General features: G+C 50.6%; 6 protein-coding genes, 1 long non-coding RNA gene, 1 other non-coding gene and 2 pseudogenes across 20 annotated transcripts; 1 reads left to right on the forward strand and 9 right to left on the reverse strand.

The window, feature by feature from the left end:
- Positions 1-1432: 1432 nt before the first annotated feature.
- Positions 1433-2095, reverse strand: LOC116470250 (small ribosomal subunit protein eS8-like; annotated as a pseudogene).
- A 2878-nt stretch (positions 2096-4973) lies between these two features.
- Positions 4974-55600, forward strand: ITGAL (integrin subunit alpha L). Its single transcript, XM_032155683.2, has 31 exons — positions 4974-5207; positions 6513-6615; positions 7616-7710; positions 7823-7890; positions 11421-11538; positions 11661-11791; positions 13700-13845; positions 16084-16216; positions 16370-16520; positions 21452-21525; positions 21625-21757; positions 26546-26697; positions 27046-27183; positions 28420-28617; positions 28759-28889; positions 31328-31488; positions 31592-31743; positions 36684-36773; positions 38063-38116; positions 38205-38278; positions 39555-39696; positions 42846-42956; positions 43352-43431; positions 43521-43607; positions 46237-46312; positions 49426-49539; positions 50097-50153; positions 50245-50343; positions 51068-51163; positions 52306-52416; positions 53928-55600. Exons 1-31 carry the CDS (start codon positions 5147-5149, stop codon positions 54099-54101), a joined length of 3510 nt encoding a protein of 1169 aa, XP_032011574.1. The 5' UTR covers positions 4974-5146; the 3' UTR covers positions 54102-55600.
- LOC116472060 (U7 small nuclear RNA) lies at positions 15394-15454 on the reverse strand. The gene has a single exon (XR_004248971.1). It is a non-coding gene; the product is annotated as a U7 small nuclear RNA (small nuclear RNA).
- Positions 28752-31808, reverse strand: LOC131383827 (uncharacterized). The gene is made up of 3 exons (XR_009214180.1): positions 31618-31808; positions 31177-31405; positions 28752-28864 (listed from the first exon to the last, which is right to left on the reverse strand). It is a non-coding gene; the product is annotated as an uncharacterized LOC131383827 (long non-coding RNA).
- Positions 55601-56677: 1077 nt separating the features above from the next.
- On the reverse strand, positions 56678-65110 carry ZNF768 (zinc finger protein 768). Of its 4 annotated transcripts, XM_058440917.1 has the most exons (3): positions 64966-65018; positions 64097-64194; positions 56678-58536 (listed from the first exon to the last, which is right to left on the reverse strand). In XM_058440917.1, the coding sequence occupies exons 2-3, from the start codon at positions 64110-64112 to the stop codon at positions 56981-56983; spliced, it is 1572 nt and encodes a 523-aa protein (XP_058296900.1). In that variant the 5' UTR covers positions 64113-64194; positions 64966-65018; the 3' UTR covers positions 56678-56980. The 4 variants fall into 4 exon arrangements, with proteins under 4 accessions (XP_058296900.1, XP_058296901.1, XP_032011635.1 ...); XM_058440918.1 differs by lacking the exon at positions 64097-64194 and having other exon boundaries at positions 64966-65110; XM_032155744.2 differs by lacking the exon at positions 64966-65018 and having other exon boundaries at positions 64097-64435.
- Positions 65111-65176: 66 nt separating this feature from the next.
- ZNF747 (zinc finger protein 747) lies at positions 65177-67614 on the reverse strand. 4 transcript variants are annotated; one of them, XM_032155812.2, is made up of 3 exons: positions 67151-67614; positions 66897-67010; positions 65177-65837 (listed from the first exon to the last, which is right to left on the reverse strand). In XM_032155812.2, the coding sequence occupies exons 1-3, from the start codon at positions 67344-67346 to the stop codon at positions 65185-65187; spliced, it is 963 nt and encodes a 320-aa protein (XP_032011703.1). In that variant the 5' UTR covers positions 67347-67614; the 3' UTR covers positions 65177-65184. The 4 variants fall into 4 exon arrangements, with proteins under 4 accessions (XP_032011703.1, XP_032011701.1, XP_032011700.1 ...); XM_032155810.2 differs by having other exon boundaries at positions 65177-65834; positions 66885-67010; XM_032155809.2 differs by having other exon boundaries at positions 66885-67010.
- A 1967-nt stretch (positions 67615-69581) lies between these two features.
- Positions 69582-70988, reverse strand: LOC116470262 (ribosomal protein uL30-like; annotated as a pseudogene).
- Positions 70989-85792: 14804 nt separating this feature from the next.
- On the reverse strand, positions 85793-91105 carry ZNF764 (zinc finger protein 764). 2 transcript variants are annotated; one of them, XM_032155776.2, is made up of 3 exons: positions 90686-91105; positions 90432-90545; positions 85793-88809 (listed from the first exon to the last, which is right to left on the reverse strand). In XM_032155776.2, the coding sequence occupies exons 1-3, from the start codon at positions 90924-90926 to the stop codon at positions 87893-87895; spliced, it is 1272 nt and encodes a 423-aa protein (XP_032011667.1). In that variant the 5' UTR covers positions 90927-91105; the 3' UTR covers positions 85793-87892. The 2 variants fall into 2 exon arrangements, with proteins under 2 accessions (XP_032011667.1, XP_032011669.1); XM_032155778.2 differs by having other exon boundaries at positions 85793-88806; positions 90686-91104.
- Positions 91106-103194: 12089 nt separating this feature from the next.
- ZNF688 (zinc finger protein 688) lies at positions 103195-106604 on the reverse strand. Of its 4 annotated transcripts, none has more exons than XM_058440920.1 (3): positions 106451-106604; positions 105340-105453; positions 103195-103956 (listed from the first exon to the last, which is right to left on the reverse strand). In XM_058440920.1, exons 1-3 carry the CDS (start codon positions 106602-106604, stop codon positions 103436-103438), a joined length of 789 nt encoding a protein of 262 aa, XP_058296903.1. In that variant the 3' UTR covers positions 103195-103435. The 4 variants fall into 4 exon arrangements, with proteins under 4 accessions (XP_058296903.1, XP_032011717.1, XP_058296902.1 ...); XM_032155826.2 differs by lacking the exon at positions 106451-106604 and adding an exon at positions 105764-106317; XM_058440919.1 differs by lacking the exon at positions 105340-105453.
- Positions 106605-106617: 13 nt separating this feature from the next.
- Positions 106618-120123, reverse strand: ZNF785 (zinc finger protein 785). Of its 3 annotated transcripts, XR_009214177.1 has the most exons (6): positions 119727-120123; positions 119443-119571; positions 116832-117764; positions 114106-114158; positions 108459-108501; positions 106618-106824 (listed from the first exon to the last, which is right to left on the reverse strand). XR_009214177.1 is itself a non-coding variant. In XM_032155781.2 (4 exons), exons 1-3 carry the CDS (start codon positions 119929-119931, stop codon positions 116881-116883), a joined length of 1218 nt encoding a protein of 405 aa, XP_032011672.1. In that variant the 5' UTR covers positions 119932-120123; the 3' UTR covers positions 112010-114158; positions 116832-116880. The 3 variants fall into 3 exon arrangements, 2 of the variants coding, with proteins under 2 accessions (XP_032011672.1, XP_032011671.1); XM_032155781.2 differs by lacking the exons at positions 106618-106824; positions 108459-108501 and having other exon boundaries at positions 112010-114158; XM_032155780.2 differs by lacking the exons at positions 106618-106824; positions 108459-108501; positions 114106-114158 and having other exon boundaries at positions 114989-117764.
- Positions 120124-137516: the final 17393 nt, after the last annotated feature.

Here is a 137516-nt window from a genome sequence, read left to right on the forward strand (position 1 = left end):
GAGAATCTGAAGATCCTTCCCAATTTCTTGTAAACGAATACAGTTCCTTCACTCTGTTGTGTTTTAAATATTTTTATGTTTTGGTTTGTTTGTTTGTCTGTGTATAAAGATGGGGTATCGCTCTGTCACCCAGGCTGCAGGGCAGTGGCCTGATCACAGCTCACTGCAGCCTCTACCTCCTGGACTCAAGTGATCCTCCTACCTCAGTTTCCCGAGTAGCTAGGACTACGGGCGTGCACCAGCACACTTGGCTAATTTTTTATTTTTATTTTTAGTAGACACAAGGGTCTTGCTAAGTTGCCCAGGCTGGTCTCAAACTCCTGAGCTCAAGCAATCCTCCCACTTTGACCTCCCAAAGGGCTGGGATTATAGGTGTAAGCCACCACGCACAGCCAATATTTTTTGTTTTTTAATGGTAGTTTAATTTAATTTAATTTTATTTTATTTTATTATTATTATACTTTAAGTTTTAGGGTACATGTGCACAATGTGCAGGTTTGTTACATATGTATACATGTGCCATATTGGTGTGCTGCACCCATTAACTCGTATTTAGCATTAGGTATATCTCCTAATGCTATCCCTCCCCCCACCCCCCATAATTTTTTTTTTTTTGAGACAATTTCTCTCCTGTTGCCCAGACTGGAGTGCAATGGCGTGATCTCGGCTCCCTGCAACCTCCACCTTCTGGGTTCAAGCAATTCTCTTGCCTCAGCCTCCCAAGTAGCTGGGATTACAGGCATGTGCCACCACACCCGGCTAATTTTGTATTTTTAGTAGAGACAGGGTTTCTCCATGTTGGTCAGGCTGGTTTTGAACTCCCAACCTCAGGTGATCCACCCACCCCGGCCTCCCAAAGTGCTGGGATTACAGGCGTGAGCCGTGGTTCCCAACCATTTTTTTTTTTTTTTTGAGATGGAGTCTTGCTCTGTCGCCTAGGTTGGAGTGCAAAGGCGTGATCTTGTCTCACTGCAACCTCTGCCTCCTGGGTTTAAGCTATTCTCCTGCCTCAGCCTCCCAAGTAGCTGGGATTACAGGTGCGCACCACCATGCCCAGCTAATTTTTGTATTTTTAGTAGAGGCGGAGTTTCACCATGTTGGTCAGGCTGGTCTCGAACTCCTGACCTCAGGGGTTCTGCCCGCCTCGGCCTCCCAAAGTGCTGGGATTACAGGTGTGAACCACCACGCTTAATTTTTTTAAATGGTAAAGTTTTACATCCTCATTGTAAAAAAAAAATGCAGACCATATAGAAATGTATAAACCTTATTTTACAGCGCTAACCACTGTTTAAAGTATGGTTGTATATCCTTTCCAATTTAACAAATATATGCATACATATATAATTTCACGTTTATTTTTTATTGAGATACAATTCACATACCATAAAACTCACCATTCTTTTTTTTTTTTTTTGGGTGGGGGGAACAAAACAATAAACAGCTTTATTACATGGGTGAAGACAAAACAAGGATTTATTTGCCTTTCCGGGCCCTGATTTTCCTAAGATAGAACTCCAACTCTTTGCCCTCTAGCACATAGCCATCTGCTCGGACACACTGTCCCGGCCTTGAAGCGATGCACCCAAGAAGCTTGCCCTGCTGGAACTGCTCCTCCAGGAGACTGCTGATTTTGGCATTCTTTTTCGTCATATTTCTTCTGAATTTTTTTTGGTCGTTTTTTGTTTAAAATCTCTTCTTCCTCAGGAGCCAGCTTGACTCCCTTCTTGCGGCCCAGGGGCAGCGCATAGTGGGACTCGTACCACTGTCGGTACCGTGTGCTGTCGAGAAGCACGATGCAATTCTTCACCAGGGTCTTGGTACGAACCAGCTCGTTATTAGATACATTGTAGACAACATCGATGATCCTTATTTTACGAGTACAACACTCTGAGCCCCAGGAGAAATTCCCCACGTCCAACCTCAGGGCACAGTATTTCTTGTTACCTCCCCGCACACGGACTGTGTGGATGTGGCAGGGGCCAATCTTGGTGTTGGCAGCTGGGCGCCCCAACTCATACTTCCGCTTCTTGTGGTAGGGCTTTCTCTTGCCCCCGGTTTTGCGGCGCTTGTGCCAGTTTTCCCGAGAGATGCCCATTGCTCGGCGCTGGCTGGAAAGAGAAACCAAAACTCACCATTTTAAAGTATACAATTCACTGGGCACAGGGCTATAATCCCAGCACTTTGGGAGGCTAAGGAGAGAGGATCAGTTGAGCCCAGGAGTTTGAGACTTGCCTAGACAGCATAGTGAAACCCTTTCTCTACAAAAAATACAAAAATTAGCTGGGCGTGGTGGCACACACCTGTAGCTCCTGCTACTTGGGAGGCTGAGGTGGGAGGAATGCTTGAGCCAGGGAAGTCGAGGCTGCAGTGAGCCGTGTTTGCACCACTGCACTCCATCCTGGGTGACAGAACAAGATCCTGTCTCAAAAAGTAAAAAAAAAAAGTATAGAATTCAGTGATTTTTAAATAGATTCACGAAATTGTGCAATCATTACCACAGTCTATTTCCAGAACATTTCATCACCTAAAATGAAACCTTATGCCCATTAGTACTCGCTCCCTAGCCTCCATTTCCCCGGCAAGCACCAACCTGCTTTCTGTCTCTCTAGATTTGTGTTCTGGATATTTCAGACCACATGTGACTTTTTTTTTTTGCTGGCTTCTTTCACTAAGCATATTTTCAAGGCTTACTCATATTGTAGCATGTACAAGTACTCTATTTTTTTTTTTTTTTTTTTTTTTGAGATGGAGTCTCACTCCGTCACCCAGGCAGGAGTGCAGTGGCACAATCTCCACTCACTGCAACCTCTGTCTCCCGGGTTCAAGCGATTTTCCTGCCTCAGCCTCTCTAGTAGCTGGGACTACAGGACACACCACCACACCCAGATAATTTTTGTACTTTTAGTAGAGACGGGGTTTTGCCATGTTGCCTAGGCTGGTCTCGAACTCCTGACCTCAGGAGTTCTCACCTCAGCCTCCCAAAGTGCTGGGATTACAGGGATGAGCCACCACGCCTGGCCTATGTTTAACTGTTTTAAAGAACTGTTGGGCTAGGTGCAGAGGCTCACGTCTGCAATCCCAACAATTCGGGAGGCTGAGGCAGGCAAATCATTTGAGCTCAGAAATTGAAGACCAGCCTGGGCAAGGTAGAGAGACCCCCATGTCTACAAAAAATAAAAAAGTAGTCATGTGTGGTGGCCTGCACCTGTAGTTCCAGCTACTCAGGAGGCTGAGATGGGAGAATGACTCGAGCCCGTGAGGTTGAGGCTGCAGTGAGCCGAGATCACACCACTCCATCCTAGGCAAGAGTGAGACCCTCTCTCAAAAAAAAAAAAAAAAAAGAAAGAACCATCAAAGTGTTTTGCACAGCAGTCACACCATTTTACATTTCTGCCAGCAATGTGTACCAGGCTTCCAATTTCTTCACATCTTCACTAACTCTTATTTCCTTTGCTTCAAACTCTAACCATCCAAGTAGGTGTAAAGGGTATCTCATTGTGGTTTTGATTTGCATTTCTCTAATGACTAATAATGTTGAGTATCATTTTATGTGCATGTTGGCCATTTATATGTCATTGGAGAAATGTCTACTCAACCCGTTTGCTCATTTAGAAACTTAGGTAGGTTGGTCTGAGTGCAGTGGTGTTTAAAACTAATTTTTTTTTTTTTTTGAGACAGAGTCTCACTCTGTCGCCCAGGCTGGAATGCAATGGTGAGATCTTGGCTCACTACAACCTCCATCTCCTGGGTTCAAGCAATTCTCCTGCCTCAGCCTCTCAAGTAGCTGGGATTACAAGCATGCGCCACCACACCTGGCTAATTTTTGTATTTTTAGTAGAGACAGGGGTTTCACCATGTTGGCCAGGCTGGTCTCGAACTCCTGACCTAAGGTGATCCACCTGCCTTGGCCTCCCACAGGGCTGGGATTAGAGGCGTGAGCCACCGCACCAGGCTGTTTAAAACTAATTGAGCACAACCAGTTACCAATATCTTTGTTCCTTCTCCACTCCCTCTGCTTCACTTGACTAGCCTAAAATAAATAAATAAAAATAAACTGGGCACAGTGGCTCACACCTATAATCCCAGCACTTTGGGAGGCCGAGGCAGGAGTTCAAGATCAGCCTGGGCAACATAGTGAAAAACAATCTCAAAAAAGAAAAATTAGCCAGGCATGGTGGCATGCACCTGTGTTTCCAGCTACTTAGGAGCAGAGGTGGGAGGATCGCTTGACTCTGGGAGTTCAAGTTTGCATTGAGCTGTGATTGCGCCACTGCACTCTCGCTTGGGTGACAGAGCAAGACCTTGTCTCAAAAAATTTAAAACAAAAAAAAAAAACTGGTTGTCTTTTTATTGTTGAATTGTAAGAGTTTTAAAAAATATATTCTGGAAACAAATCCCTTATTAGAGATATGATTTGCAAATATTTTTTCCAATTTTTTTTTTTTTTTAAGACAAAGTTTCACTTTGTCGCCCAGGCTGGTCTTGATTCCTGGCTTCAAGAGATGCTCTTACCTCCACCTCCTGAAGCCCCAAAGAGCTGGAATTACAGCCAGTGAGCCACTGCACCAGCCTCCAATTTTTTAGATTTTACATTTTAGAACCAAAATGGGTTACTAAATACACTGTTCTGTAATCTGCTCTTTTCTTTAATAGTAGTTCATGTACATCTTTCAAGGTCAAGAGAAAGCTGTCACTTTCTCCCCCTATTTTATTTTTCCTTCCCTCATTCTTTTTCGCTGCTGCATAGCATTCCATTGTAATTTGCCACTGTTTATTGGACCAGTCCTCTGAGCTTTACAGAGCCCTTAGTTGGGATGTTAGTGAGAAACCACGACAGCAGTGGAGACAGTCATCTCCCTTCCATGCTGTCAGCTTTTGGATGATGTGAAAATGCAAGCAGGCACAGGAAATGTCTCTAACTTGCTTACACTTCCTCCCTGAACCCCTGCGGTTTCACAACTCCTGCAGGCACGCCTCCCTCCCCGCCTGCCAGTGTCACCAGCCTGGTGCCTCTGTGAGAAAGTACCACTATAAGAGGCCTAAGGGCATGATCATTTTCCTCTTTCACCCTGTCTAGGTTGCCAGCAAATCCCACAGGCCTCCTGACGCTGCCCCTGGGGCCACAGGTCCCTCGAGTGCTGGAAGGATGAAGGATTCCTGCATCACCGTGATGGCCATGGAGCTGCTGTCTGGGTTCTTTTTCTTCGGTAGGCAAGGGAGGAGGCAGGGGAAGGGACATGTGTCTGTGACCAGAGAAACTGCAGGGCTTGGTGGAGCTGGAGTAAACAAGGAGCTGCCCCCTAAAAGTGGGATTGGCCTTAGGGATATGGAAGGAGAAAGGAGGGAGTGGGGAAATAAAAGAAACAAATAAGCAAGGGGTGGAGGCAAAGACAGAGAAGGGAGCATAAGAAGGGGCAGTGGGTTCTTTAAAAAGGCAGATGGGGCCAGGCACGGTGGCTCACGCCCTTAATCCCAGCACTTTAGGAGGCTAAAGTGGGCAGATTACTTGAGGTCAGGAATTTAAGACAGACCGGCCAATATGGCAAAACCTCATCTCTACTAAAAATACAATAAAACTAGCTGGGCGTGGTGGCACAGGCCTGTAATCCCAGCTACTCAGGAGGCTGAGGCATGAGAATCATTTGATCCCAGGAGGCAGAGGTTGCAGTGAGCCAAGCTCGTGCCAGTGCACTCCACCCTGGGTGACAGAGCAAGACCCTGTCTCTTAAACAACAAACAAACAAAAGGCAGATGGTTAACGAGTAGCTAGAGCTGGGAGGAGGGTGCTGGGTTCTGGGGCCACTTCTGTGCGTTTTAGGCAAGTCCTTTCCCCTTTCCAGCCCCACACCCTTCATCTAAACAAATGAAGGCCCGGCTTCCATGACATTCTAGGATGCTCTGAACTAAACTCCATGCCGGGAGAGAAAGCAGGGCGGAAAGGACAGCTGGGTGTGCCAGGGCGCCTGGGCAGGCCGACTGAGGGGGAAGGGGGCTGGGATCTACAGATGCTCCGAAAGACTGGCCCCGTGGGGTGGGGAGGCAGCCCCCCAGGGATCAGGGGAGCTACAATCTGAGACTGTGGGAGGAGGCGCCTGGGCCCCATGACCGCAGGAGAAGTGGGTGGCAGAGGCGCACCCGGCTCGGGGGCATCCCCATCTTGGCCTCTGCCTGGGAACTTGGCCACCCTCTGCCTTGGGGCCTCTTGGGTCTGCTCCTCTCTCTGGAGCCTCTAACTTCTCATCCTTCCTTTTTTGCAGAGAGGCCAAATGGGAAGTTGTGTCCTCAGGCCCTGGGAAGAGCTTTCAGAGCTCTAGGGGGGCCGGGAGTTGCTCCTTCCATATTCCAGAAGTCAACGCCCTGGAGGGGAAGCGCAGGGCGCGGGTCCGCTCCGCCCACCAGGGTGCGGGCGGCCTGGGGAGCGAGAGCCGGGTGGGCCTGGGATCGGCCACCTGCCGGGCACGTGCAGAGGCGGGGGTCCCTAGGTCGCAGCTGACGACCCTTGCCTTCCTCAGCGCCGGCCTCGAGCTACAACCTGGACGTGCGGGGCGCGCAGAGCTTCTCCCCACCGCGCGCCGGGAGGCACTTTGGATACCGCGTCCTGCAGGTCGGAAACGGGTGAGCTGTGCCGCACAAGTCCTCCTCCTGATGCCCGCCCTGGGGCAGCCCCCCGAAGCGGTGGCCGCCTCCCCGACCCTCGCCTGGACCAGTGGGTGGCACAGGGCAGCTCTCCAGGGGTTCCCGTCTGGAGGAGCCTGTGGTGGGAATCCTCAGAGACAGGAGTGAGGGATCAAAAAGCGGGATAAAGGCGATCAGGGAGGCCATGGAAGTGCAGAACAGGGAAGGATCCCAGCCCCAAAACACTTCGCATTGCCCAGTAGGTTCCTAACACTCCCTTACTCCCCTGCGAGTGCCTGGAAGCCAGGAGTCTGTTCTCTCTTCCTAACCCTTCTTAGATACACCACCGCCCAGCACACAGTAGGTAAGCCATGAATGGCTTTTGAATCAAGGACTGAATGAATGTACTTGTCATGAGACATTCTGGCGGATCATTCTCTGGGCCTCAGAGACTGTAAATGCAAAGGAACCTTAATTTTCTAGGATTTTAGCATTTGGAATTATTTCTCTGCGATTCTGTAGGGAAGAGGTGAGGACGGAGGCACCTTCCTTTTTTTTTTTTTTTTTTTTAGACGGAGTTTTCGCTCTTATCGCCCAGGCTGTAGTGCAACGGTTAGATCTCAGCTCACTGCAATCTGTGCCTCCCGGGTTCAAGCCATTCTCCTGCCTCAGCCTCCCAAATAGATGGGATTACAGGCATGCACCACCACGCCCGCCTAATTTTTGTATTTTTAGTAGAGACGGGGTTTCACCATGTTGGCCAGGCTGGTCTCAAGTTCCTGACCTCAGGTGATCCACGGACATCGGCCTCCCAAAGTACTTTGGCCTCATGCGAAAGTTACAGGCATGAGCCACCCCACCAGGCCAGAGGCACCTTCTTGAAGGGGAATGGCTGCAGTGCTTGGAGAAATGAGGCAGGAGATCTGAACCTCCTTAGCAGGCAGGAGTAGGGGGGTACAGATCTGGGCCACTCCCTCTCACAAGTGAGATTTCTCACCAGGGTCATCGTGGGAGCTCCAGGGGAGGGGAACAGGACAGGAAGCCTCTATCAGTGCCAGTCAGGCACAGGACACTGCCTGCCAGTCAGCCTGAGAGGTGAGTAACTGGGGGGTGAGCTGGGAAGAATGGGATCTTGGGGAAACGGAGGCTGGCCCCAGCCCACCTAGATTGCCTGAGCTCCTCCAGACCAACCTTCTGGTGCCTACAGGTTCCAACTATACCTCCGAGTACTTGGGAATGACCTTGGCAACAGATCCCACAGATGGAAGCGTTTTGGTAAGAATTTTGTGTTATCAGAGCCTGTGAAGCTCAATTCAAGTAATGAGAGAAGAAAAGAGGAAGAATGTGGATAAAAGTTCCTACAGAGGGTCAAAGGCATCAGAGTCAATTAGTGCTTATTGAGAACCAATGATGAGCCAGCTTTTTTTTTTTTTTTTTTTGAGACGAGGTCTCATTCTATTATTCTATTTCCCAGGCTGGAGTGCAGTGGTGTGATCACAGCTCATTGTAGCTTCAACCTCCCTGCACTCAAGTAATCCTCCCACCTCAGCCTCCCAATTAGCTGGGACTATAGGGGCATGCTACCATGCCCAGCTAATTTTTATATTTTTTGTAGAGACAGTCACTATGTTACCCAGACTGGTCTTGAGCTCAAGAATCCTCCTGCCTCTAATCCCAGCACTTGGGAGGCCGAGGCGGGCGGATCACGAGGTCAGGAGATCGAGACCATCCTGGCTAACACGGTGAAACCCCGTCTCTACTAAAAACACAAAAAATCAGCCAGGCGTGGTCACGGGCTCCTGTAGTCCCAGCTACTCGGGAGGCTGAGGCAGAAGAAAGGTGTGAACCCGGGAGGTGGAGCTTGCAGTGAGCCAAGATCGTGCCACTGCACTCCAGCCTGGGCGACAGAGCGAAACTCCGTTTTAAAAAAAAAAAAGAATCTTCCTGCCTCAGCTTCCAAAGTGCTGGGATTACAGGTGTGAGCCACCACACCCAGCAGAGCCAGCTATTTTCAAGAACTTACCTGACTTTTCTTCCAAATATGAAATATCTGTGATCATTGATACGCAATATGATTTTTAATGGTATACAAGCTTTTAATGTTTTCATGGTTATAAATTTAATGGCTTATTAGAAAAAAATATAACAAGCACATCAAATTTATAATTTCCTACATCATATTGCTTAGGAAGAGGCTGAAGTTAAACAAAAATTTAAAGGAAAATATTAAGAAAATAATAGGATGCTCTTATGGCAGATATTGTGAAGTATTACACAAATGCCTAAAGTTTAGGAAACACTGCTTTTTTTTTTTTTTTTTTTGAGACAGAGTTTCGCTCTTGTCACCCAGGCTGGATTGCAGTGGCATGATCTCAGTTCACTGCAACCTCCGCCTCCCGAGTTCAAATGATTCTCCTGCCTCAGCCTCCGGAGTAGCTGGGATTACAGGCGTGTGCCACCATGCCTGGCTAATTTTTGTATTTTTAGTAGAGATGGGGTTTCGCCATGCTGGTCAGGCTGGTCTCGAACTCCTGACCTCAGTTGATCTGCCAGCCTCGGCCTCCCAAAATGCTGGGATTACAGGCATGAGCTACCACACCTGGTCACTTTATTTCTTTTAACCCCTCAAGACACTCAGGTGAGACAGGGATCAGTGTACACATTTCACACACGAGGAAACAGGACCAAAGGGTTAAGAGACTTGACCAAGGTCACATGGTTGCAAAGTGGTAGAGTCAGGATTTGAATAAAATTCTCATTTGATTCCAAGTTCATTGCTCTTTCCAACTTATCCCAGCCAGCATCCTTCTGTGTGAGAGATAGAATACTGAGTGAAATACTCATCCAGTATTTAAGTAGGGCTTGTTTATTTAGCTACTATTATATGCCAGGCATTGGGCAAGGTTCTGACAGGGGAAGGGGAGTGAGATACAAAGTTGATGAGGCCGGGCTGGTGGCTCACATCTGTAACCCCAGCACTTTGGGAAGCCAAAGCTGGAGGATTGCTTGAGGCCAGGAGTTCAAGACCAGCCTGGTCAACCCTGTCCCTACAAAAAAAAAATGTTTTTTTCATTAGCTGGGCATGGCGGCACATGCGTGTAGTCCCAGCTACTTGGGAGGATCAATTGAGGCCAGGAGTTCAAGGCTGCAGTGAGCTATGATCACACCACTACACTCTAGCCAGGGAGACAGAGTGAGACCTGTGTCTAAAAAGAACAAAAACAAAACAAAGCAAAAAGATGACCATGATACGAGCCCAGACTTTGAAGAAATTGCAGTCTGGCAGGAAAGGGTCATAAATGAAAGAAATGACTTTGGGAGGCCGAGACAGGCGGATTGCTTGAGCCTAGGAGTTTAAGACTGGCCTGAGCAACATGGCAAAACGCCATCTCTACAAAAAAAAAATTAGCCAGGCATGGTGGCGTGTGCCTGTAGTCCCAGCTATTTGGGAGGCTGAGGTAGGAGAATCACCTGAGCCCAGGAAGTTGAGGCTGCAGTGAGCCATGATTGTGCCACCGCACTCCAGCCTGGGTGATGGGAGTGAGACCCGAAAAGAAAGAAAGCAAGGAAAGAAAGCAAGAAAGCAAAGAAAGGAAAGAAAGAAAGGAGGGAGGGAGGGAGGGAAGGAAGGAAGGAAGGGGAGAGGAGGAGAGAGAGAGAGAGATAGGAAGGAAGGAAGAAAGAAGAAAAAGAAAGACGAAGGAAGGAAGGAAGGAGAAGGAAGGAAGGAAAGAAAGAAAGAAAAGGCCGGGTGCAGTGGCTCACTCCTGTAATCCCAGCACTTTGGGAGGCCGAGGTGGGCAGACACAAGGTCAGGAGTTTGAGACCATCCTGGCCAATATGGTGAAACCCTGTCTCTACTAAAAATACAAAAATTAACTGGGTGTGGTGGTGGGCACCTGCAGTCCCAGCTACTCAGGAGGCTGAGGCAGGAGAATCACTTGAACCCGGGAAGCAGAGGTTGCAGTGAGCCGAGATCACACCACTGCACTCCAGACTGGGTGACAAAGCGAGACTCCATCAAAAAAAAAAAAAAAAAGTAAGAAAGAAAAAGAAAGAAAGAAAGATGGGGGGAGGGGAGGGGAGGAGAGAGGAAGGGAAAAAGAAAGAAAGAGGCATGGCCTGGTGCGGTGGCTCACGCCTGTAATCCCAGCACTTTGGGAGGCCGAGGCAGGCGGATCATGAGGTCAGGAGATCGAGACCATCCTGGCTAACACGGTGAAACCCCGTCTCTGCTAAAAATACAAAAAATTAGCCGGGTGTGGTGGCGGGTGCCTGTAGTCCCAGCTACTCAAAAGGCTGAGGCAGGAGAATGGTGTGAACCCGGGAGGCGAAGCTTGCAGTGAGCCGAGATCGCGCCATGCCGTCCAGCCTAGGCGATAGAGCGAGACTCCGTCTCAAAAAGAAAAAAAAGAAAAGAAAAGAAAGAAAGAAAGAAAGAAAGAGGCATTGTGTATTCTGGGAATCTTGATAATTTGATTTGGCTGGAACACAGAAAGAGAGATTGGGACTAGGAGAAGATGGGCCTGGAAATGTGGGGTCGTGCCCAATGTAAGCCCAGATAAGGAGTCCAGACTCACCGCCAGTCCTACAGGCGGTGAGCATCCGTTGGCATAGCGCATTGGTAGGATGGGAGGGATGGACTGTAGAGACCGTGGAGGCGGACATTCCTTGCCTTGGTAACCAGTTGGATAGAGGAAGTGAGAAAGGGGACAAGGACTCTGAACGTTCTTATTTTTGGTTGATGGTGCCCAAAAGACACATAGCAAATAGGAGACCTAAATCTTTGGCCTTTCTTCCTTTAGGCCTGTGACCCTGGGCTGTCTCGAACGTGTGACCAGAACACCTATCTGAGTGGCCTGTGTTACCTCTTCCGCCAGAATCTGCAAGGTCCCATGCTGCAGGGGCATCCTGGTTTTCAGGGTAAGGAACTGGGGACTCAGTGGATAAAAATACCTCCAATTGGCTGCCCCTAGAGAGAACCAGCATGGGCAGGTCAAACACCAGAGATGCTTCACTGGATCCCTTGCATCTGGCTTCTGCAGAATGTATCAAGGGCAACGTAGACCTGGTATTTCTGTTTGATGGTTCGATGAGCTTGCAGCCAGATGAATTTCAGAAAATTCTGGACTTCATGAAGGATGTGATGAAGAAACTTAGCAACACTTCATACCAGGTAAAAACGTTAGGATTCTTGGTTGTAGGCAATAGATGCCTACATGAACTGGCTTAAACCATGAAAGGAAATTTTAGTATGTGGAATCCTCAGAGCCTATGGGCATGGCTATAACTGGGCCTCTGGAAGGGACAAGAACCGGGGAGTAGAAAGCTTCTAGGAGTCTCTCTAGTTCTCATTTCCCTTTTTTTTTTTTTTGAGATGAAGTTTTGCTCTTGTTACCCAGGCTGGAGTGCAATGGCACAATATCGACTCACTGCCTCCCAGGTTCAAGCGAGTCTCCTGCCTCAGCCTCCCAAGTAGCTGGTATTACAGGCACCTGCCACTACACCCAGCTGATTTTTGTATTTTTAGTAGAGATGGGGTTTCACCATGTTGGCCAGGCTGGTCTCAAACTCCTGACCTTGTGATCCGCCCACCTTGACCTCCCAAAGTGCTGGGATTACAGGTGTGAGCCACCGTGCATGGCCATTTTTTCTTTCTGAGGCAGGGTCTCACTGTGTCCCCAAGGCTGGAATGCAGTGGCACGATCATAGCTCACTGTAGCCTCAAACTCCTGGGCTCAAATGATCCTCCCAAGTAGCTGGGACTACCCGTGTGCACCACTGTGGGTGGCTAATTTTTAAATTTTCTGTAGAGATGGTTTATCATTGTGTTGCCCAGACTGGTCTCAAACTCCTGGATCTCTCAAGAGATTCTCCCACCTTGGCCTCCCAAAGTGCTGGGATTACAGGCATGAGCCACTGTGCCCAGCTAGTTCTCATTTCTGTTTCTTTTTGCGTCTTTGCTTCCTTCTTCTCTTTTCTCAGTCTCCGTAGACTGGCTCCCTTAGTGCCTTTAGACCACATAGACCTATGGAAAGCTCCTAAGTTCATGTGTTAAAGTTCCAAGAGGGCTTTTTACCTTCCCCTCAACCAACGCCTCCCTTTGCAAATTTCCAGTTCTGAGAAGAGGTTCTGGCTGGCATAGCTTCAGTCAGGTGTTGATCCCTGGCCCAGCCAACGGTATCTAGTTAAGCAGGGTCACTCAGCAGAAATGCTGCTGGAACCCATCCCTATCAGTGACATAGGTGGACCCAGGAGCTCAACACACAGTGTTACATGAGGGAGCAAGGTTTATTTCATTTTATTTCTGTGCTTATTTGTATATTGCTCATTTTTAAAAGAATTATCTGAGGCAAGGATGTGGAGTTGGGTTGCCCAGGTCCTGCATAAGAAGAGATTGAGCCAGGCACAGTGGCTCACACCTGTAATCCCAGCACATTGAGAGGCTTAGCCGGGAGGATCACTTGAAGACAGGAGTTTGAGACCAGCCTGGGCAACATAGCAAGACCCCATTTCTACAAAAAATAAAAGCTAGCCAAGTGTGGTGGCACGTGCCTGTAGTCCCAGCTACTTTGGAGGCTGACGAGGGAGGATGGCTCGAGCCTGGGAGGCTGAGGCTGCAGTGAGCTATGATTGTGCCCCTGCACTCCAGCCTGGGAGACAGAACAAGACCCTGTCTTGAAAAAGAAGAAGTACAATTTGGGGCTGGGCACGGTGGCTCATGCCTGTAATCCCAGCACTTTGGGAGGCCAAGGCAGGTGGATCACCTGAGGTCAGGAGTTCGAGACCAGCCTGGCCAGTATGGTGAAACACCATCTCTACTAAAAATACACACACACAGACACAAATATTCGGGTGTGGTGGCACGTGCCTGTAATCGCAGCTGTTTGGGAGGCTGAGGCACGAAAATCGCTGGAACCTGGGAGGCAGAGGTTGCAGTGAGCCAAGATCGTGCCACTGCACTCCAGCCTGGGTAACAAGAGTGAAACTCCATCTAAAAAAAAAAAAAAAAAAAAGTAGAGTTTGGAACAGACAAATGGAAAGGGATATATAATTGAATATCATTTCTTCCTTCTTTTTCCAGTTTGCTGCTGTTCAGTTTTCCACAAGCTACAAAACAGAATTTAATTTCTCAGATTATGTTAAACGGAAGGACCCTGATGCTCTGCTGAAGCATGTAAAGCACATGTTGCTGTTGACCAACACCTTTGGTGCCATCAATTATGTCGCGTGAGTTCCCTTTTGCAGGACAGCACGTGCCCAGTGATTTGTTCTGGGTGATCTACCCACTTCCAGCTGCAGGGAATGGGAACTCAGTAGGTAGGTACAGCAAGGGGCTGTTTATTGTCTGAATTAAAGTGGAACAATTTTACTGCAGATTCTTTTGGTTGTACGTAACAGAAATCTACTCTGTACTAATTAAATCCAAGAGAAAGTCTAAGCCAGGTGCACAATCTGTAATCCCAGTGCTTTGGGAAGCTGAGGCAGGAGGATCTCTTGAGCCTAGGCGTTCTTGTTTGGTTGGTTTTTGGTTTTTGTTTTTGTTTTTTGAGATGGAGTTTCGCTCTTGTTGCCTAGGCTGTAGTGCAATGGCATGATCTCGGCTCACCGCAACCTCCACCTCCCAGGTTCAAGCCATTCTCCTGCCTCCGCCTCCCAAGTAGCTGGGATTATAGACCTGTGCCACCACGCCCGGCTAACTTTTTTTGTATTTTTAGTAGAGATGGGCTTTCACCATGTTGGCCAGGCTGGTCTCAAACTCCTGACCTCAGGTGATCTACCTGCCTCGCCCTCCCAAAGTGCTGGGATTACAGGTGTGAGTCACCACGCCTGGCCTATGAGCCAGGAGTTTGAAGCTGCAGTGAGCTATGATCACACCACTGCACTTCAGCCTGGACAACAGAGTAAGATCTTATCTCTAAAAAATTAAAAATAAATTTAAAAAGAAGAGCGAGGACACCAATGTGGCTGGAGAGAAATAAGTGAGGGGGGAAAATAGTAGGTGATGAGGTCAGAGAGATCATGAGGGTCTGGATAGGTTAGTGACTTGGAGGCCATAGTGAGGACTTTGGCTTTCCTCTGAGTAAGATGAGAAGTCATTAGAGGTTTTGAGTAGAGGGGTGATGATCTGATTTATGTTTTTTAAAAGATCCCTCTGGCTGCAGGGTTGATATTATACTGTAGAGGGGGCAAGGGCGGGTGGAAGCGATAGGGCCGGTTAGAAGGCTACTGAAAAATCCAGATGAGAGACAATGGTTGTTTAAACCAGGGTGGAAATCCATGAACAGGACCCGCAATAGGCCCATGTCTGTGTGGATGGAGATCGGAGAAGCATTTTGCATCCAAGATAGAACCAGAGGTCTTGACAGCAGGTGTTCATGGGTAAGATGGTTCACACCTTGCTGCTGTTCCAGCAAGAGCTATGGCCAACCCAACTTGCTCAGAGGAAGGCTGTGGGCAAGGCAGGAATTTTCTTTTTCTCTTTTTTTAGAGTCAAGGTCTCACTCTGTTGCCCAGGCTGGAGTGCAGTGACATGATCCTAGCTCACTGCAGCCTCAAACTCCTGGGGTCAAGCGATCCTCCTGTCTCAGCCTCCTGAGTAGTTGGGACTACAATCACACACCACCATGCCTGGCTAATTGTTTTCATCTTTGTAGAGTTGGAGTCTCGCTATGTTGCCCAGGATGGTCTGGAACTCCCAGGACAGAAATTTTTAGCCTTGGCCCATCTGGTGTTCAGTTCTCCCTTCTTTATTATTTTTTAAATTTTTTTGAGGGTGGAGGATTTTAGCAAAAAACAGAAAGCCTGCCAGACAAATTCTAAAAGAGCTGTAACACTAGTTCTCCCTCCTTCGTCTCACATGCACAACTGCCTCCTCTGTGCTGGGAGCCAGAGATACAGCAACAAATCCAACAACGTCCTTTCCTTGAGGAACTCATGGTTTAGGGGGAAAATTGACAGAGAAACGAGTCATGGTAATTCACTAGGTTCACTGCTATAGTAGAGATCTGGAGGCAGCCTGGGGACTACGGGAAGGCAGAGGAGGTGCTGGAAGAGCTTGCTCTGGAAGAGTGGCTCCCCAATTTTCTTCAGCTGTAGGACCCTCTCTTCCACATTGAAATCTCACTTGGAGATTTCTGTAGCTGATTAAAGAGTAGTGGCCATGTGATTGCAATGGAGGGTAGGAAGCCCAGAGTCATTCCTCACAAAACCTCCTCCTCCTGTCCATGGGCTGTGGGACACCCTCTGGACTGCCCAGGATGCAGTGTGAGGACCACTGGTCCAGAAGGAAAGGGATGGCAGCGAGGAGGTTTAGAGGTGACCACCGCAGGCTTGGAATCCCGGCCTGGGAGATCCAGGAAGGGCTTTTGCGTAACCAGCATGGCGGTGACTTGATGAGCAGGTGGAGAAGGAGACCTCAGGCCCTAGTTTGGGGGAGTCTCTCACCTCCTCCTTTCTTGGACACAGGACAGAGGTGTTCCGGGAGGAGCTGGGGGCCCGGCCAGATGCCACCAAAGTGCTCATCATCATCACGGATGGGGAGGCCACTGACAGTGGCAACATCGATGCGGCCAAAGACATCATCCGCTACATCATCGGGGTAGGGCCCCGGCTGCTTCCTGCATCTCATCTTCCCTCTCCTCTTTCTGAACCCCAGGCCCCTTTCTCCCTGGGGCCAGACTCTTGTGAAAATAATAGCAAACTGGACTGAGGTTTGGGGGATTTCAGCTCCTCACTCTCCACTCCCTCACAGATTGGAAAGCATTTTCAGACCAAGGAGAGTCAGGAGACACTCCACAAATTTGCCTCAAAACCTGCGAGCGAGTTTGTGAAGATTCTGGACACATTTGAGAAGCTGAAAGATCTATTCACTGAGCTGCAGAAGAAGATCTATGTCATTGAGGGTGAGTGGCAGGCCCTGGGAGAGGGCTCGGGAGTCTGCATAAAGAAATTCCCCTGGGACATCAGGCTGGGCTCGGTGGCTCACGCCTGTAATCCCAGCACTTTGGGAGGCCGAGGCAGGTGGATCAGTTGAGCTCAGGAGTTTGAGACCAGCTTGGGCAACATGGCGAAACCCCATCTATACTAAAAATACAAAAAATAGCCAGGTGTGGTGGTAGGTGCCTGTAATCCCAGCTACTCAGGAGGCTGAGGCACAAGAATCGCTTGAACTCAGGAGGCAGAGGCCACAGTGAGCCAAGATCACACCACTGCACTCCAGCCTGGGTGGCAGAGGAAGACTCCATTTCAAAAAATAAAAAACAAAAAACAAAAATGGCCGGGCGCAGTGGCTCATGCCTGTAATCTCAGCACTTTGGGAGGCCGAGGTGGGCAGATCACCTGAGGTCAGGAGTTCAAGACCAGCCTGGCCCACGTGGCGAAACCCCGTCTCTACTAAAAATACAAAAATTAGTGGGCTTGGTGGCGCACGCCTGTAATCCCAGCTACTCAGAGGGCTGAGGCAGGAGAATCGCTTGAACCCAGGAGGCGGAGGTTGCAGTGACCTGAGATGTGCCATTGCACTCCAGCCTGGGCGACACAGCAAGACTCAGTCTCAAAAAAAAAAAAAACCTCCCCTGGGACATCATATTAGAAACACAAAGAATAATAAGCACTTACTGAATATCTGACCTTGTGCCAAGGGCTTGCCTAAATAAAACAGACCTTTAGAAGGAATTTAGGAGAGGGTCATTTGAGAGCAGCCTCTGTGATCTTTCTTTCTCTTCCTTCTTTCTCTCCTTCCTTCCTTCCTCCCTTCCTTCCCTTTCCCTCTCCTCCCCTCCCCTCTCCTCCCCTCTCCTTCCCCCTTCCTCTCCCCTCCTCTTCTCTTCTTTTCTCTTCTCTTTCTTTTCTTTTCTTTTCTTTTTTTTTTTGAGACAGAGTCTCTCTCTGTTGCCCAGGCTGGAGTGCAGTGGCGCAATCTCTGCTCACTGCAAGCTCCACTTCCTGGGCTCACACCATTCTCCTGCCTCAGCCTCCCGAGTAGCTGGGACTATAGGCGCCAGCCACCATGCCCAGCTAATTTTTTGTATTTGTATTTTTTTTTTTTACTTTTTTTTTTTTTGAGACGGAGTCTTTCTCTGTCCCCCAGGCTGGAGTGCAGTGGCGCGATCTCAGCTCACTGCAAGCTCTGCCTCCCGGGTTCACGCCATTCTCCTGCCTCAGCCTCCCGAGTAGCTGGGACTACAGGCACCCGCCAACACGCCCGGCTAATTTTTTGTATTTTTAGTAGAGACTGGGTTTCACCGTGTTACTGAGGGTGGTCTCGATCTCCTGACCTTGTGATCCGCCCGCCTCAGCCTCCCAAAGTGCTGGGATTACAGGCTTGAGCCACCGCGCCCGGCCAATTTTTTGTATTTTAGTAGAGACAGGGTTTCACCGTGTTAGCCAGGATGGTCTCGATCTGACCTCGTGATCTGCCCGCCTTGGCCTCCCAAAGTGCTGGGATTACAAGTGTGAACCACCGCGCCCAGCCTCTTCTCTTTTTTGCTTTTCTTTCACAGGGTTTCACTCTGTCACCCAGGCTGGGCATGATCACAGCTCACTGCAGCCTTGACCTTCCAGGCTCAGGTGATCCTCCCACATAGCTGGGACTACAGGTGTGTGATACCACACCCAGCTAATTTTTTTTTTTTGTATTTTTTATAAAGGCAGGGGTCTCACTATGTTGCCCAGGCTGGTCTTGAATTCCTGGCCCCAAGCAATCTGCCCACCTCGGCCTCCTAAAGTGCTAGGATTATAGGCATGAGCCACCACACCCGGCCCTCTCTGATATTTCTTTCTGAAATTCCATCTTCTCTTGGAGCTCAGGTTGATCCAGGACTGACCTATGTCTTGCTGGTGTGATCTGAGCCCTGCAGAGTGAATTTAATTCCTCCCCCTTCTTGCTCAACTGTCTTGCTGTTACTTATCCAAGGCTCCACATTACTTCAGACGGGCAGGCTGGCAGGGGCCAGTGTGAAGAACCCACAAGTCTTCTTCGCTGGCCTAGAATAAGAGAAGATTTATATTGTGGTTACTGGATGGAGGACTGGTTATGGAGGGCATTTCCCCAGGAAGCTTACTTGACTGAAAGATATGTGATTCCTACAGGAAAGTCTCCTTTGCTAGGACACAGCCTTGGTGTTCAGTTCAGTTAAAGAAGCAACGGCCTGAGCGTGGTGGCTCACGCCTGTCATCTCAACACTCTGGGAGGCTGAGGCAGGCAGATCACTTGAGGTTACCCAGCTACTTGGGAGGCTAAGGTAGGAGAATCACTTGAACCCAGGAGGCAGAGGTCGCAGTGAGCTGAGATTGTGACACTGCACTCCAGCCTGGGCGACAAGAGCAAAACTGTCCCAAAAAAAAAAAAAAAAAAAAAAAGCAGCAGCAATGGTCCAGCCTGGGCAGCATAGCAAGAACCCATGTCTAAATAATTAATAAAAATGAACGGTGAATTTTTTAAAAAATGTTTTTTAAAAAAACTCACTCTCAACTGGCTTTTAAACTGAGATATGAAAGACGAGATTCAAACAGCAATGTGAGAAAGGTGGAATGAGGGCAGAGAGAAGCACAGGTGCAAGGCCAGGGACGGGGAAAGGGCTCGGCATGCCAGGAAAATGGAAAAAGTTCAGTGTGACTGGAGCACAGTGAGAAAGGGAGAGAGAGGGTCGGCAGGGAGGTAAGGGTCTTCCAGGCCCTCAGAAAGAGTTTGGATTTCAGTGTGAAGATCGATGAGAAATCATGAAGGAGTTTTTTGTTGTTATTGTTTTGAGACAGGGACTCACTCTGTTGCCCAGACTGGAGTGCAGTGGCACGATCATGGCTCACTGCAGCCTCAAACTCCTGGGCTCAAGCAGTCCTCCCACCTCGACCTCCTGAGTAGCTGGGACTACAGATACACACCACCACACCTGGCTAATTTTTAAATTTTTTGTAGAGACAAGAGTTTCTACTATATTGCCTAAGCAGGTCTTGAACTCCTGGGCTCAAGCAATCCTCCTGCCTCAGCCTCATATAGTGCTGGGATTACAGGCATGAGCCACTACGCCCGGCCGAGACAGTTTCTACTATATTGCCCAGGCTGGTCTTTAACTCCTGGGCTCAAGCAAGTCTTCTGCCTCAGCCTCACGAGGTGTTGGGATTACAGGCATGAGCCCCTGCGCCCAGCCCGTGAAGAGGTTTTTTTTTTGTTGTTGTTGTTTTGAGACAGAGTCTTGATCTGTCGCCAGGCTGGAGTGCAGTGGTGTGATCTTGGCTCACTGGAACCTCAGCCTCCTCGATTCAAGCGATTCTCCTGCCTCAGCCTCCTGAGTAGCTAGGAGTACAGGCGCCTGCCACACACCCAGATAAATTTTTTGTATTTTTAGTAGAGACGGGGTTTCGCCATATTGGTCAGGCTGGTCTTGAGCTCCTAACCTCAGGTAATCCGCCTGCCTCGGCCTTCCAAAGTGCTAGGATTACAGGTGCGAGCCACTGCGCCTGGCCTTTTTTTTTTTTTTTTTCAAGACAGAGTTTCGCTCTGTCGGCCAGGCTGGAGAGCAGTGGTACGATCTTGGCTCACTGCAACCTCCAGTTGTTTTTGAGCCTCCCGGGCTTGAGCAATTCTCCTGCCTCAGCCTCCCAAGTAGCTGGGATTACAGGCATGTCCCACCATGCCTGGCTAATTGTTGTATTTTTAGTAGAGATAGGGTTTAACCATGCTGGCCAGGCTGGTCTCGAACTCCTGACCTCAGGTAATCTGCCCGCCTCGGCCTCCCAAAGTGCTGGGATTACAGGCATGAGCCACCACGCACAGCCAGTGAAGAGTTCTTAAGGAGAAGCTATATAAGCCAGGCACGGTGGTGCATACCAGTAGTCCCAGCTACTTGGGATGCTGAGGCAGGAGGATCTCTTGAGCCTAGGAGTTTGAGACTGTAGTGAGCTATGATCACACCACTGCACTCCAGCCTGGGCAACACAGTGAGACCCTGTCTCAAAAAAAAAGAAAGAGGGTGTATTTCAAAGGCAGGAGTATCATGATTTGGTGATGTGTTGGAGATGAGATGGAGGAAAAAGAAGACTCCAGATGGATTTGGTTTCTTAGCATGGCTCATTAGGTGAGTGGGGGTGCCATTCATTGAAGTGAGAAGCCTGAGTCAGAGCAGAAACCAAGAGCTGAGTCTTGGACACACAGAGATGAGTAATTGGATATTCAAATCTGGAGGCTGGGCATGGTGGCTCACACCTGTCATTGTCCCAACACATTGGGAGGCCGAGGCGGGTGGATCACCTGAGTTCCAGACCAGCCTGGCCAACATGGTGAAACCACATCTCTACTAAGAATACAAAAATTAGCTGGGCATGGTGGTGCACCTATAATCCCAGCTACTTGGGAGGCTGAGGCAGGAGAATCGCTTGAACTCAGGAGGCAGAGGCTGTGGTGAGCTGAGATTGCACTACTGAACTCCAGCCTCGGCGACAGAGAGAGACTCCATCTCAAAAAAAAAAAAAAAAAAAAAAAAAATTAGCCAGGCGTGATGGTGTGTGCCTGTAGTCCCAGCTATCTAGGAGGCTAAGCCAGGATTGCTTGAGCTTGGGAGGTTGAGGCTGCAGTGAGCTGTGATTGCGCCACTGCACTCCAACCTGGGCAACAGAGCAAGACCTTGTCTCAAAAACAAAAAACAAACAAATCTGAGACTCCCAGGGTAAAAGCCAACTCTGCATTAAGCCACTTCCTGGGTCTGCCTTACCCTCACATGCATGCCTTCTACCTTACCCAGAAGTAAATACCTCACTTCTTCCCCGTCCTGCCATGAATTTTTTTCACTGCATTTACTGCTGTTGGGTCTCACCTGTTCTCTGCTTTGTTCCCCAGGCACAAGCAAGCAGGACCTGACTTCCTTCAACATGGAGCTGTCCTCTAGCGGCATCAGTGCTGACCTCAGCAGGGTGCGTGCTGGGCTGGAGCAATGGGCTGCAGGGAGTGCGGTTGGCTCCGGGGGGGTGGGTCGGTGGGTAGCTGACCCGCTCATCTCCTTCCCTGGGCAGGGCCATGCAGTCGTGGGGGCAGTAGGAGCCAAGGACTGGGCTGGGGGCTTTCTTGACCTGAAGGCAGACCTGCAGGATGACACATTTATTGGGAATGAACCATTGACACCAGAAGTGAGAGCGGGCTATCTGGGTGAGTACTTCTGTTTTCTGCTGGGTTCTTCTGGTTGTAGAGGTCAGATGGTCACCCAGCCTGGCTTCCAAAACAATAATGAAAGCAGTTAAGCAACCAGCATGAACAAAGTCAGAATTTAAATATGGATATAACATTCATAATTTATTGTCTGTATTTTCTGATGCTTTGACATCTTGGGGCCGTGCTAATCCTGACAAGACTACCCCTCCCAGGGTTGGCGAATTCCTAGAGATAGTAAACAACTTGCCTGTGAATATGCCTTGTAGCTGGTCCTGGTGGCTCATGCCTATAATCCCAGCACTTTGGGAGGCTGAGGCAGGCGGATCACCTGAGGTTAAGAGTTCAAGACCAGCATGGCCAACATCATGGTGAAACCCTGTCTCTACTAAAAACACAAAAGTTAGCCAGGCATGGTGGCGCATGCCTATAGTCCCAGTTCTTCTGGAGGCTGAGGCAGGAGAATCGTTTGAACCTGAGAGGAGGAGGTTGCAGTGAGCGGAGATCACGCCGCTGCACACCAGTCTGGGCAAAAGAGCAAGACTCTGTCTCCACAAACAGGGCTGAGCACAGTGGCTCACACCTGTAATCCCAGCACTTTGGGAGGCTGAGGCGGGTGAATCACCTGAGGTCAGGAGTTTGAGACCAGCCTGGCCAACATGGCAAAACCCCATCCCTACTAAAAATACAAAAATTAGTCAGGCATGATGGCGGGTGCCTTTAATTCCAGCTACTCAGGGGGCTGAGGCAGGAGAATTGCTTGAACACAAGAGGCAGAGGTTGCAGTGAGCTGAGGATCATGCCACTGCACTCCAGCCTAGATGACAGAGTGAGACTCCGTCTCAAAAAAAAAAAAAAAAAAAAGGCCTTTTATATGCAAACCAGCCAATTCTGAGCCCATATCCCCAGCCACCTCCTTTGTCTAATCCTTACACAACAAGCCAACAGTTCCTCTGCCCTAAGTCAGCTCAGGGCCAGGCATCAGTCAACCAGAGGCCACTGCTATAGCCCAGAGCCAGCCAAAATTATTCAAACTGCAATCCTAAACTTGCTTGAACTTGCCAACCTAGCTCGCCACCCTTCCTCGTGGAAACCACAAGAAGAGCTCTGGGCCATGCTCTTCCCTGGCTCCTCCTGCCTCTCCACTAATCTGGTGTTTCCCTGTCTGGCCCTGCGTGGCATCCAGTGCCTACTCCCTCTTGGAACTGTGGCTAGTAAACTTCTTTCAATGACAGTGACTCTCTATATCATCAGTCACACCTATATATTAAATCCCAGGCACATTTTAAAACAACCTGCCTTATTAGTAAGAGGACTGGCCACTCCTTTTTGAGGCTTCCTCCTCTTGAATTGTCCAAGATCACCTGAGGTCAAGAGTTCAAGACCAGCCTGGCCAACATGGTGAAACCCCGTGTCTACTAAAAATGTAAAAAAATTAGCTGGACGTGGTGACGCGCACCTGTAGTCCCAGCTACTTGAGAGGCTGAGGCAGGAGAATCACTTGAACCTGAGAGGCGGAAGTTACAGTGAGCCGAGATTGCACTACTGCACTCCAGCTTGGGTGACAGAGAGAGACTTTGCCTCAAAAAAAAAAAAAAAAAATTAGTTGGGCATGGTTGTGCATGCCTGTGGTCCCTGCTACTTGGGAGGCTGAGATATGAGGATCACTTGAGCCTGGGAGGTTAAGGCTGCAGTGAAGAAAAAAAAAAAAAGAAGAAATAACTCTAAAATTTAATCTCTAGCTGGGCGTGGTGATTCACACTGTAATCCCAGCACTTTGGGAGACTGAGGCTGGCAGATCATTTGAGGTCAGGAGTTCGAGACCAGCCTGGCCAACATGGTGAAAGTCCATCTCTAGTAAAAATGCAAAAAATTAGCCAGGCATGGTGGCGTGCACCTGTAATCCCAGCTACTCGGGAGGCTGAGGCAGGAGAATCTCTTGAACTCTGGAGGCAGAGGTTGCAGTGAGCTGAGATCGTGCCACTGCAGTCCAGCCTGGGTGACAGAGCAAAACTCTGTCTCAAAAAAAAAAAAAAGAAAAAAAGTTTAATCTCTAGTTAGACACCCACCCCACTATACACACACACAAATATATACATATATGTGGATAGATAAATAAACAGAATCCTGAGTGTTTACTATGCTACTATCCTTCAGATCTCAGTTTAGCTATCACTAGCATAGCACTAAGCATTTTATATACATGTCTTATTTAACTCTCAAAACACACCCCATGAGATTGGTACTGTTCCTTTTTTTTTCTTTAGACATAGGGTCTCACTTTGTCACCTAGGCTGGAGTGCAGTGGCACCATCTTGGCTCACTGCTGCCTTGACCTCCTGGCTTTGAGCAATCCTCCCTCCTCAGCCTCCCAAAGTGCTGAGGTTACAGCCGTGAGCCACAATGTCCAGCCTCTTCCCTTTTTGTAGATGAGAAAACTGAGGCGCAGAGGCATGAAGCAATTTACTTACAACTACACAGCTAGGAAACAGTAGCACTAGGATTTAAACCTTGTCTCATGGAGTTCAAGAATTTGAAGTTCTTAACCCTTGTGCTTGCAGACTCCATACGACAATAGGGAAGTGGTTCCGTCTCTTCACTCTTCCTTCCATGTGCTGTAGGGCCTTGGACAGCTCTGTTTTCTCCACTCACTTTCTTTTTTTTTTTTTTTTGAGACGGAGTCTTGCTCTGTTGCCCAGGCTGGAGTGCAGTGGTGTGATCTCGGCTCACTGCAAGCTCCGCCTCCCGGGTTCACGCCATTCTCCTGCCTCAGCCTCTCCGAGTAGCTGGGACTACAGGCGCCCGCCACCACGCCCGGCTAATTTTTTGTATTTTTTTTAGTAGAGATGGGGTTTCACAGTGTTAGCCAGGATGGTCTCTATCTCCTGACCCCGTGATCCACCCGCCTCAGCCTCCCAAAGTGCTGGGATTACAGGCGTGAGCCACCACGCCCAGCCTAATTTTTTGTATTTTTAGTAGTGATGGGGTTTCACCATGTTGACCAGGCTGGTCTCAAACTCCTGACGTCAGGTGATCCACCCGCCTTGGGCTCCCAAAGTGTTGGGATTACAGGCATGTGCCACCGCTCCCGGCCAACATGATATCTTTTTTTTTTTTTTTTTTGAGATGGCGTCTCGCTCTGTCACCCAGGCTAGAGTGCAGTGGCGCGATCTCAGCTCACTGCAAGCTCCACCTCCTGGGTTCACACCCTTCTCCTGCCTCAGCCTCCCGAGTAGCTGGGACTACAGGCGCCCACCACCATGCCTGGCTAATTTTTTGTATTTTTAGTAGAGATGGGGTTTCACCGTGGTCTCGATCTCCTGACCTCGTGATCCGCCTGCCTCAGCCTCCCAAAGTGCTGGGATTACAGGCGTGAGCCACTGCGCCCGGCAACATGATATCGTTAAGCATGAAAATTTTTCAAGTTTTCTGCTTTATTTTATTTTGTTAGAGACAGGATCTCACTCTGTCACCCAGACTAGAGTGTAATGGCACCATCGTAGTCACGGCAGCCTTGAACTCCTGGGCTCAAGCAATCCTTTTGCCTCTCAGCCTCTCTAGTACCTGGGACCATAGGTGTGCATCACCACACCTGGCTAGTTTTTGTAATTTTTTGTAGAGACGGGGTCTCACTATGTTGCCCAGGCTGGTCTCAAACTTCTGGCCTCAAGTGATCCTCCTACCTCGGCTTCCCTAAATGTTAGGATTACAGGCATGAGCCACTGCACCTGGCCCAGACACGCTTTATGTTTAATATCCATGCCAACTTTGCATTCTTCTGACTAATATATACCATTTTATTTTATTTTATTTATGTATTTTATTTATTTATTTATTTATTTATTTATTTATTTATTTATTTATTTATTTTGAGACGGAGTCTTGCTCTGTCGCCCGGGCTGGAGTGCAGTGGCGCAATCTCAGCTCACTTCAAGCTCCACCTCCCAGGTTCACGGCATTCTCCTGTCTCCGCCTCCCAAGTAGCTGGGACTACAGGCGCCTACCACCATGTCCAGCTAATTTTTTGTATTTTTAGTAGAGACAGGGTTTCACTGTGTTAGCCAGGATGGTCTCAATTTCCTGACCTTATGATCCACCCGCCTCGGCCTCCCAAAGTTCTGGGATTACAGGCATGAGCCACTGCACCGGGACTCCTATTTTATTTTATTATTTAAGAAAAAAGAGGCCGGGCACAGTGGCTTATGCCTGTAACCCCAGCACTTTGGGAGGCTGAGGTGGGTGGATCTCCTGAGGCCAGGAGTTCGAGACCACCCTGGCCAACATGGCAAAACCCTGTTTCTATTAAAAATACAAAAAATTATCTGGGTATGGTGGCTGGGCGCCTGTAATCCCAGCTACTTGGGAGGTTGAGGCAGGAGAATTGCTTGAACCCGGGAGGCAGAGGTTGCAGTGAGCTGAGATCACACCATTGCACTCCAGCCTGGGCAAGAGAGTGAGACTCTGTCTCTAAAAAAGAAAAAAGAATGGAGTCTTCCTTACTAATCCTCAGGTAAACTGAGGCTCAGAAGAGGCTCCATGCTACGCTTGTTGTGCATGGCTGCTTTTCCCTGGGTGTGCATGTCACCCACAGTTGAAGACATGCCATCCCCAAGATGGCAGGATTTGTTTGGCTGGGAGCACGTAGATGCTTTTCTCAGGAGAAGGTCTTCAGCTGTTTCCATGCATCTCTGCAGCTAACCCAAATCCCTGGGGCCCCTGCCCCTCTCCTGCTGAGTGTTCTTTCAGCATCCTCTGTTCCTAACTCCACGCCCCGCACACTTTCCTCAGGTTACACCGTGACCTGGCTGCCCTCCCAGGAAAAGACTTTGTTGCTGGCCTCGGGAGCCCCTCGATACCAGCACGTGGGCCGAGTGCTGCTGTTCCAAGAGCCACAGGGCGGAGGACGCTGGAGCCAGGTCCAGACAATCCGTGGGACCCAGGTGCGCACAGTCCGAGGGCACCTGCAGATCAGGGACTGGCGGGACACACGTCACACTCCTTTCTGTCCTTTGAATGCTCATCCACTTACCATGTGGCAGGCCCTGTGCTAAACATGATCACATTCGTCCCTCATAACACACGGAGTAAGCCCTGTCATCTCCCTCTCTAGTTTAAGAAACTGAACCTCAAAGAGCCCACCTTGTCTTAATGCATATAGACTAGGGGTGGATCCAGGATTGGAACCTGAATTTGAGGGAGTGGCATAAGATGAACGCGGTACAGGTATCTCCCTGCCAACCCCTGCTGTTCCCACAGGCGCTTCCCCAAACACCTGCCTCTCCCCACAGATTGGCTCTTATTTCGGTGGGGAGCTGTGCGGCGTCGACGTGGACCAAGATGGGGAGACAGAGCTGCTGCTGATTGGTGCCCCACTGTTCTACGGGGAGCAGAGAGGAGGCCGGGTGTTTATCTACCAGAGAAGACAGGTGGGGCCAGGATCTGGAGCTGAGGGGGAGGAGGCAGAGCAGCAGAGATTCGCAGCTCCCAGTTATTCTGAAGGCTTTCTCTGTCTGGTCACGTGGCGATCAAACTTAGAACGACAGAGAGGCAATAGTGAATCCTCACTGGGGAAAGACTGTACGCAGGGTCCAGTGCCAATATTGCTTTTTTCTTTTGAGACAGAGTCTCGCTCTTATGGCCCAGGCTGGAGTGCAGTGGCGCGATCTTGGCTCACCACAACCTCCACCTCCCGGGTTCAAGGGATTCTCCTGCCTCAGCCTCCCGAGTAGCTGGGATTACAGGCGTGTGCCACCATGACCAGCTAATTTTTGTATTTTTAGTTGAGACGGGGTTTCATCATGTTTGTCAGGCTGCTCTCGAACTCCTGACCTCAGGTGATCCACCCGCCTCGACCTCCCAAAGTGCTCAGATTACAGGTGCCTGCCACCACACCCAGCTAATTTTTGTAGAGACAGCGTTTCGACATGTTGGCCAGGCTGGTCTCTAATCCTGACCTCAGGTGATCCACCCGCCTCAGCCTCCCAAAGTGCTCGGATTACAGGCGTGAGCCGCTGCACCTGGCAGGCAGCGCCAAACTTTTTGTAGATACGACCTCACTTTCCTCATGACCACCTGCTGAGATACTACAAGCTTTATTTTATAAATGAGAATCCCTGGGGTGCAGAGGCCTGTAATCCCAGCACTTTGAGAGGCTGAGGCAAGATGATTGCTTGAAGCCAGGAGTTCAAGGCCAGCCTGGGCAACATGACAAGACCCTGTTTCTACAAAAATAAAAATAAATAAATTAAAACTTTAAAGTTAGCCAGATGTGGTGGTACATGCCTGTAGTCCCAGCTATTTGGGAGGCTGAGGTGTGAGGATCGCTTGAGCCCAGAAGTTCGAGGCTGTAGTGAGCTGCAATTGCGTCACTGCACTCCAGCCTGTGTGACAGAGCAAGACTCCATCTCAAAAAAAAATTATCAAAAAAATGTATATATATAAATGGAAACCCCAAGGCTCAGTAGGGGGATGTCTGAAACCACAAGGTCACAGTAAGAGGACAGTAAGAGGCTGGGCTGGTGCTTGAACCCTGGTTAGTCTAACAGCACCATTCCCATTCTGTGAGGGACCCCATCTTACGTTTCTTTAGCATTCTTCACTCAGTTGTTCTGTGACAGCTTGCTGAGTGACTCGGGTGTGACCTGTCTCTTGCCACTTCCTAGTTGGGGTTTGAAGAAGTCTCAGAGCTGCAGGGGGACCCTGGCTACCCACTCGGGCGGTTTGGAGAAGCCATCACTGCTCTGACAGACATCAACGGCGATGGGCTGCTGGACGTGGCTGTGGGGGCCCCTCTGGAGGAGGAGGGGGCTGTGTACATCTTCAATGGGAGGCACGGGGGGCTTAGCCCCCAGCCAAGTCAGGTGACGTATGCTGCATGCCAATCACACTCCATTCTCAGGTGCCCTAAGCCCCCAAGCCCAGGCCCCACTCCCCAGCCCGATCCTTCCCTCCCTCCAACCTACCTCTCCTCAGCTTAGTGGTAATTTCTTTCTTGCTCTCAGCGGATAGAAGGGACCCAGGTGCTCCCAGGAATTCGGTGGTTTGGACGCTCCATCCATGGGGTGAAGGACCTTGAAGGGGACGGCTTGGCAGACGTGGCTGTGGGGGCTGAGAGCCAGATGATCGTGCTGAGGTGAGATGGGGCTCCCGGGTCACACCTGATGACCCCAGCTCTTATCCTATGTTTTGTTTATATTTTATTTTATTTATTTATTTTGGTTTTTTTTAGAGACAGGGTCTCTCTTTGTTGCTCAGGCTGGAGTGCGGTGGCATGATCATAACTCACTGCAGCCTCGAACTGCTGGGCTTCAGTGATCCTCCCACCTCAGCCTCCCGGGTAGCTGGGACTACAGGTGCTCGCCACCACACCTGGCTAATTTTTTTTTTTTTGGTAGCAATGGGGACTTGCTATGTTGCCCCAGCTGGTCTCAAACTCCTGGTCTCAAACTATGCTTTCTCCTCAGCCTCCCAGAGTGCTGGAATTACAGGCAGGAGCCACTATGCATGGCCTAATTTTTATTTTTTTAATATATGGTCTTCCAGGCCAGGCACAGTGGCTCACACCTGTAATCCCAGAGAGAGCTTATATATTGGAAAACATATAATTAAAAATTAGCAGGGTGTGGCAGCCGGGCGCAATGGCTCACACCTCTAATCCCAGCACTTCGGAAGTCCGAGGCGGGCTGATCATGAGGTCAGGAGATGGAGACCATCCTGGCTAACACGGTGAAACCCTGTCTCTACTAAAAATACAAAAAATTAGCTGGGCGTGGTGGCGGGCGCCTGTAGTCACAGCTACTCGGGAGGCTGAGGCAGGAGAATGGTGTGAACCCGGGAGGCAGAGCTTGCAGTGAGCCGAGATCGTGCCACTGCACTCCAGCCTGGGTGACAGAGTGAGACTCTGCCTCAAAAAAAAAAAAAAAAAAAAGATTAACAGGGTGTGGTGGCTCATGTGGGTAATCCCAGCACTTTGAGAGGCTGTGGCAGGAGGATTACTTGAGCTCAAGAGTTTGAGACCAGCCTGGGCAACACAGTGGGATACGATCTGTACTTTTTTTTTTTCTTTTGAGAAAGAGTCTTGCACTGTTGCCCAGGCCAGAGTGCAGTGATGCAATCTTGGCTCACTGCAACCTCCACCTCCTGGGTTCAAGCGATTCTCCTGCCTCAGCCTCCCAAGTAGCTGGGATCACAGGCATGCACCACCATGCCCTGCTAATTTTTTTGTATTTTTAGTAGAGACGGGGTTTTGCCATGTTCGCCAGGCTGGTTTTGAACTCCTGACCTCAAGGGATCTGCCTGTTTTGGCCTCCCAAAGTGCTAGGATTACAGAATGAGCCACTGTGCCCAGCCCTTTTCTTTTTTTTTTTTAATTGGCCAGGTATGGTGGTGTGTGACTGTAGGCCCAGCTACTTGGGAGGCTGAGGCAGGAGGATGACTTGAGCCTGGGAGGTTGAGGTTGCAGTGAGCTGTGATCATGCCGCTGCACTCCAGCCTGAGCGACAGAGTGAGATCCTATCACAAAAAAATACTAAATAGGCCGGATGCAATGACTCATGCCTGTAATCCAGCACTTTGAGAGGCCGAGGCGGGTGGATCATTTGAGGTCAGGAGTTCAAGACCAGCCTGGCCAACCTGTTGAAACCCCATCTCTACTAAAAATACAAAAATTAGCTGGGCATGGTGGCATGCACCTGTAATCCCAGCTACTCGGGAGGCTGAGGCAGGAGAATTGCTTGAGCCCAAGAGGTGGATCTCAAAAAACAAAATAAATAAATAGGAGCCAGGCGCTGGGGCTCACTCCCGTAATCCCAGCTACACAGGAGTCTGAGACAAGAGGATCGCTGGAGGCCAGGAGTGTGAGGATGCAGTGAGCTATGACTGCACCACTGCACCCCAGCCTGAGCAACAAAGCAAGGCTCTAACAACAACAAAAGCTGCGACTTTATTATGAAGCATAATAAAACTCATGCAAGCATCACTGAAGGCTTAAACATAAGCATGAAAGTAACTCAGTATGATTTCTCTTCCTGAGAGCTTTCTCTTCTTCATGGAAAATGGGTCGGAGAGTGCTAGAATGAACTGGGAGCCCTAATTAGTTATCATCATTATTGGCCAGGCATGGTGGCTCACACCTATAATCCCAGCACTTTGGGAGCCCAAGCCAGGAGGATTGCTTGAGCTCAGGAGTTCAAGACCACCCTGAACAACAAAGGAAGATCCCTTCTCTACAAAAATTTATTTAAAGTTAGCCGGGTGTGGTGGCACATGCCTGTGGTCCCAGATCCTTGGGAGGCTGAGGTGGGAGGATCACTAGAGCCTGGGAGGCCGAGGCTGTGGTTAGCTGTGATCATGCCACTGCACTCCAGCCTGGGCAACAGGGTGAGACCCTATCTCAAAATAAATAAATAAATAAAAAGTACCATTATTATTTTCCTTAAGAGGAGACAGTGACATGTTGAGGTCTGCTTTAGGGAAGGAGAGTTCTCTGGCTTTGCTGGTGGGAGCCCCACATCTGAGGGGGGACGTGCAGTTGGGTTGGAGGGAGAGAGTTGGTTGCCTTCTGCCCTGCAGCTCCCGGCCCGTGGTGGATGTGGTCACCCTGATGTCCTTCTCTCCAGCTGAGATCCCAGTGCATGAAGTGGAGTGCTCCTTTTCAACCAGTAACAAGATGAAAGAAGGAGTTAATATCACAATCTGTTTCCAGATCAAGTCTCTCATCCCCCAGTTCCAAGGTCAGAGCTCTCCTCCTGCTCCCAGGGCAGCTGCCGCCCCAAATCCAGGCTTATGGCCTGGGATCCCCCATCATTCAACTCTTGCCTTTTCCGCCCTGCCCAGGCCGCCTGGTTGCCAATCTCACTTACACTCTGCAGCTGGATGGCCACCGGACCAGAAGACGAGGGTTGTTCCCAGGAGGGAGACATGAACTCAGAAGGAACATAGCTGTCACCACCAGCATGTCCTGCACTGACTTCTCATTTCATTTCCCGGTAAGGGAGCCAGCGCCAATGCTCTGGGATGAACTACCTGCAGGGGCAGGCTCAGCTCTGTCTCTATCCAGTGGGTGACACGTCACTTCCATCCCTCTGTGCTGTCACTTCCTCTCCTGTGCAATGGTAGTAATAACACCCTTAGCATATTTTCTTCTAGTGTTTTTAAAAAATTTTATATATATATAAATATACACACACATATTTTGACACAGAGTCTCGCTCTGTCGCCCAGGCTGTAGTGCAGTGGCATGGTCTCACTCACTACAGCACGATCTCGGCTCACAGCCACCTCCGCCTCCTGGGTTCAAGCAAGTCTCCTGCCTCAGTCTCCCAAGTACCTGGGATTACAGGCACCTGCCACTACGCCCAGCTAATCTTTGTATTTTTAGTAGAGACAGGGTTTCACCATGTTAGTCAGGCTGGTCTCGAACTCCTGACCTCAGGTGATCTGCCTGCATTGGCCTCCCAAAGTGCTGGGATTATAGGCATGAGCCATCGCTCCTGGCCTATTTTATATTATTTATTTATTTATTTATTTATTTGAGACAGAGTCTCGCTGTATCGCCCAGGCTGGAGTGCAGTGGCATGATCTCGGCTCACTACAGCCTCCACCTCCCGGGTTCAAGCGATTCTCCTGCCTCAGCCTCCCGAGTAGCTGGGATTACAGGTGCGTGCCACCATGCCCAGCTAATTTTTGTATTTTTAGTAGAGTTGGGGGTTTCATCATGTTGGCCAGGCTGGTCTCAAACTCCTGACTTCAGGTGATCCTCCTACCTCAGCCTCCCAAAGTGCTGGGATTACAGGCATGAGCCACTGCGCCCGGCCATATTTTATATTTTTAGAGATGGGGGTCTTACTGTGTTGCCCAGGCTGGACTCTAACTTCTGGCCTCAAGAGGTTCTCTTGCCTCAGCTTCCTGAGTAGCAGGGACTACAAGTGCACACCACTGCACCTGGCTGCTTCTAGTTTTTTAATTTTTTAAATTTTTTATTAAAAAAATTTTTTTAGAGACAGGGCCTTGCTCTATTGTCCAGGCTGGAGTGGAGTAATGCAATCGTGGCTCACTGTAGCCTCCAACTTCTGGGTGCAAATGATCCTCCCACCTCAGCCTCCCGAGTAGCTAGGACTACAGGCATGCACCACCACATCTAGATAATTTTTCAAAATGTTTTTATAGGCCAAGCATGGTGACTCAGCACTTTGGGAGGCCAAGGTGGGCAGATCACCTGAGGTCAGGAGTTCGAGACCAGCCTGGCCAACATGGTGAAACCCCATCTCTACTAAAAATACAAAATTAGCTGCGTGTGTTGGCACATGCCTGTAATCCCAGCTACTTGGGAGGCTGAGGCAGGAGAATTGCTTGAACCCAGGAGGCAGAGGTTGCAGTGAGCCAAGATCGCGCCATTGCACCCCAGCCTGGGCAACAAGAGTGAAACTCCATCTCAAAAAAAAAAAATAGTTTTTGTAGAGACAGGGTCTTGCTGTGTTGCCCAGGCTGGTCTAAAACCTCTGGTGTCAAGTAATCCTCTTATCTTGGCCTCCAAAAGTGCTGGAATTACAGGCGCGAGCCACCGTGCCCAGCACCTTCTACTTTTTAATATATTTATGGGCATTTTTAACATGATTACAATGGCAATGTAGTTACTATTTTTCCCTACTCTTTTCATACATTATATATTAATGCTGCTATACAGCTTTCATAATTTTAAATTATGAAATATTAAAATATTTGGCTGGGTGCAGTGGTTCATACCTGTAGTACCAGCACTTTGGGATGCCGAGGTGGGCAGATCACCTGAAATTGGCAGTTCAAGACCAGCCTGGCCAACATGGACAAACCCCATCTCTACTAAAAAAAAGTACAAAATTAGCTGGACGTGGTGGCCCATGCCTGTAATTCCAGCTACGTGGGAAGCTGAGGCAGGAAAATCACTTGAACCCACGAGGTGGAGGTTGCAGCGAGCCGAGATCGTGCCATTGCACTCCAGCCTGAGCAACAAGAGTGAAACTCCATCTCAAAAAAAAAAAGAAATATTAAAATATTTAATTTTTACAGAATATTCAATCATCATGGTATGTCGTTATTTGCCAGGTACATATAATGCATCCCAGAAAAACTTAGGGTATTTTTTAAAGTTTTTAAATTAAGTCTCATGTATGGCACGTGGGAAAAAAAGTTTTTAAAAAAGTTTAAACAGGCCAGGCACGGTGGCTCATGCCAGCACTTTGAGAGGCTGAAGTAGGTGGATCGCTTGAGCTTAGGAGTTCAACACCAGCCTGGGCAACATAGCGAGACCCCTTCTCTACAAAAAATACAAAAAAATTAGCCAGTCTTGGTGGAGTGCACCTGTAGTCCCAGCTACCTGGGAGGCTGAAGTAGGAGGATTGCTTGAACCCAGGAGATGGAGGTTGCAGTGAGCTGTGATTGTGCCACTGCACTCCAGCCTGGGCAACAGAATGAGACTCTGTCTCCAAAAAAATAAAGTTTAAACAACTGTTGAAATACCCAGATTCAGTTGCTTATAAGCAATCCTGTCAAAAAATGGGATTAATATGGCCGGGCGCAGTGGCTCACGCCTCTAATCCCAGCACTTTGGGAGGCCGAGGTGGGCGGATCACGAGGTGAGGAGATTGAGACCATCCTGGCTAACACCGTGAAACCCCGTCTCTACTAAAAATACAAAAAAGTTAGCTGGGCGTGGTGGTGGGTGCCTGTAGTCTCAGCTACTTGGGAGGCTGAGGCAGGAGAATGTCATGAACCCGGGAGGTGGAGCTTGCAGTGAGCCGAGATGGCGCCACTGCACTCCAGCCTGGGCAACAGAGTGAGACTCCATCTCAAAAAAAAAAAAAAGAAAGGGATTGATATCAAATTGTTATGTTCTTTTAAATATTTCATAAACGGCCAGGCGTGGTGACTCATGCCAGTAATCCCAGCACTTTGGGAGACTGAGGTGGGTGGATCACTTGAGGTCAGGAGTTTGAGACCAGCCTGGTCAACATGGTGAAAACCCATCTCTACTAAAAATGCAAAAAATTAGCCAGTTGCGGTGGCAGGAGCCTGTAACCCCAGCTACTCAGGAGGCTGAGGCAGGAGAATCACTTGAACCCAGGAGGCGGAGGTTGCAGTGAGCCGAGATCGTGCCATTGCATTCCAGCCTAGGCAATGATAGTGAAACTCCATCTCAAAAAAAAAAAAAAATTCATATAAGACAGTATAGGATTGGGACATAAGAATTTGAAGTTTGTTTTAAACTTTTTTTTTTTTTGAGATGGAGTCTCACTGTGTTGCCCAGGCTAGAATGCATGCATTATTATGATTTGGGCTCACTGCAGCCTCTGCCTCCTGGATTCAAGTAATTCTCCTACTGCATCCTACCAAGTAGCTGGGATTATAGGCGCGCACCACCATGCCTGGCTAATTTTTGTATTTTTAATAGAGACGGGGTTTCACCATGCTGGCCAGGCTGGTCTCAAACTCCTGACCTCAGGTGATCCACCCACCTCGGCCTCCCAAAGTGCTGGGATCACAGGTGTGAGCCACTGCGCCCAGCCTGTTTTAAACTTTTTATTATGGGAATGTGAATCATACAAAACTAGAAAAAAATAGTTTAATGAATCCCCAGGTCCTCATCACCCAGTTTCAATTATCGACTCACCCTCTATTTCATTCAAACTTCTACTCAGTGCCCCTCTGCCTACTCTCATTCCACCTCTTATAAGATTTAGACATTTTAGGGCCAGGCGCAGTGGCTCATACTTGTAATCCCAGCACTTTGGGAGGCCGAGGCGGGCGGATCACGAGGTCAGGAGATCGAGACCACGGTGAAACCCCGTCTCTACTAAAAAATACAAAAAATTAGCCGGGCATGGTGGCGGGCGCCTGTAGTCCCAGCTACTCGGAGAGGCTGAGGCAGGAGAATGGCGTGAACCTGGGAGGTGGAGCTTGCAGTGAGCCAAGATTGCGCCACTGCACTCCAGCCTGGGCGACAGAGCAAGACTCCGTCGCAAAAAAAAAAAAAGATTTAGACATTTTAAACATAAATATGCGGAAAAGAAAGCAGTGTGACATGGTGGAAAGATCCTGGACTTTGGATTTGGACAGATTTGGGTTCAAATCTTGACTGTCACTCCAAGTTCTTAGGACAATTGTGCCACCTTTTTAGTTTTCATTTTCTTTTTTTTCTTTTCTAGAGGGGCGCGGAGGAGGGAGGATGAAAGAGAAAGAGAAAAAAAGAAGGGAAGGAAGGAAGGACAAGGGAGGAAGGAAGGGAGGGAGGGAGGGAGGCAGGCCGGGGGGAGGGAGGAAGGGGGGGAGGGAGGAAGGGGGGAGGGAGGGAGGGAAAAGAAGAAAGAAGAAAAGAAAAGAAGAAAGCAAGAAAGAGGGAAGGAAGGAAAAGAGAAGAAAGAAAAGGAAGGAAGGGAGAGCTCATTTTCCTTATTTTAAATGTTGGGGTAATAATACCTACCTCTTAGGGTTAGTAGAACCTTCAGGTGAAAAACAATTTGAGCACCTACGAAATGCCAGTGTCAGGCATTGGTAATATCAAATGACTAAGTCCCAGCCCTATTCTCAAGGAACAAAATTCTAGAACTAGGATATTCTAGTTATTCTGAAATTTTCTTATGCAAACTTTGATAATGGCTGCTTAGGTCAAAATTCAGGGGCTTCAGTTAGGACACAGTGGGGGAAAAAGTGCTGGGATTGATTAGTGATGTCTGCTGGGGAACTGGGGCTCAGGGATGATAACTACTGAGAAGCCCCCTGGGTGTTCTATACACATCTGCTATGTAGTCAGTGGATTTTCAATACTGGTAGGGTCTTAGACAAAGAACTACCAGAATTTCATCACTTGTAAAATGCTGACAAGGTATACATCTAATCGGAAGTGTGGTAAAGGTTATATTCATGATATAGGCTGTATTCTTATCACCCTCAGGTATGTGTTCAAGACCTCATCTCCCCCATCAATGTTTCCCTGAATTTCTCTCTTTGGGAGGAGGAAGGGACACCGAGGGACCAAAGGGCGGTAAGAAGAGATGGCTAGGGATGGTGGGGAGTTTATCAGAGAAATCCATTTGGCAAGAAGAGCCGCCCATGGCCAGGCAGCTCACTCCTGTAATCCCAGCACTTTGGGAGGCTGAAGTGGGTGGATCACTTGAGGTCAGGGGTTTGAGACCAGCCTGGCCAACATGGTGAAACCCCATCTCTATTAAAAATACAAAGATTAGTCGGCTGTGATGGTGCACTTGAGGCCAGGAGTTTGAGACCAGCCTGGGCAACATAGTGGGACTCCCTTTCTACAAAACATAAAAAATTAGTCGGTGTGTAGCCGGGCGCGGTGGCTCAAGCCTGTAATCCCAGCACTTTGGGAGGCCGAGGCGGGTGGATCACCAGGTCAGGAGATCGAGACCATCCTGGCTAACACGGTGAAACCCCGTCTCTACTAAAAACACAAAAAATTAGCCGGGCGTGTTGGCGGGCACCTGTATTCCCAGCTACTCGGGAGGCTGAGGCAGAAGAATGGCGTGAACCCAGGAGGTGGAGGTTGCGGTGAGCCAAGATCGCGCCACTGCACTCCAGCCTGGGGGACAGAGAAAGACTCCCTCTCAAAAAAAAAAAAAAAATTAGTCGGTGTGATGGTGCGCCCCTGTAGTCCCAGCTACTTGGGAGCCTGAGCAGGGAGGATCACTTGAGCCCAGAGGGTTGAGGCTGCAGTGAGCTACTGAGCTATGATTGCGCCACTGCACTCCAGCCTAGGCAACAATGTGAGACCCTGTCTCTAAAGAAGAAGAAAAAAAAAAAGAGCCGGCCGGGTGTGGTGGCTCACACCTGTAATCCCAGCACTTTGGAAGGCTGAGGGGGGTGGATTGCTTGAGACCGGGAGACTGAGACCAGCGTGGCCAACATGGTGAAAACCCATCTCTACTAAAAACATTTTTAAAAAATTAGCCAGGCGTGGTGGTGGATGCCTGTAATCCCAGCTACTCAGGAGGCTGAGGCATAAGAATCGCTTGAACCCAGGAGGCAGAGGTTGCAGTGAGCAGAGATTGCACCACTGCACTCCAGCCTGGGCAACAGAGTAAGACGGTCTTAAAAAAAAAAAAAAAAAAAAAGACCTGCCAGCAGAGTAAGACTGCACAAATGGCAGTGGGCTGAGGCAGCAGAGTGCGGCAGCCCTGGAAAGGCAGCTGGCTCCCGGGCAGGGCCAACCACAGCCAGCCCAGTTGAGCTGCCCCTCCAGCTCTCCTTCATGAGGTCTGCTGCCTCAGCTAATCTCTCCTCTCTCCATCCTGCCCACTACCCCTCGCTCTGCAGGGCAAGGACATACCGCCCATCCTGAGACCCTCCCTGCACTCGGAAACCTGGGAGGTAAGAGGGGAGGAGGGGCAGGCAGAGAGGCCTGGGGCCAAGTCCCTCCTGATCTGAGCCTCTTACTCCTTTCTTCTTGGCGTTTCAGATCCCTTTTGAGAAGAACTGTGGGGAGGACAAGAAGTGTGAGGCAAACCTGAGAGTGTCCTTCTCTCCTGCAAGGTCAGTAAGGCCTCCCACCCTCCAGCCTCCCATCCACTCTGTTTTAAGACCCCCCACTGCACTCACCAGATATGTCATTTGGAGACACCACTTCCCTCTCTTGGGCCTTAGTTTCCTTTTCTGAGACATTCAAGGCTGAACTCAGGGGCTCATGCCTGTAATCCCAGCACTTCAGGAGGCCAACCAAAGGGGGAAGATTGGTTAAGGCTAAGAGTTCAAGACCAGCCTGGGAAACATAGCAAGACCCTGTCGCTAAAAAAAAATTTAAAAATTTGCTGGGCGTGGTGGCTCATGCCTGTATTTCCAGCTACTTGGGAGATTGAGGCAAGAGGATCGCTTGAGCCTAGGAGTTCGAGGCTGCAGTAAGCACCACTGCACTCCAGCCTGGGTGACAGAGCAAGACCTAGCTCTAAAAAATAAAAAGTAAATAAAATAAATAAATAAAATAAATAAATAAAATAAAAAGCAAATCCCTCATGGAACTCCTATCAGTCAGCAGTAAATGAGATTGCAAGAATTGTAAAACTGAAAGTCTGAGCACCGCCGGGTGCGGCGGCTCATGCCTATAATCCCAGCACTTTGGGAGGCCAAGGCAGGCAGATCACCTGAGGTCAGGAGTTGGAGACCAGCCTGGCCAACATGGTGAAGCCCCGTCTCTACTGAAAATACAAAACTTAGCCGGGCATGGTGATGCATGCCTGTAATCCCAGCTACTTGGGAGGCTGAGGCAGGAGAATTGCTTGAACTCTGGAGGTAGAGGTTGCAGTAAGCCGAGACTGTGCCATTGCACTCCAGCCTGGGCTACAGAGTGAGATTCTGTCTCAAAAAAGAGAAAAAAAAAAAAAAAGGCCGGGGGTGGTGGCTCACACCTGTAATCCCAGCACTTTGGGAGGCCGAGGCGGGTGGATCACGAGGTCAGGAGATTGAGACCATCCTGGCTAACACAGTGAAACCCCATCTCTACTAAAAATACAAAAAAAAATTAGCCTGGCATGGTGGTGGGCGCCTGTAGTCCCAGCTACTCGGGAGACTGAGGCAGGAGAACAGCGTGAACCCGGGAGGCAGAGCTTGCAGTGAGCCGAGATCACACCACTGCACTCCAGCCTGGGTGACAGAGCGAGACTCCGTCTCAAAAAAAAAAAAAACTGAGCATAAAAGATGATTGGTTTTGATTTATTTCTTTCTGGCCCACCAGATCCCTCAATTCTGATATTCCCCACCCTGATCCTCCCTCCTCCATCTTGGCCCCTAACTTTTCCCTGATCATCCCCCACAGATCCAGAGCCCTGCGTCTAACTGCCTTTGCCAGCCTCTCTGTGGAGCTGAGCCTGAGTAACTTGGAAGAAGATGCTTACTGGGTCCATCTGGACCTGCACTTCCCCCGGGGACTCTCCTTCCGCAAGGTGGAGATGCTGAAGGTGGGTGAGAGGACAGCGCCTGCCTGTGGGCATCCGTTCCGCAAACACTGCCCCCTTCTTTGAGCCCCAGGCAGCCAGGACAGCCTGAACACGTGGGCAGCCGCGGGTGGACAGGGTTCTTAGGGTCATATCTGGGTTCCCAGCCTCGAGCTGTATGATCTGAGGTACAAGGTTTACCCTCTTAGGCTAGGTGCGGTGTCTCACACCTGTAATCCCAACACTTTGGGAGGCCAAGGCGGGCGGATCACCTGAGGTCGGGAGTTTGAGACCAGCCTGGCCAACATGGTGAAACCCTGTCTCTACTAAAAAAAATACAAAAATTAGCCAGGTGTGGTGGTGTGTGCCTGTAATCCCAGCTACTAGGAAGGCTGAGGCAGGAGAATCGTTTGAATCTGCAAGGCAGAGGCTACTGTGAGCCAAGATTGTGCCATTGCACTCAGCCTGGGTGATAGGGCAAGATTCCATCTCAAAACAAAAAAACAAAAATTTAAATAGAGAGAGGGTCTCACTATGTTCCCCAGGCTAGTCTCAAACTCCTGAGCTCAAGCAATCTGCCCACCTCAGCCTCTCAAAGTGCTAGGATTACAGGTGTGAACCAGTGTAATTTCCTTCCTTTTTAAGGTTGAGTAATATTCCATTTTATGTATAGAACATATTTTACCTATTTATCTGTCGATGAACACTTGAATTATTCTTTTTATTTTATTATTACTATTTTTTAATTAATTTATTTATTTTTCTTTCTGAGACAGAGTCTCGCTCTGTCGCCCGGGCTGGAGTGCAGTGGCGCAATCTCGGCTCACTGCAAACTCCACCTCCCGGGTTCACGCCATTCTCCTGCCCCAGCCTCCCGAGTAGCTGGGACTACAGGCGCCCACCACCATGCCCGGCTAATTTTTGTATTTTTAGTAAAGGAGGGGTTTCACTGTGTTAGCCAGGATGGTCTCGAGCTCCTGACCTCATGATCCACCTGCCTCAGCCTCCCAAAGTGCTGGGATTACAGGCGTGAGCCACGGCGCCAAGCCTATTTTTTTTTTTGAGACGAAGTCTTGCTCTTGTCCCCAAGGCTAAACTGCAATGGCGCGATCTCGGCTCACTGCAACCTCTGCCTCCCGGGTTCAAGTGATTCTCCTTCCTCAGCCTCCCGAGTAGCTGGGATTACAGGCGCCTGCCACCATGCCCAGCTAATTTTTATATTTTTAGTAGAGATGAGGTTTCACCATGTTGGCCAGGCTGGTCTTGAACTCCTGACCTCAGGTGATCTGCCCGCCTCAGCCTCCCAAAGTGCTGGGATTACAGGCGTGAGCCACTGCACCCAACTGAATTATTCTTATACAGCAACATTAAACGCTTCTTTGCTGGATGTGGTGGCATGCACCTGCAATTCCAGCTACCTCAGGGGCTGAGGTGGAGAAGTGCTTAAGCCCAAGAGTTCGAGGCCGCAGTGATCTATGATCATGCCAATGCACTCTAGCCTGGGCAACAGAGCAAGACTCTGTCTCTACACAAAATTAAATAATTAGCCAGGTGTGGTGGGGTGTGCCTGTAGTCCTGCTACTCAGGAGGCTGAGGTGGGTGGATCGCTGGAGTCCAGGAGTTTGAGGCTGCAGTGAGCTATGATTACAACATTGCCCTCCAGCTTGGGCGACAGAGCGAGACCTTGTCTCAGGAAAAAAAAAAAAAAAAAAACTGGGCTGGGTATGGTGGCTCATGCCTGTAATCCCAGTACTTTGGGAGGCTGAGGTGGGCAGATCATCTGAGGTCATGAGTTCAAAACCAGACGGGGCAACGTGGTGAAACCCCATCTCTACTAAAAATACAAAAATTAGCTGGGTGTGGTAGCATGTGGCTGTAATCCCAGCTGCTTGGGAGGTTGAGGCAGGAGAATCACTTGAACCCAGGAGGTGGATGTTCAGTGAGCCAAGATCACTCTATTGCACTCTAGCCTGGGTGACAACAGCAAGACTCCATCTCAAAAAAGAGAGAGAGAGAAAATAACTGGAGTCAAACAGTTCTGTGTTCAAGTTCTTACAGATCCCTACTGTTACCCAGTTACGACACCTTGGGAAAGTCCCTTAGCCTCCCTGAACCTCTATTTCCTTATCTGTTTCCTTGCGAGTCTGAGACTGAAATCCGTCCTTTACAAAATTGGGATGAAGATTAATGGTTTAATAATGCTTAGTCCAGGATCAGGCTCATTTTTTAAATGGTTACTGAATGTATAGAGGTAGTGGCATTTTAAAAACTTCACAATAGTCTCTTCTTTGATTGTACCACACTTTACTGAGCCATTGTTATCTCTTTGACCTGTTTGAGCACTTCCAGTTTTTCAGTATTATAAATAGTGTTGCAATTACCCCCCTACACCCAACTTTTATTTTTGAGATAAGGTCTCACTCTGTTGCCCAGGCTAAAGTGTAGTGGCGTAAGCACAGCCCACTGCAGCCTCAAACTCCTGGGCTCAAGTGATTCTCCTGCCTAATAGCTGGGACAACAGGCATGCCCCACTATGCTCAGCTCATTTTTAAAAATTTTTTGTAGGCCAGGTGCAGAGGCTTACACTTGTAATCCCAGCACATTGTTAGGCCAAGGCAGGCAGATCTCTTGAGCCCAGGAGTTCAAGAGCAGCCTGAGTGACATACAGAGACTCCATCTCTACTAAAAATACAAAAATTAGCTGGACATGGTGGCACATCCCTGTAGTCCCAGCTACTCGGGAGGCTGAGGCAGGAGGATTGCTTGAGCCTGGGAGTCAGAGGTTGCAGTGAGCGGAGATCGCACCATTGCACTCAAGCCTGGGCAACAGAGTAAGATACTATATTTATAAAAAAAAAAAAAAATTTTTTTTTTTTTTTTTGTAGAGATGGGGTCTCACTGTTGCCTAGGCTGATCTCGAACTCCTGGCCTCAAGTAATCCTCCCACCTCAGCCTCCCAAAGTGCTGGGATTTCAAGTGTGAGCTACCTTACCTGGCCTTGCAGTGACTATTTTGTACTAAGCCTCTGTCTGCAGCCCTGATTCTTGGGCCCTTTCCCGCTGAGAAGGTTCCATGACAGGGACAGAGCCCCTGGGGGAGGTAGGCCAGGAGGGCTGGTGGCCTCTGGGGGAAACTTGGCCATTAACAAACTTGTTTCCTCCTTTCACTTCCAGCCCCATAGCCAGATACCTGTGAGCTGCGAGGAGCTTCCTGAAGAGTCCAAGCTTCTGTCCAGGGCATTATCTTGCAATGTGAGCTCTCCCATCTTCAAAGCAGGCCACTCAGTGAGTGCTTCAAGTCTCCAGGGACCAAGCAGCCTAGGGGCCCTGAGCTGGTGGAGGGCAGGGAGCTCTTGGCTGAGGAGGGGGGAGCAGGTGATTGTCAGGAAGGGTGTACCTTGCCCCTACCCAAGAGAAATGTATGCGAATCTGTTTTGTATCATGTTTGAGAGCCTGGCAAAGCTGGGATTGGGTTATTCATTTTGTGACCTTATAGACATGACTTAACCGTCTGGAGCCTTGGTTGCCTCATCTTTGCAATGGGTAGAATCCTAGCTCAGTGCTTGGGGTGCAGTGAGCACTTGATAAGGGGTCCCTGAGATGATGGTGATTGGATGTGGGGGCCGTGAGGCTGCTCCTCATGCCCCTTCCATTTCCATTGCCCTCTCCTTTCCTGCCAGGTTGCTCTGCAGATGATATTTAATACTGTGGTAAACAGCTCCTGGGGGGACTCAGTTGAGTTGCACGCCAATGTGACCTGGTGAGCAGGCCCCACCCACATCCCTGCCATAGTCTCAGACCTGGCCAAGCCCTTCTCCTAACACTGGCCTCTTCCTTGCCCCAATGCAGTAACAATGAGGACTCAGGCCTCCTGGAGGACAACTCGGCCACTACCGTCATTCCCATCCTGTACCCCATCAACGTCCTCATCCAGGAGTAAGTCCTTCCCAGCAGACAGCCAACCCTCTCCTCCCACTGCAGTCTCCCAACCCAGGGCCCCGACTTTGCCCCTGGGGCTCTCCTTCTGAACCTCCTTCCTTTCCTAGAGCCCCCTGGGGTAATTAGAACTGATTCCAACCACAACCCCAAAAGTTTTCAACATTCCAAAATGTGACGGCCCTGGAAGAGCTCAGGGAAGGATCAGCATTTACTGATGGAAGAAAAAGCTCATTGAACACTGATTTTATATCAGACTGAGGGCCAGCTGCACTGCACAGTTGCTGACATTGCCTGGAGCCCTCAGCACCTCTGTGAGGCAGCTGTGCCTCTCTCCATTTTACCAATGAACAGGCTGAGGCTCAGAGAAGGCCAGCACTTACCCAAGGTCCAATAGCTGGAAGTACTAAAGCCAGGGTCTGAGCTTCAGCCTGTCTGACTCCAAAGGCCCAGCCAAGCTCCTGACTGTTTCCGTCACCCTAGATTCTCTCCCCTCCTGGGGGCCGATAATGCCAGGAGAGATAGGAGAAAAGTTATCACAATACCCCTTGCCCTCAGGGAGCTTACAGTCAAGTGGGAGAGCCCAAACTCATGCACACACAGAGTCAGTGACTCTCAGAACGCGGTAGCAGGAAGGAACCATGGGGATCACTAGTTGGGTTCGTAACTGAACGCTGGTCTGGCTGCTTGTTACTTGAAAGCCAGACTTAAGAGGCAAGAGTTGGTGGGAGGAAAGGCAGGTTTATCTGGAAAGCCAGGCAATTGAGAAGATAGAGAACTAGTGTTCTAAAGGACCATGTTTAATGTTAAGGGTAGGGGGAAGAGAAAGGGGTTGAGATCAAGAGGTAACTTAGCACAGACATCCGGGCACCAGAGAGGATACAAGGAGGTTGGGAACTTCTGGTCCTTGGTGAGATCACAGTGCTTCTATAAATCTTTAACAAAACATAGTTAGTTGTTTACATACGTCCCCCTTAATGCCAGACTTAGTTTTAAAAACTACATGATTGCTGTTTTTGCATGTTATCTCAGTGCTCTAAAATCATCCTAGCCTATGGGCAGGAATGGACAAAGATTTCTTCAACAAAAATGGAGGGAGTTATGTCAGTTTTTTGCTATTTCAAAAAAACCTGTTACAGGTCTTCTTGCTTATTGAAAAGGAAACTTGGCCAGGCACAGTGGCTCACACCTGTAATCCTAGTACTTTGGGAGGCCAAGGTGGGTGGATCACTTGAGGTCAGGAATTCAAGACCAGCCTGGTCAATATGATAAAACCTTGTCTCTACTAAAAATACAAAAATTAGCTCGGCATTGTGGCAGACACCTATAATCCCAGCTACTCGGGAGGCTGAGGCAGGAGAATTGCTTGAACCCGGGTGGAGGAGGTTGCAGTGAGCTGAGATCACGCCACTGCACTCCAGTCTGAGTGACAGAGTGGGACCCTGTCTGGAAAAAAAAAAAAAAAAAGGAAACTCAAAGTCGAGTGGCTTTTTCCAGTTGGCTCAGTTACAGAAGGACAGAGAAGGACAGGGACAGTGTCTGAGCTCAGGTGTCTAGCGCTTTTTAAATTTTTTTATTTTTTAAGAGAGTCTCACTCTGTTGCCCAGGCTGGAGTGCAGTTGCACAATCTTGGCTCACTGCAACCTCCTCCTCTCAGGTTCAAGCAATTCTCCTGCCTCAGCCTCCCGAGTAGCTGGGACTACAAGTGCCTGCCACCATGTCCAGCTAATTTTTGTATTTTTAGTAGAGACGAGGTTTCACCATGTTGGCCAGGCTGGTCTCGAACTCCTGATCTCAGGTGATCTGCCTGCCTCAGCCTCCCAAAGTGCTGGGATTACAGGCGTGAGCCACCGCGCCTGGCCTCCAGTGCTTTTGAACATCAATGCCACACAGTATGATACTGACGTGAAATTAGAGCCAGGAAAGGTGAGTGTGGGTTGGGGGAGAAATGGAAGGGTTTGTGGAGAAAGTGCAGCTTGGACTGGGGTCTGGAGGATGAGGCCATTAGGGGAAGAGCTAAAAAGGAACCTAGGTGTCCTCATCAGAGACCATGGCCCAGACAAAGGCAAGGAAGGAGGAAGCAGTGGGGCAGACCTGGGGGACAGGTATTGGGCAGGATTAGCCAAGGGCGGGTGTGTGCAGGGGAGCAGTGGGGAGACAGCCTGGACATGGGAGGCTTCGGACCTGACCCTCCCTCGCAGTAGGGGGCCATTGGCCAGTGCTGAGCAGGTGAGTGGAAGGACTAGAGAGTGATGTTGGGAAGGTCACCCAGCAGTGTGTGTTGGAAGGATGGGTGTTAAGGGCATCAGCAGCGGATATGATCATCTAGGAGATGAGCAGGGCCCAGAGGACAGTGGAGACACTGGTGAGGTGGCGTGCAGTGGGGAGGACATAGCCTCCACTGGACACGCCTCCCTGGGCTCCAGTCCTGTCTCTCCACTGTGGGGCTTCGGACAAGAGGCTCGCCCTGTCCAGGAGCCTTAGTTTCTGGGAAAGAGCAGGTTGTGGTAGGGATTGAATGAGATGGTATCTGTGCAGTTCCTAGCGCAGTGGCTGGGTGCTCAGAAGCTTCCTGGAGCCCAGGTTGCTGTCACTTCGTTCTTCCATTGCTGCCCTTCTCTCTCCGCAGCCAGGAAAACTCTACACTCTATGTCAGTTTCACCCCCAAAGGCCCCAAGATCCACCAAGTCAAGCACATCTACCAGGTATGAACCCCAGTGTGGAAGGTCCTTATAGGTCACACATTCATTCCTTATCCTGGGGACTGAGGATGCAGGCACCAAGTAGACACAGTCCTCATCCTAGCCATCCACCTGTTCAATAATCCTTTCTCTAGAGCATCACAGCCTCCACTTACAGGCTTCCAGCAGCAGCATATGCTAACTCCTTTCTGCCACTGGATACATTATTTCAAGATCACAGGACTTGAGAGCAAGGAGGACACTGAGAGAGAACCTACTTTTTCATAATGACATTGAATGAGCTACTATTCTTTGCTCTGTTACCCAGGCTTGAGTGCAGCGGCACAGTCTCGGCTCACTGCAAACTCTGCCTCCCAAGTTCAAGAAATTCTCCTGTCTCAGCATCCCAAGTAGCTGAGATTACAGGCATCCACCACCATGCCCAGCTAATTTTTTTTTTTTTTTTTTGAGACAGAGTCTCACTCTGTCGCCCAGGCTGGAGGGCAGTGGCATGGTCTCGGCTCACTGCAACCTCTGCCTCCTGAGTTCAAGCAGTTCTCCTGCCTCAGCCTCCCAAGTAGCTGGGATTACAGGCACACACCACCACACCCGGCTAATTTTTGTATTTTTAGTAGAGATGGGGTTTCACCATGTTGGCCAGGCTGATCTTGAACTCCTGACCTCGTGATCTTCCCGCCTCGGCCTCCCAAAGTGCTGGGATTACAGGCGTGAGCCACCATGCCTGGCCCTACGCCCAGCTAATTTTTGTATTTTTTGTAGAGAAGGAGTTTCGCCCTGTAGGCCAGGCTGGTCTGGAACTCCTGACTTAAAGTGATCCACCCACCTCAGCCTCCCAAAGTACTGGGACTACAGGCATGAGCCACCGCACCTGGCCTATTCTAAGTTAGGTATTTAGCTAGGTGCTGGCATCCTGCCCAGTCTCCAAACCCAGGTTCTGTGCCTGGTGCTTTATTTTTACCTTTTCTTTTCTTTTCTTTTCTTTTCTTTTTTTTTGAGATAGAGTCTTGCTCTGTCACCCAGGTTGGAGTGCAGTGGCGTAATCTCAGCTCACTGCAACCTCCACCTCCTGGATTCAAGCGATTCTCCTGCCTCAGCCTCCTGAGTAGCTGGGATTACAGGTGCCCGCCACCACGCCCGGCTAATGTTTGTATTTTTAGTAGAGACAGGGTTTCACCATGTTGGCCAGGCTGGTCTCAAACTCCTGACCTCAGGTGATCCGCCCACCTTGGCCTCCCAAAGTGCTGGGATTACAGGCATGAGCCACTGTGCCCGGCCTGGTCTCAACATATTCTAAACCAAATTTGCTGTCTTCCCCTAAGCCAGCGTCTCCTCTGGCTTGTGTGGAATCTTTTGAAAGCACCATCTCTTCCTCAAGGAAAACTTACGTGTCTGGGTGAATTTCTCCTTCCTCCTGCCTTGTCCCACTGCCTCCCAGAGTCTGGTTGTCTGTGTCCTTTTTCTGCTACTGCCCAGACCCAGTTCCTCACCTTCTTGCAACTGGACTATTGAGAGAGGCTCCCAACATGGGCCATGACCCGCCTCTCCCAGCCTCTTTCCAGCTCATGCCTGCAGGGGATGGACCTCCCTGGAGCCACTGTCTTCCTCTGCCACCTTCTGTGACTTCCCACTACCTCCTTGATGCTGCTCCAACTCCTCACTCTCAAGCCTTCCAGGCCCCATAGTGTGATCTTGGGCTTCCTTTCCAGCCTCAGCTCCTGTTCTCCTTCCCAGGCACCCTCCTTCCAGCCACATCCCTCTCACCTGGCACCATCCTGGCTCCCTGCATGTCTCTTCCTGGATGCCCTCTCCTTCCTTCATCTGTTAAAATCCTGTCCATCTGGTCAGGCATGGTGGCTCACACCTGTAACCCCAGCACTTTGGGAGGCCCAGGTGGGTGGATCACCTGATGTCAGGAGTTCAAGACCAGCCTGGCCAACATGATGAAACCCTGTCTCTACTAAAAATACAAAAATTAGCTAGGTGTGGTGGTGTGTGCCTGTAGTCCCAGCTACTGGGGAGGCTGAGGCAGGAGAATTGCTTGAACCTGGGTGGTGGAGGTTGTTGTGAGCTGTGATCGTGCCACCGCACTACAGCCTGGGTGACAGAGTGATATTCTGTCAAAAAAAAAAAAAAAATCCCGTCCATCTTTCACAGTCAAATTCAAATACTGCCCCTGACATTTGGCCTTTTTAATTTAACTGGTATTTCAAGTGTCCACAAATGTTTGTTGAATGAATAAATGATAGAATCCTTCTAATTGATACATTTCCCTGCTTCCTGAGACATTGTTAGTACCAATTCTGTGTCACTTTCTTATACCTGAGTCTCCCAGCCTTAACACAGGTAGCTGTTTTTTTTAATAAAAGGTGCTCAGAAATTTTTTTTTTTTTCGAGACGGAGTCTCACTCTGTCGCCCAGGTTGGAGTGCAGTGGCATGATCTCGGCTCACTGCAACCTTCGCCTCCTAGGTTTAAGTAATTCTCCTGCCTCAGCCTCTGGAGTACCCAGCACTACAGGATTGCGCCATCATGCCTGGCTAATGTTTGTATTTTTAGTAGAGACGGGGTTTCACCATCATGGTCAGGCTGGTCTCAAACTCCTGACCTCAAGTGATCCACCCACCTCGGCCTCCCAAAGTGCTGGGATTACAGGTGTGAGCCACCACACTCGGCACTGTGTCAAGCAGTAGGGGATTGGAGGTGGAGTAAGAATGGCTCCTGTCCTCAGGGAGTTCATGCTCTAGTGGAGATGCAGACATCCAAGCAGATCCTTCGCCATCCTGCTGGGGACGCAGAGCACGCTGTGGGAGCCCAGGAAGGGGAGCTGCCCTGTGCTTGGGGAGTCAGCAAAGCCTTCAAAGATAATATTAGAGCAGGCCCTTGCAGGGTGTGTGAGAGCGTGCTGGGTGGAGAAAGCTGGAAGAGCGTGGAAGCCACACTGCAAGGCCCTGAGGACGGAAGCTGGCCACGCCCAGTCACTGGACACTGCCTAACCGACAAGGGCCCTGGGGACTCAGCCAATGAGGACTGGAAGAGACGTGCAAGGGCACACAGGGTCTGGGTGGCAGCTGGGGTGGCTGGCATTCAGGGCTCTGCATCCTTTGTCCTCTGTGCCAGGTGAGGATCCAGCCTTCCATCCACGACCACAACATACCCACCCTGGAGGCTGTGGTTGGGGTGCCACAGCCTCCCAGCGAGGGGCCCATCACACACCAGTGGAGCGTGCAGATGGTGAGTGCTGCCTGTAGAGGGAGGGGCTGCCCTCCCCACGTCTTGGGGGTGGGTGCATTTGAGGGTACAGAGGGCAGGGCTTGGCCAGGTGCAGTGGCTCTGCCTCCCAAATCCCAGCACTTTGGGAAGCTGAAGTGAGAGAATCCATTGAGGCCAGGATTTTGAGACCAGCCTGGGCAACATAACACGACCCCAGTCTCTACGAAAAAATTTTAAAATTAGCCAGGCATGCATGGTGGCCCGTGCCCGTGGGCTCAGCTACTCAGGAGGCAGAGGCGGGAGGATCCTTTGAGCCCAGGAGTTTGAGGCTGCAGTGAGCTATGATCGCACCACCGCACTCCAGCCTCGGCGACAGAACAACACCCTGTCTCTAACAAAGAAAAAAAAAATCAAGGGGGCAAGGCTGGGTGTGTGGGGAGTAAGGATGGATGAATTCAGATCCTGCTGGACTCAGAGATGTCTGAACTCATGCAGGGCCAGGGCAGGGGAAAGCTGGGATGCCAGTGTCTTATCTGGGTTGGGGAGGCTCTAACTGAAGACCTACCACTTGTTCCTAGGAGCCTCCTGTGCCCTGCCACTATGAGGATCTGGAGAGGCTGCCGGATGCAGCTGAGGTATGGGCGTGTGAGCTGAGAGACGGTGGGACTGGGCGGTACCCGGGTCGGAATGAGGCCACCCTGACCCCCCTTTCCTCATCCTCATCAGCCTTGTCTCCCCGGAGCCCTGTTCCGCTGCCCTGTTGTCTTCAGGCAGGATATCCTCGTCCAAGTGATCGGGACCCTGGAGCTGGTGGGAGAGATCGAGGTAGTCCCCACTCCTAACAGATGTGGAGCCGCTGTGGGGGCCCCGATGCCTGGGGTTGTTGTGGGTGGGCTCTCACCAGACAGTCTGCCTCCATTTTTCTTTTCCATCTTGATGAAAAATCCCATTTACACAGTCACAGGTGAAAGAGAACCATGATTTCTGTGAAATTTGCAATGCTGTTTCCATGGGCCTATGGATAGTTCCTACGTGTTCTTTATAGAAAAGTTTCCTTACAACAATGGGCAGTGACATATTAGGGTGCCACAGTAGAGACTGGAGCAGGGCTCAAGCCTATAATCCTAGCACTTCGGGAGGCTTAGGTGGGTGGATCACTTGAGGTCGGGAGTTCTAGACCAGCCTGGCCAACATGGTGAAACCTCGTCTGTACTAAAAATACAAGACTTTAGCGGGGCGTGGTGGCACATGCCTGTAATCCCAGCTATTTGAGAGGCTGAGGCATGAGAATCCCTTAAACCTGGGAGGCAGAGGTTGCAGTGAGCCAAGATGGCACCACTGCACTCCAGCCTCGGTGACAGAGCAAGACTCCATCTCAAAAAAAAAAAACCAGAAAGAAAAGAATACCACAATAAAGTGTTGTGTAGAGATGGGTGCACCCCGCTGGAACCCCTTCTCTGCCCCTCCCCACTGTGTTGCGGTGGGGGCAGAAGCCAGTGGGTTCTGTCCTCGTTCTCCCGGGTTCTGACGCCTTTCCCCACTCCCGCAGGCCTCTTCCATGTTCAGCCTCTGCAGCTCCCTCTCCATCTCCTTCAACAGCAGCAAGCATTTCCACCTCTATGGCAGCAACGCCTCCCTGGCCCAGGTATCTCCACCTCCTTGGAAGCCCCAGGAACAGGCAACAGAGGGAGCCCAGGAGCCCCGGGGCAGACCTAGATGTGGGAGAGCTCCTGGGCTCTGTGCGAGTCAGAACTTCCCCATTGCTAGAGCCATCAGCCTGGGAGAAGCTTCTTCTCCCCTTGGTGGGCACACGACCCCAAAGTTGCCTGAGATGTAGTAGACTTATGTGTCGAGTAAAGTTCAATCAAGGCCGGGCGCAGTAGCTCACGCCTGTAATCCTAGCACTTTGGGAGGTCAAGGTAGGCAGATCACATGAAGTCAGGAGTTCAAGACCAGCCTCGCCAACATGGTGAAACCCCATCTCTACAAAAATACAAAAATTAGCCGGGCATGATGGTGGGCGCCTGTAATCCCAGCTGTTCGGGAGGCTGAGGTGAGAGAATCACTTGAACCTGGGAGGCAGAGGTTGCAATGAGCTGAGATCCCACCATTGCACTCCAGCCTGGGTGACAGAGTGAGACTTCATCTCAAAAGGATCTGTCAGAGGCAGGCGTGGTGGTTCACGCCTGTACTCAGTGCCTCGGGAGGCTGAGATGGGAGGATCGTTTGACCATAGGAGTTCAAGGCTGCAGTGAGCTATGATTATGCCACTGCACTCCAGCCTGGGCAACAGAGTGAGACCCTATCTCAAAAAAAAAAAAAAAAATCATTCTGATGGCAACTTAGCAAAGGAGTTACCAAGCCAAGAGTCAGACAATGAAGAAAGACGCTCTAAGCAGAGGCAGCGGCAAGGCCAGGGGCCTCTGTGGTGAGCGTTGGCAGGGCAGGTTTGAAAAGCAGGAAGTTCAGTGTGGCTAGCAGGCAGAGGGGAGGAGGGAAGATGCATCTAACAGGTAAGCAGAAGCCGGATTCTGGACGGCTTTGAATGCTGAACTGCATGCGATTCCAGGGAAGCCATTGAAGGCCTAGGGCTGCCTAAGCTGTGTGTTGGCCAAGTCATGGCAGCGACTGCAATAGGTGACGTGTTAAAGGGAGAGGGTCTGCAGCTGGAGACTCCAGGCGGGTGATGCAGTCCGGATAGGAGGAGATGGGGAATGGGACCAGGTTCACAGGGACTTTCAGGGGTGGAAAAGGCATTTTCCGGCACTCCCCTCCCCCTGCCCCCAGGTCGTCATGAAGGTTGACGTGGTGTATGAGAAGCAGATGCTCTACCTCTACGTGCTGAGCGGCATCGGGGGGCTGCTGCTGCTGCTGCTCATTTTCATAGTGCTGTACAAGGTGGGTGCCTCCAGGGGTCACAGGCATTGCTGAGACAGCCAGGCTGGGGAGGGGATCTGGTGAGAGCCAGGGAGGAGAATACCAAGCCAGAGGGCATTAGAGCCAGGGGGCCTCAGCCTACTCCCTCCTTCAACAGAGAAGGCTACTGAGGTCCAAAGAACAAGCGAGGGCCAGGTGCAGTGGTTCATACCTGTAATCCCAGCACTTTGGAGGCCGAGGCAGGTGGATCACGTGAGCCTGGGAGTTCAAGACCCGCCTGGGCAACATGGAAAGCATCCGCCACTACAAAAAATTTTAAAAATTAGGGGGACGTGATGCTACCCAACTGTAGTCCCAGCTACTCAGGAGGTTGAGGTGGGAGGATCCCTTGAGCTCAGGAGGTCAAGGCTGCAGTAAGCCATGATGATGCCACTGCGCTCCAGCCTGGGTGACAGAGCGAGACCCTGTCTCACACACACACAAACAGCAAGAGAGACTTTTCCAAGGTCATTCAGCCCATCCCTGGCAGAGCCAGGACGAGGCATCCTGGGAGAGGAAAAGGAAGTATGCCAAATATGGAGGTCCTTCTGGCTTCTGGGCACTGTCCCAGGCACAGGGACACAGAGGCACATGCCACAAACATGCTCCCTCCCATTGTGGCGCTCACAGTCGAAGAGGGGACACAGGCAGAAGCAAGCAGAATGAGGGCTGCAAAGGGCCTGTGTGGCCTGGGGCCTAGAACCCAGGAGCCTCACTTAGGCTGTGAGGGCCCGGCAGGCCTCCCAGGAGAGGTGGCATTTGAGGTGGGATTTGAAGCCTGAGTAGAAGTTACAGATGAAGGCCAAGTACCGTGGCTCACACCTGTAATCCCAGCACTTTGGAAGGCAGAGGTGGACGGATCACCTGAGGTCGTGAGTTCGAGACCAGCCTGACCAACATGGAGAAACCCTGTCTCTACTAAAAATACAAAATTAGCCGGGCATGGTGGCGCATGCCTGTAATCCCAGCTGCTCAGGAGGCTGAGGCAGGAAAATTGCTTGAACCTGGGAGGTGGAGCTTGCGGTGAGCCAAGATGGTGCCATTGCACTCCAGCCTAGGTAACAAGAGCAAAACTCCATCTCAAAAATAAAATAGAATAAATAAAATAAAATAAAGTGTTCTCACTGGGCTGGGGGACTCATGCCTGTAATCCCAGCACTTTGGGAGGCCAAGGAGGGCAGATCACTTGAGGTCAGGAGTTCGAGACCAGCCTGGCCAACATGGTGAAACCCTGTTTCTACTAAAAATACAAAAATTAGCCAGGCGTGATGGCAGACACCTGTAATCCCAGCTACTGAGGAGGCTGAGGCAGGAGAATTGCTTAAGTCTGGGAGGCAGAGGTTGCAGTGAGCTGAGATTGTGCCACTGCACTCCAGCCTGGGCAACAGAGTGAGACTCCATCTCAAAAAGAAAAAAAAAAAGTGTTCTCACATTTTCTTGGGGCCAAAGTGCTCAGTGAATTCTTTGCTCATTCAAATTTTGTCTTTGTACAGGTTGGTTTCTTCAAACGGAACCTGAAGGAGAAGATGGAGGCTGGCGGAGGTGTCCCGAATGGAATCCCTGCAGAAGACTCCGAGCAGCTGGCATCTGGGGAAGAGGCTGGGGATCCGGGCTGCCTGAAGCCCCTCCACGAGAAGGACTCTGAGAGTGGCGGTGGCAAGGACTGAGTCCAGGCCTGTGATGTGCAGAGGGTCCAGAACTGGACTCAGGATGCCCAGGGCCACTCTGCCTCTGCCTGCATTCTGCCGTGTGCCCTCGGGCAAGTCACTGCCCCTCCCTGGCCCTCAGTTTCCCTATCTCGAACATGGAGCTCATTCCTGCCTGTCTCCTTTGCAGGCTCATAGGTAAGACCTGCTGAGGGACCAGCCAAGAGGGCTGCAAAAGTGAGGACTTGTCATTACCAGATGGTTCACCAGCCTCTCTTGGTTTCCTTCCTTGGAAGAGAATGTCTGATATAAATGTGGAGAAACTGTAGTTTCAGGACCTAGGGATGTTCTGGCCCTCACCCCTGCCCTGGGAGGTCCACCAATGCCTCCACCCCCCAGAACCTGTCCTTGCACACTCCCCTGCACTGGAGTCCAGTCTCTTCTGCTGGCAGAAAGCAAATGTGACCTGTGTCACTACGTGACTGCGGCACACGCCTTGCTTTTGGCCAAACACCAAATTCCTTGGCAGGCCTTCCAGCACCCTGCAAAATAAGACTCTTGTGGCCTTCCTCAGCCTCTTCTAGAGCCATGCTGCCTCCCTGTTGAAGCTCCGGTGACACTAGCCTTTCTCCCAGGCCAGGCTCCTTCCTGTCTTCCTGCATTCACCCAGATGGCTCCCTCTGCCTGAACCTTCCATCTCGCCACCCCTCCTTCCTTGGCCAGCAGATCCCAGCTCACATGTCAGACTTGGTTGGGTCCCCACGTCTTTCACACTTCCACCAGCCTGCACTACTCCCTCAAAGCACACGTCATGTTTCTTCATCCAGCAGCCTGGATGTTTCTTCCCTGTTTAATGATTGACGTACTTAGCAGCTATCTCTCAGTGAACTCCGAGAGTAAAGGCCATACTTGTCTTGTTCACTTTGGGATGCCTCGTGATATGTCAGGGCGTGGGACATCTAGTAGGTGCTTGACATAATTTCATTGAGCCAGTGGGAAGACACAGAAAAAGAGGGGATGGGCTGGGCGCGGTGGTTCACGCCTGTAATCCCAGCACTTTGGGAGGCCAAGGAGGGTGGATCACCTGAGGTCAGGAGTTAGAGGCCAGCCTGGTGAAACCCCATCTCTACTAAAAATACAAAATCCAGGCGTGGTGGCACACACCTGTAGTCCCAGCTACTCAGAAGGCTGAGGTAGAATTGCTTGAACCTGGGAGGTGGAGGTTGCAGTGAGCCAAGATTGCGCCATTGCACTCCAGCCTAGGCAACAGAGCGAGACTCCGTCTCAAGGAAAAAATAAAAATAAAAAGCGGGCATGGGCCCGTGACATCCCCATCTTTGGAGGCTGTCTTTCCAGGCTCTGCCCCTGCCCTAGCTCCACACCCTCTCCCAGGACCCATCACACCTGTGCAGCGGCCCCCACAGAAATACTGAGCTCAAGGTGGGAACCACGTCTGCTAACTTGGAGCTCCAATGCCAAGCACAGTACCTGCAATGTATTTATCCAATAAATGTGAAATTCTGTCCAATTTTGTGGTGTTTCTGTGCTGGTGCAATATTGCAGCCTTACTCAATTAAGTGAACATTTCTGGCTGGGCTCTGTGGCTCACAACTGTATTCCCAGCACTTTGGGAACCCAAGGCAGGAGGATCCTTTGAGGCCGGGAGTTTGAGACCAACCTGGGCAACATAGCAAAACCCTGTCTCCACAAAAAATTAAAATATAAAAACTTACTTGAGCCTGGTTGCATGTACCTGTAGTCCCAGCTACTCAGGAGGCTGAGACAGAAGGATCACGTGAGCACAGGAGGTCAAGGCTGCAGTCAGCGATGGTCGCATCACTGCAATCCAGCCTGGGCCACAAAGCAAGATACTGCCTCCAAAATTTAAAAAAAAAAAAAGGCCAGGTGCAGTGGCTCACACCTGTAATCCCAGCACTCTGGGAGGCTGAGGTGGGCAGATCACATGAGGTCAGGAGTTCGAGACCAGCCTCGCCAACATGGTGAAAACCCTGTCTCTACTAAAAATACAAAAAAAAAAAATTAGCCGGGTGTGGTGGTGGGCGCCTGTAATCCCAACTACTAGGGAGGCTGAGGCAGGAGAATCACTTGAACCCAGGAGGCAGAGGTTGCGGTGAGTCGAGACCACACCATTGCACTCCAGCCTGGGTGACAGAGTAAGACTCTGTCTCAAAAAAAAAAAAAAGAAAGAAAGAAAGAAACAAATAGCACTTCCAGCCAGGCGTGGTGGCCTGCTGCAACACAGCAAGACCCGCTTTCTAACAGCAGCAGCAGCAGCAAAGCACTTCCTGGATAAGGCCCCCGGCTACTACTGGTGTCTCCCACTTCCCAGAGCGCTGTCCACGCACACATTTTAAGAACAAGTCTCGTTTACCACATAAAGTTTTTATTGAACTCAAACTCAGGGGCTCCAAAGCCTGAGGAAGAAGAGGGAGGCTGGGGTTTGCACGCAGAGGCCCAGGCCCCACCCTAGGGCCCCACTCCCCACCTCACCTACCTTTTACCCGCTCCTGACTCAACAAGGGTTTCAGCAGCTACCAATCTAAGCTAACCCACTCTAATTAGGTAATCCCCCGCCCTCCCCCCTCCCTGCTCTAGCAGTTGCCAAGCCAGGCACCCACCGAGGAGCCGCGGCTGAGGCCAGCCCTCCGCTGACCTCTCTCCATTTCTCCCAGGGCCTCCGGCTGCCGGCCTGGCCTCCCTCCAACCCACTTCCCACAAGTCTCCAGGGCATGTCACTTCCTCCACCCTGGTCCTCTTCTTCCAGCATCCTCAGCTCCTCCATTCTCCTGCGGCTTCTCCACTATCCTCCCTAAAGGTTCCTCTACCTCCCTGGCCTCTTATCTTCTGCCCACACCTCCCACCCCTCCTGGGGCCCCAGGTCAGCGCCGGCCAGCCGCGTGGGTCCGCTGGTGGCGGATGAGGTCGGAGCTCTGGGAGAAGGCCTTTCCGCAGTCATCGCACTTGTAAGGCCGCTCGCCGCTGTGGACCCGGTGATGCTGCAGAAGCGTGGAAGAGCGGCAGAAGCCCTTGCCGCACACGGCGCACCTGTAGGGCCGCTCGCCCGTGTGGGAGCGCTGGTGCTGGATGAGAGTGGAGGAGCGATTGAAGGTCTTGCCGCAGTCGGGGCAGCTGTAGGTGCGGCCTGGCAGGTGGGTGCGGGCGTGGATGGCCAGCACCGAGCTCTGGCCAAAGCGCTTGCCGCACTCCGGGCACTTGAAGGGCTTCTCCCGGGCGTGGCTGCGGGCATGGGGGATAAGGGCCGACCGCTGGGAGAAGCTCTTGCCGCAGATGCCACAGCTGAAGGGCCTCTGACCGGTGTGCACCCTCTGATGGCTGCGCAGGGACGAGTTCTGGCTATAGCACTTGCCGCACTCGGTGCAGCTGTAGGGCCGCTCGTGGCTGTGGGTGCGCTGGTGTCGCAGGAGGTAGGAGCTGTCGCCGAAGGCCTTGCCACAATGTGGGCACTTGTAGGGCTTCTGGCCAGAGTGAGTGCGCTGGTGGCGAAGCAGGTAAGAGCTGTCGGCGAAGGCCTTGCCGCAACGGGGACATTTGTAGGGCCGCTCGCCAGTGTGGGTGCGCTGGTGTTTGATGAGGTCAGAGCTCTGGGAGAAGGCCTTGCTGCAGACCTCACATTTGTAGGGTTTCTCACCGGTGTGGATGCGCTGGTGCTGGATCAGGGTGGAGCCCCGCCCGAAGCTCTTCCCGCAGATGCCGCAGATGTTAGGCCGAGGACCCTGCCCACCCCTGGCCCGACCACCCCGCCGGCCTGGACCTCGAAGGGCTCCTGTGAGACCCAAGGGATTCTGAAGCATCTCAAACTGCGGTGTAGACAGCAGGGCCCCTGTGGGGATCTCAAAAGGTGGCCCTATGGGAAGGTCCCCTGTGGGCTGCTCCCCAAACCCCTGAGTGAAGGAGTCCAGGGGGTGAACTCCTACGGAGATATTCAAGGGACTCTTTTCTTCGGGGTTCAGAAGCATCTCCGCACCTTCCTGGAATTTGGAACTTTGAGCTTCAAATTCTGGGCTTTGGGTTTTGAGCTCAGGGTTCTGGGATTCATATCTAGAGCTCTCAGATTCATAGCCAGGGCTCCGGGGTTCATAGCCAGGGCTCCGGGGTTCATACCCAGGGCTCCGAGGTTCATAGCCAGGGCTTTGGGGTTCATACCTAGGGCTCTGGGATTCAAACTCAGGGCTCTGAGAATCTGATTCAGGGCTTCTGGATGCAAACTCAGGGCTTGGGGGCACAAGCCCAGGGCTTCGGGACTCAAACCCCGGGCTTTCAGGCTCAAATCTGGGGCTTTGGGGTTCAAACTCTGGGCTTTGTGGCTCAAACCCAGGGCTCTGGGGTTCAAGCCCAAATGGTATCTCTTCGACTTCATAGTCCCCAGAACCTTCTTGCTGAGAAATTTCCTCTTCCTCATTCTCACTCATGTTGCCTGCAGGATGAGAGAATCCAGATCGTGTGAGACCTGGAAGGTCATTTGGTCCATTAGCAACCACACACCTCCCACCTCACATGCAGGGTCGCTGGCCCCTAGACAGGTGCTGAAATTCCCACGCCCCCCTCAGCTGACCCAAGACACCCCAGTCCCCGCCGGCCCCTCCTCCGAGTCCCGGTGTCCCAGACCCGGGCCCTCGCTCCCTCCCTGGAGCCACAGCCCCTTCTCCTGCGCGCAGGTCCACTCCTCGGACAGGCGTTCCCTCCTCACCTCTGAGGGACCCTTCGGGGCTCCTCATTTCGTCAGAACTCTGCACATCCTGGGGCTCGAGGCCCCACGGCGACGCCTCCCGCTCCATCTCCGCGGGATCCCAGTGCAGCAGCGGCGGCGATGGCGGCCGATCCCGCGACCCGGCCTGGGTTGCCCTGAGCCGCGGGCCCCCGCCGCCCGCCCGCTCAGCGCCGCCCAGGGTACTCGGCGGCCCAGCCCGGGCCCCCGAGGCCGGACGTCTTGACCCCGCGCCTCTCCAGCGCGCCGGGCCCCTCCCCTGCCCGCGGCCCCGCCCCCTCCCAAGGTCTCGGCCTCCCCGTGGCCCACACCGACCCCCGCGAGTCGCGGCCTCGGGGATGAGGGGCTTCGCGACTACCCCGGCGGCCCCCGGCCCCCGCTCCCGCCAGAGCCCCCACCTTCTGGCCCCCGGCCCCAGGCTAGGCTGCACTGTCCAACGGCCGCCCGGCCCCCCCTCCCCCGCACAGGAAGTGTCCGTCCGCGGCCAGGTCCCCCCGCCGGCTCGCGACGCGGCCTCTCTAGGAGCCGCTGGAGGTGGAAACTCGTTGGCATTAACCCTGGGCTGGAGGGGCCCGGCCTCTGGGTGGGCGAGGACCGGACGCCCCGGAGCCCGCGGGGCTGCCGGGGCAGTGTGTGTGCCTATGTTCTAGGCCTCCGTCCCTCCAGAGGCCCGTCTGTCCATCTCCCGGGCCCCGCGTCGTCGGTGCGTGTGGCCAAGGGCGAGGCGACAAGCGAGACCAAGGTCAGCGAGAAGGAGCGACGCTTCTCGGCGCCAGCGGGGGCGGTGTCTCGCTCCCTCCCCTCCCGGGCCTCCGGGTCAGCTCCAGCAGCGCCTAGGGAACCGGGACGGACTCCCCTTGGCCTCGCCGAGGTCCTTGAGCCCGGGACCCCCTCCAGGAACTCCGCTCCCCGGCACCTGCGCGAGCCCACTCCCGTTCCTCCGGCCCCCACCCAGCTCGGCTCCCCTGATCTCCCTGCTCCCTCCTCGAGGGCTAGGATAGTTGCCAAGGAGACAGCCCCGCCCCGGCTCCCAGAGGCACCGCTTCTCCGCCCCAGGAAGCCCGGCGGTTGGCCGATGGGGCTCGTGCTCTATCCGCCCCGCCTCCTCCAACCCCGCGGACGGCTGGGCGTTAATGGTCGCCAGGGAACGCCAGGCGCCTTCCTGATTGGCCTGGGGTGCTCTGGTCGGGTCCGCCTCCCCGTCCGCCAGAGCGCCTTCAGGAGGTAGTGGGAGGGAGGTGCCAGGCGTCTCCCCTTCAGCCGGGGCTGTGCCTTCAAAACTTTTCCCGCCCCCACTTAACCTCCATTATGTTTTATGAAAGCCAAAAGATCTGAGGACCGACACCCTTCCTCCTCGTCAGCCTCACACCCCTTGCCTCTCCCGTCCACCTTCCCCAGCGCCTGAGTTTAACTCAATCCCTGGCAGCCTTAGTCCCCGGTTGTTAGATTTCCTCACAGGGAGGCAGGATTCCTTCCAGGTGAGGGTGATACAGAGGAGAATTGGACTGAGAGAACCATCTGGCCTTCGAGGCATCTAACAACTCTCCAGTCTTGTCTGACTCGAATGGAGGCTTGCAGAGGAAGGGAACCTGAGAAACACTGCCTCGGGTGCAGCTTTGAATTGAGGAAGTGAGCCTGGACAGACAACTTAATATCATCCAGTTCTTGTCTTTTTTTCTACGCTTCGTGCTGAAACAAGTTTGGCAGCGTTCTTGACAGTTAATGAGCCCGATGCCCCTGTGTGATGCAGGAGCCATGGGTCGTGTTTTCTTGTCGCCTACCCAGACAAATGAAGGGAAGAGAATGTTTGGGAGGAAGGATGGCCTGAAAAGAGATGAGAACAAGAACTTGGAGAATGCCAAGTGATAAAAAGTGGAGAGAAACTATCTAAAGGCTTACAGGTGGGGCGCGCTGGCTCATGTCTGTAATCCCAGCACTTTGGGAGGCCAAGGCAGGTGGATCACGAGGTCAGGAGTTCGAGACCAGCCTGGCCAAGATGGTGAAACCCCGTCTCTACTAAAAATACAAAAATTAGCCAGGCGCAGTGGCGGGCACCTGTAATCCCAGCTACTTGGAAGGCTGAGGCAGGAGAATCGCTTGAATCTGGGAGGCAGAGGTTGCAGTAAGCCGAGATCTTGCCACTGCACTCTAGTCTGGGTGACAGAGCAAGACTCCACCTCAAATAATAATAATAATAAAGGCTTACAAATAAAATCACAAGAGCTCATCCCACGAATGAAGCGGGGAAAACTTTCTGCCCTCCAGAGGAACAGCTTCCAGCTCCATAGCTCTCTCCCGTCCCAGTGTCTGTTTGTCCTGAAACCTTTGCTAAGAATGGCTTACATGGTCCAGCACTAGAGCCCACAGTCAAAGAACCTACAAGAGGACCAGTTTTGGGAAGAGCTGGACATGGGGTACCCTCTGGTCATCCCCAAAGCACTCACACAGGTAGGAAACATGTCTCCTTCACAAGACACTTTTCTCTGACATCCAACTTGCTGATCCACCAAAATTCACACAGGAGAGCAGCCACACCCTAAAAATGGGTGGCGAGACCTCCAGCCACAGCTCTGACACCATACACTGCCTGCACTCTTATGAGCCACAAGTCCCAGGTGTAGCAGAAGCTGGGCCAAGACTTCATGCTGCCCAGGCACCCGCATTTCCACGTGCAAATTCAGCCTCACTGGCACCTGGAGTAAGAGTGGCTCACTTCCAGCCAGCCTCCTCCAGGACCAGGGTGCCATCTATGCACAGGGACTTCACAAGGAAGCCAGCCTCCACCTGACACACAGCCACAGCAGTGAGAGGCTCCAAGCCTAGGAAAGCCTCTGATAAGGGCTACATCTTGACCCAACACCAGCTAATCCAAGGCAGGAGAAACTTGGGGAGCCCACTGGCGTTGTCCTGCCTCTGCATCCATGAGGATGAGCCCTGTGCATATCCTGAGTCAGGTGGTCACTTTGTTAACAGCATTATCTCCTGGCATGCCCAGCACTATGGCAGAGCCATTCAGTGTGCAGCCAAGGCTTATGGTCAGCCAACGTGGCCAACGCTGCAGGCTAGAGAGCCTTCACAGACTTCTCAGTGAGAGGAGCTTCCGTATGCACTGCTCCCTTCCCTCATGCAAAGGACAAGTCCTCTTAAAGGCCTTCCATCCAATGCTAGAGGAGATGCCCCAGTGTATTGAACATGATCTTAAGTACCCAGGAAGACAGCAGCCATGGCACAGGGCCCTTTGGAAAAAACAAAGAAATGGAGGTCTTTGTGTATGCCTGACATTGGGGACAGGCCCACTACTCTTGCAAAACTAAGAGCAGTTTGAAAATAATGTTTTGTTCCCAGCAGTAGTTCTTGCAAACTTTCACAGGCATAAAATTCTATCCCTGGAGATTCTGATTCAATAGATGAGGATCTGGGCCCAGGGAGTAGCTACCTTTTTTTTTTTTTTTTTTTTTGAGACAGAGGTTCTCTCTGTCGCCCAGGCTGGAGTGCAGTGGCGCTATCTCCACTCAGTGCAACCTCTGCCTCCTGAGTTCAAGCGATTCTCCTGCCTCACCCTTCTGAGTAGCTGGGACTATAGGCACGTGCCACCATGCCAGGCTAATTTTTTAAAAATGTATCTTTAGTAGAGACGGGGTTTCACCATGTTAGCCAGGTGGTCTCAGTCTCCTGACCCCGAGATCCGCCCGCCTCAGCCTCCCAAAGTGCTGGGATTACAGGTGTGAGCCACCACGCCCAGCCCAGAGTAGCTACATTTTTAAAAGATACTCAGCCCGGCCCTACCTCTAGGTGGAAATATCTGTGCCACGAACTGAGGAGCTGAGAATGGGGTAGGGCTAAGGCTTAAGGGTTTCATGACACTAAAAAAAATTGACGAAATGCTGGAAAGTTGGGTCATGAGGGCAGGAAGCAGAGGAGCTGGAGCCTGGTTTCTGGGCCCTAAATAAACTTTACAAACTTCAAAGCTCTCAGAGACCTCTAGGTAATAATCATGGCACCTTTAATTGGCAAACTCAGGGCCATGATCTGGCTGTCAGTCTGGACTGAGAACTGGTGTTGCAAGCTGGGCTTTCCCCAGGCTGTGTTGAGGGTTAGAGGAGGGGACTGGGATGTACACTGGGAATTAAAACCTGGTACAAAGTTATCTCCTACTGCCAAGGTTCCTCTTCTCACCCCATGTGCCCCTGTGATAAAGTGACACACGAGTCAACCCGCCCCAGAAAAGCTGAGGGAGAGAGAGGTGGGATCAGATTGGAGATGAGGTTGGAATAAAGTCAGTTCATTACTTGACACCCAAACGGTGTCTTTTCTCCAAAACTTCTACCTCCTTTCAGGCTGATAAATCTGGTTCCTTCTTCCCTGGGTAGGCCAGACACAGGGCTGAGCTGGGTGACAGGCGAGGGCACACAGGCCAACAGAGGTCACAGGCCCTTGCTCTCCTTGGGCAGGTGTTGTCCTGACCAGAAGCAGGGCAGGGGGCTGCCCATGGCTGGACTCTGCCCACAAAGGAATTAGTGGTAGATGGATAATGGAGTCGTTAAGTGCTGGAGGGATTCCGTGTAGAACTTGGGGATACAGATGGGTACGGTTGCCACTGGCTACAAATCTAACACCAGGTGTTCCTGGCCTAGCCGCTTCTGCCCATGATGGCACATACTTAAAGACAGCAAAGATGGCGCGTACCTAAAGACAGGAAAGATGCAAGGACTGTTTTGACACAGACATGGGTTCAAGAAATACTTCCCTTTCTTCTTTGCTGTACTTTAAGATAAACACCAAAAACACTAAAAGCAAGCCATGATGAATGGCAACTCGTGTTTGGCCAGGAGCTGATGGGATGAGTGGCCGGGCCACAGTAAGTTGGGAGTTCTGGCTTCAGCCCAACTCCCAACAACTGCGACTTTCTGAGAGCCTAGGTGGACTTGTGAAATCTTTGGATTTTTCAAGAGATGCCAGAAACCTGGATTTTGGTGCAAAATATCCCTTTAAATCTTCACCACTAATTCTTATCACTTAAAACACTGCCTGGGCCCAAATCAATACAGCAACTGCAGGCAAGATCCAATACAGGGTCACTGGTTTTTTAAGTTGTGCAGCAAAAAGACAATGAAGGCCAGTGCAGTGGCTCCCCTGTAATCCCAGCACTTTGGGAGGCCAAGGTGGGCGAATTGCTTGAACCCAGGAGTTTGAGACCAGCCTGATCAACACAGTGGGAACCCCATCTCTGCAAAAAAATTTAAAAATTAGCCAGAATAGTGTTGCCCACCTGTAGTCACAGCCATCTGAGAGGCTGGGACAGGAGGATTCCTTGAACCCAGCAGGTCTAGGCTGCAGTGAGCCCAGTTCACACCACTGCATTCCAGCCTGGGTGAGGAGCAAGATGCTGTCTTAATAAGTAAATAAATAAACAAACAGACAATGGGTATTGCGTTGTGGGAGGGTCAAAAATAAAAAAGAAAAGGCCAGCCGGGCGCGGTGGCTCACGCTTGTAATCCCAGCACTTTGGGAGGCCGAGGCGGGCGGATCACGAGGTCAGGAGATCGAGACCACGGTGAAACCCCGTCTCTACTAAAAATACAAAAAAATTAGCCGGGCGTGGTGGCGGGCGCCTGTAGTCCCAGCTACTCGGAGAGGCTGGGGCAGGAGAATGGTGTGAACCCGGGAGGCGGAGTGCCACTGCACTCCAGCCTGGGCGACAGAGCGAGACTCCGTCTCAAAAAAAAAAAAAAAAAAAAAAAAAATGCCTGTAATCCCAGCACTTTGGGAGGCAGAGGTGGGTGGATCACCTGAGGGCAGGAGTTTGAGACCAGCCTAGCCAACATGGTGAAACCCCATCTCTACTAAAAATACAAAAAGTTAGCTGGGCATAGTGGCAGATGCCTGTAATTCCAGCTACTCTGGTGGCTGAGGCAGGAGAATCGCTTGACCCCAGGAGGGGGAGGTTGCAGTCAGTCGAGATCGCACCATTGCACTCTAGCCTGGGCAACAAGAGCAAACTCCGTCTCAAAAAATTAAAAAAGTAAAAAGAAAAAGACAACAGAGAAAACAAGGTTCTTCTCTACCTCAATCCTCTTAGCATCTCTGGGAGGAGAAACAGCTTTTGCTTCCCTGTATGGAGGTCTGGGGGGTTCTCACCTCAGCCCTGCCTCAGCAAAGGGGGCCTTGGAGAGCCCAGGGCAGCGGGAGCAAGGTGCTGGCAGAAGAGGCTGCTGAGAGCCCAAGATCAGACTGTCCGCACCCCAGGCCAGCTCTTGCCGTGGATTCTGGGACCTCCCTGTAGGCCGCTGCAGAGATTCGGGCCCCTGAGCCCATCTCGGGCCTCCCACAATGTCTAGATAGTCACTTTTGAGGCCATCACCCACATTCCTGGAATATCTCTGGATACAGCTGGAAGCCCATAGGCGGGTCCAGGTCCCCGCGGACAGGGGTCAGGGTCACAGACAGCCCCCCAGGGCGCCGGCCCCTACGCCCCTCGCCCCCGGGCCGATGGACCCATTGGTGCTTGGCCATGCCGGTCTTCAGGCTGAAGCAGCGGCCACACTGCGTGCAGCGGTAGGGCTTCTCGCCAGTGTGAACGCGCAGGTGCGAAGTCAGCGCCGTGCGGCGCATGAAGGCCCGACCACACTCGAGACAGCGGTGGGGCCGCTCCCCACGATGGATGGCCCGGTGTTTGCTCAGGGAGGAAGCGTGGCCGAAGCCCTTGCCGCAGTCTGCGCAGTAGAAAGGCTTCTCGCCCCTGTGGCTGTAGATGTGCTCCACAAGCGTGGAGCGCCAGGCGAAGCTCTTCCCACACACGTAGCAGCCGTGACGCTGGTCAGCTCGGGGTACAGGGGGGTGGGCAAAAAAGCGGGGGCGACTCCGGCGCCGCGCCTTGGACAGCTGCTCCAACCCAGCAAAGGGAGCTTGGGGAGCCTTCAGCCCAGGAGACCCGGCAGCCACAGGGTCGGGCTTCTCCAGGGCTCCCGTCCCTTCCCTTTGTCTTTCCTCTTCCTTGTTTCTGGAATCTGCTGAGAGATAAGGAGGGTAGAGTTCAGGCTCGGCTCATCCTGGTCATTGAATCTCACAGCCCGCGTGGACAGGGACAGGCCTGCTGGACCCCCGGCTGCTCCTGGGAGATGGAGGAGTGACACCTGTTCCTTGGCTGCAGAGCCAGACAGAGCCGGGAGGGAGGGAACAGTCCATTCCGCCTCGGGGCTGGGGAAATGTCACCGCAGGCGAAGGGCAGAGATGATATGAACATCTGGGCCTAATCTGGAAGGAGGAGCGGACACCTGGGGATATTCCAGGCAGAAGGAACAGCACCAAGAAAGGCAGAACCAGGAGGGCATGGCCAAGTTCAGTAGGGCTGGATACTCTGCAAAGGCTGAGGCAAAAACTGAAGGAAGGAAATGGGAGGGCGGGATGGGGGGGCATAGGAACCATAGTGCAGGAAAACGACTGGGGCGGGTCATGATGTGGAGGTAGAGTCAACGGAACTTAGAGGCCGGGTGCGGTGGCTCATGCCTGTAATCCCAGTGCTTTGGGAGGCCGAGATAGAGGATCGCTAGAGTTCGAGACCAGCTTGGGCAACACACCAAGACCTCTACCTCTTTAAAATTTTTTAAATTAAAAACAAACAAACAAACAAAAACAGCCAGGAGTGGCGGCGAGTGCGTTTATAGTCTTAGGTACTCTGGAGGCCCAGGCGGGAGGATTGGTTGAGCCGATTGCTTGAGCCCGGGAGTTCGAGACTGCAGTGAGCTATGATGGCACCACTGCACCTCAGCCTGGGCAACAGAGACCCTTTCTCTAAAACAAAACAAAACAAAACAAAACAAAACATCCCCCAGAGTGTAGTGACCACGCAGAGGTGAGGACTCAGGGGCGGGTATGGCAGGGCCAGAGCCCCCATCACAGCCCCTTTCTAGGCTGCATCCTGGAGCCAGGCAGGGGCTCAGCCTCCTGGCCGCAGTTGAGAAGGCAGTTCAGAGAGGAAACTGCTAAGCAGGTAGCTGGAGGTGGCAGAGGGTACTGGGATGGGACAGGAACAGAGAAGTCCCCATGGGACTGAGTACCCGATACTCCACCTGGGTCCGCTTCTGTCAGACACTTAGCCACCTTCGGATCCTGGGCAGCCGGACCCCACAGTTCGGCCCTCTCCTCCACCCAGGAGATGAGCGCCGGCTTGCTGCCTCCGACTCCTGGGGGAGAAGAACGCAAACCCCACGCTGCGAGGAGGCCGCCTGCCCGGCCCCGGGGCCCCCAACTCCACACGCAGCTCCCAGAGGCGCGGCAGGGCCTGTGGGGGCGCAGGGCCCAGGCGAACAGTTGGGGCTCTCACCGAGCGCGCCCAGGTGGCCGTAGGTCTCCTGCATCACGTCCCGGTACAGGGCCCTCTGCGCAGGCCGCAGGCAGCCCCATTCCTCCCGGGAGAAGTACACGGCCACGTCGGCGAAGCTTACGGCCCCGGGCTTTCTCCACTCGAGTCCCGCCCTGTTTGGGTCCCGGGGAGGGAGCGGGGCCAGAGGCGGCGCCATGGGGACTGTCAGCCCCAGCGACGGATCGGTCACCTCCCCTGGCCGGGCCTGGGCATGCGGAACCTCCCGCGCCCGAGAACACTTCCCCGGCCCGGTCCCAAGGGAAGGAGGGAGGTCAGTAGAGCCCCCGAGGGCCCACTAGAGGGGATGGAAACTACGGGCCGTTGGCTGCGAGTCCATAGTCAGAACTGGACGATCTCTTCAAAAAAAAACGGCGGCAGCGCGACCTCTCGACCTTTGCCCCTGCGCAACTGTACCCACGACGACGCCCCCCCGCCAGCGGCCCCCCTCCAGGCCGCGTTCCCTCCGTGCCCTAATCCAAAATGGCCGTTGAGGCTACAGGCGCCGGCCTTGAAAACCAGCCGCGCATGCTCCGGTCCCGCCAGGTGAGGCGGCGCGGCTCAGAGCTTCCGCCCGGGTTTGCGGGAACAAAGGAGCGCCCGGCGGAAGGGAGCCCTAGTCAACTCAGAAGTTAGTTTTCGTCTCTGGACCTTTTTATAATCGGACTTCAGCCCATCACTCTCTCGTTTTGTCTTCAGAAACGGCGACAGCAGCCTCTTCCCAATGTTGAGAGCAAAAAGTGTGAACCCAGAAATTCCGAGACAGATCTCAATTACTTGCCAAGGTTGAGGACGCGCGCGTGACAGCCTCAGGAAGTCCTCACGACATGTGCCCAAGGTGGTCGGGGCACAGCTTAGTTTTACACATTTTATGGAGACAGGAGACATCAATAAATGTATGTAAGAAGAACATTGGTTCTGTCTGGAAAGGCAGGACAACTTGAAGCAAAGGCAGGAAGACGTGAAGCAGGAAGGGGGCTTCCAAGAAACAGAAGGTGAGGCACAAACGATTGCATTCTTTTGAGTTTCTGATTAGCGTTTCCAAAGGAGGCAATCAGATATGCATCTATGTCAGCCAGCAAAGGGGTGACTTTGAATAGAATGGGAGGCAGGTTGGCCCTAAGTAGCTCCCAGCTTGACTTTTTCCTTTAGCGTAGTGATTTGGGGGCCCCAAGATTTATTTTCCTTTCACAAAAGCCATGGAGTGGATGCAGGAGAACCTCCTCTATTGTAGGCTTGTTGGAGCTTGAAATTTTGGGAGCTTCTAGACGGCGGAAGCAGCGGGGAGAGTAGGGTAAGGTTGAGAAAGTCAGAGGGCCCTCTCTTCTAGGAGCTTCTCCCATGTGCTGTGCAGGACGCCTCCCGACCGCCTGTCTCCCTCTAGCTGCAGCCAGGGTCTTGGCTTCCCTGACGTCCTGCCCCTGTGCGGATGGCCCAAGGCTCCTAGGCTCAAACCCAGCTCATCCCTTTCTTACACCAACCTGCTTCCCCTGGGGTCTTTATCTCAGTAAATGTCACCAGCTCTCCCCTGAGACCTCCTTCTCACACTTCCTGATGGCCTACTCTGTGCTCCACGTGACTTCTTGCATGGCCTGTGTACTGGAGTCAGAGTCACCTCCAACGCGCCTTTTAGCTCTTAGTGGGTTCTTTAGTTCAATCTAGGCCCAGATTGAGAATCGCCTGTAATCCTGGCGCCTGGGAGGTCGGGGCAAGAGGATCCCTTGAGTCCAAGAGAATGAGATCAGCCTGCTCAACTTAGGAGACCCTATCTCAAAAATAAATAAGAAAAAATGAATCGACAGTAGACAGACTAACAGGAGAAAAGAATACAAATTGTATCTGTTTTACATGTACTCAGGGATCTTCACGAGAGAGCAGTCAGAAAAAGTGGCTGAAGCCAGGTGCTTTTATATTTGTGGTTTTTTTTTTTTTTTTTCAGAGACAAGTGAACATTTATTTTTATGTCTTTCTTCCTATGTGTATTTCAAGTCTTTTTCAAAACAAGGCCCCAGGACTCTCCAGATTCAATTATGTCCTTGGGCTTGGTCGACTGCTGCAGGAGTCTTAAGGAGCCTTGTACAAATGCTAGAGTGACTAATTTACCAACATTAAACCCTAGGATAGATGCGACAGAGCAGGACTCCTTCCTCCATGGAATGTGCTGATTTCAGATGACGTGGCACCCAGTGTAGAAAACGCTGGAATTTTTCCTTGGAACTGGACTGTGATAAGAGGTGCTTGCCATGAACATAAGCTACTGTCTTTTCTTTTCTTTTTTTGAGACGGAGTTTCGCTCTTGTTGCCCAGGCTGGAGTGTAATGGCACGGTCTTGGCTCACTGCAACCTCCGCCTCCCAGGTTTGAGTGATTCTCCTACCTTAGCCTCCCGAGTAGCTGGGATTACAGGCATGCGCCACCATGCCCAGCTAATTTTTGTATTTTTAGTAGAGACGGTGTTTCTCCATGTTGATCAGGCTGGTCTCAAACTCCCGACCTCAGATGATACGCCTGCCTCCGCCTCCCAAAGTTTTGGGATTACAGGAGTGAGACATGGCGCCCAGCAAGCTACTGTCTTTTCTTTGACCCTTTCCAGTTTTTGAAGATAAAGTAGGAAATAATCTTCTCTGAAGATACTTGATAAAAATTCCCAAAACAACAAAAACACATGCTTACACTTCATTGATAAAATTTACTGCAGTTTGGCACCTGGGTCTAGTTCAGCTGGTGGATGAGCTGATTGATGCAGTAACCCCGATAGCCAGGTGTGCCCATCTCCTGAGGAAGCCCACTCTATTTTTGGTAGCATGACGGGCCACTGAGGGAGGAAAGGGCGCAAGAACCGTGAGATCTCCTGGAAATGCTTCCCTGGGAAGGCAATTTCATGAATGAGGTCTTCCAAGCAAATGATGCCAAACTTCCCCAGGTTCTCCTCAATCACTGTATTGTCTGTCAGAGGGACGGTCTTATTCTTTTTTTTTTTTTTTTTTTTTTTGAGACAGAGTTTTGCTCTGTCGCCCAGGCTAGAGTGCAGTGGCGCGATCTCGGCTCACTGCAAGCTCCACCTCCCGGGTTCACACCATTCTCCTGCCTCAGCCTTCTGAGTAGCTGGGACTACAGGTGCCCGGCACCGCGCCTGGCTAATTTTTTGTATTTTTAGTAGAGACAAGATTTCGCTGTGTTAGCCAGGATGGTCTCCATCTCCTGACCTCATGATCCACCCATCCTCGGCCTCCCAAAGTGCTAGGATTACAGGCGTGAGCCACTGCGCCGAGCCGATGGTCTTAATCTTGACCTTGGCTTGTCCATGTTTCAAAATGAGTTCCCGGACAGACTTCAGATTTGGAAATCCTCAGGTCACATAAGGTTCCACTATACGCAGCATTTTTAGGTTCTGGGGAGTGGGGTGACTTTTTACAAAGACACCACTGAAAATTTTCTTTAGGCAAAGTCTTGCAATTGTTCTCTGCACCAGTAAACTCATGCCATCAATCCTTTTGATGCTTACAACAAAGGCCAAGGAATGTTTATCTGGTAATTCCAAGGCATGAGCTTTCACTTCTAGTTGTCGGAGACGCACCTTGTCACGTTTCTCCTGCCAGGAATCATGTAGGAATGATTCCAGTCGCTTAAACCTGAGCCCTTTTCCTTTCCTCTGCTCCTTCTTTGCCAAAAATGCCTGCTTTTCCTGGGTAGCTTTGAGGGCTTGATAAGCCTTTCTATTTTTCAGGAGATTTTCTGGAACCAAAGGAATTTTTCTTTGCTCTTGCTCTGCCATCTTTATTAGTGGTGCAGCTACTGATCATTATATTTCTTTCTTTTTTTTTTTTTGAGACGGAGTCTTACTTTGTCGCCCAGGCTGGAGTGCAGTGGCGTGATCTCAGCTCACTGCAAGTTCCGCCTCCCGGGTTCACGCCATTCTCCTGCCTCAGCCTCCCGAGTAGCTGGGACTACAGGCACCCACCACCACACCCGGCTAATTTTTTTGTATTTTTAGTAGAGACGGGGTTTCACCGTGTTAGCCAGGATAGTATCGATCTCCTGACCTCGTGATGTGCTCATCTCTGCCTCCCAAAGTGCTGGGATTACAGGTGTGAGCCATCGCGCCCAGCCTATATTTCTTAAATAACTATAATTTTTTTTTTTTTTTGAGATGGAGTTTTGCTCTTATTGCCCAGGCCAGAGTGCAATGGTGCAATCTCCGCTCACTGCAACCTCTGCCTCCTGGGTTCAAGCGATTCTTCTGCCTCACCACCCCGGGTAGTTGGGACTACAGGCATGCACCACCACACCCAGCTAATTTTGTATTTTTAGTAGAGATGGGGCTTCACCATGTTGGTCAGGCTGATCTTGAACTCCTGACCTCAGGCGATCCACCCACCTTGGCCTCCCAAAGTGCTGGGATTACAGGCGTGAGCGACTGCACCTGGCCAAGAACAATAAATTTTAAAAGAAATGACAGGACGAAGAAAATCTGGCTAGGGCAGTAAAATTTTCAAGGGGAGATCTATGTGGGTGGGGGGTCATCAAACAGGTGGAAGGTATGGATTACTTTGTTAAGTGTGTTTATTCTGGTCCCTTGTGGCCTCTAAGGGCTATTTTCTCACCCTGGGGAGAGGAGGCAAAAAGTTTGGGAGGGGCATAAGGATTCATTGTTGCCCAGGGGGTATGGTCCCAGCCCTAGGTCTCCCAGGCTCTCAGGCCTCTGAAGGACACAAGAGAAAACTGAAAACTTCCCTTAAAAGCAATGACATTTTGTCTCTTGCAGTGCCCACCCCTCAGTGAGCACCCCATCACTCACAGTCTGGAAGAGCTCTGGGAGGTGTGGAAGCTCCCTTGGGGGTCTGGACCCTCCTGGGAAAGAACCAGGGGCAGAGTTCACAATCCTGGAGGTCAGCCTCTGAGGTCCATGTCACCAGGCCAGTGGATCCACTGAAGGGCCCCTGGCTCAAGCATTGCCAGCAGTGGGGACAGGTGAAGGAACACAGGCCCGCTGGGCAACAGGAAGCAGGGGTGGGCCTCGCTGTGGGAGAAGTGGGTGCTGTACTAGCTGTGGGCAAAGGGTCACTCCCCAGAGTACCTGGGGCCTGGCTGAAGGTACTGGCGAAGTGTGGCTGCACTGGGGACAGGAATGAGGTGCTGAGTGAGTGCCAGATGTTGAGGCTGGGCAGAGACTGCAGGTTTGGGGAAGGTCTGGCTACAGGGAGCCTTGACCAAAGGCTCAGAGACCATATCAGTGTTTCTGACGCCAAGGGCTTATGACAGCTCCCAAATAGACTCCTGCTGGTCCCTTCCAAATGTGTAATTTTTCTGAGTGGCCATTGGGAAACTGCTGATTCAAAACTTACCTCTGGCCCTGTCAACTCCCCAAGGCCTACTCATATTCAGGTGACAGAATCAACCTTCACAACAGCAGCATTCAGATGGGTACCCCTGGGAGCCACCCTCATCCCCCACCCCCAGACAGTGCTGGCCAACTGAGGAGCTCACCAGGCAGTGACATTCCCACACACCTCAAGGCCAACCAGAGGAGCCACCATCAACCACACAGGCAGCTGTTCCAGGGCCTAGGGGCCTGGAGACAGAAAGGTGAACTTTCTTCATCCTAAATTTGAATTCACACACTGCCACTGAATGGGCCGATTCATAGCGCAGCCTGACTGTAGTCCCCATGGGATGCCACCAGTCAAATTAAGTACCGGGCGCGGTGCCTCATGCCTGTAATCCCCGCACTTTGGGAGGCCAAGGTGGGCAGATCACCTGAGATCAGGAGTTCAAGAGCAGCCTGACCAACATGGTGAAACCCCATCTCTACTAAAAATACAAAAATTAGCTGGGTGTGGTGGCGCATGCCTGTAATCCCAGCTACTCCAGAGGCTGAGGCAAGAGAATGGTGCGAACCCGGGAGGCAGAGATTGCACTGAGCCGAGATCACACCACTGCACCCGAGCCTTGGTGACAGAGTGAGACTCTATCTTTTGAGACGGAGTCTCGCTCTGTCGCCCAGGCTGGAGTGCAGTGGCGCAATCTCGGCTCACTGCAAGCTCTGCCTCCCAGGTTCACGCCATTCTCCTGCCTCAGCCTCTCCAAGTAGCTGGGACTACAGGCGCCCGCCACCGCGCCCGGCTAATTTTTTGTATTTTTAGTAGAGACGGGGTTTCACCGTGGTCTCGATCTCCTGACCTCGTGATCCGCCCGCCTCGGCCTCCCAAAGTGCTGGGATTACAAGCGTGAGCCACCGCGCCCGGCCAGAGACTCTATCTTTAAAAAAAAAAAAAAAAAAGAGGCCGGGCACGGTGGCTCACGCCTGTAATCTCAGCACTTTGGGAGGCTGAGGCAGGCCCATCAACTGAGGTCAGGAGTTTGAGACCAGACTGACCAACATGGAGAAACTCCATCTCTACTAAAAATACAAAATTAGCCAGTCGTGGTGGCGCATGCCTGTAATCCCAGCTACTCAGGAGGCTGAGGCAGGAGAATCACTTGAACCTGGGAGGCAGAGGTTGCGGTGAGCCGAGATCGCGCCATTGCACTCTAGCCTGGGCAACAAGAGCAAAACGCCATCTCAAAAAAAAAAAAAAGAAGAAGAAGAAAAGAATCCCAGTCTTGGTCAGTTGTGGTGCTTCACACCTGTAACCCCAGCACTTTGTGAGGCTGAGGGGGGCAGATCACTTGAGGTTAGGAGTTCATTACCAGCCTGGCCAACATGGTGAAACCCCGTCTCTACTAAAAAAAAAATTTAAAATTATCCGGATGTGGTGGCAGGTGCCTGTAATCCCAGCTACTCAGGAGGCTGAGGCAGGAGACTCACTTGAACCTGGGAGGCGGAGGCTGCAGTGAGCAGACATCACGCCACTGCCCTCTAGCCTGGGCAACAGAGCAAGACTCCGTCTCAAAAACAAAAAAATTGTAGCAGGACGAGCCACAGACAAGAACCCCTCAGACACCAGGTTGTGAAAGGAAAGGGCTTTATTCAGCTGGGAACATCGGCGGACTCACGTCTCTAAAAACCGAGCTCCCCGAGTGAGAAATTCCTGTCCCTTTTAAGGGCTCACAACTCTAAGGGGGTCTGCGTGAGGGGGTCGTGATCGATTGAACAAACAGTGGGTACGTGACTGGGGGCTGCATGCACCGGTAATCAGAACGGAACAGAACAGGACTGGGATTTTCACAATGCTTTTCCATACAATGTCTGGCAATCTATAGATAACACAAGCAGTTAGGTCGGGGGTTGATTTTTAACTACCAGGCCCAGGGTGCAGTGCTGGGCTTATCTGCCTATGGATTCCATTTCTGCCTTTTAGTTTTTACTTCTTCTCTCTTTGGAGGCAGATATTGGGCATAAGACAATATGAGGGGTGGTCCCCTCCCTTAAAGTGAGAAAGAGAAGGTCAAGATCCCAGGCTCCAGGGAATGTCATAAATTCAAGTCAGCAAAAATGAGTCACACCAGGAGCAAGGAACATATAAATAGCGTTCCTTCCTCAACAAAATATTCCTCTTCCAGCTGGGATGGAGACGTCCTCCCCTTTCCTCCCCTTTCTGCCTTTCTCTCAGGCTTCCTCCTTCCTGGGGATCCTGGGCATTTTGACCTCACAGCTGGGCCTCCTCCTACTCCCAGGAGATGAGGGTGTAAGGTCAGCTGAGAGAAAGGAAAAATAGACCTAAAGTTAGGCAGACAACTTTTTATTAATCTGCCAGCTGCTCCCCTAATAGAGAGGAAGCAGCCCCAAGCTTACAGAATGAGGGGTTTATATCGGGGAGGGGAGTTTGAGGGAGTTATTTGGTATGGCCGCATCCCAGGGTTGTTTGCTGGTTAATTTTCTACATATTACCTTGTGACATTTATTACAGGAGGGTGTAGGTAAAGTTTGTTTATGTTTCCCACGACCTCCCCCTGTGCTGTGTGGGATTTGTAACTGGGGTTTGCTTATTGCAGCAAGGTCTGATAAGTGAAGTCTGCTGGCTTCACCGTAGATAAGGACTTAGAAATGTAAAGAGGCTTGGGGGAAGGGTGGGCAGCATCAAGAAGCTTTCTTGGGCAGTTTGTCCCTAACATTCCAGCCTTTTAATAGGTAATAGAAGAGGGGTGCCATTGTCTGGCTGCTTCTTGCTGGAAAGGGGCGACAGTTGTGGGGGAAGGCTGGACAGTAGGGACTGCCATTTTTGGAGCCATTGGTATTCCTGGAGCAGCATTATATCGTGTATTGTCGCATAGGTGAAGGCTCTGATACGGTCCTGTAAAAACTGGGTGAGAAGGTCTAGGAGACAAGGGCCGAATGCTAGGAAAAGAAACATGGTTATGGCCAGGCCTAGGAGGGACATTAGCTATGGAAACTAGGTATTAAAAGACCAGGAGGGCCACGCTGGCCATCGAGGGATGTTTTCTTTAATTTTTTGTGCTCAGTCCTTTAGTCTTTTTACAGCATGTTGTACTAAGCCAGATTGGTTAAGATAAAAGCAACACTTTTTATCTAGAAAAAGGCAGAGTCCTCCTTTTTCAGCTGTGAGTAGGTCTAAGTCTCTCTGGTTTTGAGGAACCATTGCTGCTAAATAATTTATTTGTGATTGGAGAGTTGTAATGGAGTTGGCTATTTTTTCCAAGCTATTTGTGAGATCTTTGGAGAGGCATTGGTAATAGGAAACGGAGGTGGTTAATCCCGCAATCCCAGTTCCAATTCCTGTAGTTATTCCAAGGTCTACTAATAGAGGTATGAGTTGTATAGCATGGCCGTGTCAGATAGGGGTATTAACGGGGATTGGTAGACGTTGGTCTCCTGGCGCAACGTTGATTTTTGGACTGAGGAAAACCAGGGTGTGCAGGTGCCCGTCCAGTTAGAGGGGAGGCAAATATAAGTTGAGGTACTGCATAGGAAAAGTATGCCTTGATTTGGTAGACAGAACGGGTTGTGTATGCTAAAAAGATATACATTTTGTTATTTTCATGCATTTATATTCCTAGGGTCCCGGCTAGGCTTGCTGCTGTAAGTGGTTTTACAGGGGTGTTTGGTTTAGGCTGGGAGGCTTTTGGGTTTTTTCCCAGTGTAAGAGGAAGCATTTTGTGTCCACTAAGATTCATGTGGGAGTGTTGTTGAATGTTGGGATAAGGAGACAGTCCCGGGTGGTGGGTGTAGGGTAAGGATGGTGCATGGAGAGGGGAGTCAAGGGAAGAAGGATAAACAGGGGAGGTGTTGGCCATTACAGTACCCTTAATTTTTGTTAAGGAGGTGGAGGCTAGAGAAACAAAGCCTGTCTGGATTGTTGGTGGCTTTGAGAGTAGTATGTTCGGTGGGAGGTTTGAGTTGTAGGGTAAAGTTGCAGTTTGGAATCCAGGTGGCTGAGGGGAATGCCAGAGGGTAGATGTCATTGGATGCACAGTAGTGCTGGATAGGATAAGATTTTGTGGGTTGTTATGGCTCCTAATACGGGTTTATCACGGCTGTGGTAGGGGGATAGGTTGTGTAAATAGGGATGTAAGGCTGTAACAGCTGGACCCCACTCGTTAGCTAACTGAGGGGAGATTTCTGTTAATGCCTGCATGTCGAGTTCGAGGGGGCTGTTAATGAGGATTTCGGGATGGTAGGTTACTTGGGTGGAAGTCCAGTTACAGGCTGAGGCAGGGATCGCATTGTATATTGTGGAGAGAAGGGATAGAGGAGGTTCCTGGAGGTAGGGGCTTAGCTTCAATTACTCGGTCAAGGGAAACAACCGCATACCCAGCAATTTTGGAGGAGCCAGTGGGTGTGGAAGAGGAGCCATCTATAAATAGCTGGTCATTGGGGTTGGTGAGAGGCTGGGAGGAAATGTTTAGAAAGTGTGGCTGCAGGTGATCTAGGATGTTAGTACAAGAATGAGTAGGAGGGGAAGAAGATACAGGGAGTAAGGATGCTGGGTTGAGGGGAGCACTTTTGACAAGACTGAATTTGGGATTTTTGATAAAGAAAGCATAGAGTAAGCCGGGCGCGGTGGTTGATGCCTGTAATCCTAGCACTTCGGGAGGCTGAGGCGGGTGGATCACCTGAGGTCAAGAGTTCGGGACCAGCCTGGCCAACATGGTGAAACCCCGTCTCTACTAAAAATACAAAAATTAGCCGGGCGTGGTGGCACACGCCTGTAATCCCAGCTACGCAAGGCACTGAGGCAAGAGCGAAACTCCATCTCAAAAAAAAAAGGGGGGGGGGGCATGGAGTAATTGAATCCATGAAGGAGAAAGGGAGCCTAATGCTCAGGAGAAGAGGAGATCTTTTAGATTATGAGGACTGCGGACGGTGGTATTCTGGCTGAAAGTTAGTTTCCTGCCTTTTAGAGCTAAAATGGCCACCACTGCTAGTGCTTTAAGGCAGGTTGGCCACCTTTTGACTGTGTTATCTAGTTGTTTAGAGAGGTAAGTTACAGGGGCAAAAGAAGGAGAATTTTTTTCCTGTTGTCCTAAGACATCGAGGGTTTTCCTCGGTTTTTGGAAGTATAGAGAGTGAAAGTTTGGGAGATATTAGGTAAGGACAGAGTTGGCACAGTGACAAGAGCGGTTTTGAGTTTGTGGAAGCTGGGGAGTATGTTATGTGAGGGTTTTAGGGGTTCATCGAGAGGGCATTTGGCCGCTTTATAGAGGGGGCGAGCTAGGAGGGTAAAGTTGGGAATCCATATTCTAAAGAAGCCTGCTAACCCTAGGAAGGAAAGGATTTCTCTTTTGGAGGAGGGCGGGGTAGGTTATTAATGCTGCTTGGGCTGGGGTCATAGCCCAGGCCCCAGGAGAAAGTTGAATTTCTAAGTAGGTTACCATGGAGGTGGAGAATAGTGTGGAGTTTGAAAAGGATATCTCTGCCCAGGAGTGGAGTTGGACATGAGGGCAGGACTAAGGAAGAGTGAGTGAAGGAAAAGCTGTGCAGGGAGCAGAAGAGTGGAGGGGTAGCTTGGGGTTTGGCAACTTGTCCGTCAATTCCTACAACAGAGACCTGGGAGGACTGGGTGGGTCCTGAAAAATTAGGTAAAGCAGAGTAGTTTGTCCCGGTATTAATTTAAAAAATATATATACTGGCCTACTTGCCACCATTAGGGTTACTTTTGGCTTGAATGAAGAGATGGTAGTTGCCGGGGGCGTTCATTCCAGGACACCGTCAAGTCTTCAGTGGCAAGGCCGATGAAATCCAAGTAGGAGGTTTTGGCTGGCTCAGGAGGGGATGGGGGCGGTCCTTGCTGGGGCCACTCACAGTCTGACTTCCAGTGGGGTCCTCCACAGAGGGGGCATGGCCTGGTGGGCTTTCCTGGGTTTGGGCATTGTCTGGACCAGTGGCCTTTATTGCCACACTTGGAACAGGTGCCAGGTGGAGGTGAATTTTTAGGAGGCTTCCGTGTGGAGCTGCGGCCCCGTGGGCCTGCAGGGCCTCTAATGGCAGAGGCAAGCATTTGAAACTTTGCCTGTTTTTGCCCTTTATTTTCCTCATTATGATTGTTAAAGATTTTGAAGGCTAAATTAAGGTCTCATTGTGGGGTTTGAGGGCCGTTGTCAAGCTTCTGAAACTTGCATCAAATATTGGGAGTGGATTGGGAGATGAACTGAAGGTTTAAAATATTGGGAGATGAACTGAAGGTTTAAAATAATGGTTCTTTTTGGGCTGGCTGGGTCTGGGTTGGTATATTTTCTCATGGCTTCAGTTAAATCAGAGAGAAAAAGGGCTGGGTTTTTGTTAGGACCTTGGGTGATTTCTGAAAGTTTTTTATAGTTTACCACTTTATAGGCATCCTTTTTGAGTCCTGCAAGGAGACATACAATCATGTGGTCTCGACGGTGGCGTCCAGAGGCCCCGTCTTGATAATCCTAGGGGGGTCCTTGTTGGGGACTGCCTTTGCACCAGTAGGCTGGGCAGGAGCCTGGTGATGAATGGTATCAGCATGTGCCTGAGCTAGCGTCCAGTTACGGTCTCGGTCTTCTGGGGTGAGAGTGGAAGAGAGGATAATGTAGGGGTTATGCTAGGTTAGTTCATAAGACTGGGTAAGGTGCTGAAACTTCCTAATATAACAGGTAGGGTCTTCTGGAAATGAACCAAGTCTTTTGTTAATTAGAGAGAGATCAGTGAGGGAGAAGGGAACATGAACTCTAACAATACTTTCAGCTCCTGCTACTTCCTGAAGGGGAAGTAAGGGAGCTGGTTGCTGAACATGTTGGGCCCAAGAGCGGGTGAGGGGCGGAGACGGAGAGGACCCAGAGTCAGAAGCGGGGTGGTTTGAGAGACGGGGGGAGAGGGGTAGAGCCAGAACGGGAACATACAGTGGAGGATTAGGATGCTCCTGTGGAGGATCGTGATGCTGTTGGGGAGGGGGAGAATTGGCGGGATCAAAGGAAGAGGAATCATCGGCTGGGGCTGTGGGGAGGGGGATAGGAGGCAAGTCAGGTTTGGAGCGGAGGAGGAGGATTTGGAAAGTAGAACAAGACTGACAGAGGGAAGGGCAGTTACAGAGAGTGAAGATGTAGCAGGACAAGCCGCAGACAAAACCCTTCAGACACCGACTTAAAGAAGGAAGGGCCTTATTCGGCCAGGAGCTTCAGCAAGACTCACATCTCCAACAACCAAGCTCCCCGAGTGAGCAATTCCTGTCCCTTTTAAGGGCTCACAACTCTAAGGGGGTCCATGTGAGAGGGTCGTGATCGATTGAGCAAGCAGGGGGTACGTGACTGGGGGCTGCATGCACCGGTAATTAGATCAGAACAGGACAGGGATTTTCACAGTGCTTTCCTATACAATGTCTGTAATCTATAGATAAGATCAGGTCAGGGGTCGATCTTTAACTACCAGGCCCAGGGTGTGGTGCTGGGCTGTCTGCTTGTGGATTTCATTTCTGCCTTTTACTTCTTTCTTTGGAGGCAGAAATTTGGCATAAGACAATATGGGGGTGGTCTCCTCCCTTAAAGGAAACCTGAACATAAGGAATCTCAGACCATTTCCCATTGTGATGGCAAAAGTTGTAAAGTGCTATTTTGGGGCCATTGGGAGCCACTGTCCAGTTGGTATTGAGGCCATGTGGTATTGCAGTAAAAGATAAGCCTCTTAGAACAGACCTCTGGGCCGGGTGCGGTGGCTCATGCCTGTAATCTCAGCATTTTGGGAGGCCGAGGCGGGCAGATCATGAGGTCAGGAGATCGAGACCATCCTGGCTAACACGGTGAAACCCCGTCTCTACTAAAAATACAAAAAATTAGCCGAGCGTGGTGGCAGGCACCTGTAGTCCCAGCTACTCTGGAGGCTGAGGCAGGAGAATGGCATGAACCCAGGAGGCGGAGCTTGCAGTGAGCCGAGATCAAGCCACTGCACTCCAGCATGGGCAACAGAGCGAGACTCCGTCTCAAAAAATAAATAAATAAAAGAACGGACCTCTGAATGGAGCCCAAGAGCATTGAGGTTGCGGAATGGAAGAGGTGGGGGTAGAGGAAGAAGAGACTGCTGGTGACAAGGACAGTGGGAGAGGGCGTCCCTTTTCTTGCGGAACCTGTCTGGAATAGAGGATGTAACTGCCGTGTCAGGCATCCCTGAAATGGAGGAACCAGAGGCCCACAGGCTGGAGGAAGCCCTTGGCCCAGCGCTGGGTCTTTCGGAAATGGAGAGAGGGATGGTCAAGGGTTCCGGGGAACGGCAACAGTCTCTTTTTACTCACCCTGGCGGAGGTGGTGGATGAAGTTGCCAGCAATGGGAGAGTCTAGGAGATTCTCTGGGTCTTTGGCAGGTTCAGGGAAGGGGAGATTGGCCGGAAGAGGGGTGATAGGGTAGGGAGTAGGGAGGGAGACAGAGAGAGAGAGAAAGTGAGTGAGTCCTGGCCAGAGTTTATCCCCTTCCCGGGTTTCAGCACCAGAATGTAAGGTCAGCCAAGAGAAAGGAAAAATAGACCCAAAGTTAGGCAGTCAAGTTTTTATTAACCTGCTGGCTGCTCCCTTAACAGTCAGAGAAGAAGTAGCCCCAAGCTTACAGAATGAGGGGTTTGTATTGATTGGGGAGGGGAGTTTGATGGAGTTCTTTCGTATGGCTGCATCCTGGGGTTGTTTGCTAGTTAATTTTGCTACATATTACCTTGTGACGTTTATTACAGGATAGTGTAGATAAAGTTTGTTTATGTTTCCCACGAACTCCCCCTGTGCAGTGTGGGTGGTTTGTAATTGGGGTTTGCTTATTGCAGCAAGGTCTGATAAGTGAAGTCTGCTGGCTTCACCGTGGTGCCTACATAAGGGCTTAGAAATGTAAAGAGGCTTGGGAGATGGGCAGACAGCACCAAGAAGCTTTCTTGGGCAGTTTGTCCCTAACAGAGGGCTGGTTTGGAGTCAGAGAATCCTGGGAAAGAACACTGACCACTCAGAAAACATATCAAAAAATAGACACATATCCTAAGTCTACATTCATTTTATGAAAATATATTGGCCCCCTCTTGTGTGCCAAGCATTATTCTTGGGTGGCAAAGACATTGGTGAGGCAAGATAAAGTCCCTGCACTAAGTTTACACTAAGCTGGGGGAGAGAGGTACCAGATATGAATTCAGCTGACACGAGTTTGGGGAAGACCTAGGCAGATTGTGTCCAGGATAAAAACACAGAGGCACAGTTCTGAGGCTTCTAGCATGGGACAGACAGGCTCCTGGAGGAATTTCTTGGAGATAGCATTGAAGGTCATTGACAGAGGAATTTGATTTGGAAGCGTAGCCTATATAGAACAGAATAGCTAGAACAAAGGCTCATTAAGATAGAGGCATGGGCTCTATTAGCTGGGCGTGGTGGCAAGTACGTGTGGTCCCGGGTACGTGGGAGGCTGAGGTGGGAGGATCACTTGAGTCCAGGAGGTTGAGGCTGCAGTGAGCCCAGATCACACCACTACACTCCAGCCTGGGCGACAGAGTGAGACCCTGTCTCAAAAAAGTGTTCATAGCCAGTACTCCCATGGCCTTCCAGGCCCATGGCAAACCAACCTTCTCAAAGTCAAACCCCCATCTTTCCCTACAGGCAAACAATCCCACTTAGCTCCAGCTAAATGGACAGAATCTTTGTTCTCTGCACATGCCTGCTTTTTTCTGGAGACAGAGTCAGTCTTCTTCTGTCACTCAGCAAAGTGCTGAGATTACAGGCATGAGCCACTGACTGGCCTGACATGCCTTTATCTCTTTTTTTTTTTTTGAGATGGAGTCTCGCTCTGTCTCCCAGGCTGGAGTGCAGTGACGTGATCTCGGCTCACTGCAACCTCCACCTCCTGGGTTCAAGTGATTCTCCTGCCTCAGCCTGCCGAGTAGCTGCGACTACAGGCACCTGCAATCACACTCAGCTAATTTTTGTGTTTTTAGTAGAAATGGGGTTTCACCATGTTGGCCAGGCTGGTCTCGATCTCTTGACCTCGTGATCCACCCACCTCGGCCTCCCAAAGTGCTGAGATTACATGTGTGAGCCACCACGCCTAGCTAATTGTTGTAGAGATGGGTTTTCGCCATGTTGCCCGGACTGGTCTTAAACTTCTGGGGCTCAAGTGATCTGCTCCCGTTGGGCTCCCAAAGTGCTAGGATTATAGGCATGAGCCACTGTGCCTGGCAACCTACATTTTTAAAAGACACTCAGCCAGGCACAGTGGTTCACACCTGTAATCCCAGCACTTTGGGAGGCTGAGATGGGAGGATCACTCAAGGTCAGGAGTTTGAGACCAGCCAGGGCTCCTGAGACAGGTTTCAAAAATAAAAACCCATAACAACAAAAGAAAGACCAGCCTGGGTGACATAGTGAGACCTTTTCTCTAAAAAAGAAATTTTTTTTAATTAGCCAGGTGTAATGGTGCACACTTGTAGTCCCAGCTATGCAGGACTGAAGTGGGAGGATGGCTCAAGCCCAGGAATTCAAGGCTGCAGTGAGCTAAGATCACACCACTGCATTCTAACCTGGGTGACACAGAGAGACCGTCTCAAAATAATAATAATGATAATAATAATAAAAGATAACCTGGTGATTCTGCATCAGGGAGGCCTTATTTGAAAATACTAGCCTAGTATTAGCTTCTTTGGGTCATATACATCTTTGCGTGTCCTATTCCTAGAGATACACACATACACAAACATTCCAAGGAGTTTTAGGGGTCTTGGAGCTCAGATCAACACCTAGCCTTACTATTATTATTATTATTATTGTTATTATTTTTTGAGACGGAGTTTCACTCTTTTTTTTTTTTTTTTTTTTGAGACAGAATCTCTCTCTGTCATCCAGGCTGGAGTGCAGTGGCGTGATCTCGGCTCACTGCAAGCTCCACCTCCTGGGTTCACGCCATTCTCCTGCCTCAGCCTCCCGAGTAGCTGGGACTACAGGTGCCCGCCACCTTGCCCGGCTAATTTTTTTGTATTTTTAGTAGAGACGGGGTTTCACCATGTTAGCCAGGATGGTCTCGATCTCCTGACCTCATGATCCGCCCGCCTCAGCCTCCCAAAGTGCTGGGATTACAGGTGTGAGCCACTGCGCCTGGCTCGAGACCGAGTTTCACTCTGGTCACCCAGGCTGGAGTGCAATGGCGCAATCTCGGCTCACTGCAACCTCCACCTCCTTGGTTCAAGCAATTCTCATGCCTCAGCCTCCTGAGTAGCTGGGATTATAGGCACCCACCACCACACCCAGCTAACTTGTATTTTCAATAGAGACAGGATTTCACCATGTTGGCTAGGCTGGTCTTGAACTCCTGACCTCAGGTGATCCGCCCACCTCGGCCTCCCAAAGTGCTGGGATTACAGGCGTGAGCCACTGCGCCCAGTCTCCCACCCTTGAATGGCCTGGACAGACGAGGGATGGGCATGTGGCCATGGCCTTTACTTCTCTGGCTGGCCACTTGGATGTGGCTTATTCTGTTGATGCAGACAAGCATATCCTCAGTGCACAGTGAAGCCTGGGAAAGCCCCTTCCTGGCTTCAATTGCTTCTGGGGCTGACCCTCAAAGACCTGTGGTAGCAGAGAGAAAAGGAGGCCCTACCTCTGGTGGAAATACCTGTGCCAAGAAACAAGGAGCTGGCTGGGTGCAGTGGCTCACGCCTGTAATCCCAGCACTTTGGGAGGCTGAGGCTCAGGGCGGATCACCTGAGGTTGGGAGTTCGAGACCAGCCTGACCAACATGGAGAAATCCTGTCTCTACTAAAAAATACACAATTAGCCGGGCGTGGTGGCGCATGCCTGTAATCCTAGTTACTTGGGAGGCTGAGGCAGGAGAACTGCTTGAACCCGGGAGGCGGAGGATGCAGTGAGCCGAGATCGTGCCATTGCACTCCAGCCTGGGCAACAAGAGCAAAACTCCGTCTCAAAAAAAAAAAAAGAAAAGAAAAAAGAAATGAGGAGCTGAGAATGGGGTGGGGCTGAAGCTGAAGGGTTTCATGACACTTAACAAAAATTGATAAGATGCTGGAAAGTTGAGTCATGAGGGCAGGAAGCAGAGGAGTCAGGTCTGGTTTCTAGGCCCTAAATAAGCTTTACAAACTTCAAAGCACTCAGAGATCTCTAGATAATAATCATGGTACCTTTAAGTGGCAAGCTGAGGGCCAAGATGTGGCTGTCAGTCTGGGCTGAGAACTGGTGTTGCAAGCTGGGCCTCCTGAAGGCTGTGCTGAGGGTTAGTGGAGGGAACTGGGTTGTACACTGGGAATTAAAACCTGGTACAAAAGCCGGGTGAAGTGGCTTACGCCTGTAATGCCAGCACTTTGGAAGGCTGAGGCGGGCAGATCACGTGAGGTCAGGAAATGGAGACCAGCCTGACCAACATGGTGAAACCCCATTTCTACTAAAAATACAAAAAATAGCCGGGTGCAGTGGCTCATGCCTGTAATCCCAGCACTTTGGGAGGTCAAGGTGGGCAGATCACTTGGGGTCAGGAGTTCAAGACCAGCCTGGCCAACATGGTGAAACCCCATCTCTACTAAAAATACAAAAATTAGTCAGGTGTGGTGGTGCACGCCTATAATCCCAGCTACTCAGGAGGCCGAGACAGGAGAATCACTTGAACCCAGGAGGCAGAGGTTGCAGTGAGCCGAGATCGTGCCACTGCACTCCAGCCTGGACATCAGAGAGAGACTCCATCTCAAAAACAAAAAATAATAAAAAAAAAAAACCTGGTACAAAGCTATCTTCTACTGCCAAGGTTCCTCTTCTGACCCCAATATGCCCCTGTGATAAGGTGGCACACGAGTCAACCCGCCCCAGAAAAGCCAAAGGAGCGAGAGACCTTGGTGGGGTCGGATTGGAGATGAGGTTGGAATAAAGTCAGTTCATTACTTCACTTGACACCAGAACAGTGTCTTTTCTCCAAAACTTCTACCTCCTTCCAGGTTGATAAATCTGGTTTCTTCCTTCCTTTGCAGGCCAGACACAGGACTGAGCTGGGTGACAGGTGAGGCCGCATAGGCCAGCAGAGGTCACAGGCCCTTGCCTTCCTCAAGGAGATGTTGTCCTAATCAGGAGCAGGGCAGGGGCTGCCCATGGCTAGACTCTGCCCACAAAGGAATTAGTGGTAGATGGATAATGGGGGTGGGGATTCTGTGCAGAGCTTGGGGATACAGATGGGTAGTCGCCCCTGGCTACAAATCTAACACCAGGTGTTCCTGGCCTACCCCCCTCTGCCCATGATGGTACAGAGGAAAAATGCAAGGTCTGTGTGCCTTGGGACTCTCGTCGTTGCCTGGATTCTGAGTTGACCCGGTCTGTCACATGGCCACTTTGTCAGAACTCATCTGGTACATGGGCTTCATTGATGCTGGGCTAGTCTGACCCCGGGCTAGTCTGACCCCGTCCAGGTCAGGGCTGGGTGTTATCACAGGGAGGGGCAGATGCCTGCAGAACCCTGGCTGAGACACCAGTGAAGGCCTCAGGAGTGATGGGTAAAGTCAGCAGTCAGCTAAGAACCCTGGGGTCTCTGTGTGCCCCTGGACAGGCTGCTTAGCCCTCCTTGGCCTCAGTGTCTCCAACGTAAAAGCCTAGGAAAGTGAAGATCTCTTCCAGTTCAAAACTGATGAGGCCCTCCTGGCAGGGTCTAGGAGGGCTAAGAAGGCCTGAGGCATGTGGCTGTCTCAGGGAGGCCCAAGGAAGACTGGAGGGAGCTCTCAAAACCTTCCCATTCAAAAACAGGAACTGCCTGTTGGCTGATGGTGAACACAACCCTCGGTTTGGGATGAAAGGCAGTCCTGACTGCCTCTTCCTGACCAGGCTGTCCTCTTCAACCAAGAGGTTTCTCTCAGCACTTATGAAGGTGAAATGAGTCAATGGAGGAGACAGTACTTTGTAAACCATAAAATGCAGTACAAGCAAAGATCTAAAATAAAGCCAACTTTTACTCCTCTCCTGCCATCCTTTCTCTCCAACTCCGGAAAACCTGAGTGCTACAGACCACCGTTTGCAAACTCAAATGACCATAGGAACTCAGCAAGTCATATAAATGAGCGGGAAATGCCAGATGGAAAGGCCTGTTTGGACAGAGACATGGGTCTAAGAAATACTTCCCTTTCTTCTCTGCTGTACTTTAAGATAAACACCAAAAACATTAAAAGCAAGCCATGATGAATGGCACGTGGTGCTTGGTCAGGAGCTCACGGGAGTGGTGCGGATGGGTGGCCGGGCCACGGTGAATTGTGAGTTCTGGCTCCAGCTCAGCTCCCAACAACTGTGGTTTTGTGGGAGCCTAGGTCGAGTTGCCAAATCTTTGGATTTTTCAAAAGACACCAGAAAACCTGTATTTGGTTGCAAAATATCCTTTTCAATCTTCACTACTAACAACTCATATCACTTAAAAACACTGCCTGGGCTCAGATCAATAAATATGGCAACCGCAGGCCAGATCCACTACAGTCACAGGATTTTAACTTGGGCAGTAAAAAGACAATGGAGGTGGTGGGTGCCTGTAGTCCCAGCTACTTGGGAGGCTGAGGCAGGAGAATTGCTTGAACTCTGGAGGCAGAGGTTACAGTGAGCTGAGATTGCGCTATTGCACTCCAGCCTGGGCAACAAGAGCAAAACCCCATCACACACACATAAAAAAAGACAATGGAAGCCAGGCATGATGGTGGCTCACGCCTGTAATCCCAGCACTTGGGGAAGCCGAGATGACAGGATCGCTTCAGCCAAGGAGTTTGAGACCAGCCTGGACAACAGTGAGAACCTCATCTCTACGTAAAATTTAAAAATTAGCTGGGCATAGTGTTGCCCGCCTGTAGTCTCAGATATTTGGAAGGCTGAGGGGAGAGGATTCCTTGAGCACAGCAGGTTGAGGCTGCTGTTAGCCCTGTTCACACCACTGCACTCCAGCCTGGGTGACAGAGCAGGAAGCTGTCTCAAAAATAAATAAATAAAAAGACGATGAGTATTGTGTTCTGGGAGGGTCACAAGAATAAAAAATAATGATAAAAAATTTAAGGAGACAATGGGTAAAACAAGGTTCTCCTCTACCTCAGTCCTCTTAGCACCTCTGGGCTGAGAAACAGCTTTTGGTTCCCCTTATGTAGGTCTGGGGGTTCTCAACTCAGCCCTGCCTCAGTAAAGGGGGCCTTGGAGAGCCCTGGGCAGTGGGGAGCAAGGTGCTGGCAGAGGAGGCTGCTGAGGGCCCAAGATCAGACTGTCCGCACCCCAGGGCCAGCTCTTGCCGTAGATTCTGGGACCTCCCTGCAGGCCGCCGCAGAGGTTCCGACCCCGAGCCCATCTCAGGCCTCCCGTACTGTCTAGATAGTCACTTTTAAGGCCGTCACCCACACTCCTGGAAAATCTCTGGGTACAGCTGGAAGCCCACGGGCGGGTCCAGGTCTCCGCGGCCAGGGGTCAGGGTCACAGACAGACGCCCGGCGACCCGGCCCCTGTGGCCCCCAGCCCCGGGCCGATGAACCCACTGGTGCTTGGCCACCGCTGACTTCTGGCCGAAGCGACGGCCGCACTGCGGGCAGGGGTAGGGCTTCTCGCCGCTGTGGGTACGCCTGTGGGCTGCCATCTCCGAGCTCTGGCGGAAGCAGCGCCCGCAGTCCGGGCACGGGTAGGGCTTCTCGCCGGTGTGGGTGCGCACGTGGCGCCGCAGGTCCGAGGGGTAGGCGAAGGCGCGGCCGCAGTCCGGGCACGGGAAGGGGGTCTCGCCGCTGTGCACGCGCCGGTGCTGGTAGAGGGCAGAGCTCTGGCTGAAGCGGCGGCCACAGTCGGCGCAGCCATAGGGTTTCTCGCCGGTGTGGACGCGCAAGTGCGAAGTCAGCGCCGAGCGCTGCGTGAAGGCCCGGCCACACTCGGGACAGCGGTGGGGTCGCTCCCCACGATGGATGGCCCGGTGTTTGCTCAGGGAGGAAGCATGGCCGAAGCCCTTGCCGCAGTCAGTGCAGTGGAAGGGCTTCTCGCCAGTGTGGCTGTAGACGTGCTCCATCAGTGTGGAGCGCCAGGCGAAGCTCTTCCCACACACATAGCAGCCGTGACGCTGGTCCGCTCGGGGGACAGGGGGGTGGGCACAGAGGGAGGGGCGTCCCCGGTGCGGTGCCTTGGACGGCTGCTCCCAACCATAAGGGGGCCCGGCCGAGGGGGCTTGGGGAGCCTTCAGCCCAGGAGACCCGGCAGCCACAGGGTCGGGCTTCTCCAGGGCTCCCGTCCCTTCCCTTTGTCTTTCCTCTTTCTTGTTTCTGGAATCTGCTGAGAGATAAAGAGGGGAGAGTTCAGGCTCGGCTCATCCTGGTCCTTGAATCCCACAGCCCGCGTGGACAGGGACAGGCCTGCTGGACCCCCGGCTGCTCCTGGGAGATGGAGGAGTGACACCTGTTCCTTGGCTGCAGAGCCAGACAGAGCCGGGAGGGAGGGAACAGTCCATTCCGCCTCGGGGCTGGGGAAATGTCACCGCAGGGGAAGGGCAGAAATGACATGAACATCTGGGCCTGACCCAGAAGGAGGAGCAGACACCTGAGGATGTCCCAGGCAGCAGGAACAGCACCAAGAAAGGCAGAACCAGGAGGGCATGGCCAAGTTCGGTAGGGCTGGATACTCTGCAAAGGCTGAGGGCAAGAAATGAAGGAAAAAAGGGGGGGCAGACGGGGAGAGAGGAACCACCCTGCAGGTGAATGGCAGGGGTGGGTCCTGAGGTGGAGGTAAAGTCAACAGAGCTTAAGAGACTGGGTGTGGGGGCTCAAGGCGGTAATCCCAGCGCTTCGGGAGGTAGAGAAGGATCAGCCTAGGATTTCAGGACCAGCCTGGGCAACACACCAAGACCCAAGACCCCCTCTCTAAAATATATATATATATTACATAACAATTTTAAAATACTAGGCCAGACGCAGTGGGTCACTTTGGAAGGCCGAGGCAGGTGGATCGCTTAGCCCCAGAGTTCAAGACCAGCCTGGGTGACATAGTGAAACCCTGTCTCTACTAAAAATACAAAAAATTGGCCGGGTGTGGTGGCTCAGGCCTGTAATCCCAGCACTTTGGGAGGCCAAGGCGGGCGGATCACAAAGTCAGGAGATGGAGACCAGCCTGGCTAACATGGTGAAATCTCGTCTCTACTAAAAATACAAAAACAAAATTAGCTGGGCGTGGTGGCGGGCGCCTGTAGTCCCAGCTACTGGGGAGGCTGAGGCGGGAGAATGGCGTGAACCCGGGAGGCGGAGCTTGCAGTGAGCCGAGATGGCGCCACTGCACTCCAGCCTGGGCGACAGAGCGAGATCCCTCTCAAAAAAAAAAAAAAAAAAATAAGCAGGCGTGGTGGCGGGCGTCTGTAATCCCAGCTACTTGGGAGGTTGGGGCAGGAGAATTACTTGAACCTGGGAGTGGGAGGTTGCAGTCAGCTGAGATGGCGCCACTGCACTCTAGCCTGGGCAAAGGAGCAAAACTCCGTCTAAAAAAAAAAATTGCCCAGGCTTCGTGGCGAGCACCTGTACAGTCTTAGCTACTCTGGAGGCCCAGGTGGGAGGACTGCTTGAGCCCGGGAGTTCCAGGCTACAGTGAGCTATGATGCCGCCACTGCACTCAGCCTAGGCAACAGAGCGAGACCCTGTCTCTAAAACAAAAACACCAAAAAAAGCCCCCAGAGTGTAGTGACCACGCAGAGGTGAGGACTCAGAGGCGGATATGGCAGGACCAGAGCCCCCATCACGGATCCTTTCTAGGCTGCATCTGGGAGCCACGCAGGCGCTCAGCCTCGTGGTGGCAGTTGAGAAGGCAGCTGAGAGAGGAAACTGCTAAGCAAGTAGCTGGAGGTGGCAGAGGGTACCGGGATGGGACAGGAACAGAGAAGTCCCCATGGGACTGAGCACCCGATACTCCACCTGGGTCCGTTTCTGTCGGACACTTCGCCACCTCCGGATCCTGGGCAGCCGGACCCCACAGTTCGGCCTCCTCCTCCACCCAGGAGATGAGAGCTGGCTTGTGGCCTCCGATTCCTAGGGGAGAAGAACGCAAACCCCACGCTGCGGGGAGGCCACCTGCCGGGCCCCGGGGCCCCCAACTTCACGCGCAGCTCCCAGAGGCGCGGCAGGGCCTGTGGGGGCGCAGGGCTCAGGCGAGCAGGTGGGGCTCTCACCGAGCGCGCTCAGGTGGCCGTAGGTCTCCCGCATCACGTCCCGGTACAGGGCCCTCTGCGCGGGCCGCAAGCAGCCCCACTCCTCCCGGCAGAAGTACACGGCCACGTCCGCGAAGTTCACAGCCCCCGGCTCCCTCCACTTGGGTCCAGCCCCGTTTGGGTCCCGGGGAGGGAGCAGGGCCAGAGGCGGCTCCATGGTGACTGTCAACCCCGACGACGGATCGGCTGCCTCCCCTGGCATGGCCTGGGCCTGCGGAGCCTCCTGCGCCCGAGAAAGCCTCCCTGGCCCGGGGCCAAGGGAAGGAGGGAGGTCAGTAGGGCCCCGGAGGGCGCATAGAGGGCATGGAAACTAACGGTGCCAATGGCAGCGGGTGTATAACCAGAAATAGAATATGCCCTCATAAAAAATGGCGGCGGCGCGGGTACTCGACCTTTGCCCCTACGCAATCGTGCCCAAGACAACGCCCCCGGTATCTCCAGTCGGCGTTCTCTGCGTACCCTCATCCAAAATGGCCGCGGTGACTACAGGGGCCGGCCTTGAAAACTAGCCACAAGTTTAGTCCCCGGCCCGGCGAGGCGGTGCGGCAGAGAGCTCCGCCCCGGTTTGCACGAACAAAAGAGCACCTCGCGGGAGCGAGCTGGCCTCTCGGCCTTACTGAACTCAGGCATTAGTTTTCGTCTCTGGACCGTTTTATAATCGGGCTCCAGCTCATCACTCTCTCGTTTTGTCCTTGTTATCTCAGAAACAGGGCAACAGCAGTCTCTTCCCAATGTTGAGTGTAAAAAACCAATGGAGTGAGCGTGGTGCAGTGGCGCACGCTTGTAATCAGCAGTTTGGGAGGCCGAGGCCGGCGGAACAACTGAGGTCAAGAGTTCGAGACCAGCCTCACCAACATGGTGAAACCCGGTCTCCACTAAAAACACACACAAAAAATAGCCAGGTGTGGTGGCGTGCACCTGTAATCCCAGCTACTGGGGAGGCTGAGGCAGGAGTCTCGCTTGAACGCGGGAGGCGGAGTTTGCAGTGAGTCGAGATCGCGCCACCGCACTCCAGCCTGGGCAACAGAGCGAAACTCTGTCTCAAAAAAGAAAGAAAGAAAAAGGAGTGGATACAGGAGAACCTCCTCCATCGTAGGCTTGTTGGAGCCTGAAATTCTGGAAGCTTCTAGGTGGCGGAGGCAGTGGGGAGAGTAGGGTAAGGTTGAGAAAGTCAGAGGGTTCTCTCTTCTAGGAGCTTCTCCCATGTGCTGCGCGGGATGCCTCCCAATTGCCAGTCTCCCTCTAGCTGCAGCGGGGCCCTCAGCTCCCCTCACATCCTGCCCCTGGACGGATAGCTCAAGGCTCCTCTGCTCAAACCCAACTCATCCCTTTCTTGCCCCAACCTGCTTCCCCTAGGGTCTTTATCTCAGTAAATGTCACCAACTCTCCCCCAGACCTCCCTCTCACTTTCTGATGGCGATGGCCTATTCTGTGCTCCACGTGACTTCATACATGTCCTGTTGTAGCAGGACAAGCTGCAGACAAAACCCCTCAGACACCGAGTTAAAGAAGGAAGGGCTTTGTTCAGCCGGGAACATCGGCAAGACTCACATCTCAAAAACCGACTCCCTGAGTGAGCAATTCCTGTTCCTTTTAAGGGCTCACAACTCGAAGCGGGGGTCAGGGAACCAAGAAATGTAGCAGGACGAGCCACAGACAAAACCCCTTAGACACCGAGTTAAAGAAGGAAGGGCGGCCGGGCGCAGTGGCTCACGCCTGTAATCCCAGCACTTTGGGAGGCCAAGGCGGGTGGATCACGAGGTCAGGAGAAGGAGACCATCCTGGCTAACACAGTGAAACCCCGTCTCTACTAAAAATACAAAAAAATCAGCCGGGCGTGGTGGCAGGCGCCTGTAGTCCCAGCTACTCCGGAGGCTGAGGCAGGAGAATGGCATGAACCCGGGAGGCGGAGCTTGCAGTGAGCGGAGATCGCGCCACTGCACTCCAACCTGGGCAACAGAGCAAGACTCCGTCTCAAAAAAAAAAAAAAAAAGAAAGAAAGAAAGAAGGGCTTTATTCTGCCAAGAGCATTGGCAAGACTCATGTCTCAAAAACCAAGCTCCCTAAGTAAGCAATCCCTGTCCCTTTTAAGGGCTCACAACTCTAAGTGGTTCCCCGTGAGAGGGTCGTGATCGATTGAGCAAGCAGGGGGTACATGACGGGGGGCTGCATGTACCAGTAATTAGAACGGAACAGAACAGGACAGGGATTTTCACAATGCTTTTCTATACAATGTCTGTAATCTATAGATAACATAACTGATTAGGTCAGGGGTCGATCTTTACCAGGCCCAGGGTGTGGCGCCGGGCTGTCTGCCTGTGGATTCCATTTCTGCCTTTGAGTTTTTACTTCTTCTTTCTTTGGAGGCAGAAATTGGGCATAAGACAATATGAGGGGTGGTCTCCTCCCTTACTGTGTATGGGAGTCAGAGTTGCCTCTAACTGCCTTTTAGCTCTTAGTGGGCTCTTTAGTTGAATCTAGGCCCAGATTGAGAATCGCCTGTAATGCTAACTACTGGGAGGCAAAGGCAGGAGGATCCCTTGAGCCCAAGAGTATGAGATCAGCCTGGGCAAGTTAGTGAAACCCTATCTTCAAAAATAAATAAATAAATAAAAACTAAAGTAAAATAAGAAAAAATGAATTGACAATGGACAAACAAGAAAATTATACCAATTGTATTAGTTTTACATGTACATGGGGATCTTCACAAGAGAGGGAAGTCAGAAAAAGTGCCCAAAGCCAGGTGCTTTTATATTTCTTAGACAAAGAACAATAAAATTTAAGTGGGCAGACGCGGTGGCTCACGCCTGTAATCCCAGCACTTTGGGAGGCCGAGGTGGGCAGATCACTTGAGGTCAGGAAACCCCATCCTTACTAAAAATTAAAAAAAAAACGGTTAGCTGGGGGTGGTGGTGGGTTCCTGTAATCCCAGCTACTCAGGAGGCTGAGGCAGGAGACTCACTTGAACCTGGGAGGCAGAGGTGGCAGTGAACCGAGATTGCACCACTACAGTCCAGCCTGGGCAGGAGAAAGACTTCGTTAAAAAAAAAAAAAAAAAAAAAGGAGAGGGCCGGCCCAGTGGCTCATGCCTGTAATCCCAGCACTTTGGGAGGCGGAGGCGGGCGGATCACGAGGTCAAGAGATCGAGACTATCCTGGCTAACATGGTGAAACCCCGTCTCTACTGAAAATATAAAAATGAGCCAGGCAGGCCGGGCGCGGTGGCTCACGCCTGTAATCCCAGCACTTTGGGAGGCCAAGGCAGGCAGATCATGAGGTCAGGAGATCGAGACCATCCTGGCTAACATGGTGAAACCCCGTCTCTACTAAAAATACAAAAAAAATTAGCCAGGCGTGGTGGCAGGCGCCTGTAGTCCCAGCTACTCAGGAGGCTGAGGCAGGAGAATGGCGTGAACCCGGGAGGCGGAGCTTGCAGTGAGCCGAGATCACGCCACTGCACTCCAGCCTGGGTGACAGAACAAGACTCCATCTCAAAAAAAAAAAAAAAAAAAAAAAAAAAAATGAGCCAGGCATGGTGGTGCGTGCCTGTAGTCCCAACTACTTGGGAGGTTGAGGCGGGAGAACAGCTTGAACCCGGGAGGCAGAGGTTGTAGTGAGCCGAGATCACGCCACTGCACTTCAGCCTGGGCGACAGCAAGACTCGGTCTCAAAAAAATAAATAAATAAAAATAAAAAAATAAAAGAAAGAAAGAATAAAAGAAAAAAGAAATGACAGGACGAAGAAAATTTGGCTAGGGCAGTGAGTAACTAGAATATGTATGGGGGAGTGTCAAACAGGTGCAAGATACAGATTACTTTGTTACGTATGTTTATTCTGGTCCCTTGTGGCTTCTCAGGTCTGTTTTCTTGCCCTGGTACAGAAGGATACTCCCCTAGAGTAAGGTTTCTGGCATGCTGCATGCAGAAGAAACAGGTCAGATTGCTCCTTCTGAAACTGCAATTTCTCTGTTTTTAACTCAGAATATATCAGTATACCAAGCTGCGAACGTTTTACCGGAGGTCCGGGGGAGCCCCTGTGGAGGATCCTGGAGGGAACTTCAGGGAGGGTGATCTGGCGGGAATCTCAGGAAACGGGTCAACCTGCCGCATAAGTGAGGAGAGCCACTTCTTTCCCTTTTCGGGGATCCGGGTGGGGCGGGCGCCGCTGAGCGCGTCTAGGTGGCCGCAGTTCGAGGCATCGCGTCCCGGATCAGGACGCGAACATCCCTATACCGCAGACACCCCCACTGCGCCAGGAAGCGGCAGTCGGCCGTTTCCGCGGAGCTCTCAGTCCATAGACTCTTTCCCAGTCTCCGTCCCTTCCGCCTTCCCGGGTTCATTGGCTTGGAACCATGAGCGCGGCCAGTGGCTCCGCGGCTCCTGGAGGGACGCTGGGGATTTGCCCTGGGAGTAGGGTGCAGGAGGTTCCACGGACGCCTCGACGACCGGTAGTAGCTTCGGGTGGGGCCTAGAGAGGACGGCGAGCAACTCTGTGGTTCTGGAGTCCAGAAAAATGAAAGCGCTCTTAGAAAAGATGGCTGGCAGCTGGGCACGGTGGCTCAGGCCTGTAATCCCAGCACTTTAGGAGGCCGAGACGGCTGGATCACTTGAGGTGAGGAATTCAAGACCAGCCTGACCAACATGGTGAAACCCCGTCTCTACTAAAAATACAAAAATTAGCCGGGCATGGTGGCACACGCCTGTAATCCCAGCTACTTGGGAGGCTGAGGCAGGAGAAGCGCTTGAACCCGGGAGGCAGAGGTTGAAGTGAGCTGAGGTCGTGCCACTGCACTCCAGCCTAGGTGACAGAGTGAGACTCTTGTCTCAAAAAAAAAAAAAGAAGATGGCTGGCGACAGTCCAGCTTCTCTTCATTTTAGAGAAAGGCATTGAACAGCTTGAATATCGATCCGGTGTTGCTGACCTGGTTTTTTCCCGCTGGAAAAGTCTTCTCTTGCTGTTCCTCCCAGGCGGCCTTGGCAGCGCCTCTTGCCCGTAGTTAAGATGGGTGCGGCCGCTTTGACCTGAGCTCAGGCAGGTGGCAACAAAGGCTGCAGGGGAGGGGAAACCGAGCCAAGATTCTCGACCGAGGGCCTGACGTCCCCTTCCCAGTCGCTTAGAGGAGGCCCTTTGAGGAGGCCCACTCAGTGACCGAGTCTTTTTGTTTTTTTTTTTGAGACAGAATCTCACTTTGTCGCCAGGCTAGAGTGCAGTGGCACAATCTCCGTTCACTGCAACCTCTGCCTCCCTGGTTCAAGCAATTCTCCTGTTTCAGCCTCCCGAGTAGCTGGGATTACGGGCACGCGCCACCACGCCCAGCTAATTTTTGTATTTTTAGTAGAGACGGGATTTCACCATGTTGGCCAGGATGGTCGCGATCTCCTGACCTTGTGATCCCCCCCCCCCCCCCCGACCTCCCAAAGTGCTGGGATTACAGGCGTGAGCCACCGTGCCTGGTGCCGAGTCTTTATTTTATTATTTTATTTTAGTTCTTTTTAAATTTTTTTCTATTCTATTCCACTCTACACACTCTCTCTGTCTCTCTCTCTCTCTTTTTTTTTTTTTTTTGAGATGGAGTTTCGCTCTTGTTGCCCAGGCTAGGGTACAATGGTACAATCTCAGCTCACTGCAACCTCTGCCTCCCGGGTTCAAGCGATTCTCCTGCCTTAGCCTCCTGAGTAGCTGGGAATACAGACGCCTGCCACCACGCCCGGCTAATTTTTTGTATCTTTAGTAGAGAGGGGGTTTCACCATGTTGGCAAAGCTGGTCTCGAACTCCTGACCTCAGGAGATCTACCCGCCTGGGTCCCCAGAGTGCTGAGATTACAGGCGTGAGCCACTGCACCCGGCCTCTACTCTCTACTCTTGAGAGGGAGTTTTGCTCTTGTCCCCTAGGCCGGAGTGCAGTGGCGTGATCTTGGCTCACTGACCCCAGAAGCCAGGCTAGAATGCCTCAAATTATTGAAGGCAAAACCTTAGCAACTAGAGAGAGGTAGGATTTTAGGCTAGGTTACTACACTGCCATATAAATGTAAAGAGGAAAAATATACACTTTGAGAGGCCGAGGCAGGCACATAACTTGAGGTCAGGAGTTGGAGACCAGCCTGGCCAACAAGATGAAACCCTGTCTCTACTAAAAATACAAAAATTAGATGGGCATGGTGGCATGTGCCTGTAGTACCAGCTACTCAGAACACTGAGGCAGGAGAATTGCTTGAACCTGGAGGTGGAGGTTGCAGTGACCAGAGATCGCACACTGGACTCCAGCCTGGGCCACAGAGCGAGACTCCATCTCAAAAAACAATAATAATAAATAAGGCCAGGCACAGTAGGTCATGCCTGTAATCCCAGCAATTTGGGAGGCCGAGGCTGGTGGATCACCTGAGGTCAGGAGTTTGAGACCACCTTGAGGAATATGACGAAACTCCGTCTCTACGAAAAATACAAAAATTAGCGGGGCATGGTGGCATGCACTTGTAATCCTAGCCACCCAGGAGGCTGAGACAGGAGAATCGCTTGAACCTGGGAGGCGGAAGTTGCAGTGAGCCGAGATCGTGCCATTGCACTCTAGCCTGGGCAACAAGAGCGAAACTCCGTCTCTAAATAAATAAATAAATAAATAAATAAATAAATAAATGTAAAGAAGAAAAATATAAATGACAGACTATGATAAGTACTAAAAATAAGTAAGAGGGTTGTTTAGAGGTCATGTAATGGGGGGTTGTTCAGATATCTAGGAAGTGTATGAAATTGCCCAGGATGGGTGACAAACGCTTCACAAAGGGTCCCCTGTAGCATCTCTCACCGCTGTCCCCTCTTGCTCAGGCCCTTGCTGAGTTAGGCCAGGGGCCTCCTTGCTGGCCTCTGGGCCTCCAGCCTTTTGCCTTTGCCATCCATCTGTCACTGCAGCCTGGTGTAGTGAAAACAGGAGGGGCAGTGCCTGGGAAATAGGAGATTTGGGTTCCAGGCCTACTTCTGCCACTGACTCAGCTTCGTGATCTTAATTATGTCCCCTCCTTGGATCAGGTGCTGTGGCTCATGCCTGTAATCCCAGCACTTTGAGAGGCTGAGGCTAGTGGATCACGAGGTCAGAAGTTCAAGACCAGCGTGGCCAACATGGTGAAACCTCGTCTCTACTAAAAATACAAAAATTAGCTGGGTGTGGTGGTGTGTGTTTGTAATCCCAGCTACTCTGGAGGCTGAGGCAGGAGAATCGCTTAAACCCAGGAGGCAGAGGTTGCAGTGAGCCAAGATCACACCACTGCACTCCAGCATGGGCGACAGAGCAAGACTCTGTCTTGGAAAAAAAAATTATGTCCCCTCATCTCTCTGGCTTCAGCATTCTCAGAGTGTATTCTGCAGAACAGTATTCCCATGAGAAGCTCTATGAAAAAAAAAAAAAACAGCCTTTTCCATTCCCCTTGACGGTCCTCTTTGGCAAATTTAAGGTTCAGGGCAGCCTTCAATAAAGAAATGTAGTCCACCAGGGGGCATGGTAGCACATGTCTGTACCACATGTCTGTAGTCCCAGTGCTTTGGGAGGCTGAGGCAGGAGGATTGCCTGAGCCCAGGTGTTTGAGGCTGCAGTGAGCTACGATCATGCCACTGCACTCCAGCCTGGGCGACAGTGAGACCCCATCTCTAAAAAAATTTTTTCACATTAAAAAAAGTTTCTGGGCCAGATGCTATGCCTCATGCCTGTAGTCCCAGCACTTTGGGAGGCCGAGGCAGGTGGATCACGAGGTCAGGAGTTCGAGACCGGCCTGACAAACATGGTGAAACCCTGTCTCTACTAGAAATGCAAAAATTAGCCAGGCGTGGTGGCACGCACCTGTAATCCCAGCTACTCAAGAGGCTGAGGCAGGAGAATTGCTTGAACCTAGGAGACAGAGGCTGCAGTGACCTGAGATCCCAACACTGCATTCCAGCCTAGATGACAGAGTGAGACTCCTCTGTCTCAAAAGAGAAAAAAAAAACTGGAGATGGAGGGCTGTGATGGTTCTACAACAGTACTACTACACATTTTGCCACTGAACTGTACTGTACACTCAAAAATAGTCTAAATGATAAATTTATGTTATGTATATTTTACCACAGAACAAAAACAAAGACAACCCAGTGATGTCCCAACATACTGAGAATCATGGAGCTGGGTGTGGTGGCTCACACCTGTAATCCCAGCACTTTGCGAGGCCGAAGCAGGGGGACTTCTTGAGCCCAGGAGTTTGAAACCAGCCTGGGCAACTTAGTGAGTCCCTGTCTGGAAAAAAAATTAGCTGAGTGCGGTGGTGTGCACCTGTGATCCCAGCTACTTGGGAGGCTGAAGTGGGAGGATGACTTGAGCCTGGGAGATCAAGCCTGCAGTGAACCATGATTGCACCATTGCACTCCAGCCCAGGAGACAGAGTGAGACCCTGTTACAAAGAAAGAAGACATGGTGTCAGGGCGGGGGTTAGAAAGAGAAGGAAGAAAAGATACTTAGCATCATGGGAAGAGAGCCTTGTGGGAGCACCTCCCCCTCCCTAAGCTCATCTGTCAATCTTCTCCACTTGGTGTCTCAGCACAGCTACAGATGTCCTTTCTGCACCTTGTGGGAACTCATCCCTAGCTTGGAGCATCCCACTTGCTTTCCCCTTTCTTTGGAAACGTCTCTACCCCCTACTCTCCCTGACCCCAGCCCCAAGCCTTTGAACCCTGCCCTTCCCCACTCCCTGTCCCCTAACCCTGTTCCCTGTGGCTCTTTCTCAACATGGCGCAGCCTCAGTGTCCGTCCGCAGCAGGCTCTTTCTGCACATCGCCATTCAAGCTCCTTCATAAGCCTTAGTATTTGCGTTCGCAGTCCCTTGCTTCGTTCGTGTTCTGGTTTATCACCTGTCTCTCCCTCGTAGAAAGTAAGCTCCAAGAGGGTTCCTGTGTCTGTTTCCCCTGCTATGTTCTGGCATGGAGAACAACAGCTAGTGCATAGTAAACGCTTAGCAGCTATTAATGCGCCAATGAGAAAGAGAAAGAGCAGACAGCACTTGCCCTGTGTCCAGCACCAGCACTGGGGCTGCCCAGAGCAGCTCTATGCTTGACACACTTCACCTGGTTCTGCTCCTCCCTCACTGGCAGGGCCTCCTCTCTCCAGCTGCACCTTCTCCTTGGCCTCACTGCTCCCCCTGAATGGATCACCCTTGGCCTTCACACTCTCCTACTCCTGATCGCCCCTTGGTGGGCACCAGGTGTCCTGGCTCCGGCTCTCCATTCTGGAACCTCTGGGTCTTACTGGCTCATATTGGCAGTCACCGAGCTGCAGATTCTATGCCAGAAGCCTCTCGTGTCTTTCTTCCTAATTGCAAGGTCACCACCTTGGTCCCAGCTCCCAATGACCCTCACTTAGGAAAAAATGCCCAACAGATCTCTAGTGTCTAGCTCTGTCTCCCAACCAGGTCACACCTACACTGCTTTGCAAAGATATCTTCTGATAGCACCTGGCAAACAGCACTGCACTTGCTCAAGAACTGTCTGTGGCTCCTCAGTGCTACAGAATGGATCTCAAGCTCCTCTGCTGGCATCTGTGGCCCTCCCAGATTTGACCCCACTTCTTGGCTACATCTGTCTCCCATTCTTATCTAGTTTTTTTGTTTTGTTTTGTTTTGTTTTTGTTTTTGAGACAGAATGTCTCACTCTGTCACCCAGGCTGCAGTGCAGTGGCACGATCTCGGCTCACTGCAACCTCCGCCTCCTGGGTTCAAGCGATTCTCCTGCCTCAGTTTCCCAAGTAGCTGGGATTACAGGTGCCCACCACCATGCCCAACTAATTTTTGTATTTTTAGTAGAGACAGGGTTTCATCATGTTGTCTGGGCTGGTCTTGAACTCCTGACCTCAAGTGATCCGCCCGCCTCAGCCTCCCAAAGTGTCTTTTATTCTTTCTATGAAGCAAGACTCCTTTGCTGTTTCCTCTGCCTGAAAATCTCCCCCAACACCAATTCATAGGCTATGGGAAGCACAGCCATCTCCTCCCAGGAGCATTTCCCGGCATATCACCAACCAGCCTAGGTGAGGTAGTGCCTCTGGGCTTCCTCTGTCATAGCGCCAATTAATCTCTTCCCACGTCGAACGTGGGCCCTGACTCAGCTGTATCACTGGAGCCCAGCACAAAAACCCACAGAGGCTTCAAGAGGGTGTTTGCTGAATGAATGAATGAATGAATGAATGGGGTCAGCTTTCCTCATTGTGGAATTCCCTTATTACCTAGCACAGTCCCTTCAACAGAAGGCACTCAACACACAGTCACTAACTGCCAATCGTACCTTCTTTTTTGTTTTTCTTTTTGAGACAGAGTCTCACTCTGTCGCCCAAGTTGGAGTGCAGTGGCGCAATCATGGGTCACTGCAGCGTCAGTCTCCCTGGCTCAAGTGATCCTCCCGCCATAGCCTCTCAAGTAGCTGAGGCTACAGGCACGCGCCACCACACCTGGCTGATTTTTGTTTTTGTAGAGATGGGGGCCTCACTATGTTGCCCAGGCTGGTCTCAAATGCCTGAGCTCAAGAGATCCTTCCATCTCGGCCTCCCAAAGTTTTGGGATTACAGGCGTGAGCCACCACGCCCAGCATGACTGTGCCTTCTAAGTAAAAACTGGCCAGGCGAGGTGCCTCACACCTGTAATCCCAGCACTTTGGGAGGCAAAGGTGGGAGGATCGCTTGAGCCCAGGAGGTCAAGGCTATAGAGAGCCATGTTAACACCACTGCACTCCAGCCTGGGTGACAGAGTGATACTCTATCTCAAAAAAAGAAGACAAAAGGAAAGGACAAGAAAAGAGGCACTTGCTGGGACTCTCAGTTTTCTGCTCACACTCCCCGACCAGGCTGGGCTGGGACCTGCATCCTGCGTTCCCAGCCCGTGTTTTCTGTCCAGATCTGACTTCTCAGAGGAAGTGGTAGAGACATCTGGGCTCTGTGTTCATTTCCAGCCAGGCTGCCATATGGCCGTGAAACCTTGCGAGCATCACGTTATCTCTCTGAGTCTCAGTTTACTTATCTGCAAACACGGTTATTGATATCCATGCCTTGGCTCCCTGGGAGGCTTCTTTACACTTTCTAAAGTGTAGACCATCCACAGTAATTCACTCTTTCAACAAATGTATATTGCACAATTACTATGTCATACATCTTGTTAAAATGTCAGTCTCCATGGTAACCCTTTGAGGTAGATATTATATTATTCATCTTCATGTTACAGAGGAGGCACTGAGACTGAGGGAGTTCACGTGACTTACCAGCTGTGCCTGGGGTAAGTTGCAGAGACTAGTTTTTGTTTTGTTTTGGTTTTTTGAGACGGAGTCTCACTCAGCCACCCAGGCTGGAGTGCAGTGGCGCAATCTCGGCTCACAGCAACCACTGTCTCCTGGGTTCAAGCAATTCTCCCATCTCAGCCTCCTGAGTAGCTAGGATTACAGGCACCCACCATCATGCCCAGCTAATTTTTGTATTTTAGTAGAGACGGGGTTTCACCATGTTGGCCACTGGTCTTAAAACTCCTGACCTCAGGTGATCTGCCCACCTCGGCCTCCCAAAGTGCTAGGATTACAGGCATGAGCCACCGGGCTGGCTTTTTTTTTTTTTTTTTTCTTTTAAGAAATGGAGTCTTGGCCAGTCGCAGTGGCACATGCCTGTAATCCCAGCACTTTGGAGGGCCAAGGAAGGTGGATCACCTGAGGTCAGGAGTTTGAGACCAGCCTGGCTAACATGTGAAACCCCGTCTCTACTGAAAATACCAAAATTAGTTGGGCATGGTGCCATGCACCTGTAATCCCAGCTACTCAGGAGGCTGAGGCAGGAGAATTGCTTGAACCCGGGAGGCAGAGGTTGCAGTGAGCCGAGATGGCGCCACTGTACTCCACCCTGGGTGACAGAGTGAGACCCTGTCTCAAAAAAAAAAAAAAAAATGAAATGAAGTCTTGCTCTGTTGCCCAGACTGTAGTACAGTGGCACAATCATAGCTCACTGTAGCCTTGAACTCCTGGGCTCAAGCAGTCCTCCCACCTCAGCCTCCCAAGTGGCTGGGACCACAGGCACGATGTGCCACTATGCCTGGTTCATTTTTTTTTTTTTTTTGGTAGAGATAGGATTTCACTATCTCTAGATAGTGATATCCTAGATATCTAGATATCGCTAGATAGCCTGTTGCTCAGGCTGGTCTGAACTCCTGGACTCAAACGATCCTCCCTCCTTGGCCTCCCAACAGAGGCTGGATTTGTGCCACCTGCATCTATTCTACTCCCATCCACTCCAGTGTCTGGGTCCCCTGCTGATGACAATTAGCCAGGGTTTGACCACGCCCTCCATGTAGGTCTCCTCCCCAGGCCTTGGTCCCCCTCAGCATCTGCATCTAAAATAGATAAGGAGTGGCTAGTTCCTGAGATAATATAAAGGTCTCTGTTGCACCTGATATTCAGATAACACTTTGAAATGAGTCCAGGATCTCACTGTCTTCTTTTTTTTTTTTTTTTTTTTTTTTTTTTTTAACAAAAGACTGGGGAGAGGGGTGGCAAGTCTAATCTATTCGAATCTTTACAGGCACTTTTCTTTTTACAAGTTGGAAACTTGAGGGATCCTTGAGGAAAGCCCAGGGCATGAATTTCAGTTCCGGAGTCCCCGACTCAGTGGCCCACCTCAGGGCTCCGTCAGTCCTTCGTGCCAAGGTCAGGCTCAACTCCAGCCTGCGGTGCCGCTCAGCCGCACTCCTCGAAGATGTCTGGGTAGTGCCGGAAGAGCACAGGCGGGTCCCGGTCACCTCGGACGGGGGCCCGAGGCACAGCCCGGATCCCAGGCCTCCGGCCCCGCCGCCCCCCGGAGCAGGAGCGGTGGATCCACTGGTGCGCTTCCACTGCGAACTTCCTCTTGAAGCGCATCCCACACTCGGGGCAGGGGAAGGGCCGCTCCCCCGAGTGCATGCGCCTGTGGCTGACCAGCAGCGAGGGGTAGGTGAAGCGGCGGCCGCAGTCCGTGCACACGTGGCGCCGCTGGCCGGCCTGAGCATCCACGCTGGGTATGGGTGCCGGGGGCTGTGCTCCTGTGGTCGGGTCCCAGGCAGCATTTTTGGGTGGCTGTGCCCGTGCCGGGGCCACGCTAATAGCTGGGTCAGGGTTGCGTTCCACCAGCACTTCAGGACTCTCCTTCACAGGAGCCTTTCTAGGCCCTTTGGCTCTTAGGACTTCCTCGGGTTCCTCTTCCTTCCTGTTTGGGACATCTCCTGGGAAACCGGAATTAAGTTACACTTACAAACACTTTTGCACAGACTGTCTCTCAGGTTATAGAATGCTTTTCACTTAAGGCAGTGAAGGAAGTTCTGTCCAGTGATTAACACACAGGCTTTAGAACAAGGTAAACAGGATTCAGATCTCCTAAAAGTGACTTATCTGAGACTTGGTTCCTTATGCATCAAATGGGAATAATAATGGCTTTTGACTTCACAGCGTTGCTGGTTTAGCTGAGTAGATGCATGTTAAGCACTTAGGAAGTGCTCAGGAAGCAGGGGCTATTATTTATTTATTTATTTATTTATTTTTGAGACGGAGTCTCACTCTGTCACCCAGGCTGGAGTACAGTGGCACAATCTCAGCTCACTGCAACCTCCGCTTCCCAGGTTCACGTGATTCTCCTGCCTCAGCCTCCCGAGTAGCTGGGATTACAGGAGCCCACCACCACGCCCGGCTAATTTTTGTATTTTTAGTAAAGACGGGGTTTCGCCATGTTGGCCAAGCTGCACTTGAACTCCTGACCTCAGGTGATTCATCCCGCCTCAGCCTCCCAAAGTGCTGGGATTACAGGCATGAGCCACCGCACCCGGCCACGCAGGGGCTATTATTAGTGAGGTTCCTCCATTTTTTGTAAGGTGAGGCTCTTTTACACGTGAGGAAACGTTTGCTCAAGGTCACTCCACTGGGGGATGGGGAAGGGAGAAAAGCCAAGTTGTCAATGACTGGGCATTTTTTCTTGTGCCACTTTGCCTCACTTGAGGAATGTGAAAGGCAGACCTGAAGGCACTTCCATTCTTGGGGAGTTTTAGTTATTCCTGAAAGAGGGAGAATGAGCTGGCCGGGCACAGTAGCTCACGCCTTTAATCCCAGCACTTTGGGAGGCCAAGGCGGGCAGGTCACATGAGATCAGGAGTTCGAGACCAGCCTGGCCAACACGGTGAAACCCTGTCTCTACTAAAAATACAAAAATTAGCCGCGTGTGGTGGCGTGTGCCTGTAATTTCAGCTACTCGGGAGGCTGAGGTGGGAGAATCGTTTGAACCCAGGAGGCGGAGGTTGCCGTGAGCCGAGATTGCACCACTGCACTCCAGCCTGGGCTACAGAGTGAGACTCCCTCTCAAAAAAAAAAAAAAAAAAAAGAGAGAGAGAAAATGAGAGAAACCTAGAAGCCCAAGCATGTTGGACTGGGCTCCCAGTCCTCACAGAACCGCTGTCCTATGTTCTGAAAACTTTGTACCAGGTCTGCCTTCTTTACTCCTCTAGTACCCAACTCAGTTGAATTTCTTTAGGGATGCTGGAAGTGGGGGCCTGAAAAGAAACTCTGCTAGACAGGAAGCCCTGGAAAACCAAGTGGGGGGACCCGGGACTATCCCTCACCTCTCCGAGCTCCTCCCAGTCTTTCCCCCTTCTCAGGATCCTGGGCGGCGGGGCTCCAAGCCTCACTCTCCTGTTCCATCCAAGAGATGAGGGCTGGTTTAGGGCCTGGGAATCCTGGGAGAGAACAGGGATCACAGCGCGGGCCTGAGAGGCCATCATGGGAAGATGGCATTCCCCTCCAGGCTGAGGGCACCCCCTCGGAGCTTATACTCAACCTGGACGGGGGTGCAGTGCTGCTGCCTGAATGAAGTGGATGCGGGTGCAAACACTCCCGAGGGGTTACCTGAAGCCCTGGGAACGGGAGGTGGCTGCTGGTGTTGGTGCAAGAGTGCAGGATTAGGGCTCACAGTCCTCTCGGCCCTTCTACATCATCTCCCCTGTGAACCCGGTGAAGGAGGAGGGGGCTCGGACCCGGGGCTCTCACCGAGCGCGCCCAGGTGGCCGTAGGTCTCCCGCATCACGTCCCGGTACAGAGCCCTCTGCGCGGGCCGCAGACAGCCCCACTCCTCCGGGGAGAAGTACACGGCCACGTCCGCGAAGCTCACAGCCCCGGGCTTCCTGCAACCAGGCCGGGTCTCCCCGGGCCTCGGCGCCAGGAGCAGGGCTGGGGGCGGCGCCATGGGGCCTCGCAGCCCTGATCGGCGGCCGCCAGGTCCCTGGAGCCGCCGCCTCCCCGCTCCCAGCCTCAGCTGTCGTCCACAGGAAGGGCGGCCCCGCCCAGCCGTGGCGTCCGAACGCAGCCGAGGCAACCGAAGTAGCAGGGACTGGCTGCTAGGGATTCGAGGATTCTGATAGGGACAAATATAATTCCTCAGTGTTTATTCACTTCATGGCCGCTTGGACAGAGATACCCGGGTTAAGGGACCCGGAAGGTGCCTTCAGAAAATATGGCGACCACCTAGCTTCAATTGGCACAGGCTGCTCTCAAGGGCGCCATTCTTTGACCATATCAAATATGGAGCCTTTCTGACTTCTCTGGCCTCATGGTCCCACTTGCCCTTAAATAAAGCCGCTTCGCTGCTTTTTCTAGTGGGGGAGGCGGGGTGTCTGGGAAGTAGAGGAGAGGCTTCTTGCCTTCAAGAAAGATGTACGGGCCCGAAGCTTCACTTACCCCTCTGTACCCGCAATACGCAACGGCCGGTGATTGGCGACGATCCCGGAAGAAGCTGCGCGGTGATTGGCCTGGGACTGGCGGGGCATTTGAAGGGACCCCGCGGTCCTGAAGCCTCTGTTGACAGACTGGAGCGCAGCGGGGACCTCGGCATCTGCGGTGCTCGGGATTGTGTCCCCTACGGTCTCTTACCGTGCCTTCCGATGGCAGGAGCTGGAATTTGGTCCCCAGACTCCTTGGGAAGACGCGCACACCTTAGCAAACCATGTGTACACCCGCGGTAGAAGCAGGTGCGTGTTTTACAGTAGCTTAGCTGCGGAGTCCACCCAGCCTCTGGCATCCGCAGCTCGGCTCGTTCAGGCTCTAGACCGAAGCTGCAGGCGAAGGAACGTGCTTGGTGAGGATGGAATCGGAATGGGGAAGTTTTAAATTAAATTGTAATTGTTGGCCGGGCGCGGTGGCTCACGCCTGTAATTCCAGCACTCTGGGAGGCCGAGGCGGGCGGATCACGAGGTCAGGAGATCGAGACCATCCTAGCTAACATGGTGAAACTCTATCTCTACTAAAAATACAACAAATTAGCTGGGTGTGGTGGCGGGCGCCTGTAGTCCCAGCTACTCGGGAGGCTGAGGCAGGAGAATGGCGTGAACCCGGGAGGTGGAGCTTGCAGTGAGCCGAGATCGCGCCACTGCACTCCAGCCTGGGCAACAGAGCGAGACTCCGTCTCAAAAAAAATAAAAAATAAAAAAAATTGTAATCGTTGCTAACATACATGAATTTATTTTTTGTTTGTTTAGAGACAAGAGTCTTGCTCTGTGGCCCAGCAGTGCGATCCTAGCTCACTGCAGACTCGACCTCCCGGGCTGAAGCGATCTTCTCACCTCAGCTTCCCGACTAGCTGGGACCACAGGCGCACACCCCATGCTTGGCTAATTTTTAGATTTTAAAACAGAGACAGGGTCTTGCTATGTTGCCCAGGCTGGTCTGGAACTCCTGGCCTCAAGCAATTCTCCTGCCTCGGCCTCCCAAAGTGTTGTGATTACAGGCATGCGCCACGGTTCCCGGCCATTTCTACTTTTTCTTTGAGAAGGAGTTTTACTCTTGTTGCCCAGGCTGGAAGTGCAATGGCGCTATCTCGGCTCACCGCAACCTTCGCCTCCCGGATTCAAGCGATTCTCCTGCCTCAGCCTCCCAAGTAGCTGGGATTACAGGCATAAGCCACCATGCCCGTCTAATTTTGTATTTTTAGTAGAGACGGGGTTTCTCCATATTAGTCAGGCTGATCTCGAACTCCCGACCTCAGGTGATCCTCCCGCCTCAGCCTCCCAAAGTGCTGGGATTACAGGCGTGAGCCACCGCGCCCGGCCCTGCCATTTCTACTTATTTACGTTGTTCCAAATTACCAAAGATAGCATCAACTTTCCAATCCTATTTTTTTTTTCCTGGGAAACCTTCCTCCTTTAGCCTTCAGTCTCCTCTCTAAACTGGGTTGGGCCTCAGTTCTTCTCATACGGGGTCTCCCCTTCCTGCTGTCCTGGCTTGTATCCTCCACTTCCTAGATTTAAGGTTTTTATTTTTCAGCCAAGATGGGTCATCGTCATGGCTGGCGGCATTGGACTGTAAATACTAGTTGCCTTCATCCCCACATTTGGAATATACCTGCAATCACACAGGATGCAGAATACTGTTTGCTAAGCGTGGGGCTGGTTGCTGGAGATAACAAGCAAGGCCTGCCAGGTCCCTGCTGTCATTCTGGCTCTAGATCTACTTGCTTGGCTCCCCTGCCAGCCCTAGTATATCGAGCCTTCCTTTTTATTCAATAATGTTCTTTATTGCTGACTTTTCAGTCAAGATTTCTTTGTATTTTCTGGCCTACCCTTGCTGTTTTTCACCTGAAATACTTTTTGGCTTTTAGTGTGACTCCTGCTGATCTCATATGCATATATTATTAATTGATTAATTATTAATTGTTAATAATTACATATTATTAATATGCTTATATTATTACCTTGAGTTCTGGAACTGCCTCACTGCACTCCACGTGGTGAATACTATAAAAATTAAGTAAGGAAAAATAAATCCTCAGAAATGAGTATTTTTTTAATTTTGAAAATATTTAATTTAGGCCTGGCCCAGTTGCTCACACCTGTAATCTCAGCACTTTGGGAGGCTGAGGTGGGCAGATTGCTTTAGGCCAGAAGTTAGAAACCAGCGTGGGCAACATGGTGAAACTCCATCTCTACTAAAAATACAAAAATTGGCCAGGTCTGGTGGTGCACACTTGTAGTCCCAGCTACTCAGGAGGCTGAGGCACAAGAATTTCTTGAACCCAGGAAGCAGAGGTTGCAGTGAGCAAGATCATGCCACTGCACTCCAACCTGGGCGACAGAGTGCGACCCTGTCTGAAAAAGAAAAAAAAATTGGGCTGGGCACAGTGGCTCGTGCCTGTAATCCCAACACTTTGGGAGGCCAAGGCAGGGGGATCACCTGAGGTCAAGAGTTCGAGACCAGCCTGGCCAATATGGGAAAACCCCGTCTATACTAAAAATACAAAAATTAGCTGGGTGTGGAGTCGGATGCCTGTAGTCCCAGCTACTCAGGAGGCTGAGGCACAAGAATGGCTTGAACTCGGGAGGCGGAAGTTGCAGTGAGCCGAGATCATGCCATTGCACTCCAGCCTGGGTGACAGAGCGAGACTCCGTCTAAAAAAAAAAAAAAAAAGAAAAAGAAAAACAAACAAAACAAAAAATATAGTGATACACAAAATTTTTACATATTTATGGAGTTCATGTGATATTTTGCTTTGCTTCATACTTAGAATGTACAATAATCAAGTCAGGATATTTAAGGTATCAATCACTTTGAGTATTTAACATTTCTATATGTGGGGAAAATTTCAAGTCCTCTCTTCTAGCTATGGAAATTTACAGTACTTTGTTGACTATAGTCACCCTACTCTGCTATTGAACATTACAAGTTATCCCTTCTTCCTAAGGGTATGTTTGTACCCATTACTCAACTTCTCTTCATCCACCTCTCCCACCCACATACACCCTTCCAATCTCTGGTATCATTCTACTCTCTATCTCCCTGAGATCAACTTTTCTAGCTCCCACATGTAAGTGAGGACATGTGATATTTGCCTTTCTGTATCTGGCTTATTCACTTAACATAATGACCTCCAGTTCCATCCATGCTGTAAACGTGATTTCATTTTTTATGGCTGAAGCCCACTGTGTATATATATCATATTTTCTTTATTAATTTGTCCACTGATCAACACTTAGGTTTATTCCATATCTTTGTCATTGCAAACACAGCTCTACAGTAAACACAGAGATGCAGGTTATCTTTTTTATATACTGATTTCTTTTCCTTTGGATAAATTCCAGGTAGTGGGATTGCTGGATCACATGGTAGTTCTTTTTTTTTTTTTGAGACGGAGTTTTGCTTTTGTTGTCTAGGTTGGAGTGCAATGCCCTGGTCTCGGCTCATTGCAGCCTCTGCCTCCCAGGTTCTAGTGATTTTCCTGCCTCAGCCTCACAAGTAGCTGGGATTACAGGCACCCTCCATCACGCCCAGCTAAATTTTGTATTTTTAGTAGAGAAGGGGTTTCACCATGTTGGCGAGGCTATTGTGAACTTCTGACCTCTGGTGATTGACCAGCCTCGGCCTCCCAAAGTGCTGAGATTACAGGTGTGAGCCACCATGCCCAGCCCACATGGTAGTTCTGTTTTTGTTTTTTGAGACATCTCCATATTGTTTGCAATAGTGGCTGTACTAACATACATTCCCACTAACAGTATGTAGGAGTTCCCTTCTCTTTTTTTTTCTTTTTTGGAGAAGGAGTTTCACTCTTGTCGCCCAGGCGGGAGTGCAATGGCGCAATCTTGGCTCACTGCAACTTCCGCCACCAGGGTTCAAGCGATTCTCCTGCCTCAGCCTCCCGAGTAGCTGGGATTACAGGCGCATGCCACCACTCCTGGCTAATTTTGTATTTTTAGTAGAGATGAGGTTTCTCCATGTTGGTCAGGCTGGTCTTGAACTCCGGACCTCAGGTGATCTGCCCACCTCAGCCTCTCAAAATGCTGGGATTACAGGCGTGAGCCACTGCGCCCGGTCAAGAGTTGCCTTCTCTTGGCATCCTTGCCAATACCTGTCATGTTTTGTCTTCTTAATAACAGCCATTCTAACTAAGGTACGATAATATCTCATTGTGTGCTTTTTTGTTTTTGAGTCAGAGTCTCGCTCTGCAGCCTAGGCTGGAGTGCAGTGGCGCAACCTCAGCTCACTGCAGCCTCCCCCTCCTGGGTTCAAGCGATTCTCCTGCCTCAGCCTCCTGAGTAGCTGGGATTACACATGTGCACCACCATGCCCAGCTAATTTTTGTATTTTTAGTAGGGATGGAGTTTCGCCATGTTGGGAAGGCTGGTCTCAAACTCCTGACCTCAGGTGATCCGCCCACCTCAGCCTTCTAAACTGCTGGGATTATAGGTGTGAGCCACCAGGCCGGCTTCATTGTAGTTCTGATTTGCATTTCCCTGATGATTAGTGGTGTTGAACATTTTTTCATGTACCTGTTGACCATTTGCATGTTTTATTTTGATTCTCCTTCTGATTATTATTAATTATCATTATTATTGAGACAGGTTCTCACTCCGTCACACAGGCTGGAATGCAGTGGTAGGATCACAGCTCACTGCAGCCTCAACCTCCCTGGGTTCAGGTGATCCTCCCACCTCAGCCTTCAAATCGTTGGAACTAGAAGTGTGCAACACCACGCCTGGCTAATTTTCATTTTTGTAGAGATGGGGTCTCTCCATGATGCCCAGGCTGGTCTGGAACTCCTGGGCCCAAGTGATCCTCCCACCTCAGCCTCCCAAAGTGCTAGGATTACAGGTGTGGGCCACCATGCCCAGCCTATTATTGTCATTTTGAAACAGAGTCTCACTCTGTCACCCAGGTTGGAGTGCAATGGCAAGATCAAAGCTCACTGCAGCCTGGAACTCTTGGGCTCAAGTGATCTATACTCCCACTTCCACCTCCTGAGTAGCTAAGACTACAGGTGAGTGGCTGTTTGGATTCTCCTTTTAAACAGAGTAGCAACTTGAACCAAAAATACTTTTGTTTCTTCAGATCCTATGTTGTAAATCACTTCTCTTTGAACTAAGTATGCAGAAGACTTAAGAAGATGAAGCTGAACAATAAAAATCTTAACTAAACAGATTGAAAGAAACATTTTTTTTTTTTTTTTTGAGATGGAGTCTCACTCTGTCGCCAGGCTGAAGTGCAGTAGCGTGATCTCGGCTCACTGCAACCGCCAACTCCCTGGTTCAAGTGATTCTCTTGCCTCAGCTTCCTGAGTAGCTGGGATTACAGGCACGTGCCACCACACCCAGCTAGTTTTTGTATTTTTAGCAGAGACAGGGTTTCACCATGTTGGCCAGGATGCTCTTAATCTCCTGACCTCGTGATCCTCCTGCCTTGGCCTCCCAAAGTGCTGGGATTACAGACATGAGCCACTGCACCCGGCCTGTTTTTGTTTTGTTTTGTTTTGTTTTGTTTTGTTTTTTTTTTAGACAGAGTCTCACTCTGTGGCCAAGGCTGGAGTGCAGTGGTCAATCTCGGCTTACTGCAACCTCTGCCTCCCAAGTTCAAGCAATTCTCGTGCCTCAGCCTCCCAAGTGGCTGAGAACACCACAACCTGCTAATTTTTGTATTTTTAGTAGAGATGGGGTTTTGCCATGTTGGCCAGGCTGGTCTCAAACTCCTGGCTTCAAGTGATCCACCGTCCTCGGCCTCCCAAAGTGCTGGGATTACAGGTATGAGCCATAGCGCCAGGCCTGAAACAAACTTTCAAGTAAGACTAAAACTGTTCCATCTCAAGTAGCTGATGAGTTGTTTTTCCTGCCATTCATTATAAAAATACAAAAATTGGCCAGGCACAGTGGCTAACACCTGTAATCCTACCACTTTGGGAGGCTCAGATAGACAGATCACTTGAGCCCATGAGTTCAAGACCAGCCTGGGCAAAACCCCATCTGTACAAAAAATACAAAAATTAGCCAGGCATAGTGGCATGTGCCTGTAGTCCCAGTTACTCAAGAGGCTGAGATGAGAAAGAGAAACACCTGAGCCCAGGAGGTCGAGGCTGCAGTGAGCCGTGACTGTGCCACTGCATTCCAGCCTAGGCTATAGTGAGACCCTGTCTTAAGAAATAACAAGAACAACAAAATGCTCTTGCTTTCAAATTATTTTATTGCCCATCAAATTGTAAATGTTTCTTCAAGACTCTTGATCAGATTATTAGAAGTCACAAAACATACAGGAGATGACCGGGCTTCAATAGACTTGTCAATAACAGAGTACAACTGAACTTTAAGTGGGAGCTGAAGTTTCTTTCTTTCTTTTTTGAGACAGAGTTCCGCTCTTGTCGCCCAGGCTGGAGTGCAATGGCATGATCTTGGCTCACTGCAACCTCCGCCTCCCAGGGTCAAACGATTCTCCCGCCTCGGCCGCCCGAGTAGCTGGGATTACAGGCATGTGCCACCATGCCTGGCTAATTTTGTATTTCTTTTTTTTAGTAGAGACAGTTTCTCCATGTTAGTCAGGCTGGTCTCAAACTCCTGACCTCAGGTGATCTGCCCACCTTGGCCTACCAAAGTGCTGGGATTACAGGCGTGAGCCACCGCGCCTGGCTCTTTTTATTTAATAGTGTCTTGCTCTGTTACTCAGACTGAAGTGGCGCCATCATAGCTTACTATAGCCTCAAACTCCTGGGCTCAAGCTGTCCTCCTTCAGCCTCCCCCACCATGCTCGGCTAATTTTTAAAATTTTTAGTAGAAATGAGGTCTTGCTGTTTTCCAGGCTCGTCTCAAACTCCCAAACTCATGCAATCCTCCTGCCTCAGCCTCCCAAAGTGCTGGGATTACAGGTGTGTAATCAGCTAAGAGCTGAAGTTTCTTGCATAAAACTCAGCTGTATGCTGAAGTGTTTAGAAGTGAAATGTAATGATGTCTGCAACTTACTTTGAAATACATTAATAAAATGGATAAATGAATGGATAGAGGGATAGATAGGCAGATTGACATGTGTAAAACAAATAGAGAAAAATGTTATTTGTAGAATCTAGGTGATGCTAAAGACCACACAGCCAGTGGAGACTGAGCCAAGCTAGGAATCCAGGTCTACCAATTCAGGACAGGCTATGTGGTGAAGTAAAGGTAACACCCAGTTCCCAGTTTTTGTTTCTGTTTTTGTTTTGAGACAGAGTCCTGCTTTGTAGCCCAGGTTGGAGTGCAATGGAGCGATCTCAGCTTACTGCAACCTCTGTCTCCCAGGCTCAAGTCATCCTCTTGCCTCAGCCTCCTGAGTAGCTGGGACTACAGGCATGTGCCACCATGCCTGGCTAATTTTTTGGTAGAGATGGGGTTTCACTATATTGCCCAGCTGGTCTCAAACTCCTGACCTCAAGTGATTAACCAGCCTCAGCCTCGCAAAATGCTGGGATCACAGGTGTGAGCCACCGCGCCCGGCCCCAGTTCCCATTAATAATTATCTTGGAACCCAAGGATTCAAAGAAGCAGTCTTTTCAGAGAGATATTTGAGTCACTGACCACCAGTCCTGGAATGCAGAAATGCTTAGTCCCACCTACCTCTTTTGTTCATTCCTTCAAAAGTTTCCTCTTCAAAAGTAGGGCTAGCGGATCTAAATGGGCCAGAAAGAATTCTCTTAACTGTTGTTTTTTGTTTTGTTTTTTGAGACTGGAGTCTCGTTCTGTTGCCCAGGCTGGAGTGCAGTGGCGCGATCTTGGCTCACTGCAAGCTCCGCCTCCTGGGTTCACGCCATTCTCCTGCCTCAGCCTCCCCAGTAGCTGGGACTACAGGTGCCCACCACCACACCCGGCTAATTTTTTGTATTTTTAGTAGAGATGGGATTTCACCCTGTGAGCCAGGATGGTCTTGATCTCCTGACCTCGTGATCCGCCCGCCTCGGCCTCCCAAAGTGCTGGGATTACAGGCATGAGCCACCATACCAGGCCTTTTTTTTTTTTTTTTTTTTTTTGAGATAGAGTCTTGTTCTGTTGCCTAGGCTGGAGTGCAATGGCGCTATGTTGGCTCACTGCAACCTCCACCTCCTGGGTTCAAGCCATTCTTCTGCCTCAGCCTCCCAAGAAGCTGGGATTACAGGTGCATGCCACCACGCCCGGCTAATTTTTTTTTTTTTTTTTTTGAGACAGAGTCTCACTCTGTCACCCGGACTGGAGTGCAGTGGCACGATCTCAGCTCACTGCAAACTCTGCCTCCCGGGTTCACACCGTTCTCCTGCCTCAGCCTCCCAAGTAGCTGGGACTACAGGCGCCCGTTACCACGCCTGGCTAATTTTTTTGTATTTTTAGTAGAGACGGGGGGTTTCACCATGTTAGCTAGGATAGTCTCGATCTTCTGACCTCCTGATCTGCCTGCCTCGGCTTCCCAAAGTGCTGGGATTACAGGTGTGAGCCACCATGCCCGGCCGTTTTTTTGTTTGTTTGTTTGTTTTGGTATTTTTAGTAGAGATGGGGTTTCACCATATTGGCCAGGCTGGTCTTGAACTCTTGACCTTAAGTGATCCACCCTCCTCAGCCTCCCAAACTGCTAGGATTACAGGCGTGAGCCACCGCACCCGCCCTTCTTAACTGTTGACATACAAGCATTACAGTAAAAATTAGACTGGAAAGACTATGCCTTGATTTCAATTTTAATCACAATTAATTTATTCTTTCTTTTTTAAAAAAAAATGTAATCCCAGCACTTTGGGAGGCCAAGTCGAGTGGATCACCTGAGGTCAGGAATTGGAGACCAGCCTGGCCAACATGGTGAAACCCGTCTCTAGTAAAAATACAATTAGCCAGGCATGGTGGTGGGTGCCTGTAATCCCAGCTACTCAAGAGGCTGGGGCAGGAGAATTGCTTGAACCTGGGAGGTGGAGGTTGCAGTGAGCCAAGATCATGCCATTGCACTCCAGCCTGGGCAACAAGAGCGAAACTCCATCTCAAAAAAAAAAAGAGGCCGGGTGCAGTGACTCACGCCCGTAATCCCAGCACTTTGGGAGGCCGAGACGGGAGGATCACGAGGTCAGGAGATCGAGACCAGCCTGGCTAACACGGTGAAACCCCCCCGTCTCTACTAAAAATACAAAAAATTAGGCGTGGTGGTGGGTGCTTTTAATTCCAGCTACTCAGGAGGCTGAAGCAGGAGAATGGCGTGAACCCGGGAGGTGGAGCTTGCAGTGAGCGTAGTTTGGGCCACTGCACTCCAGCCTGGGCGACAGACAGACTCTGTCTCAAAAAAAAAAAAAAAAAAAAAGAATCCTCCCTCCAGCATTATATTACATCTCCAGCTACTGTGGCCCAAGAATATATCTTTATCAAAAAATACAAAATCCAGGGAACATGCAAATATCTGAAGAAGAAAAAAACACTGCAATCACTAATGCATACAGTGAAGAGTTGGCCCAGTTCCAGAGTCCATTAGGTTTGATAGTTTGTGCACTTGCTGAATGAGAGTGGGGCAGGAGAGTTCCCCACCTGAGGCCACTGTCCTCTCTATGGCCACCTCTAGGTCTTCAAGACCAAGGAACATCTACACTCCAGGTGTCTCCTTGCCAGATGTTTCACCTGCATTGGTAAAAGGCAGAATCCTGGGCAGGGGTCGGTGGCTCACACTTATAATCCCAGCACTTTGGGAGGCCAAGGCGGCTGGATCACGAGGTCAGGAATTCAAGACCAGCCTGGCCAAGATGGCGGAATCCCATCTCTACTAACAGTACAAAAATTAGCTGGGCCTGGTGGCGCATGCCAGCTACTCGGAAGGCTGAGGCAGAGAATTGCTTGAACCCAGGAGGCAGAGGTTGCAGTGAGCCGAGATCACGCCACTGCACTCCAGCCTGGGCGACAGAGCATGACTCCATCTCAAAAAAAAAAAAAAAAAAAGAATCCTGGGATGAGCTCCCCCCGCCACCCGCCGAGGGACAGGCCTGAGGTATCCCCTCTATTCTAGGGGGTCCAGAGTGGGTGCAGGCTCCTTTAATAGGCACTGGAATGTAGGGGACTCTATCTCAGAGGAGTAGGAGAGATACAGGCCAAAAAGTAGAGAGCTACAAGGGATGGAACAATCATGAAGGAAAAGCCAGTTAGGTGAATGGTTTTCAGTGAAGGATGGGACATGGAACACGTGTGCTGGAGCTTCAGAAAATGGGGTCAACTCCCAGGCACCTTTTCAGATTCCTGCCTCCTTCTCCCTACAGCCCTCTGTGCCCCTACCTCTGCTTTTTTCCTAAGGCAGAACTTTGTTTTCCTCAAACGCCCACTTCCTTTCCTTATCCCCCAAATGCACAAACCTTGCCTCTTCCTCTCTAGGGAAACGCTGACCAGTTTGTGTGAACGCCATCACCCACACTCTTGAAATATATCTGGAAAGTGCCGGAAGTGAACTGGGGGATCCTTGCCTCCCAAAACAGGGACGGGCTCTGAACGCCCCACCACGGCCTGCTGCCACGCGCGCCTCTCGCTGCAGGAGCGGTGGATCCACCGATGGGCTTCCAGGGCGGTCTTGCGCTTGAAGCCTTTCCCACACTGCGCGCAGGGGAAGGGCCGGCTATCGGAGTGAATGCGCCGGTGACTGAGGAGGAGGGAAGAGTAGGTGAAGCGGCGGCCGCAGTCAGGACAGGGGTAGGGCTTCTCGCCGGTGTGTGTGCGCCTGTGGATGGCCAGCAGGGAGGTGTAGGCGAAACGGAGGCTGCAATCGGGGCAGCTGTAGGGCTTCTCGCCCGTGTGCTTGCGCTGGTGGATGGCCAGCAGGTAGGGGTAAGTGAAGCGACTCTTGCAGTCTGAGCACGCGTACGGCTTCTCCCCGGTGTGAGCCCGCCTGTGGATAGCCAAGGAACCCCTCTGGCGGAAGCGGCGCCCGCAGTCGGGGCAGGGGTAGGGCTTCTCGCCGGTGTGGATGAACTGATGCTGGTGCAGGTACCTGCGCTGGGAGAAACGCGCCCGACACTGGCCGCAGGAGAAGGGTCGCTCCCCGGAGTGGACCCGCTGGTGGCTGGCCAGGAGGGAAGGGTAGCTGAAGTTGCGGCCACAGTCTGGGCAAGAGTCGGGCGGTCTTCCGGTCAGAGTGTCCTTGAGCCAGGGATTCATGGGGCTCTGCCTAGGGTTGCATAGCTCTGGGCAGGCGGCGCTGGGCCACCACTCCTTGACAGCCACTTCATGCGCCACCTCTTTTTGTTTTGGACACTTCTTCAGCCTTTCCTTCTCCTCATTCCCATCCCTGGATCCTGAAACAGGGAAGATGATAAAATCAGAAACTCATCCCTGGATCCTGAGACAGGGAAGATGATAAAATCAAAACCAGCATATTCCGGTACCATGTCCTGCCTTGAAAGGCAGCAGGAATGGTTCAGAATATGGCCCCCAGGGAGCACGGCTTAATGATAGGGGCCTCATGAAGCCCTGAAAGCCAGCCTGGAGTAAAAGCAAATGCCATGGTCTGCAGGTTAACACAGGAAGGCCCAGAGCACTGGAGACAATGAAACAGGAGTCAGGCCGGGTGCCATGGCTCACACCTGTAATCCAAGCACTTCAGGAGGCCAAGGTGGGAGGATCGCTTGAGGCCAGAAATTCAAGGGACAGTGAGCTGTGATCGGGCCACTGCACTCCAGCCTGGGCAACTCTCTAATAAAAAAAAAAAAAAAATGCTGGGCGTGGTGGCCCACGCCTGTAATCCCAGCACCACTCGGAGGCTGGGGTGGGCAGATCACCTGAGGTCAGGAGTTCGAGACCTGCCTGGCCAACGTTGGGGAAATCCCGTCTGTACTAAATTACAAAAATTAGCCAGGTGAGGTGGTGGGCGCCTGTAATCCCAGCTACTTGGGAGGCTGAGGCAGGAGAATCCCTGGAACCGGGGAGGTGGAGGTTGCAGTGAGCCAACATCGTGCCACTGCACTCCAGCATGGGCGACACAGCAAGACTCAGTCTCAAAAAAATAAAAAAAGAAAGAGGAGTGAACAATATTGAACACTTAACTCTGTGTCAGGCTTTGAGGACAGAGTGATGGTCCCAGTCCTCATGACTTACCATCCTGAACCTGTTTATGATCCCTTTACAAAACAGCCATTCAATGACCTTCTTTGGTACCAACTCAAATTCTTTTGGCACCTTTCCTCTCTGCTCTTACTATCACCAAAAAATCTACACTTGCTGGCAGGGCACGGTGGCTCACTGTAATCCCAGCACTTTGGGAGGCCGAGGCAGGTGGATCACGAGATCAGGAGTTCAAGACCAGCCTGGCCAAGATGGTGAAAGCCCGTCTCTACTAAAACTAAAAAATTAGCCGGGCATGATGGCAGGTACCTGTAATCCCAGCTACTCAGGAGGCTGAGGCAGGAGAATCGCTTGAGCCTGGGAGGCAGAGGTTGCAGTGAGCCTAGACCATGCCACTGTACTCCAGCCTGGGCAACAGAGCGAGACTCTGTCTCAAAAAATAAGTCTACACTTGGACTGCCTCACTAGGTTCCACGGGAAGACCTTCTGGGGACAAGCATTTATTCTGGTATCAGGGCTGTAGGAAAAACATTTCATCTTCATTTAAAAATCTAATTAATGGTGTTATTTACTACAGGTGGTTCACATCATTAATATCCAAGAGGAACATCTGTCTTCATTTTATCCCACAACAAAAATCAAATTACAGGTTTCCCCTTTCCCTTGACCTCCTAGGAAGCTCAAGCTCTATTTTGCATTAAACTGAGGTTTTCCAGTATGGTTAATGGGTTCCATAGATCCCAATTTCGCTGTTCCATCAGGCCATTTTGCAGTGAGATAAGGACGTTTCTGGGGTAAGGTGCAGGGAGACAGGATGGGACTTTGGAGGGGGCAGCCTGCGCTGAGGATGTGAGTTGGGGGCGGGGGTTGGGGCTTCTCCAGGGCTACCTACTGGGGTTTCAAATGAAGTACCTGCTTCCTGTCCTTGGCCCCTGCTGAAAGCTGCAGAGCTCTCACGGTAGGGATCCTGGGCCTCCGGGCTCCACGCCTCCACTTCTCCTTCCACCCACGAGATAAAAGCGGGTTTGGGACCTGAAAATCCTGCGAAGGAGAAACAATAGGCTCGGCTGAGCGCACGGGAGGGGAGGATGAGGCTGCTCCCTCGGCGCCCCGCTTCCAGCCCACTAGCCTCTGGGGACACCGATCACCGCTTCCCACCGACGACTGGGGGTCCCGGCCTGAGCGCCCGGCCTCACCCAGCGCGCCCAGGTGGCCGAAGGTCTCCCGCATCACGTCCCGGTACAGGGCCCTCTGTGCTGGCCGCAGGCAGCCCCACTCCTCGGGAGAGAAGTACACGGCCACGTCCGCGAAGCTCACGGCGCCCGGCCTGCTTTCCCTCGTCCTCCGGGGCCCGGCCTCCCCGGGTACGTGGGCCGGGCGCGGCGTCAGGGGCGGCCCCATGGGAAACCTTTTGTGCCTGGCAAAGGGAGGCTTTCGGGAAAGGTAGAGATGCTGGCGCTTTCCTGCCTTTCCTCAGACAAGTCCGTAAGGGACTCCTGCCCTTAACCAAGATGGAACCTTCCTGGAGTCAACACCCCTCGCCTTTCCTCGCTGCCCTTACACACCACGAGGGAAACCAGCGGGAAGGGTGGCCCCGCAACACCACCAACCGATAGATGGCGTACGTTGATTGGACAGTGCCGGGAGGCCAGAGAAGAAGGAAGGCTGTGATTGGGCTTTCTGGAGCGGCCTGTTTGAAAGGCTGAGGGTGAAGGAACGACAGATCTGAAAATAGCCGGAGCTGAGGGGCCTCAGGGTCTACCCTGACTCGCTTTTCCCGGACGGCCTCCTAGGAGAGAGGCTGTGGCCAGCTGACGCGACTTCCTTCTGCTACTGAGGTGAGAAGCCTCAGGGCAGATGGGGATGTCCAGGGCTTTGAGGTGAATAAAGGTGAAGCGCAAAGCCTTAGGCGGCGTTGCACTGAGTGGGTGAGGGACTGCGGATCCCAGCTCTGAGCTCTGGGTACTCCTGGCAGGGCCAGCCTGAGGGTCTGCGGGAACAGGATCCTACCCAGGATCTAATTTGACCTTTGCCCCGAGGTCACAGATATCTTTCCTTTTAGAGATGCAGAAGGCTAGGCGCAGAGCCCGGATTCAAAGTCAGCTCCTGGCCGGGCGCGATGGAGCGCGCCGGTGGTCCCAGCTCCTCGGGGGTCTGAGGCAGGAAGATCGCCTGAAGTCGGGAGATGGAGGCTGCTGTGAGTCGAGATCGCGCCCCCGCACTCCAGGCTGGCGACAGAGCTGGGCGCCCATCTCTGAAAACAAACAAAAGTCATCTTCTCGCTTCCGGGTTCGGTTAAGGGCTTAGGGTAAGGCCCTGCACAAAGTACTATTATAATAGATATGAATTTATAGTGTTGTAGTAATTTTTTTTTTTTTTTTTTTTTTTTCTGGAGTGCAGTGGTGCGATCTCGGCTCACTGCAAGCTCCGCCTCCCAGGTTCACGCCATTCTCCTGCCTCAGCCTCCCAAGTAGCTGGGACTACAGGCGCCCGCCACCAGGCCTGGCTAATTTTTTGTATTTTTAGTAGAGACAGGGCTTCACCATGTTAGCCAGGATGGTCTTGATCTCCTGACCTCGTGATCTGCCCACCTCGGCCTCTCAAAGTGCTGGGATTACAGGCGTGAGCCACCACGCCCGGATGTGTTGTAGTAATGTTTAATACCATCTGAGTCCTGTCTCAATCAGAAAACCTGTGTTCAAATTACAGCTGATACTTGGGTAATAAAACTGGGAAACGAATCAGATAATCTCTTAAGACTGTTTTTCACCGGGCATGGTGGCTCACGCCTGTAATCCCAGCACTTGGGAGGCTGAGGCAGGTGGATCACGAGGTCAGGAGATCGAGATCATCCTGGCTAACACGGTGAAACCGCGTCTCTACTAAAAATACAAAAAATTAGCCGGACGTGGTGGCGGGTGCCTGTAGTCCCAGCTACTTGGGAGGCTGAGGCAGGAGAATGGCGTGAACCTGGGAGGCGGAGCTTGCAGTGAGCTGAGATTGCGCCACTGCATTCAAGCCTGGGTGACAGAGCGAGACTCTGTCTCAAAAAAAAAAAAAAAAAACCGTTTTTCAGCCCTTTCCAACCCAGTATTCATAGAAACAGAAGAGGAACGTTCTAGATGTATAACAAAAAGCTGCCCATCCCCACAGTGAAACCACTTTGAAGACATCACTTTAAAATTCATGTGAATTCGGCCGGGTGTGGAGGCTCACGCCTGTAATCCCAGCACTTTGGGAGGCTGAAGTGTGTGGATCACTTAAAGTCAGCAGTTCGAGACCAGGCAACATGGTGAAACCCCATCTCTACTAAAACAGAAAAATTAGCCAGGTGTGGTAGTGCACCCCTGTAATTCCAGCTACTTGGGGGGCTGAGGCATGAGAATCACTTGAACCCAGGAGACAGAGCTTGCGGTGAGCCACAGTCACGCCACTGCACTCCATACTGGGTGACAGAGTGAGACTCTGTCTCGAAAAAAAGAAAATATGTGAATTCAGTTGGGTGTAGTGGCTCAGGCCTCAGGCCTGTAATCCCAGCACTTTGGGAGGCCGAGGTGGGAGGATCACGAGGCCAGGAGTTCGAGACCAGACTGAACAACATAGCAAGACCTCGTCTCTAAAAAAATAAATAAAAAATAAAAACTCGTGTGAATTTGCATTCTATTTTATAATATAACCAAATGAATCTTGGCCTTCACACCATCTTCTTGGAAACCTCTGCACCATGAGAGCCGAGTGGAGGAAGCGAATGCACAGGCTGAAGCGCAAAAGAAGAAAGATGAGGCAGAGGTCCAAGTAAACCACAAGCTTATGCACCCATGGAGGCTATAGCAGCAGAAACGTGGAATCCAGAGGCTGGGGATGCTGGTACAGTTATTGGGCTGCATGCTACTGTCTAGAGCTTGTTTCAATGCATCTAGAACTTCATCTCCATCTGGTCGCCAAGACCACCTCTGAGACTCACCTTGCTCATAACCAAAACTGCATGTTGGTCCTTTGCTCCGGACCTGTGATATTCTGGACTATTTCTGTGTTCTCTGGTGGCCGAGTGTAACAACTATATAATAAATCACCTCTTCTGCTGTCTTAGCTGAATATATATAACCAAATTCAAAAGAATATATAGTCAAAAGCAAGTTTCTCAAGTGTTATCCTCTTTTACACTACTGGTGGAGTATGAATTGGTGCAGCCACTTTTGAAAACTGGCAGTACCTACTAAATCTGAATAGATGACATACCCAGTGATTCCACTCGTAGGTGTATACCCAACAGATATGCATACATATGTTTACTCAAAGACATTTACTCAAATGTTCTCAACACTTATAATGGGTAAAAACTAGGCCGGATGCAGTGGCTCATGCCTGTAATCCCGGCACTTTGGGAGGCCGAGGTCAGCGGATCATCTGAGGTCAGGAATTTGAAATCAGCCTGGCCAACATGGCAAAACCCCATCTAAAAATACAAAAATTATCTGGGCGAGGTGGCAGGCGCCTGTAGTCCCGGCTACTCAGGAGGCTGAGGCAGGAGAATCACTTGAACCCAGGAGGTGGAGGTTGCAGAGAGCCGAGATCACACCACTGCACTCTAGCCTGGGTGACAGAGCAAGACTCCATCTCAAAGAAAAAAAAAAGATTCCATTTCTATAGTTTTTCTTTTTAAAAGACTCTGCAAGTATGCTAGGCTGGTGGCTGAGGCCTGTAATATCAGCTCTTTGGGAGGCTGAGGCTGGATGATCATTTGGGCTTAAGAATTTGAGACCAGCCTGGGCAATACAGTGAGACACCATCTCTACAAAAACAATTTTTTTTTTTTTTTTTGAGACGGAGTCTCGCTCTGTCACCCAGGCTGGAGTGCAGTGGCGCAATCTCGGCTCACTGCAAGCTCCGCCTCCCGGGTTCACGCCATTCTCCTGCCTCAGCCTCTCCGAGTAGCTGGGACTACAGGCGCCCGCCACCACGCCCGGCTAATTTTTTGTATTTTTAGTAGAGACGGGGTTTCACCGTAGTCTCGATCTCCTGACCTCGTGATCCGCCCGCCTCGGCCTCCCAAAGTGCTGGGATTACAAGCGTGAGCCACCGCGCCCGGCCCAAAAACAATTTTTTTAATAAGCTAGGCATGGCTTATTAAAAGTGCACACAGGTGGTGTGCACTTGTGGTCCCAGCTACTCAGGAGGCTGAGATGGGAGAACTGCTTGAGCCCCAGAGGTCAAGGCTGCAGTAAGCCATGATCATCATGCCACTGCACTCCAGCCTGGGCAATAGAGCTAGACCTTGTCTCTAAAATTAAAAAAACATATGTATAAAAACAGACAAACTACGGCCGGGCACGGTGGCTTATGCCTGTAATCCCAGAACTTTGGGAGGCCAAGGTGAGTGGATCATGAGGTCAGGGATTCGAGACCAGCCTGGCCAAGATGGTGAAATCCCATCTCTAGTAAAAATACAAAAAATTAGTGGGGTGTGATGGCGAGCACCTGTAATCCCAGCTACTCGGGCAGCTGAGGCAGAGAATTGCTTCAACCCAGGAGGTGGAGGTTGCAGTGAGCCGAGATCGCGCCACTGCACTCCAGCCTGAGCAAGACTCCATCTCAAAAACAAAACAAAACAAAACAACAACAACAACAAAAAAAATGGCAAACTTAATCCATGCTATTAAAAATCAGAGCCAGGTACAATAATAGATGCTCCTAGGATGCTGATCATATTCTCTTTCTTTCTTTTTTTTTTAGATGAAATCTCCCTGTGTCACCCAGATTGGAGTGCAGCAGTGCAGTCTCAGGTCACTGCAACCTCCACCTCCCGGGTTCAGGAGATTCTCGTGCCTCAACCTCTGGAGTACCTGGGATTACAGGCAGGTGCCACCATGCCTGGCTAAGTTTTTTGTATTTTTATTTATTTATTTATTTATTTATTTATTTTTTATTTTTTATTTTTATTTTTTTTTTTTTTTTTGAGACGGAGTCTCGCTTTTTCCCCCAGGCTGGAGTGCAGTGGCACGATTTCGGCTCACTGCAAGCTCACCCCCGCCTGGGTTCACGCCATTCTCCTGCCTCAGCCTCTCCGAGTAGCTGGGACTACAGGCGCCCGCCACCACGCCCGGCTAATTTTTTGTATTTTTAGTAGAGACGGGGTTTCACCGTGGTCTCGATCTCCTGACCTCGTGATCCGCCCGCCTCAGCCTCCCAAAGTGCTGGGATTACAAGCGTGAGCCACCGCGCCCGGCTAGTTTTTTGTATTTTTAGTAGAGACGGGGTCTCACATGTTGCCGAGGCTGGTCTTGAACTCCTGGCCTCCTGTGATCCACCGGCCTCGACCTCCCAAAATTCTGGGATTACAGGCATGAGAATTGCTTGAGCCTGGGAGGCAGAGGTTGCAGTGAGCCAAGATCGTGCCACTGCACTCCAGCCTGGGTAACAGAGTGAGACTCTGTCTCAAAAAAAAAAAAAAAAAAAAAGTTCACATCCCAGTAATTTGCATATCATAGTAAAAAGTAATCTCTTGGGTCTCATTTTTCACTGTGTTTAGCGCAGTACCATAAACCTTAAATAACACCATAGGACCCATACAAAGTGCCACTAGTGATACTGGAAGTGCTTCCAAGAAGCAAAGTCATGACATTTCAAGAAAAAGTTGAATTGCTTGGTATGTACCATAGATTGAGGTCTACAGCTGCAGTTGCCCACCATTTCCAGATAAATTGATCCAGTATAAAAACCACTGTAGTGGCTTGTAGTCCCAGCTACTCGGGAGGCTGAGGCAGAAGAATGGCGTGAACCTGGGAGGCGGAGCTTGCAGTGAGCCGAGATCGCGCCACTGCACTCCAGCCTGGGCCAGAGAGCGAGACTCTGTCTCAAAAAAAAAACAAAACAAAACAAACCACTGTAGCTGGGCGCGGTGGCTCACACCTGTAATCCCAGCACTTTGGGAGGCCGAGGCTGTGGATCACCTGAGGTTTTCCAGTATGGTTAATCGGTTCCATAGATCCCCTGTAATTCCAGCTACTAGAGAGGGTGAGGCAGGAGAATCGCTTGAACCCAGGAGGCAGAGGCTGCGGTGAGCCGAGATCGCGCCATGGGACTGGGCAACAAAAGTGAAACTCCATCTAAAAAAAAAAAAAAGGCACAAAGGACATTTAGTAGTAAGGAAGAGAGGCAAGCACCAGGACTTACAACAGGAAGGGATAAGCTAACTCCACTGTTTTGTGCAGATGCCGTCAGGTTTATGATCAGTACTTCCCTTATCTATAAAGGTGCTTATCCTTGAGCCTTGAAGGGAAAAGAGAAATATTAGCTTGCAGTCTTCTGGGTGTACAACAAAAAAGGCCTGAACAACAATAACATTTTTCTGGATGGGTTACATCTGTGCTTTATCCCTGAAGTCAAGAAGTACCTGGCCAGTAAAGGCCTGCCTTTCCCCATGCCCCTTTACCATCTTATTTTATTTTATTTTTATTTATTTTGTTTGTTTATTTATTTATTTATTTTTGAGACGGAGTCTCACTCTGTCACCAGGCTGGAGTGCAGTGGTGCAATCTCCGCTCACTGCAACCTCCACCTCCCGGGTTCAAGCAATTCTCGTGCCTCAGCCTCCCGAGTAGCTGGGACTAGAGACATGCACCACCACGCCCAGCTAATTTTTGTGCTTTTAGTAGAGACAGAGTTTCAGCATGTTGGCCACGATAGTCTCAATCTCTTGACCTCGTGATACACCCGCCTCAGCCTCCCAAAGTGCTGAGATTACAGGCGTGAGCCACCGCACCCGGCCTTATTTATTTATTTATTTATTTATTTATTTATTTTGAGACAGAGTCTCGCTTTGTTGCCCAGGCTGGAGTGCAGTGGTGCAATCTCAGCTCACTGCAACCTCTGCCTCTGGGGATTCAGACAATTCTCCTGCCTCAGTCTTCTGAGTAGCTGGGACTACAAGCACACACCACCATGCCCAGCTAATTTTTGTATTTTTATTCGAGACAAGGTTTCACCATATTGGCCAGGCTGGTCTCAGACTCCTGACCTCGTGATCCTCCTGCTTTGGCCTCCCAAAGTGCTGGGATTACAGGTGTGAACCACTGCACCCGGCCCACCATCTCATTTTATTAAAGGGAAATTAAAGCACAAGGAAATACAGACCATGACGGACAGGTTAGAGCCACTAGATTTCTGTCTGCAGCCACAGATCTTCCTTCCCAGGCATCCACTGCCTGCAGCTAGAGAGTCTAGTCTGTGTTCCTCACAACACCATTATCAGGTGGGGTCCCTCAGATGGTGAGATGCACAAGCCACTGGCATGACACTTAGACTCTGCCCAGTTTGGACAAATTTTATCAAACTCTGGTTGTGTTTCATTTGCTAGTTCATTATAAGGATATTACAAAGGATATAGATGAAGAGATGTAGTGGGTGAGATATGGGGGAAGGGGAGCAGAGATTCCATGCCCTCCCTGGGTATGCATGCTACCCCTCCAGGAACCTCCACATGTTCACCTATCTGGAAGCTTTTTTTTTTTTTTGAGACGGAGTTTCACTCTTGTCACAAGGCTGGAGGGCAATGGCATAATCTCGGCTCACTGCAACCTCCACCTCCTGGGTTCAAGCAATTCTTCTGCCTCAGCCTCCCGCGTAGCTAGGATTACAGGCGCATGCCACCATGCCCAGCTAATTTTTGTACTTTTAGTAGAGACAGGGTTTCACCATGTTGGCCAGGCTGGTCTTGAACTCCTGACCTCAGGTGATCCACCCTCCTTGGCCTCCCAAAGTGCTGGGATTACAGGTGTGAGCCACCGCACCTGGCCAGGACTGTCTTTTAAAGTTATTTTGATATTGGACAATGCCCCTGGCCACCCAGAACCCCATGAGTTCAACACCTTTGGTGGTGAAGTGGCCTACTTACCCCCAAACACAACACTTCCAATTCAGCCTATAGATCAGGTTGTCATAAAGATCTTTAAGGCTCATTACACATGGTACTGTACGGAAAGGATGGTCAACCCTATGGAAGAGAACCCCATCATGAAAGTCTGGAAGGATTACACCATTGAAGACACCATAGTTGTTATAGAAAAAGCTGTGAAAGCCATCAAACCTGAAACAAACTCCTACAGGAGAAAACTATATCCAATAGTGCGACTACTAGAGAAAACTATGCCCAGATATTAGGCGTTACTTCACAGGAAATTATGACAAGAGCCAATCAAGGAAATCACGAAAGAGACTGTGAATATGGCAAAAAAAAAAAAAAGATAGGGGGTGAAGGATTTCAAGACATGGATTTTGGAGAAATTGAAGAGCTAATAGACACCATACCAGAGGAATTAGAATACAACTTGGTAGAGATGAATGCTTCTGAACCAGTGCCAGATGATAAGGAAGATGGAAAAGGGGCAGTGCCAGAAAACAAATTGACATTAGACAATCTGGCAGGAGGATTTCCGTCATTTAAGACTGCTTTTGACTTCTTTTATGACTTAGACCCTTCTATGATATGGGCACTGAAACTAAAGCAAACAGTAGAAGAAGGATTGGTACTGTATAGAAATATTTCTAGAGAAATGAAAAAGCAAAAAAGTCATTTTTTTGATGTGCTTATGATGTATTATGAAATTATGATGTATTTCCAGAAATTATGATGTATTTCCATAAAGTTGCACCAGTGTGCCTGCCTCTTCTGCTCCCCCTTCCCCCTTCTCCACCTCTTCTGCCTCTGCCACCCTTGAAACAGCAAGACCAACCCTTCCTCCTCTTCTTCCTCAGCCTGCTCAACATGAAGATGATGATGATGAAGAGTTTTATGATGATCCACTTCCACTTAATGAATAGTAAATATATTTTCTCTTCCTTATGATTTTCTTAATAACATTTTCTTTTCTCTAGCTTACTTTATGATAAGAATACACTATATAAGCCAGGCGTGGTGGCATGCGCCTGTAGTCCTGGCTACTCAGGAGGCTGAGGCAGGAAGATCCTTTGAGCTGAGGAGTTTCAGGCTGCAGTTGAGCTATGATCACATCACTGCACTCCAACCTTCGTGACAGAGCAAGACCCATCTCTAAATAAATTTTTAAAAAAAGGTGGGGGGAGAGAGTACAGTATATTATATATATGACATACAAAATATGTTTTTGTTTTTTTCTTTTTGAGACAGGGTCTGGCCCTGTTGCCCAGGCTGGAGTGCAGTGGCTACCATCCTGGCAACCTCTGCCTCCTGAGCTCAAGCCATCCTCCTACATTAGCCTCCCAAGTAGCTGGGAATACAGGTACATGCCACCATGCTTGGCTAATTTTTTAATTTTTTGTAGAAGTGGGGTTTCACCTTGTTGTCCAGGCTGGTCTGGAGCTCAAGCAATCCTCTCGCCTCAGCCTCTCAAAGTGCTGGGATTACAGGCGTGAGCCAAAAAAAGTATATATATATTTAAATATTTACTATCTGATTTTTTTTTTTTTTAGGACAAGGTCTGGCTCTGTCACCCAGGCTGGAGTGCAGTGGTGAGATCTCGGCTCACTGCAACCTCCGCCTCCCAAGCTCAAGCAAAAGCCTCAGCTGGGATTACAGGCATGCACCATGGCACCCAACCCCGAAATATGTTTTAATTGACTATTTATGTTATTGGTAAGGCTTTCAGTCAACAGTAGTTAAGTTTTGGGGAGTCAAAAGTTAGTGGAGGCCGGGTGTGGTGGCTAATGCCTGTAATCCTAGCACTTTGGGAGGCCGAGGTGGGTGGATCACCTGAGGTCAGGAGTTCGAGACCAGCCTGGCCAATATGGTGAAACCCTGTCTCTACTAAAAATACAAAAATTAGCCAGGCGTGGTGGCACATGCCTGTAATCCCAGCTACTCAGCAGGCTGAGGCACAAGAATTGCCTGAACGCAGGTGTCAGAGATTGCAGTGAGCCGAGATTGTGCCACTTCACTCCAGCCAGGGCCAAAGAACAAAACTCCATCTCAAAAAAAAAAAAAAAAAAAAAAAAAAGGCAGAATAGATGTTACTAGAGGCTAGAAAGGGAAGGGTAGGGGCAAGGGTGGGATATGGAAAAATTTGTTAATGGACACAAAATTATTAGCTATATTGGAGGAATAAGTTCTAGTGTTTTATAGCACTGTGGGATGACTATAGTTAACAATAATATACTATATATTTTCAAATAGCTAGAAGATATTGAATATTCCTAACACAAAGAAATGATAAATGTTTTAAATGATGGGTATGTTAATTGCCCCGATTTGATTACTACACATCATATGTATAGAAACATCACCACATACCCCATATTTATGTATAGTTATTATGTATGAATTAAGAAGAATAATGGACCCCAAAGATTTCACGTCCTAATCTGCAAAACCTGTGACTGTGTTACCTTATGTTAGCAAATAGGACTTCGCAGATGTGATTAAACTAAGGATTTTGAGTTAGGAACACTAACCTGTTGAGTCTAATGTAATCACAATGGTCCTTATAAAAGGGAGGCAAGAGGGTCAAAGTCTGAGAAGGAGATGTGACAACAAAAGCAGAGGTGGAGTGATGCAGTTGCTGGAGAGGGGCCACTAGCCAAGGAATGCAGGCAGCCTCTAGAAGCTGGAAAAGGCAAGAAACAGATTCTCCCTAGAGCCTCTAGAGAAGGAATGCAGCCCTGCCAACACCTTGATTGTCCCATAAGACCTATTTTCAGACTTTAGACCTGAAGAACTATAAGATGAAAAATTTGTGTTGTTTTCAGCCACCAGTTTCTAGTAATTTCTTACAGTAACAAATGAACACAGGTAACATTGTTGAGGAGCATTTCTGAGCTTTGTCAACTACTCTATTGATGTGGGAGCACTCTCCCAGCTCTGAACTCAAGAAAGTCTAAAACGAAGCAGGACTCACAGACATTATGCTGAATAAAAGAAGCTTTAGACAAAAAAAAAAAAAAAATACACACTGTATGATTCCAATTATATGAAGTTTTATAACAGGGAACACTAATTAGAATAGTACTTGTCTCTGATGGGGTGGGAATGGGAATTGACTAGGAAGGGGCATAAGGCAACTTTCTTTCTTTTCTTTTCTTTTTTTTTGAGACAGAATCTCACTCTGTCACCAGGTTGTAGTACAGCGGCACAATCTCAGCTCACTGTAATCTCCGACTCCCTGGTTCAAGCGCTTCTCCTGCCTGAGCCTCCCGAGTAGCTGGGATTACAGGCACATGCCACCATGCCCAGCTAATTTTTGAATTTTTAGTCGAGACGGGGTTTCACCATATTGGCCAGGGTGGTCTTGAACTCCTGACCTCATAATCCACCCGCCTCGGCCTCCCAAACTACTGGGATTACAGGCGTGAGCCACTGCACCCAGCCACTTGAGGCAACGTTCTAGGATGATGGTAATGTTATGTATTTGGATAGGGGTTTCAGTTACAGATGTATACGTCTTTGTCAATACTCAGCAAATAAACACTTAAAGTTTGTGCATTTTATGTACTTTTAACTCAAAAAATATGTAAAACAAATGTGGGGCTCTAGTTAATGATATGCATGTTGAAATGTTTATGGGTGAAGTGTACTGATTTCAGCAATTTTTTTTACATGCACCCAAAAACAAAGTGTACTGGTAGAGAAACTGATAGTTATATGATAAAGCAGATACACTAAATGTTAGTGGTAGAATCTAGGTGGTGAGTATATGGGTATTCTCTGTAAAAGTCCTTCAGCTTTACTGTGTCTTTCAAAACTTTTAAAATGAATTGTGGCTGGGCGCAGTGGCTCACACCTGTACTCCTAGTAATTTGGGAGGCTGAGGCAAGCGGATCGCCTAAGGTCAGGAGTTTGAGACCAGCCTGGCCAACATGGTGAAACCCCATCTCTACTAAAAATACAAAAATTAGCTGGGCATGGTAGCTCATGCCTATAATCCCAGCTACTCTGGAGGCTGAGGCCCGAGAATCGCTTGAACCCGGGAAGTGGAGATTGTAGTGAGCCGAGATTGCACCATTGCACTCCAGCCTGGGCAACAGAGTGAGACTCCATCTCAAAAGAAAAAAAAAAAAAAAAACCACTATTGAGAATGAAAAGACACCCCACAGAATGGGAGAAAATATTTGTAAATCATGTGTCTAATAAGGGATTAATATTCAGAATTTATAAAGAACTCCGGTAACTCAACAACCACTGAAAAATAAAAATCCCAATTTAAAAGCAGGCAAAGAAGCTGGGCGCGGTGGCTCACACTGTAATCCCAGCACTTTGGGAGGCCAAGACAGGCAGATCACTTGAGGCCAGAAATTCGAGACCAGCCTAGCCAACAGAGATGGCGAAACTCCATTTCTGCTAAAAATGCAAAAATTAGCTGGCATTGTGGCACAAACCTGTAATCCCAGCTACTCAGGAGGTGGAGGCAAGAAAATTGCTTGAGCCTGGGAGGTGGAGGTTGCAGTGAGCCGAAATGGCACCACAGCATTCCAGCCTGGGCAACAGAGCAAGACACCACTCAAAAAAAAGAATTAAAAAAAAAAAGATAAAAGCAGGCAAAGGACTTATATAGACATTTCTCCAAAGAAGATATACAGATGAGCTGGGCGTGGTGACTCATGCCTGTAATCCCAGCACTTTGGGAGGCTGAGGCAGGTGAATCACCTGAGATCAGGAGTTCAAGACCAGCCTGGCCAACATGGCAAAACCCCATCTCTATTAAAAATACACACACAAAAAAAAAATTAGCCGGGCCTGGTGGTGCACGCCTGTAATCCTAGCTACTTGGCAGGCTGAGGCAGGAGAATTGCTTGAACCTAGGAGACAGAAGTTGCAGTGAGCTGAGATCTTGCCGTTGCACTCCAGCCTGGGCAACAGAGTAAGACTCTATCTCAAAAATAAATAAATGAATAAACACACAAGCAAATAATAAATAATTATCACTTTTTTGCATTTTCCCAATTTCTTTACTGATTATTTTTGGGATTTGGAAAAAACATAAGGCCGGGTGAGGTGGCCAACACCTGTAATCCCAGCACTCTAGGAAGCCAAGGCAGGAGGATTGCTTGAGCCCAGGAGTTCGAGACCAGCCTGGGCAACATGGAGAAACCTCATCTCTACGAAGAATACAAAAAAATTAGTTAGGTGTGGTGGTGCATGCCTGTGGTCCCAACTACTCAGGAGGCTGAAGTGGGAGGATCACTTGAGCTCAGGGAAGTGGAGGCTGCAGTGAGCCATGATCACATAACTGCACTCCAGCCTGGACCACAGAGCAAGACTCTTTCTTGCTGGAAAGGAATTCTCACATGTACACACTAGCAGAAGCCACAAGCGGCACCAGGAAGATTAGAAGAATGCGGGGCATGAAAGCTAAGTTACAAGAGAGTTTAAGTAGGAAAACTAAGGTATGTAAGATAAAAACTGAAGCACTGGTTTGTTAACTAGGTCATCAATTATCTTAAAGGACAGTCTTAGAATAATACATTGCATAGCAGCTGACTTTACAGTCACCCAGATATGTGGTCCTGAACAAGTTATTTATTTATTTATTTTTTAATTTTTTGAGACAGAGTTTCGCTCTTGTTGCCCAGGCTGGAGTGCAATGGCACAATCTCGGCTCATTGCAACCTCTGCCTCCTGGGTTCAAGTGATTCTCCTGCCTCAGCCTCCCAAGTAGTTGAGATTACAGGCATGTGCCACCATGCCCAGCTAATTTTTTTGCATTTAGTAGAGACGGGATTTCACCATGTTGGTCAGACCGTTCTTGAACTCCTGACCTCAGGTGATCCATCCACCTTGGCCTCCCAAAGTGCTGGAATTATAGGCGTGCAACCCTGTGCCCAGTCGACAAGCTATTTAATGTCACTGTGCCTGTTTCCTCATCTGGTCAAGGAAAACAATACCTACTGTCAGATCTGGAATTTGAGGCTGCCCTACTTATAGGTTAATAAATGGGTCTGTTATTGTTTCATGGATGCTGTCAGAAAACAGAGACAAAAGACCTTACTGTTCAGGGCACAACAAGCAGCATGAGCATGCCTGCATTGGTTCCTTTCTGCTCCCTACAGGGGCAACGTGGGATGTGCCCAGATGGATGCTAGACACGCAGTAGGGGAGGAACAAGAAGCTCCTGCTGTTTTTTTCCTTTTTAAAGATGGGGTTGGGCTGGGAGCGGTGGCTCATGCCTGTAATCCCAGCACTTTGGGAGGCCAAGGCAGGCAGATCACCTGAGGTCAGGAGTTCGAGACCAGCCTGACCAACATGGTGAAACCCCGTCTCTACAAAAATACAAAAATTAGCTGGGCATGGCGGCAGGTGAGTGTAATCCCAGCTACTTGGGAGGCTGAGGCAGGAAAGTTGCTTGAACCCAAGAGGTGGAGGTTGCAGTGAGCCAAGATCATGCTATTGCACTCCAGCCTGGGTGACAAGAGTGAGACTCCTTCTCTAAATATATAAATAAATAAGATGGGGTCTTGCTATGTTGGCCAGGGTAGTCTCAAACTCCTGGCCTCAAGCAATCCTCCTGCCTTGGCCACCCAAAGTTCTGGGATTACAGTTGTGAGCCACCATGGCCAGCCATCTGCTGTTTTATAGTAAGCAGTAAGGAAGCTGCTCTTTGTCCTGGATGCAGACATTACCTCTCCCTCAAGGTTTGCTTGCTTCAAACACTGTCCTGAGAAATGTTCTGGGGAATGAGTGGCAACGGCTTTGCTTATTTATTTTTATTTATTGGTTATACTTACATTAATGGTTTATTAAAGCAAAAGGATACAGATTAAAATCACCAAAGGGATAGGGTACATGGGACAAAATCCAGATGCAACCACGCACAAACTTTCAGGTGTCTACTCCCAGTGGGGTATCACAGGGATGTGCTTTTTTCTCCCTGCAATGATTTTTGACAACAGGTGCTGATTGTTCTCAAACAGAGAAGTTCACCCAAGCTTTAGGGTGCAGGTTTTTTTGTTTGTTTTGGTTTTTTGTTTGTTTGTTTAGATAGTCTTACTTTTGTTGCCCAGGCTGGAGAGCAATGGCGCGATCTCAGCTTACTGCAACCTCTGCCTCCCAGGTTCAAGCGATTTTCCTGCCTCAGCCTCCCAAGTAGCTGGGATTACAGGTGTGTGCCACCACCTGGCTAATTTTGTATTTTTAGTAGAGACGGGGTTTCACCACGTTGGCCAGGCTGGTCTCAAACTCCTGACCACAGGTGATCCACCCACCTTGCCCTCCCAAGGTGCTGGGATTACAGACGTGAGCCACCGCGCCCGGCCATATGTGGGGTTTTTATTGGGGGTCAGTCACTTAGGTTTGGAGTGTCCACACTACTGATCTCTGCTACTCAGACCCCAGAGCAAAAAACAATGTTCACTAGAAATCACACTAAGGATAAACTTATTTGTTCGGACTGGTGCAGCATGATGGCATGGCCCAAGACCTCTGGCATACAAAAACACTAATCAAATAAAATATTCCACAGGCTCAGAAGTTATTTCCCAGGAGCAGACCAAATGCCAGTTCTGAAGATGAGCTTTCTTTGGAATATGCAGGGTTTGAACAACCTACACCTCCTGAGTTAACCCATTCCTACACACACCTGATCCCATGAGTCCACTGTACCTGGTAAACTAAATTTTGTTATCTCCTAGAATTAAAATTAGTTTAGGTCCAATGTCAACAAATCTCTGGAAACTCTAGTTACTTCCCCTTCTCCGATGCTCACAGTAGCAGTAGTCTATATTCACCGAACCCACTTGTTTATTCTTTGGCCCACTGCAGTATTAATAGACACTTGACTGAGCTTTCATGATGTGCCATGTACTGAGTTAAGCACTTTATATACATTCCAATCTAATGTGCTTGCTAAATGGCTGCAGGTACACTTGGAAAAGGCTAGAAAGTCTACAGCATGTTTTTGTCAGTGTAGAACTGACATCAAGTCCTTCATCAAGGGAACCCAGTCTCCCCTTCATTCAGGAAACTCTAGGTCTGTGAATAGGCTCAAGTCTGAGAATCTGTTGAAGGCAGGGACTTGCGATTTTTGCCAACTCAGCAAGATGTGAAGGTAGGACTTGCCGAAATGGATCGGAAGTAAATATGAGTGGGCACGCTGGTCAATTTGGAGTCACAGCAGGGAGACTCATGGAGGAGTGTCTGCTAACACCTACTTTATAGAGTTCTTGGAAACATTAGATTGGAATGGATATAAAGTGCTTAACACAGTACACGGAATATCATAAAAGCTCAGTCAAGTGGCTATTTAATATTGCAGTCGGCCAAAGAATAAACAGAAGTGGATTCAGGCCAGGTGCAGTGGCACACACCTGTAATCCCAGCAGTTTGGGAAGCCGAGGTGGGCAGATCACTTGAGGTCAGGAGTTCGAGACCAGCCTGGCCAACATGGTGAAACCCCATCTCTACTAAAAATACAAAAATTAGCTGGGTGTGGTAGCATGGACCTGTAGTCTCAGCTACTCAGGAGGGTGAGGCACAAAATCACTTGAACCTGGGAGGAGGAGGCTGCAGTGAGCAGAGATCGTGCCACTGCACTCCAGCCTGGGTGACAGAGTGAGGCTCCGGCTCAAAAAAAGAAAGAAAAGAAAAAAGTGGATTCAGTGAATGTAGGCTGCTGCTTCAAGGCATTTAGCTGAAAATAATAGGGATCAAGAGAAAAGTTCTTTTTTATTGTTTTAAAGGCAGATCTTAGCATGCTTATAGGCTGGAGTGTCTTTGGGACAAGAAAGGGAATCTGAAACCATAAAACTAGGAGGAGAAAGTAGGAATAATAGAGCAAAGTCCCTGAGGGGCAGAAGGAAATGAAACCCACGCCCAGCTGTGTTGCTGAACATTGTATATCCAGGACTTGCCAAGATGGATCGGAAGTAAATATGAGTGGGCACGCTGGTCAATTTGGAGTAATGGCAGGCAGTGGAATGTTAAAGAAGCTCCTATTTGACCCCTTGTATTTTCCTAGCGAAAGAGGAGGTATTTACTAGTTAAGAATATATGGAATGGGCAGGGCGCAGTGGCTCACGCCTGTAGTCCCAGCACTTTGGGAGGCTGAGGCAGGTAGATCATGAAGTCAGGAGATCGAGACCATCCTGGCTAACATGGTGAAATCTGTCTCTACTAAAAATACAAAAGATTAGCTGGGTGTGGTGGCACCTATAGTCCCAGCTACCAGGGAGGCTGAGGCAGGAGAATCACTTGAACCCAGGAGGCGGAGGTTGCAGTGAGCCGAGATCATGCCACTGCATTCCAGCCTGGGTGACAAAGCAAAGCTCCATCTCAAAAAAAAAAAAAAAAAAAAAAAAAAATATATATATATGGAATGCTACTCTGGGCACACTGCCTATAGGGTGGTCCTGCTCTGGACTACCAGAGTATATATTTATTTATTTATATTTATACATTTGTACATAAGCTATTAGTTTATATCTAACTTTAATTCTATATATATATGGAAGACATAATATTGTCTTGTTACTGTTGTTGCTTTTTAAGTCTTGCTATGTTGCCTGGGCTGGTCTCAAACTCCCAGGTCAAAAAATCCTCCCGCCTTGGCCTCCCAAAGTGCTGAGATTACAGGCATAAGCCACTGCACCTAGCCCAGAAGACATAATATTGAAGGTTCTACTGAGGTTGAAGGTCAGGAAAGGTATCATGGCACCTCTCAGCAGCAATGCAGTGTTTTTCTTCACAGCTCATATCTAGGCATGGAGGCAGATGGGAGATTAACCCAGACTGAGGCTGTGTATTAGTTCATTCTTTTGATTGCAAATAACAGAAACTCAAACCACCTTAAGCAGAAAGGGGAAGTTATTGGAAGGATGCTAGGATCTCTCACTGAATAAGGAAACAGGATCCCAGCTCGGGTGGACTGAAGTGCTTCAGGGAACCTAGGAAGTTGTCTCCCATTTCTGCTCTCCACAGACCACATAAAGGAATTTAGCCATCAGTGGCTCCCAAGTTTTATGAATTACAATCCAGTCCCAAAGAAAGTTATACAATTCCTAGCTGAGGAAATCCTTGCGTTCTGGTG

Source organism: Hylobates moloch, unplaced genomic scaffold (genome assembly GCF_009828535.3).
Source record: "Hylobates moloch isolate HMO894 unplaced genomic scaffold, HMol_V3 SCAFFOLD_6, whole genome shotgun sequence".
Classification (NCBI taxonomy): Eukaryota; Metazoa; Chordata; class Mammalia; order Primates; family Hylobatidae; genus Hylobates; species Hylobates moloch.

Coding starts and splice junctions, on each gene's coding strand:
- ZNF764 (XM_032155776.2), bottom strand. CDS start 90,926: ATGCCAGGGGAGGCAGCCGATCCGTCGTCGGGGTTGACAGTCACCATG. Junction 90,546..90,685: donor CGGCCACCTGAGCGCGCTCG/GTGAGAGCCCCA, acceptor CTTCTCCCCTAG/GAATCGGAGGCCACAAGCCA. Junction 88,810..90,431: donor TCCGACAGAAACGGACCCAG/GTGGAGTATCGG, acceptor TTTATCTCTCAG/CAGATTCCAGAAACAAGAAA.
- ZNF768 (XM_032155743.2), bottom strand. CDS start 58,897: ATGGAGCGGGAGGCGTCGCCGTGGGGCCTCGAGCCCCAGGATGTGCAG. Junction 58,537..58,809: donor CCCCGAAGGGTCCCTCAGAG/GTGAGGAGGGAA, acceptor CTCATCCTGCAG/GCAACATGAGTGAGAATGAG.
- ITGAL (XM_032155683.2), top strand. CDS start 5,147: ATGAAGGATTCCTGCATCACCGTGATGGCCATGGAGCTGCTGTCTGGG. Junction 6,616..7,615: donor GTCCTGCAGGTCGGAAACGG/GTGAGCTGTGCC, acceptor ATTTCTCACCAG/GGTCATCGTGGGAGCTCCAG. Junction 7,891..11,420: donor CCACAGATGGAAGCGTTTTG/GTAAGAATTTTG, acceptor TTCTTCCTTTAG/GCCTGTGACCCTGGGCTGTC.
- ZNF688 (XM_032155826.2), bottom strand. CDS start 105,959: ATGGCGCCGCCCCCAGCCCTGCTCCTGGCGCCGAGGCCCGGGGAGACC. Junction 105,454..105,763: donor CGGCCACCTGGGCGCGCTCG/GTGAGAGCCCCG, acceptor GTTCTCTCCCAG/GATTCCCAGGCCCTAAACCA. Junction 103,957..105,339: donor ACTGGGAGGAGCTCGGAGAG/GTGAGGGATAGT, acceptor CCGGTTTCCCAG/GAGATGTCCCAAACAGGAAG.
- ZNF785 (XM_032155781.2), bottom strand. CDS start 119,931: ATGGGGCCGCCCCTGACGCCGCGCCCGGCCCACGTACCCGGGGAGGCC. Junction 119,572..119,726: donor CGGCCACCTGGGCGCGCTGG/GTGAGGCCGGGC, acceptor TCTCCTTCGCAG/GATTTTCAGGTCCCAAACCC. Junction 117,765..119,442: donor GGGCCAAGGACAGGAAGCAG/GTACTTCATTTG, acceptor TCCCTGTTTCAG/GATCCAGGGATGGGAATGAG.
- ZNF747 (XM_032155809.2), bottom strand. CDS start 67,346: ATGGCGCCGCCTCTGGCCCCGCTCCCTCCCCGGGACCCAAACAGGGCG. Junction 67,011..67,150: donor CGGCCACCTGGGCGCGCTCG/GTGAGAGCCCCA, acceptor CTTCTCCCCCAG/GAGTCGGAGGCAGCAAGCCG. Junction 65,838..66,884: donor GGACCCAGGTGGAGTATCGG/GTACTCAGTCCC, acceptor CTTATCTCTCAG/CAGATTCCAGAAACAAGGAA.